General features: G+C 37.4%; 1 pseudogene; it reads left to right on the top strand.

Annotated features, from left to right (window-relative positions):
• Positions 1-33,314: 33,314 nt before the first annotated feature.
• Positions 33,315-117,094, top strand: LOC140845234 (E3 ubiquitin-protein ligase Mdm2-like; annotated as a pseudogene).
• The last annotated feature ends 27,085 nt before the right edge of the window (positions 117,095-144,179 follow it).

Raw genomic sequence — 144,179 nt, 5'->3', positions numbered from 1 at the left:
ACTGAAGTACAATGGGAGAAAATGGGCCTGCCTATGTGGCTGAAGGAATTCTGAATGGTCATCAGTGTGACAGAGAAACATTATGTGGCTTCATTTTTCATATCATCTTGGCAAGTATGCAAAGAGACTGTGTCAGGAACTGGAGCAAGGGAGATGGGGTGGGGATATCTTAAGAGCAGAGCCCGAGATGACTGTTTAGATTAGAGATTGTGTCAGAAGTAATAGAAAATCATGTGACAGCCTGAACAAAAGGTTATTACTTATCACCGAACAGACTCAAAAGAATGTTCAGAATTACAATATGCAAGAACTTACAGATTTCGTTTTGGGGTTTAAGTTTGCCTGACGACCATGTTTCTGGTTGGGGACCTGGATGAATAATGGTGCCACTCACTGAGTCAAGGAACACACACATACACACACACATACACACACACACACACACACACACACACACACACACACACAAATCCCACCTGGTGGTGCATAGTAAGCTGAGTTAAAAATACAGTAATTTTGAAGTTTCTGTGGTATATCCAATTGGAGATGTTTACCAGAAATTTGCATATACAAGTCTGAAGCTCAGACGAAAAGTCAAGGCTAAACACATTGACACAGATGTCATCACCACGTAGGTGGTAGTCAAGAATCACAAGACTGGATTAGATTCACCAGGATGTATGGAATGAATGGACCTGTGGGTCATGAATTAAGCCGTTGGGTTACTAGCTTGTAAGCCATGGGCAGAAAAATCAGTGCCAGTGGCAAAGGGAGAGACCAGGAGGATTAAATTTACCAGAGTTTAGTTGGATCAAGTGTCCACTGCATTTACCAATTTGAGATTCACTGAGATCTTAGCCGAAGGGCAGCATCACTGAAGAGCTGAAGACAGAAGCCAATTGCTTTGGACTGCAAAGCAAAGGTGAGGTGTGCAAATGAATTTAGCAAATGGAGTATATCCTATTCTTAAAAGGCTGAGTATAAAGAGCTCACAAGCGGTGTTACATGGGATTTGAGAGGAAGAGGTTACAGAAAGAGTAGCTTCCTGGGCAGCAGTGACAGTGACTCCAGTGCCCCAGGGCTAGCAGGACTGCGGTGTAAACTATCAGCTCTCGGGTATTCGACATAAGCCCTCCCCTGGGCAGGAAATGCTCCTGCTCTCCACAGCCACTTGGTGCCCTAGGAGTGCTTCAGGATCTTGAACAAGCGGAAGTTGCTACCCTCCTTGACCCCTCCTCCACGAAACCCAGGGTGGATGGCACAGCAGCAAAAGAAACTTAGCTGGGGGCTGAGATATAGGGTTTCCAGAAGCCGCACGGGTAACTTTGTAAAAGTTCTTTACCTTCCTCGAGCTGACCTACCACTTATATTAGGACTTTTCAACTAATCTGAGTCTCTCAATATAATTTCTGAGAACTCTGTGTTCTCAGTCCCATTTTGCTACATTTCAATGAGTGATGCTTAAAAGACTAATTGCACACTCCCAACAATGGTATCCCATACTCTCATTTGGAAAGAAGAGACTAGACAATGTCATGGTAATAACTTCTAACATCTTAGTGACTTAGAAAAGCAAAGTTTATTTCTCTCTCCTAAAATCGGCTTACCCTTTAACTTATGAGTCTTTTCTCCATCCAGTGATCCAGGGTGCTCTATTTTTGACATTTTCATTTCAACAGCTGGCCTTCAGGATTTCTATAGAGGGGGAAGAGAAAATCGGAGGCTTATGCATTATCTTTTTACATGCTTGCTTCAAAAGTGATTATTTGTCACTTCTGCTCATGTTTTGTTGTATAAAACTAGTCACCTGTCCCTGCTAACTTAAAAGGAGGTTGGAAAATACGGCGGTGCTGATTTACATTATTTCCCCTTCCGTAACATTTTTTGGGGGTGGGAACTAAGAAAAAGCTTAAACATAAATATATAAATATATAAATATAATAAGCAAATATAAAAAGCTTAAAAATATAGAACAGCATTCATTTAGCCTTCCACTATTCATCCGTTCTTTTACAAGCAGTATGTTCCTCTGTATTGGGTACCAAAGATAAAAATAATAAGTAGGCTTCTCTCTAAATAATAAATAGTTGTTTAATGCCTAATATTGAATTGAAATAATATAGAGACAAGGAACTTACATCTATCCATCTATATACTATCTGTCTTCTATCTAGATCACCTATCAACTACTTATCCATATCTATGTATTCTAGATAGATCATCATCCGTCTATTTATTGTACAGTCTCAGGGAGTAGTAAAACAGCAGCTGTTTGATAAATGTTTGTCTAATTATACCTCCTTCAAATTTTGGCTTAAACATTCCCTTCTCTGTGAAGCATTCTCTGATAATCCTCTTTAACATTTCACAGTACTCAAACAGTCCTTCTCTTTGTTGCAATTTAGTTTCCTCAAAACACATATTATTGTATCTGCTACTTATTGGTCTATTGTCTCATTCCGCACAAAACAATGTACACTCAAAGAAGGCAAAGATTTGTGTTTTTTAGTTCTGTGCTGTTTCAAAGCTTCCACAATAATACCTAGAATACAGTAGGCTCAATGTTTATTGACTTCCATGACTGAAGAAAATGATCAAAGCATAAAAGAAGTAGAAGTGATGAACTATGAGATTTTAGGTAAGAGCATTACTGTCAAAGGCAATGAAGGTCAGGAACGTTTGATGGAAAAACTGAGCAGTAGATGAGCTGGTGTGCAGAGAGGCTATTTAAGAAGAGCGCATGGAAGCACCGTGCCACCCTCAAGAGGAGTGAGCAAGCGGTTGCCTGAAAGCTGGGTGGATGCATGTGGACAGAGGAAAAGTGCTCTGAGCCCTCAGTGACTGCATACTTTCCTCACAAGCTCTAGCGTGTGACATGAAATTCTTGTATTAGAGTCAGTCTTCAAGCTTCAAGAGACTCCCCATGATCCCAGGAGACAGGGAATGCTGGAAAAATGGGCAACCCTCTGCGTTGCACAGAGCCAGGGCTGCAGAACTCACCAGCGGACCCTCAGGGTTGGGAGGCAGGATACAAAGGTGGCGGTTGTTATTTTTATTTCTTTGTTTTTGAGAGAATTCAGTTGAGTAAGTGAAGCAGAACAAGCACACACTAATGTTCATTTCCAGCCAAGACGAGCAGGTTGGCTGGAAATGATTAAACCCTAAGCATCTCTCAAGGGCCAGTACAAATATCACCTCCTTTCCTGACCATTTCACTCTCTCTCTGCCTCTCTCTCTCTCTGAGGCACATACAGCATCCTCTACCCTTCTATTCAGGATATAGATGAATTTGCCAAAAGTTAATTAACAGAATGATCAATGTGAAAAGTGAATGACTTGTTGAGAATATAAATATACTGACTGTAACCTCTAACAGGAATGGATAGCAGTGCTAATGGTTTTTAACAAATTGTCTTGCTTTTTGTGACCCAGCGCCTGGAACATATTTGACACTTAGTAAGTGCTCATTGGCTGAAATTCGAAGCTCAAATTTGTAGGCAAAAATCTCTTCATTAGTGTCTCCTTCAAAAGTCATCTTCCTAAATCAGAACCCTGAACAGCAGCATTTCATCAGATGAGAACATATATAGAAGCAGCGAGTGGTATGTTCCCTTTTTGTTTCTGATTTATTGTTCATAGACAGCACATATGCATTAACTGGTTTTATTTTTACACTAGAATTCTGTGCCCTTTGTGCAAAATGGAGAAGTTAATTGGCAGCTAACTCACTTTGATGACAACTTTGGTGTGCTTGAGGGACATATTTTTGTAAATTGCCACATTTTTGATAGATTTTTTACCCTGACTGGTTTACTTATAGATTGTTATTACGCTCCAGCAGGATTCACTGCCTCTGCTCTGCACAGATGATGGGGTAGAAACGCATGCTCTCTTAATCTTAGCAACAATGATAATAGCAACGTATATGCAGTGTGTGTTTTCACAGCACAGCAAAGAAAGAAGGAACCCAAGAGAGCTCACAGCCATCGGAGCATTTACTGTGAAATCAGAACAAAGTACTATAATTTCAAAGATGCTGTTGAAGGCATCTTGCCTTACAGAGAGGCACTGAAGAACACATCCATTAGACATGAACTTTCGTTAGATCTTCGAGCGGGCTTCTCTCTAACAGAGGTCAATACTTCTGTTTTCAGGCTGCTTTCTGCCTGAAAGCAGTTGCAACAGGTTTGCTGAATCCCAAGGAGCTGTATTCCCACTGGTTACACGGAGCCTGATTCTGAAAGTGCTGGGCTGGCTTTCATTTCCAACTCCAAGGCTGAATGTAGGCTTATCCAATATGTCCTTATACTTCTCAGAACCTCTAGTCTCTCATCTTGAAAAAAGAGATGTGTATATGATTGTGATATTTGGGTTCCCAATTAAGTTTCTCCTGATAACTGTGAAGTGTCAGGTCATGTGCGGATGAGGAGGAGGTGTTGGACAAGACTGATATATCCTGGTGTTAATGGTAGAGTGGGGGCAGTTGGGCCTTTTTCAGAAATGTGTATAGCGCTAAGCATGCAGCACTGTTTGACTTTATGAGAGGAGGCGGTAGGACTGGCAACACTACCTCTTGCTCCAGGCCTCACCCTGGGCAGGTGGTCTCTCCATTCACTGAAGTTCCTTATTCAACTTCTACTATCAAGGAATGAACTATCATCATAATAATCTTCAAGTCTGCTCTATAAAGCTTAATTAAGTAACAGCTATTTTGGCTGAAAATTTTAACCAAAAAATGAATCACTCATCTGCCTGCTTTCTTAAGGAAGGACAAAAGACATGACTTAATCATTCCCTGTAACCAGAGATCATTATCTGAGCATCCACTGCTGGGGTGGGGCGATGGTATAGCTGGGTCACTGGTCAGCTTGACCCCTGTCCCAGACATTCCTATTCTAGGATTTCATTGCAACAAAGCGTTAAGGACCCCCTACCTCTGCTTTCCAATTTGTTCACAAGTTCTAGTGTATATATGCTTATGTGCCTGTGTGTGGGAAAGGATTCAACATTTTCCTTAGATTCTCTAAGATGTTACCAAGGGGGAGGGTTGGGTAGAGTGAGTTGGGGTGGGGAGGGTGGAGGGGATAAAGGGGCACAATAATTCTCAGTCACAATATAAGTTGGTCACGGGGACAGTAGTACAGCATGATTCTGTAACATCTTACTACATTGATAGTAACTGCACTAGATGGGTGAGGATTTAATAATATGGGTAACTGTTGAATCACTGTGTTGTATATTTGAAGCCAGCAGAAGACTGTATATCAACGATACTTTAATATAAAAAAAAATAGGCTCATATTCAAGCTATTAAGAAACATTGAACTATGCTGAGTGGCCCAGATAGCAACATTCATGTGACTGAAGCTGTGTGTTAAACAGATGTTATCACCTAGCATGGTGCTAGGCACAGAATGCAGGGGAAATAGACTGTTTTTTAAAGACATATAGAGTTGGAACTACACCAGCAGTTGTCTTTCCTAGTGACTTAAAGAACCTGATATAGAGAACAATTGAATTGCGTGCTCATTAACTGATGAACAAAAATCTACACATTAAATTTCCATGATCTTCTTTCTCCTTTATAACCTCCTGGAATCTCCTATGCTTCATTACTCACCTTGAAGTTAGCTTATTAGCCATCATGTCAAACAACCTAAACTCTGTATGCACTTCCTTGGGCGGAGGCAAAGTGTAATATCTGGACCTGACATTCGAAGCATTATTTTTTAAATTCAATTACATTGTAACTGGGAAGAATGAATGACAATTAGCAAGGCAAAATGTAAAAGTAATTAATAACCATAAGCATGTGTCAGATCCATAAAAGGTCAGTCCACACCCCTACTCACTCTTACTACCTGTCAGACCTTCAATCTTGGTTGTTATATTCCTCTAAATTCCCAAACTGCAAACACGGCACTTACTTGCAATATCATTTATTACACCAAACCCAAGCTCTGCTGAGCCCCTCTGGTTTATTATTAATAAGGTACCTGTGAGGTCACCATCAAATCTCCACAAGATACAAGGTTCCGGAGTGGTAACAATGAACAAAAAGAACGTGGCTGATGGAAAAAAAGGAAGTCCCTTCCAAATTAGAGCCCAATACGTATGGCACAAATAAACAAAAAATGTATATTGACAGTTTTGTGTGCAGGGTGTAATGTTTTGAAATTTTTTAAATCCAAATGAAAAATTATGTGTTGTGCACGAAAGTTTTTTAGATGATCAGTTACCCATTTTCCAGAGTTGATTTTCATAATCATGGGGAACGAATGTGGCTGCAAATTAATGACATGCTCCCTGGTACTGAGAGATGTTGGACAAGATTGGAAACTGGGTATTTACCAGGAGGTCAGGGAAAACATCAGTTATACCCATATTTTTTAAAAAGGGTTGGGCAACTTAAGCGATGTATTTATTTTATGTAACTAAGCCAATAGTGTATGGCTGAACTTCAAGAAATACACATAGCTGAAAATTATTGTTACTTAACAGCCATTATGGGTCTAGTATTGTGTTTTAATAGGTGGGGGAAATGTATTTATTATTCACAGATGTTTTCCATAAGCTTATAGTCCATTTGGAAAAAATCAAAAAGGCTGCATCTCATGTAAAGTATGTGAGGAGGACAGGTATGCTCAGGGTTTTTCTGGAGAAGGTGAGGCTTGGACTCCCGCTGGAGGTTAAGCATTTGGGGAGAAGGGAGGTGAGTGAGCATAGGACAGGAATGACAGTTAGGAAACTGGGGAGGAAGGAGAGAGAACTATAAAAGCAAAATGCCAGCAATTCAAAGGATACATTTCTAAGTTACTTGAAGCCATGGACTATGATTGATATATGTGCCTGTGACAGCCTGCTCAGTGACTTTTACAAAGTGAAGCTAAATATAAATGATGAATGGATGAACTTATGAATAACTGTTTGAGTGGAAAGAGACCTGGTCTTTTCTTCGTCTTGCCTACCACCTCACTCTTTCCTTAGATGTCCATCACTACATGAGCGTGACTCAGGACCCATGGTTTGGTATCAAGAACCATGTCCCAGAGTCCAGCAAATTTAAGATTAAATCCTAGTTCTCCCACTTACCAACCGGTGACCTTGGGTAATTTTTTACAATACTCTAAACCTTATTTTTTTTCTCATCTGTAAAATAGATTATCATTCATCTTACTGCTCTATTATGAAGCCTGAACAACTGGCAAGGCACTTACTCTAGGGCTTGAGATGCTGTAATTGGATATTAAACTTAGACATATGAAGAAAGAAACTCTGCTAGGAGAAATATATCTATCTATCTATCTGTGAGTGAGTTTTATTAATAAATGTAAAGTATTTTGAACCACCTAGATCCTTGTTTATAAGACTGATACTGAGTTCTGGTGATCCTCACTGGGATATGCAGGAAGACAGATTCTGAATTCTTGAAGCTCCTCAGACATCAGTGCTCATTTTGGGGGTCTTGTCATCATGTCTAAACACATGGAACAAAAGGGGAACATAATTTAAGGCACCCCTTCTTGGGTACTGTCCCCTTTTTCCATGCTTTTTAAAAAAAATAATCCTGGAACACAACAGTGCTTTCTAGGATAGTTGCCTTCATCACTAGATATAATATGGAGCATAAAAATCATTTGTGTCAGAGCCAGACACCCAGCTGCCTTAGGGAAGAAGGGCTTTGCTGGATCGTCTCGAATGTTTCACTTAATGGAAAGTGGGAATGGTTCTGATTGACTGGCAAGCACATGGGCTGAGAGTTCCCTTAGAGTATTTCTTTACACTGGAGCTAATTGAGCACAAGTTCCCATCCTTCACTAGCTTATTAACTCCTGAAGGTAACATCCTGCTTCTTACTTACCTTAGTGACATGACATCACCGAGATAATGGCTTGTGCAAAGCAAACACAACCTCCCTCCCTCCCTCCCTTTCTCCCTTTCTGTCTTCCCATCTTCCTTCCATCCTCTTTCAAAGTGAATTGAGTCACACTCTGACATATTGCTGTTTGGTGTGTTGAAATGTGTGGGTGTATTTTACTGTTCTTTTGGATCAAGAGAATGAGGTCTTCTGGGTCTGTAGAGGATCTGCTATGGGATTATTTCGGGATGCAGTTGGCACTATTCTGTGTGTCATGTTAGGTATTTGGGGCAATAGTAGGAACCCAGTGATAAGAGTATTGATGACTACATAAAAAATATCATCCTCATGGTAACTAAGTTGGAATAAAGAAGTGGGTGAAAACAGAGGTATCCCTGAGATCATTATGCAGATTAGCAAAGGTCCTTGGTCAGGGGAAAGGAGAACCAAGGAAGAGGCACAGGAAAGGAGGGGCCTTCTGAAAGCTGAGCAATGTCCCTCAGGCTCCACATGCCCATTGCTCCCAACTGAAGTACAAAGACCAGCCCAGCAACAGAGCTTCTTGGGTACTGCGCTTGTCCGGGCGCTCCAGAGAGACAGAACCCACAGGAGATAGGGAGACAGATGACAGGCAGATAGGCAGATACATAGGATATATAGATCAGTTGTAAGGAACTGGCTCACATGATTATGGAGGCTGACAAGTTCTAAGATTCGCATTCAGAGCCCCAGAGATCCACAAAGAACCCAGGTTTCAGTTTAAATCCAAAGACAGGTTAGAACTGATGTCCCAGCTCAAGGCAGTCAGGCAGGAGGCATTTCCTCTTGCTTGTAGAAGGGTCAGCCTTCCTGTTCTCTTCAGGCCTTTAATGGACTGGATGAGGCCCACCAACGTTAGGGAGGGCAATCTGCTTTACTCAGTCTACAAGTTCAAATGTTAATCTCATCCAGAAGATCCATCCTCACAGACACACCTGAGTAATGGTTAACCAGGTCTGGATAGCCTCTGGTCAAGTTGACACAAAAAATTAACCATCACAGGTATAAACAGGCATGGATATCAGACAATGTTTGACTCAGCTTACCATGGGCATTGAGAGGCCTAGCGAAGAGCTGATATTTGTGATATAAGTCCTCCCTAAAATCCACTTTTTATTTCTACCTTTTTCTGCACATAAGCCTGGATGTGGGGCTTTAGCTAAACACTCAATTTTCTTATCTTGTGTTTTATTAATCTTTTGTTAACCACTCAGTGCCTATTGTAAGCCCCAGGTGGAAATGACAAAACCTGTCTCAGCAGTGGCTCATTAAAGACCAGAGAGGGGCATCCAGACAGTATGATTTTACTGTTTAGCCTGTGGGTTCTCATCCATCGGGCTGCAAATATTATTTCGGCTTAAAGTTTTCTTATGCTGTATAGACCTGTCTCACATTGGAGCCAGTGAGATCATGAAAGAAGTCTGTAAATCTATGTCTGAGCATACTGTTATCATTCTGACTACTTTGCCAAAGTTTTCATTCACTATTAGCAAAATAAGAGATGAAAAAAAGAGCTTCTTAAAGCCACTCAACTCTTCCCGACTGACAGGAACACAGGAGGCTAGAATAGATGGTGGAAAGACAGAACATGGCTGAACGAGCCGGGGGTTTGGTCTACATGTTGCTGCGTAACTGATTTGACTGATTTCTGAATTTGCGCAATTAGCCATGCGAGGACGGTGGATGCCCCTGTGAAGTTCTACTCCTTAAAATGAGCTTTTTAAAAAAAGACAGTACTCGGTCCCAGCTCTCACTAGACCTGTTCCATGCCGCGATGTGACGACAGGAGAGCACGGGTACTGTTCCTCCTCCAACGGTTCATGCCAGCAACCAGATGGGGAGGCTCCCATGTGTGAAAGGGCTTCCATCCCAACTTAGCTTAATGAAATGAAATATTTCAAATGTACACTGGCAAATTGTTGTGAACACAAAACAAAACCTTTGGAATAGCACAGAATTCAGATGAGCTGAGAAGTTTCCTCAATGTGAGAGAGGATCACATTGTTCTGCAAAATGTTGGCTGTACAAATGAGCTGTACTGAGGCCTGCGGAACATACCGACAAAGATGAAAAGACCAAAGCACAGAGGTGCGATGACTCTACTCAGGCAGCAGGCATGAGAAGGTAACATGATTCTAACTACTCCTACCTAGCCCCGGCTCTTTTAAAAAAAATCAATTTGTGTATTTATTGGCTTAAAATAAATTGTGTATTGTCTGTTTACATGCTACTCACCTGTACCCCATTTCCCAAGTGCTCAGCTGGCAAGTTCAAAAACATTGTCTTCCTTATTCATATTTATGTTTTCAGAATCTAGACTAGCACATGGGACCAAGTAGGTTTCCAAGAATAACTTACCAAAACGCACAAAACCTGGGAAGTACTCATTACCACTTGACATGAGGGAAAAACAAAGTACACAGTGGTTCAGCTTGAGAAAGAAAACCATCAATTGACCTGAGAGGCCCCACAGGCAAAGAACTATACACAGGGGTCAATGAATAGGGTCACTTAATGTTATCCCATCTGTGTTCTCAGGCTCCAAGTAGCAAGATTAGAAATCAAGATCTAGCTCTGTGATGGGGAAATGTTCAGATACTTATGAATAGAGCATCAAGTGATGGTCCTCACTCACGTGTAACTGTGAAGGTTCATGACATGTGAACTGAAGAGTAACGCATTTCTGCAGTGGTATCTAACAGTAGTGAGAGCAAAGGAAACATGGAAGGAAGTGTGAAGAAGTGGCTCACTGTCCCCTCCCCACATAAGGCTGGAACTCAGTTCCAGAAAAGCACCATAACCCCGGTGCTACCAGGTTTGGTTGAGGGTGTGGTCTCAGAAGACAAAGCTAAAGTGAATGAAATGGAGAGGAGAAACTGAAGCTATAGGAGAGAACATGAGTGTGGAGAGAAGACCTAACCAATATTTGGAGATAACGGGTCATGGGTATAAGTGGACAGGATGTTCTCATCAAGGAGCGGGACATCTTGTCTCTGACTTCTGGGGAAAGGTGGAAAGAGAGCTCTACCTAAGCAGTTTTTCTCTTGGTGGGAAAGAGGAAGTATTTAGAGAAATTATTAAGTCTCAAATATTCTTGAAGAGATAAAAGGCAGATTTGTTTGCTGACAATAAAACTGTACACTTGCATAACAAGTGTAAAGGAAGATCTAAGTTTTAAAATACTAATTGAATCAGAGCAACCCTACCTAGGAAGGAAAACTCAAATAACTGCGGAGTGATGCTGAGGATCTCACCATAGCAGGTGGACATGGGTTTACTGTAGTGTCCACCGGCCTGATGGTTTCTCCTTCTAAAGTTCCAAGTCACGCAGGCATGCCAACACAAAGTGCAGATCATAGCATCCAGCCAGCTTGGTCTGCTGGGAGAGAGGTGGCAGACAGCAAGGTCACTGATGGTTCCGGTGAGAGAGGAGTTCAGATGTATCACCTCACACAGTTGGCGGCACCACTATTCCTCAAAACTTTTAGGCACCTCATTAACAATAGAAGAAAATCCAAGCTTTTTTTCTACCGATGCTATGTGATAGATCCCTTCATGATGTGGCCCCAGCCTACCTCCTTGACCTTACCTCCTAGTAAGTGTCCCCTTGCTAATCTTGTTCAATGTTTTGTGGGTTCTTTGTCCAATATGCACTGATGTCAGCCTTTTACATTAGAATATAGTGACTTCCCCATGTAACTGCTGGAATGTTTCAATCCGCTGTGGGTTTGTACAATCTGTTTCCTCTTCTTGAAACTCCCCTCTACATGGGGATTCATGGTCTCTTCCCAACAGTCACCCTGTATCACTCTACCAAACTTCCATGGCCTCATTTCAATGAGTTTTGATTTATGGAGAGTGAATCACTCTTTCTTTTACACACATTTTATAAATGTCCATATTTTCAGACTTATTGTGATTATGCATTTAAATAATGTTTTTCCTATTAGATTGTGATCGTATTAATAACAATGGCTTTCTAGCACATTTATTATCCTTAGGACCTAGGCATTATTTGAAACACAGGAGTTACTCAATAAATGTGCACTGGCCTGAAGACCTGGCGGCTGCAGTTAGATAACAGGGATGATTTGGTTCTGAATAGGGAAGGGGCACCAAGATGATAGTTCCGAGAGAAAGATGCAAAGTTGAGGCTGCTAGGTTTGAACATGACAGTCCACCATACAGCCTGCTTTCAAAGACCAGCACAGCATACAGATGCAAAGGTCAGATGAACTAGACTATAGAAAACTTCAAAAACTACACAATGGAGATTAGATGAGATACTGTTGAAAATTAGAATCCCAGTGACTAAAAGGCTTTTCATTCTCTTTTCTGAAAACATTGGTTTATGAGATGAAATTAATCAGAACTCACATACTATTTACCACCCTTTCCTACAGCTATATATGTCAAAGTATTTTCCATTTATTTGCTTCATTTAGTTCTTAAGGGATTAAGTTCTTTAAAACATCAAATAAAAAAATTCCAAAGGATTCTAAAATGAAAAGCTCCATAATTAAAATTAAATTACAAAGGACAGTAGTGAGACACAAATGAATTCAATTCCATATACAAAGTGTAAAAACACGGACACACTGATCTGTGGTGTCAGAAGTGAGGAGAGTTGTTACACATGGATGTGGCACAGCCTGGGATGGAACAAGAAGGGAGTTTCTGGACTGCTGGATTATTTTATTTTTCTGTGATTTACATGCTAGCTACATAGATGTGTTCAGATTCTATGGAACGTCATCAAGCTGTACCTTTTCCTGAATGTATATTACTTTAATAAAAACAGTTTAAAGTATAAATGTGAAGCTGACAGTAATGCGTGTAAAAAAGATATAAAACCAGAGAGAAGCTTACTGTGTCTAATGTAAAAAGAGCTCCAACAAATTCATTAGAAAGAGACAAATAACCCCTGAGAAAAATAGGCAAAGAGCATTAACAAACAACTCATAGAAGGCAAATAGCTAATAAACATTTTTTAAAAAGATTTTTAATTCATTATTGACTGGGAAGCTGCAAATTCAAACAACAACTAGCTACCATTTTTTATCCAGCAAGCAGGCAAACATTCAGAAGATGGGTAATACCGTAATGGCCACCTTTATTGGGCAGGTACTATGTGATGACGTTCCTCTATGTGCTTTATTTATTTATTTATATAATAGTCACTTAACTTGTCTCATTTTTAATCTCCATTTGCCAGGAAACATGGTGCTTTTCTTGAAGAGTGAGTGCTAAAACTAGGCTTCAAATCAGGCAGTCAGTCCCCAAACCTGATACCCATTATTTTAACCATTTTGTGTATTTTTTTGGTCTTGTATTAAATTCTGCATGTTAATAATGAACATTCTCCTCTCCTCTACAGACAATTCACAAATCAGACACAGGGGTAGAAGGAGATTTAAAAATAAATTAGTTCTATTATGGTGGTTTTGTATTGTTACTTTAATATTTCTTCCTATTAGGGAACTGAGTACAAGTATCCTAAAGCTAACTTAAAGATGATTGTCCCATGGTCCCTTTTTCTTTTTTATGCTCTTAACCTATTGAGGAGTAAAAGTAAGTCTGTAGTCAAATGGCATTGCGTTCATTTAAGTGTACAACTGAGCTGGAACAAATGTTGGGATTGTGGTTAAAGAAGAGAATATTTAGTCATAAACACTGAGCATGTAGAATGCTGTAACTAGGCAAATGGTGGGAAAGAGTATAGATACTAATTTCATCTTTTGTAACCAAAAGGCAATGAAACATAGGTGGTTAGAGAACAAGAGAAAGAAAAAGTAAACATTATAAATGTTATTATTGCTAAATAGATATTATTTAAACCTTATAAATAAAGTATTATATAAAGTTAGAGTTATGTTTAGGAAACCACTAGAACAAAATGTGCAAACCTTCAAGATCATCACAATGCAGACACAGAAAATAGAGAAAATCACCATACAGTGAAGGATTAGAAAACACAGAAAAATATCATGAAAAACCTAAAGCCAAACATACCAGTCATATGTGTGCACATGCAGAATGGCTAAAATACCAATTGAAAGAAACAGTATCAGTTGGACCAGAAATCAAACCCCATATACTCTATACAAGAGAGGCAGGTAAATCAAATGACTCAGAAAGGTTATCAAAGTTTTAAATTACTGTGGGTTGGTAAAATGTCCTTCACCCACACAAGCAGAAAGAATAGATCATGATGTGATTTCAGGGAGTAGAGATTAATCATAAGTCTCTCTCTTTTTTTTCTGAAGCACACTGAGAAGTTATTCAAGAATACAGATGAGGCATGACCCCCTGCCTATTTTGGTGAGATTATACTGGGGATAGGACTGGACTCAGGGTTCATTCTTAAAGCCCTGAATTGAATTCAGGAGCCCTGGCCTGTACACTTATCTCAGAAGCAGAAGTCAAAGTGTGCTTTACAGCAGGTCCAAATATGAGGGAGGGAGGAAGTAAGGACGGGGTAAGGTGAGAGAGGTAAAACATACAGAGAGGGCAAAGCATATGCATGTGCCTGTGACTGAGCACCAAAAATACTTGCCCCTTATTAAACGTGACCACTGAGTCTTTTAAAAAAGTCTGGGGATAAATGATATGATTACTCACTGTTAGGGAGCACTGGAAAGGGCTGAATTTGGGAAGAAAGCCATACATCTGGTTTTACCCATATTGACTTGAAGATGCCCAAGATAATACATCAAGACTTTTGCATGGTCAAGCCTGGAACTCAAAGTAGAGCTTATCATCTCTCTGACTTTCCCCTTTCTCACTGTGGGATTTTTGTTACTTCTTATGCATAAGATTAAAAACGTCATTTCTTCCAATGTCATTTTTTTGTAGAGTAACAGTTAAATGACACTGGTGCTCAGCACCATCCCTTTATACCATTGCTTTCCCATTCATGATTTTGGCTAGATTTCATGGCCTGGTGTTTCTTGTTTTTATTTTTATTTTGCTTTCTTTCTGTTTAAGAAAAATGTTTTCCAAGATTCTTTCATAGGTGGAAAAGCATCTTGAGATTTTCTTGTTTGGGAATGTCATCTAACATTGGGACAGAAAAGATAACTTAGCTTGTTATGATGGTTTGGTCATGTACCATTTCACATGGAATTTACAGACCTAGGCCTTTTTTTTTATAGCAATTCAATACTGTTGTTGAGAATTAGAAAGTGAACACAGTTTTTTTCACTGTGAGTGAATATTTTCAGATGACTGAAAATTTCTTTCTCCATTCATGAATTTCAATAATTTAATGAGGATACGTGTGGTGGTAGCTATTATGTATGAATTCTTCCACCAAAGACACATCCTGTATTTACTAAAATCAGGTTCACCTGCAATTATCAGCAACACCAAAAATAACAAAAAGATAATAGTTTATTTTCTCTCCTATTTAAGAAATTTGGAGGAAGCCACTCTGTCAATATTCCAGGCACCATAAGGAGAAATGCAGGACAATGAGGCAACTGTGTTCCTTTGACAATACTTCCTAGAATTTATACATACTCTTCTTACTTACTGTTGGCCAAAACTCAGTCCTATGGTCACACGTAAGTGGCAAAAGCAACCTTTTCCCAAATCCTCTGTTCGCTTTGGTTGATTTACTTGAATTATCTTTGACTCTTTCCACCTCATGTGATGACCTCATGTGGGAGTCACTGCCTACTTCTCTGAACTGCCACTTAAAGGTCAGATGGTACATTTATTATCTTTTCTGTATCTTGAAGGGCATAGATAGAATCGGGGGAAATCGAATGACAGAGAGATCACAACTGGGGAGACGTCTAACCTATCGTGGAAGCTATGGACTCTGTACTCTCTTCTGAGATTATTTAGCCTACTCTGGAATTGTTTCTCTTCCCACCAAGTAATGCCCTTGAGTGTCAGTCCAAATAAGACCTGGAGTTTCCATCAGACAGAACCGGTCATGTTATTCACTATTCCTTTCACTATTGGTCACACTCTAAAAGTCATTTCTACCCTGCCATTAAGAAACCAGAAGAGGAGAAATATACTGAAGCATGCGGAGAAAACCCATTTTCACAATTCACTCAAAGACCAGGGGAACTTCCCCAAGGCTCTCAGGAGATTTGCAGAACCCATAGGAAGACAACTGGACGACTTGACTGAGGTTCATGAAAAAGACTTGATAAAGAATAAAGACAGAACATTAACATAAATGGCAAAAATTTATATTATAATATTTGTAAGAAGAAAAGAAAACCTCTAAGTATTAACTTATAAATATAATGCAAACCAATTGAAGCAGATTTTTCTCTCCCAGAAAGTAAAATGTGTTTTAAAGATATAGTAATTAAAGGATGGGGGATCAGGCCAAGAAAAGGCTGTGGCATGAGTGCCAGATTGGAAAAATAAGAGGAAAGAATATATTAAAATCATAGTATATAAACAAATAATTGTTTCATATCTAAGGAAAATGAAAAGGGCATTAAAAAACAACTAAAAAACACCTAAGTAAGATCCCTAAACCATATCTGACACCAAAAAGGATAAAATTCATTAAATATTCAAATGTCAAAATGTAAGCAAATAGCAAAAATATTTTACTAAATATGCCTTAGCAAAAAATAGACTTATGTATTCTTACAACACATGCCAGCAAAAATAAAACTGGAGAAATTTTTGTAAGATTAGTGAACTGTATTAAAGTCAATATCCTGGTTATGATACTTTTGCAACCTTTGGGGGAAACTGGGCAAAGTAAACACAGGACCTCTCTGTGCTGTTTCATATACTTAAATGGAAATCTATAATTACCTAAATAAAAATTTCAAATAAAAACTAATGAAGTCTGAAATAGACCCTACAATCATGCAAAAGCACAGGAAAAGTCGAGGTGCCAGACCCATCAGACCCTAGACCCTTCCTCCCTCGACCTACAGTGTTAATGTTCATCCTTGTTTATATGACCTTTGAGTGTCACAATAAGGGTTATGGGCAGGCCTGGCATTAGAATGGAGAAAAGCTGAACACTGATGCCTGTAAAACCATTGTGAAAGTTTGTTTCTTTGAGATACTCTTGGATCCCTTTATCTTTAGCTCCATTGATGATCTACCAGATGTTATGAGATAAATGAAATAAACTAATGGTTTACAAACCAATTAGTATTTTTTTTTCTCATTAGACAGGAACCATATAGAACCATGAAAATAAATCTGTATCTCAATCTGTATATGGAAAATATACTGGTAAGTGAGAGAGAAGCATTTCATGAAACAGAATAAGAAGATACTGTTTTGGCGAAAACATACATATGCACATACGTATGTCTATAAAATAAGGCAAAGGTATGACCTCAGATGAATAGGTTTGCCTTTAAGGAATTTCAGCACCCAGTCAATGTGATTTTCCTTCCTTTATATCCTATAACAGGAGGCGGTGGAAAGACCACCAACCTGACCGATGAAATGCTGCAGAGTCAGCCCATGCTTTCGCTTGCTCTAAACACTTACTATTCCCTCCTTCCTTCTCACTTACTAGCATCGCCTTGCTTATGGCCTCTGTTTACTTAAAAGGAAGTATAACCAACTTTTTGGGTGAATACAGGGTACCAACTGCATCTTTTAGCATGATGCTGACACAGCTCAACTAGAAAATTATCCCCATCCCAACTGCTTGTTAACAGATCAATGTGGATGCAAATGAAGGAAATGAGTAAATAAAAATTTATATTTTTACCAAAGGCAAAATATGTATGAAGTAAACTAAATCCGGTGTCCCACTTACCCAGTCTCAGATGCTGTGTCCGGGTTTGCAGAGACGAATCCCAGCTGTCTGGCAGAGGAAGACTTCAGCTCATGTCCCCACTGCCTCCCCTCTATTTTTCATCTCCAACAGACTCATGGGCCTGCAGTGTTTTCCTCACCTCACTCAGATGTTTAACATTTCTCAAGGCTCAGCCTCTAAGAGTGGCCCTCCGCTCACCTACACTCCTGCCCAGTGAGCAGTCTGCACCCTTCTGCCTGGCTTTCCAGCCGTTACAGACTCGGTGATAACCACTTGAAGTTTCCTGTTTGCCCCTTTGTGAAAGCACACCACACCTGCCGGTCTTCTTTGCTACAGGACTAAAGGAAATCATCACCTTGGTCCACCCAGGCATTAGGTAGCTTTGCTAATCTACTAGTGGTCACCTGAATGCATTTTGTGTCATCAAAGCCATTCTTTGTGTCAGAGGAACAGAAGAAATACTAATGTGGTCACTAAGAAGTTACACTCACATTGAGGAGCCCTGAAATTGCAGAAGTGTATTGCTAATGCAAAACATAGCAATCAAATGGTTAACCGGAATTTAATGATATAAACACTAATTGGCAATCAGCTTGGGACCAATTAGAAATACTGAAGAATTAAATCAATTCCATTGAATTCACTTCAGATCATATGACTGACAGTTAAGTGCCTTGCAGTAGAATTTTTTTCCCCTGTTAATATATCCAGTGTATAAGTTTCCACCAGCCAATCTCTGTGCCTGGAGCAGTGGCTGATAGGTCCTGTGAGTGGGAAAAATAGGAAATACATTTCAGGGAGAATGAATGGCAGGGAGATGAAAAATAGAGGTGAGGCAGTGCAAAAAATGAGCTGAAGTCTTCCTCTGCCAGACAGCTGGGATTCGTCTCTGCAAACCCAGACACAGCATCTGAGACTGGGTAAGTGGGACACCAGATTTGTTTATTTCATACATATTTTGCCTTTGGTAAAAGTATAAATCTTTATTTACTCATTTCCTTCATTTGCATCCACATTGATCTGTTAATAAAATACTACCTCAAAAATACTTTATTTGAAATAACTGAAAGCTTTAATGCTCATCATTAATGGTCTGTTTCTGCACTTCCAATATGGAAGCACTAGCCACATGTGGTTCTTTAATAGAAATGGAATAAAAATAAAAGTGGAGTTCCTTAGTTGAGGTAACCATATTTTACATGCAAAATCCCCTTTATCCCAGAAAGTAGAACTGGACAGAAAGTTGAATGACAGACAGTATAGCTATATTCAGTAGAAATTAAGGTAGATTCAATCCTTACTTCAATTTATAATTCAGATACCCTCCACATAACTTCACCATGCAGACTTATCTAGACAATGAGATACATGATTTTCTAAAAAATCCAAAATTCTGAGATATTGGTAATTGATAATAGCTTTGTTGATTTTGAGTGAAGAATTGAATCACATACAGCAAAAGCTCTTTTGCCTAGGATGAAATGTTATTAGCTACTCTCTTTGGGGCCCTTAGATCCACAAAACTAAAATTTTGTGGTATTTCATCACTGGTGATATTAAGGGCAGACTCACTTATGATTCATGTACGACTCAGTGACCCTTCTGATTGATATCATATATGCAATTAGAGTTTATGGAAATGCCATATAATTATGAGACTAGTTTAAAAAAAGTGCAGCTGCCTTTTATGGAGTATTTACTCTTTGCTAGTTGCATCTAGATGAGGTTGTATTTTAAACATACTCATCAAATAAAGAAAAGAATGGGACCCTGGAGATCTAAAGCACTGAATTCAGATATGGGCTTCATTAATTGTCCCTAAAGTAAGCTACACTTTTAAACTCATTGTCATAATAGTATCAGCAATTGTGGATGTGGGCTTTAGAGACAGAGAGAACTGAGTCGAAAACAAGACTCCATTATTTGCCAGCTTTTTAGCCTGGGCAAAGACTTAAACTTATTCTAACACTTCGGTTTCCTCATCTGTAAAACAAGGATGGCAACAATATATACCTCACAGAATCACTGCTTAGGTGACACAATAAACAGGATTGTCACAGTGCCTATTTCAAACAAATGAGCCAATGATCTGTGATGATTGTTATGCACTCACTTGTATATTCATTCTTTAGGTATCATACAATTGTCCATGATTTCACACTCTTCCGGTGGACCCAAGAAATGGTCAGTGCTTCTCCTTCAGGGGGAAATGGTACCATTTTGGTAATGCCAGGACAATTAAGTCCATCTCAAAAATACACACTTTATTTGAAATAGCCAAAAACTTTCACGCTCATCATTCACGGTCTATTTCTGCACTTCCAATATGTGGCTCTTTCAAATTAATAGAAATGAAATAAAAATAAAAATGGAGTCCCTCAGTTGTAGTAGCCACATTTCACATACAAAATTTCTGTCATCACAGAAAGTTAAATTGTCCAGCAGTAGATACCTTTCATCATTTCTTATTAAAGTACAAGTAACCAAGCAATCATTTATTATTTATACCTTTGGGTCAAAGTATGTTTACATCCTTTTCTAAGACTATGTTTTGATATGGAGAATGGGGTAGGGAACATGAAGGCACTGGGGAAAATCTTCTGGGCTTTTCCATTTTCAACTCATTCATCTTGGAATATTTGCACACACGGGGAGCATGTAAAATGAGGTCTGTAGATCTGACAGCTCTGGAAGAAGACCCATGTGTTTCTCCGTCATCTGATTCTAATTAGCACTTGGCTGTTTGGCATTAGCAAGGATAATAGTGTGAGCTGTCCTCACTCACGAGGAAAAGATGTCAGTCTGAGAACAAATACTCTTGAGTCAGAAAGGGAAATCAGTCTCAGAGAGATTGTCTGAAATGCTCCTATGCCCTTGTGTTGCCTTCTCCCTCCCACATAACAGGACAGAACAGACTTTGGGAGGCTCCAGATATTCTGCTTTGGTAAGTGTAGGGCTTGCTTTCAGAAATGGAACAAAGTGCTACTGCATGAGCATACATGCAAAGCTACCACAAAATAATAATAATAATAATAATAACAACAACAATCATCATTATCAAACAAACAATAACACCCAAAGAAGTCAGCAACTCTGAACAGATCTTAGTTTCCAAACAAAAGCAAAATTCATCACTTCCCAGGTTAGAACAGCTGAGACCCATCAACCAACGGAAAACAATTTGTTCGGAGTAGAAGCTGTCACTGACTATTACCACGTGGAACGTGAGACGCCACGGCAGACCTCCACTCCCTGCTTCAGGCAGGGCTGCTCCCATTTCATTTGACAGCTGTGGACATTGGAATAATACAAAACATAACCTAATCAACAGACTGTGAAGAATCTGAAAGCTCAAGACAGATGTTCAACTGCCATCACCACCTTCCATATTTAATTATTTTTATGTGGGGGAAAACAAGTGATAAGTCAGTCCTCTAAGAAGGTGGACTTTACTATTATGACAAGGCGAGTATGGAGTTCTCAATCAAGCAGGGGTCCTCAGATCGCCCAAATCTAGGCTCTGCTGGCAGCTAAGCCTGGGGTCTCCACCTGTGCTTCGTACAGCACTCTGCGTCCTTCCCCTTATTTTCAGCAGCCACATGCAACCAACCTCACTGCTTTTTACCAGAGTAGCCTGCCAGGGTCAAATCCATCTTCAGGAGTGACTGAATGCAGTCAGCAAACACCAGTCAATGCCAAGCACGCTGAAGGGAAGTACATTTTTTTTTCTATCTAACAGGAAAACAACCAAATTTTACTTTCTGTACATTGAATCTACAAGGATCCCAAAGAAATCTCAGAAATGAAAAAAAAAAAAAAAACTGTGTCATCCGCTCCAGGGTCTAGTATGAGGAAATGATTTCTTATAAGTTAATCAGGGGTCACAAATTCACCTGCCTGTAAAAGGCAGGCATACCAATCAAGGGAGTGGAGGGGCCACCAGTCTCAGTTACTCCACTGGGGCCACAGGCAGCTATGGGGACCACAGGAAACTGAAGTTCTCTGCCCAGTCTTCAGTCTAGCCCTTTAGTTCCACTCAGAATATGGTCCAAATGGAGATGGGTTGATGGTTAATGAATTATTTGAGGAGCTGGACGTGCAGGATTCTATATAGCATGTAACACCTAATTTAAAAATAATGGCTATTAATTATATTTTTCCAACATTACCTGGGTCCACGGTGTGGAGGCCAAACAAAATATGTATACATTGTGGATACAGCTCCAGTTTTGCAAGTTTTGACTTGAAAGAATTCAGAATTACTAGATCTTACAAAACACTGTTTCACATGAGAAGTAAAGATGAAAAAGCCTGTTTCTGGAGGGCAGCAAGGATCAGGAAAATGGTCAACAGGCAAAAAAGGAAAAAGAAATCGGGAAGACTAGGTTCTTTGTGTATAAGTATCCATAATACTATTCATTACATACCTATCCTAATTAAAAAATACAATGAATAAAGTATCTCTAAAAGCTATGTGACATTGACGTGCTTGCTGACTCTGTTAAGACCCCCACCATCATTTTTACTAAGAATGACCCAGTTTTATTTGGGCAGCGGCATTACCATCCCCATGCTCAACATTCCCTTTCCCAGAGTCCTTTGCAGCAAGCAGTGGCCACATAGCAGCTGACACTGTGATGGACCAATAAGTCCATGGGAGGTTCTAAGAAGCAAAGCCTTTGCTTTGCCTATGAAGGGAAAGAGACAGACTAAAACTTTCATCCTTCTTATTTCCACTGCAGACACAGTTGCCATGCCTGAAGCACCAGGAGAGGTGACGAGAATAGGGGAAAAGCCACTGGAATTGGTTGTCCAGGACGCTGTCCAAGGAGGAAACCATACTGACAGCTGACCAAGTGTACATTTCTTTATGTGTGAATCTGTGAACCTCAACTTCGTTCTCTCTCTGTAAATTGGTTTTCTGGTACTTGCAGCCAAACACATTTTCAATTTATGAGGGAGGTATTATTATCTATGTGTGCTACCCAGTAAACTCAAATGGAAAACCGTCTCTTTGATTCCAAACTCTCCGGTGCTGAGCTGTAGGCTACAAGGCATGAAAGCCCTTGGTCGGAACAATGAAATGAGAAGCCATTCATCTTTCTGGAAACCAATTCTTCCATCTATAAAATAGGGATTAGAACAAATACTTGATTCATTTTTATAAGGGCCAACAGAAAATTTTATATGAAAGTATTCTATAAAAACTAAAAGAAAAATAGATATTAGGCCTATATTTTTATTAATGCAGATTTAAAACTTTACAAGTCCTGCTGATCATAAAATATGATTTTAGAACAAAAAGTGTCATATATCCTAAATATTCTCCCCAGGGAAAATCAGGGATGACTGAATATATTTCATGGTTCTCTCAAAAAAGCGTGATAACCTGACATCTCTCTATTCTGTTGGATTCTCCTTAGAAGCTATTCCCAATGGAAGATGCTTTCTTTGATTTTTTACAAATTCAAGGACCCATTAAAACATCCCAGTATTGCCTCTTCAGCTTTTCTATACTGAGAATTCAGAAGAGTTGTGTGTTCTTGAGGTTCACTTACTTATTACAGAAGCCAAAGCAGAAGATCCAGGACAGCAGACTGAATAGTTGCACAATTAAAGCAGAAATCTGAAGATGGTTTCTCATGCTACTATGCAAGAGCCGGTGAGGTCAATGGTATTAAGTACTCAGAGGTGGAGAAAAGGGCTAGAAGGAGGCAGTAGGGACTGGGCCCTGATGCTCTAATATTAGCAGCCCAATTAACTAAACTTGGGTCATGCCTCATTAAATCCTCACAAAAACTGAGAGTCAGGTGCTCATCACCCAAGTTTTACAAATGAAGTTTAGAGTAGTTTGGTTCTTGACCAACAGGGACACAGCAAATGTACTTAGGATTCCAGTCTCAGTGGCCTGAATTCAGTTCACCCTCTCAGCCTCTGAGGTATACCTCTCCCAGTTCCCGTAGCTTCACTGAGAGGGGTCAGCTGCCGCCAGATGTCCATGGAGTTGGCAAGATTTGTGGAGAATACTTTGGAGAGTGAGCAGACACAGATCCATCCATGTGGGGAGGCTGTGCTCTCTGAACCACTTGAACATCTCAGATTGCTACGGTATTTTTAGGTGAAGGCCCCCTGCACATACTGGCTGAAATGAGTAACAAACGCATTTGTAATGCAGTGTAACTAGTTAAAGTTCAGGTCCCGCATTCAGGCTGGGTTTGGATCTGAATTCTGTCACTTACCAACTGTGTGACCTGGGCATTCATTTAAATCTTTCTGATTCAGTTTCTTCATTGACAAAATGAGAATAGTATTGATTCTGCCTCATAGATTTGTTGTGAGGATTAAATAAGGTAATTAACTTTAGCTGTTATCTTTAAGGGAAACATTAGACTGCTAGATCTTCATTGTGTTTATTTGGTCTCTAAGCTCACTCGAATCTGGAAAGAAATGGACACAAAAAAGGAATAAAGTGAACCCTAGAAAGTGTATACATCAATGTTAGGTTGTCATAAATTGTTCTTGAGGAGATATAAATCAAATTGATTTAAAATTAATAACTGAAGACGTATGGGGAAGTACAAGAGAACACGTGAAGAAGCTCTGCAGATGTGGATATTTATATTACAAGCTACAAATTATAATTGACAGCTTCATGAGTGACTGCTTTAGTCAGTTTCCCTGTGTAAGAACCACCCCGAAACACTCGTGGTGAAGCCAGACAGCTGGGTCAGAACCCTGGGACCCCATCTCCCTCACCATGGCCCACTGAACTGTTCACCCAGATGGACCAAACAGATTGTGTCTCTCGAGAGTTTAGAATTTGAACTCAGACAATCTAGTCAATCTCTGTCAGACATCTGAACTAGGAAAACGTGCAGTATGGGAACTGGGGCAGTCTGGCTAAGCTGAAGCAGAAAAGCAGAAAAGAAAGGTCAGTAGAGAGAGAAGAAACACAAACAGAACGCCTGTCTGAAGCTGGATAGCCGGGACTCTGCTTTTTATCATTTCCCAGTTTATGGGACCCAAGCAAGTTAGTTAACGTCCCCCCACTTTGTTTCCTCTTTCATAGTGTTATTGTGATGACCCAATGAGTCAATATATGTAAGGTACTTGGAAGGGGGCTTGGCACATGGAACACACTCTCTAATGTGGCCTAATTGTGACCTCCTCTCTAATTCACTCTCAAGCGTTTGTCCGCATGTACGAGGGTGATCCACTATCACGTGTCTGCAGGTGAGAGGGACAGACAAGAGGACACCTTGCTCCCTGATAACTCCCTAGGGTCTTGGTCTGGTGCTGATATGAGGACTTTGTGCTTCCCTGAAACCTCCCTGTATCCTTCCAATATACTATATTTATTTTCTTTGTGTTTCGAAGACTGGGTTCCCTGACACATCCTTATATCCTTCTGGTAAATTATCTGTCCCCCATTAATGATAGTTTAATGTTTTGGCCCTTGTAAATGCATAATCTCTCAGAAAGGAACACCAATTTGTGCTGTCCTTTGGGCTGTATGAACAAACTGTACTTGACATTTTGGTGAACAATTCAGTGTTAAGCATACTCTTGCCCCCTGCACCTGCCCCTTATGGAGAGGTTGTGATTAGATACGGTTAGAAGTTTTGTGGTGCTCCATTAGAACACTAATAATCAAAGGGACTACTAGGTATGAGAGTGATATGAAACCCACAGATCATAAAGATGCCTCCAAATTATTATTATAATCTACATCTAAAATCATTTCTGTTTCATAGCTCCCTTTGGTAAAGAAATAAAACTCATAATTCAGTTAGGTAGTTTCTAGATGTGGTTGCTATTGAAAGAAACTCAAAACATATTCCCTAAGACCCTCTTATGGGTAAGACTGACATAATCATAAAATATAAAAATGCTATTAAATAGACGATAAATTTCAAAATGATACAGGAATGCAATAACCAGCCAGAGTTGAAGGAAATAATAAAAGCAAACACAAACTCAATAGAGCCCTGTCCCCTCCCAAGATAAAGATACAGCCAATGCCAAAAGATACTGATCGACAAGATGTGGTAGGGCCTTGCTCAATTAAAGACAGGGTTTTAGAGGGGCCCAGATAAAATGCTACACAGGCAGCCAAGTACAGACCCATAAATCATTAGAATTTAAATAAAAGCATTCCAAAATAGATACGTTCTTTGTACACAAAATAAATGCACTTTGTTAGAACTAGAAGAAAATCCATGTTTATAAAATATGCAAACTCTTCCCATAAATCTAAATCAGGAGGGTTTCTGGCTCTGAAGCTATGTGGTAATGTGCAAAGCATTGCAAAATGAGATTTTGGTGAAACAAGTAATAAAGTCAATTAGGAAAGTTAGGTCTTCACTGTAAAACCTAACTAAGCATGTAAAAACAAAAGTATTTGTAAATTTCTCAGAATGAGCTGATCATTATATTTGAGCACTATTACCAAAAGCATTTATTAATTGTAGGTACTTCTCCATGCCAGCTAGAAATATGTCTTGGCCAGAATTTGTGACCAGTCACACAAGCTGAGCTATATTGTAAAGAGTGACAACACCTTTTCCAAAAAAGGCAGGGAAAAATATGCCACAATGTCAATCATGTGAAATTCACCAACCACGCCTACCACTGCATACCAAACTCCTTGGGTCAGTGGTACCCAAAATACCTGTGATGGTGTCACTGAGATTCTACATCCAATTAAACTTCCTGTGACAGGCACTGCATACCCCAAATGCCCCACACATCCTTTTCTGTCTATTCTTTATTTTATTCAGAGAGCAATGTGCCCAGCTCCACGGAATCAATTGTGCCATCCAGTTCTCTTTTACCAGATTTTTACTTTCTGGATTGTCTCTTAGTTATGGCTGGCTACAAAACCCATTTCTGGGCAACAAGACACAAAGTAAAATCTCTGGGGGAAGGGATGAGCATCTATTCCTAGAATCCCCTGCTTTCTGCCTAGATCATAGATGGGACAAAATGATATTTGAGGATATTGAGCAAAAAAGGTGGGAAAGCCCCTGAGTCCTTGCTGTCATTACTGAGCTGCTGAACCAACCCTGGAAATGCTACCTCCAGACTACTTAATAAATGAGGTATTAAATATTGAAATTGTTTAAGCCACTCTTCCTTTACTTGCCATCAAGTTCATCTGATTAATTATTAATGCAACATTTTTCTCTGTCTTCAGAACTGTCATTATTTTGGTCTTGACATCAAGTCATCAGACCTGCAGGTTGATAATGAAATTGAACACTTATTCATGTTCACGATGCATTACCTGTAAGGTACTTTGCATTATCTCATGTATTCTTCACCAAACCTTAGGAGGTAGGTACCACAGTTCTGTAACTTAAAGCACAGGGATGTTGAAGAGCTTGCCTGCAGTCACAAAACTATTAAGTGGGGAGGTTGCATTTTTGCATGTGAACAAGCTTTTAGAGTTCTGCCTCCAAAGGTATTCCTCCTGTCATTTGTGATAACATGGATGAAATTGGAGAACATTTTGCTGAGTGAAATAAGCCAGACTAACAAGGCAAATATTGTGTGGCATCACTTACATGTGAAACCAAAAAAAACACAGTTGAACCCATGGAAATAGGAAGTAGAAAAGTGGTTGCCAGGAATTAGGGGTGTGGGTCAAATAGGGGGAGGTTGGTAAAGGGTACAAACTTTCAGCAGTAAGATGAATAAGCTTTGAGGATCTAACGTATAATATACTGACAATAGTTGGTAGCACTTCATTGTGTAATTGAAATTTGTTAAGGTCTAGAATGTAAATGTTCTTCACTCATACACAAAAGGTAAATATGTGAAGAAAAAAAAAAGCAACCATAATCCTGCCACTCTGAAAAAGTTGCTATTAAATGTTCATGCTGTTTTCATAATGTATACATGCATGAAATCCCTATATTGTACACTTTAAATTCTTACCATTTTAGTTGTCAATATTACATCAATAAAGCTGGAGTAAATGTTCAGGCTGCTCTTTCAGACTTTTTTCTCTTGCTAAATTTTACAGCTAAGTAAATATATGTATTTTAACAGAAACATATTCTATTTCATAATCTTTTTCCCTAAACATATATCATGAACTTCATTCCTTAATTCTACATCAATAAACACCTATTAAATTATTTTAAACCTGTAAAAACAGAATTGTTATATAACCTAAAAGTACATGAAAAGTTTCACTATTTAAGTCTTATAAATTCAAATTGGTACCCTGAAAATCTAGAACAGGCTGATTTCAGATTTTACCCATTCAGATTTTGGTAACTACAGTTACAATTAATTTCAAGGGAAAAAGAAATGTCCTTTTTCCTTTATTCCACTGACTTGCTTTACCCATGTTTATTTTTCTGGATTGAGTTTAACATACCGCAGTTTAAAAAAATAAACTAACCACCCTGTAGGCTGTATTGACCAGTTTTTATTTCCCTAACCCTAATTGCCACAGAGAGGGACTTCTTATTTAATTTATCATATGACCTTGGACACTGCAACCTTTTATTGTTCATAAAAAAACTTTAAAATATGCAGTGTTATAGAGATGTAAGGTGGATTATCAATTAATGTGTTTTTTAAAATGCCTTTCATGTATGTGTTCAGGAGATTCATTAAATGGTATCATGTCATATTTTCTCAATGCTTTTATTTTAGGAAAGAGGTACCAGATCCAAATGTTAACTGAAGAAAGTAGAGCTTGGTTTCCGCCTGCATGTCTGGTTGATTTTATCTGCATTCTATCTATCTGTGCTAGTTCTCTGTGCTTGCTTCCTTTCTTCCACTTCATATCCTTTGGACTTGAACAAAGGAAAGGGTGGAAAGACTAAAAAGGACATAATGGAAAAATAAGGTTCTAATTACTACTCATCTATAGATGGGAATAAATCTGACTTTATCCTCACAGATCAAGAGGGTACCATCTGCTGAGGAGACCATATGTGTGAACGCCCACAGCTCATTTCACACAGGATCCTGCCACTCTTTGGACTACGAAGGCTTCCAGTTCAAGATTCAAGACCAAGATAATCATGGAGGTATTTAAGGATGTGTCTAAAAGTCTGGGTGGGCTCCTCTGGTGTGGGAGAAGTCAAGTGTAGCCTGGGGGTCAGGCGGAGTCTCCCAGAGAGCATAGGCAGGAAGAAGCAGGACAACAGGTGACAGGGCTTTGCAGATAAGGGACAAGGCCCAGACCAACTTGTATCTCAGGCAGACACACCAAGTGGGCCAGGAAAGGGCAGGGTAGGTAGTGGCCAGAACCATCACCGTCTTGCCTTTCACAGAAATTTGTGAAACGGGAGATCTGATAACTGTCTGATGGGCAGAACCTAGCTAAGGGTCGTGCATGTGCTTCTCCTTGGCCCCTGCACTGGTTTCCACTGCGAAGACGACCTCCAGCCGCAAGGCAGGGGGCGCCGGCAACAAGGTCACAGGCAGTGAGCATCAGGACACCAGAAATCCTACCGCCAACGCTTCCTTCATTTATAAACCCTATTTCAACCTTTTTGTGGGATGCTCATAGTACTAAGACCATGCAAAGATTGTCTAATTGTGATCCTCCTTTTCTTGATGAGGAAACAAGACTGGGAAGCGGCAGGAACCTCGTGGCTCCGCAGCCAGTGCGCGAGGCAAATGGGCCCCGAGTTCCCTGCGGTCCTTTGGGACCTTCAGCACGTACCCAGGACTGCTTACCTGTTTCTCTTCTTTACTGAAGTGATTTCTAGTGTTCATTTTTCTTGCTTGATCTCAAGTCCATCTGCCCACCGCTGGCCAGTTTAAACTGCCTTGTCTGAGACGGGAACCCTGGGGAGGGGGCACGTCGGTGGAAAGGGAAACAGGCACGTCCCTCCCCATCCTCCAGTACCTCCTTCCCCGGGACTTCTGGGGCCGGGGGAAATCAGCCACCTAGAATCAGTCTGCTTCTGCAGCTAGAAAATCACCTGAGGGAAAAGGTACTTTGAAAATCTAGTATTTCATGACATCAGGTCATTCTGTTATCAAGAGAAAGGGAAATCGTTGGTGCCCCAAATCATCACAGCAGCAATAACGACGCTAGGTCTTGGAGTCAGACGTGTTTTAAAACAAGTCAGAAGTACGGCAGCTGTGGCAAGAACTGCCCTTTCACCTGACTTTCAGAAACCCACAACAGCATTTGTAGGGGGTGACGGAAAACACACCTTGACTTCTGGGAGGCTGCAAATGTAGCAGCAGCTGGGTAGTAAAGAATTACCTCTTGTTACCTCTCCTGTTAAGACAGGGACACATTAAATATTTCTATTCCACTCTCCATCAGCAAGTGGGCAGTGGGAAGCGTGTGTCATAAATAACACCACTTCAGAAATCCCCTCAGATCTGCACACTGTTTTAGAAGTTCCTGCTACCCAGGTCTGCACTCCCACCTAGGATAAATCACTGCAAAGTGCCACGTCCCCAACAGGGGGCTGTTAATTAGTTTTAAAGGCTCCTGCAGTTCCTCTAGTGCTTCAAGGAAGTATACAAACCCAACAGGATAGAAAAATACCTTCTTTTTTTATGGTCAGCACAGACTGAGATTTTACGAGCTTCCCATGGTTGTATGGAAGTTAAGCTATATGCAAATGAACAAAGAGAAGGCTGTAAAATTGACTGGGATAAATGCTTTGTTTATCCTGCAGCTGGAATACAGCAGAACTCCACTTAAGGAAGGGAAGAGAAGCAAAGCATTAGCCTGCAAGGCCTGGTCAAAGTGGGATAAGCTCTGCATCTCCAGATTTATTCCAGTTTGCACCCAGCCCAGCTTTGGGGCTGCCCCTGGTATTCCCACAGAGCAAAATTTTGACAGAGTATACTAGAGATAGAAGATCTTGAGACTGTTAGCATTGCAGGACTGTGGAGCTTAGAGAAATGATATCTTCTCTTTCCCTACCATATTACCCATAAAGAAAATGAGCTGCACAAGAGCTGACCTTAAAAGCACTCATGGTTGCCCTCCTCACTGCAGAGTGGAGCCAACAGAGACCCTGGAGATGACTGTTTATCAAGGTCAAAACACAGTGGATTTGATTCCCAGTTTAATAATATTTGTTAAGGATATGCTAGGGACAAGGACCGTGTTCTGAACATTGAGAGCTCTGAACCATCTCAGCTCTCAGAGAACTGATATATCAACTTCCCTTCTAGCTGTGATAAATGCTATTCATGGGAGGTCACGTAACCTTTCTTTTCTTCCACATCTCAGTAAGACAACATCTAACGTTCTCTAGACAGTGGGATGTTAATACAACAGTACGGGCAGAAGACCTGTACAAAGGATATCACTGAGTCCTCCTGTCCTCTCCCCTGCAAAAAAAAGAAAAATAAGATTGAAATGGTTATAGTGATTCTATCTCCCACTTTACAAAGAGCATGTCCGAGGCACAGAGGGTTTAATAGTCTGGTCAAGTAGGTGGTAGAAGAATACATTAAACCTTTATTTTCTGATTCTAGGGTCTGAGTTCCTTATGTCAACACAATACCATCTTCCATAATAAGCTAAGCTCTTGTGTGTTGACTAAAGAAGTTTCTTTATCTGACAGTCCCTAAATCTGTAGCAGTGACCACTACTTGGCTAAGTGAAATGGTTCTGAACCCTAAAAGAATAATACAATTCTAAACTCTTTGGATAAAAATAAAAAAGAGATATGTGAACAAATAGATGGACTTTTGAAAGCTAAAACATTGACAGTTAAATACCAAAACAGCTAAGATTCACTTTTGAGTCAACAGATGAAATGCAACAGAATATCTGATATATGTTCACATCAGCTCTTACCTGACTTACAGCCACCCTGCCGCAGCCTTCTTTCTCTTTGGTTAATTCTCCTAAAAACCCTATTCCCTTTAGGCTCATCTGGTCTCCACGAAACCTCAAAATCCACCCTTTTTTCATATTTGCGGTTATGGAATTCACTTTCTTAGGGAGTATTAGACAACTTAGAGAACTCAGTGCTTCCGGGTAACATAGAACACCACCCATATTTCTCCAATTACCTAAAACAGTTTTCCCTTTGTGTCTCCTTCTGATAGAGACGAGATTAGCCATTTACCTATCTTATTTCCCAGTCTGCCTGGATATTATTACTGGTTTATCAGCCATACCTATTCTTTTTATGTTTTTCAAGAAAATAGAGCTAAGATGAAAAATTTTTTTAATTAAATAACTGAAAGGACTTTCCAATTTTTATCTCACATCCACAGTATATTTAAAGCTTCTTTTTTGTTTTTAAGTTCAAATAGTTGTTGGGATGATGAAGTCAAATCAAGGGGGAAAGGTGGGATCTCTTTGGGATGAGCTGGGTGGTAAAGTCAGCAGTTGGGCTCATGTGAGTTGATTCCCTGGGAATTGAGGAATAGCCACAAATGAATGGGGAAAAGTGGGATATTTAGTAAAAGTGGCTGGCAAAATTGACGACTTGGATAATTGTTATAGTATACCACATAGATGCATGTCACATATACATGTTAAACAGCAGATAATTTAAGGTGTTATTTTAAATAATACAAACATAAAATTGTAAAATCACATAGAATTAAATATTTCACTGACCTCTGGTTACTGGAGAGTCGCAGACTTTTTTAGCTTAAAAAAAAGAAAAAAGTTAAAAATCTCACCTCAGGAATATAGTTTAAATATATGATAAACAAATAAAAAATGAATAATGTTTTTAATAAGTAATGTACTCTTTAAAATAAATAAGGAAAATTCTAACACAATAATAGACAAAGGCCTATGAACATGAAGAAAGGCCTTAAAAATATAAAGATAATAATGTAATAATAAACATGTGAGAGAATGTTTAACTTCTCTAAAAATAAGAAAGAAATGCATATAAAAATGGATATTATATTTGTGATCAAATTACTTCAAGGTTGGTGATGGTGCAATGAGGCAGGCTTTTTCAAATGCTTCTATTAGGAGAATAAAATAACACAGTGTTCCTTGTAAATCAATTTGGTTCTTTGTTTCAAGATCATTAAACATATTTCTACTGTTTTACCAAATGATTCCATTTCTCAGAATTTATCATAAAGAAAAAATATTTTAAATGTGCGAAAGGATGCTCACAGTATTTATAACAGCAAAAAAGAAAATGGAAACTCCATATCCAATAAAGATGTATAGTCACTCTATTTTAGAATATTCATATAAAAGACTGTAGCAGCTCATGTTCCTAAAGAATAATATAAAGATGAGAAAAAATGGTCCTGTGTACATAGCCAATTACCAAAAAAAAAAAAAAAAACAGGAAAAATATTTAAAAGCATATTACCAGTGAGTTGTGGTCAAAGAAAGAAAGGAACCTTGGGGTTTCTTTTTTCTCTTTCCTTTTTTTTTTAGGAGTCAATAAACATACTTTGGAGAACTTAGTTTCATTTTATAAACTTTTGTTTAATGCAAACGAAATATAGCAAGTGTACAGACTTGACAAATGTAAAACAATCTGTTCTGCTGAGAACAAGATGCTTGTTTAGACTTGACTAAAATGTGGAATCTAATTGTCTGTAGACAGTAACCATACCTATAACCTGTAATAATTAGATTGTGAACCTTCCCTCTGGAAGAAGGACTATGTACCACTCAGATAATTGGAAAAGAGAAGTTGGAAATGCAGGAGGCACAGCCCGATGACTGAATGGAGGCCCATGCCTGAGACTGTGCAGCCAAGCGGGGTCACCACCAGCCCCACAGCTCAAACGGTGTATTGTATGAAGGAGAAAAAGCCACCTGTTCCTCCAGACTCTACTGCTATGTCAGTCAACGCCCTTCACTGTAACTACGAAGTCAATGGCGCCCCCTGGAGGTGCAGTGCATAGCCAGCTAACCTTACGTGCAGCCCTGAGCTATGTCACAGGATGTGTGGCAGCCCTCTAATGTGAGAGGCCCTTGGAGGATGGGTCTAGAAGACTGGTGGGGGCTGCAGCGAGGAATGACAAGAGGGGAAGCTACACCCTCCCACACCGACCCACATGTTCCTCTAGTGATGAAGTAGGAAAAATCCATGCCCAGAAGAGCGGAAACACGCTGGCGGTGTCTGACTGTCCTATGGAGTGGCCTGTGGTGAGACAGGGTAGATGGGGCATGAGGAAAACAGGACGCAGTACATGGTGCAGCCACGCGTCATTAGAATGAAACAACACTCCAGCCTATAAAACTAGGAATAAAATTCCTGTCTTGTGAGTTTGTTGTTAGGATCAAAGGTCTGTCCATGCATATACCTATATTACTTGGCAAGTTGCAAGTGATTAAAAATGATCACGATTGTATAAAACCCAGCTTCATTACACTGACATTTTGGCAAATCGTACAGGAATCTTACTGGCACTTTTAATTATTCCTCATGCTATGTTAGAAGGAGCCAGGCAGCCAAGACTCTCCTAACACTGATAACAGGTCCATCTCCCCATTACTCGCTACAGAGTCAATCTCCCAAAGTCTCTGGACCTCCATTTCCTCATGGATAATAGGACTCCCTTCCCAATGAGATCCTGTCTACTGATTCTACACCTTGTAAAGATCCTCATTAAAAAAAGGACAGTGTGTGTGTTTGTCTGCATGCACATCCATGTGTCTTCTGTTTCTTCTAATTCCTCTGTCTGATTGTCTGCTTTTACTAACAGTAATCTCTTCAGAAAAAATATAAATGAGCTTGCATGCTACGTTTTGAAACAAAAAAAAAGGGGGCCTGGGAAACTACTGGTCTTTGTTCCCTCTGGGGAAAATAGGAATGGCTAGAGTGCAGAAGGCACAGGCAGCCCATGAGTTCTTGGGAGCTGGGAGTACGCAGAGAGAGGCAGAGAGAGGGTCCCCCTTCAGAATCTGAAGGAACTCCCATCCCTTTCACAGCATCCATCCACCCTGGGGTGCCATTTCCTGGTGACCACTAGGAAGCTTTCCTTGAACTTGGTAAATGCAGCCTTGGAGCTGACTAAGGACGTTCTCAAATTAACAAGTACCTCTGTTTTAACAGAGAAGGAGAGAGAGAGAAAAAGAGAGGATGGGAGGGAGAGTGGGACAGAGGAAAATCCATGAGCACCTAGTGTGGACAGGCTGAGACTATACTGGTAGTATTCATGATTTCTGTACGGACCCATGAGTTCTTGCATTTTAATTCTGTAGGTGTTTCTGCCAACTTGCCATATGTAACACCAAGTGAACATGAATAGAAAAATTACCACTCATACCCCTCTTACTTTAATAAAAATTTCAGAGACTTGAAATTAGCATGAAAGCATGTACAGGTGCTTTATTTTATAAATAAAAAAGTTAGAAGAAAGTCAGTCAGTGTTAGCAGCACATTTTCCGGGGGTATTTGGGACATGTGCACATCTCTCCCTTAGTCTATTTCATGGATTCAGAAATCAAAGGGTACCAGATGAGAAAGTTTGTTTGGTCTGGATAATCACCTGTTAGTACCGATCTCATCTAAAAAAAGTATCTGCACAGATTCTTCCTCTTTGTCCTATGCTTATTTTTGACATAAATGACTTGCTCACATTGAGCTCCATTGACTCTAAAACATGTGCGCCTTGTCTCACTTTCTGTTTTCACATTTGAAAAAGATTCATAAGTTATGAAAACTTATTTCTAGTAAGACTAAAGTCACTGCATGCAGGTGATTTGGGGCATAGGCATCTATATTCCATTATTCCATAAGCATAAAGACAAATGTTATTGCACATTTTCCATACATATGAAGGAGGCATTTTCCAATTCCAAAGTTTAACATAATAATATCATTCATGTATTACTTTTCTTTCCTTTTCAAAGTTTTCTTAACTCTCCTCAAGAAACTTACAGGAACTTTTATTTCTTAATGATTGTTGCAGTTGGCATTATTTTTCTGTAGCAAGGAGGGGAACACTATGCTGACATGGGACTTGGGGATCCCACATGAGCTGGGGTGGTAAACATGCCAGGAATATTGGGGGAGGTAGTAACTGCAGAATCCAGACAAGGTTAAGACTATTCTACCATCCAAATTGGTTAGTTAGTACTTGGTCTCCTCTAATTTATACCCACCTCCCATCCCAACGTCCATCCCCTCCACACACACACACACACACACACACACATGGATCTGTATGACTTTCAAAAGTCAAGCTCTGATGATGTAGCACTTTCTCTAAATCTCTAGAGACCAGCGGCTTCCTACCATCTGCTCATCAAGGCTGCATCCTTTGGACTAATGTGCAATGTTCTTCCTGACTTTCCCTCTTCCAGCCTACATTATTCCCAGTGACTCTTCAACCCTCACCAGGAGCTAACTAGGGTTTCCACTGATTTTAAATGAGAGACAGTGCCCTACTTAGGTTCTAGAAATCTGTGCACAGAATAGCAATTCACAAGAGGAGAAAGGTACTGAATTGGATACATGATCTAAAGAAAGCCTTTAATTTTTAGAGGCTTTAACAGTAACCTAAAATATAATTTCATCCTTGATACTTAACAATTGTAGATACCATGGTGTGTACCTATGCACGCCTCAGGTGAGTGTGGGGAACACTGCCACCTTCTACTTTCAACTGCCGAACACTTGAAACAATTTACTGAGCACCTGCAATGTCTCAGACCCTCAGCTAAGTATTTATTCATGTATTTAATAGTCATAGTGAGTCAGCGAGACAACAATTATTCTCTTACAGATGAGAAAGCTGAATACCAATGAGGCTAAGTGATCTATGTAAGACAAACAGCCAGTAAGTGAACCAAGATTCAAACTTGGATTTGACTTCTTTATCAAGGTGGGCTTCCTGGAGGAGGTGGTCTGAACTTCAGTTTGAATACTGATCACTCAGACTTCTGAATATTGAGTTAATTTACTAGTATGCTATCCTTGTCATCTACAAATTATATAAAATGCAGTTGATTTCAATACCCTAACACAAATCCACCCCATCTCTCATTTATAGAAGCACTGATAAACTTAATTAAGTCAGGGAATTAATGCTGATTGATGCTAACCATTTTACCTCCAATGTCTAGCACTGTTGTCTGGCACATGAGTGGTGGTCAATGTCTCTTAAATGAAAAGACAGATCCTGGGCTCAAGTTTGTACCAATGATTCTGGGGACCCTAGAGAAGTGGACAAGTCAACCCATCCATGGACAACAGACAAGTGATCACTCAAGCCAGACTCTTCTGGACACTTATGCACAGAGACTAGAATCAGGTGTTAAGTCTGGATTAAGATAAGTTCGGATGGGGCAGTTGTTAGTTCTCCATCTTCAAAAGCCCAAAATATGATCTGTTTCCATCTTCCAGTGCATTTCTTATGGGCTTTACCAAGCCACCAATGATGTAAATAAAACATTCGGGTTTCTTGCAGAAACGTTACTCCACTATCCTTCATGCAATAATGCAGCACTTTGTTACAAGCTTTATAATGAGGCTATGAATTTAAGTGATGCATGGCTTTTCTGAGGTTCAATATGCATCACAACAGCCTGTATTAACAATTTAAAACCATATAATGTGCTTTATAAGCTAATAAAGTAGCTGCCTCTAAATGATTTATCAAATATGAATAATGCATCCAGAAATAACTCACAGGAGCAGGCCAGCCCTTCCTTTGCTAGCTGGCTTTTCCTACAGATGCTACTGAGAGCACATGGGAGCTGAGTTCCTGAGTCCGAGCCACCAGCTTCCTGCTCTGCCAGGAAGCCTGCCCGAGTCCCCCCAGAGCCTCCCTGCCTAGCCTCCGGCTCCCAGTGTCCCAGCAAGCCTCTTTGCCTCCTCCCACTCTGCCTGTCTCTGCCCCTTTGTCCTCCCCTCTCGGCTGCTCCCATGTTGGTCTTCCTCAGCCCCTTATCCTTCCTGCTTAGGTCCAAAGAGGCGAGGGGCTATCCTAGAAAGTTTCCATTTAGGAGAATTTACACATAGTAGATCACACAGTCGGCAGACTCAGTGATCGGAAGGGATAACTCTGAGGGCTCAAGGTCCCGAAAGAACACACTTACACAGGGTTTCTAGGCTTCTAAGATATAGTTACATAAGAATTTAAACTTCTCAAGCCCCTAAATACTAAGTAGATTTCATGCTCAGAACTTTGGCTTTTCAAAACTGTTCATGGACACCAACTGATTATCTGAAGACTCAGACCACAGTGGATCTCTAGCTGGGCTTTTTTTGGGGAACTGAATTTTAGAAATAAATATACATATGGACAAAACCAAAAACACAGGGGGTACATTTTCAAGAGAACACTGCTCCTCCCTAACAAAGAGCTACCTAGCAACCTGGCTCTTTAGAAGCACACTGGACAGCCTGAACAAGCTAAACAAATTAAATTTCAGATAGTCATGAGCACTTGCTAGGAGAAAAAAGACTCATGACTCAACAGTCCCTAGCAGAGAAGCACGAAGACAATGGTCACCACAGGCCAAGATAATTTTTTAAAGGTAGACTTTCTAAAAATTTATGAAATATATGTGGGGCCTGCCCAAATGGATTAGGCCCCTAAAGAGCCCCAGCCACAGGTTGAGCCCACATTCCCATACCAAGTGCCAAGGGGTAATGCACCAAAGGTCACATGCAGGGTTGGGAAGCTGAGAGAAATACCTTTTTGACAAGTACAATGCCACTGTCCTCTCAAAGTTGGAATGGGCAGCAAAGAGGAAAAATCTCTGGAGGCACAGAGAGCAGGTGGCAGGTGGAAAATAAATAACAAATAGAATTACTCAGCAACCCAAAACCTTAGAACTAGTCTGTAAAGTAGAGAAAGCAGCTCTCCCAGCACTCACAAAGTTGGAAGTTTGTCTGCAAAGTATAAAAAGATCTCTGGAATATTTCCAGTACTCATATACCCAGCTTTTCTAAAGGAAAAATCCTAACATGACCCTCAAAGTTTTGAAATTAAAGATGAATTATAATTCTAAATTAATTCTAAATTAATTAACCCTCCAGTTTTAAATTAATTAAACCCAGACCCAGGCCATTAAAAAACTAAACTCATTCAGACCCTCTCCTCCAACAGTATCTAAACAGAGTTAAGTAGCCCTTTTTAGAATTAGACCTTGTTTATCTCAATCTCTACTGTTTTTTCTACAAAATAGCTGGCATTCCATCAAAAATTTCAAGGCACGTGATGAAGCAAGGGAATACACTGTATGGTCAAAAGAGAAAATACTAAAGAGATGGTCTGGGTAGAATTAACAGGCAGGAACATTAAAATAACTATAATGGAGTTTCTACTTCTGGTCATGATGGAGTGACTCTGGTTGGCAGACTGTCCCTCCTGCTATAATAACTGTAAAATACATTGGTAGATGCTTTTCTGGCAGTAGAAAACAGGCAGCACCAGACTCTGAACCTAAGAGATGGGGAGCTCATCCACTGAGCTCCTTGATCACCTGCTTAGGGAAAGTCCCCATATTTGGGCAAAAAACTGATGCAGCGCTAGTAGAACAGGACTGTCCTATTGAAATTAAGAAGAAGAAATCAGAACTTAAGTCTGCTGAAATGGGTCATATGTATGGAACAGAATTTTGGGGAAGCGGAAGCTATGAAGAGAAGGGTTCCAGAATTCATTATAGGACCCCCACGAGTCTAGGTTGAGAGAAGCTGTATGTGTTTGGGAAGCCACCAACTGGGGAGCAGCTGCTATGGGTTGAGATGAGCGGAGACACTAGAAGCTGAACACTACTAGTGGAGAAAGTGATGCTGAGGGAGGATGGAGTACCAGCTGTGCCAGGTAGAGGGGTCTCATCAAAAATTTAACAGCCCTACCGGCCAACTAAAATAATAGGAAGTCCACTCCTTATGAGTGAAGATCACACCTTATAATAAGACCTACCCTTTATTCACCTTAAAGAAGACTAAAACCAAGCCTTAACAAGACCCCTAGGGGGACAGAATTTGAAGGTTATGTCAAAGTTCAAGGTGCTTGGGAAACCTTGTGAGCATTCCACAGATCTGCATCAACAAATAAACAGTAAGCCTCCCTGTTTAAGGAAATCAGCCATTCATGGCACTGCCAGCTGAAACAAAAACATATTTTGTAGTCATGTTTCTATACACCAACAATAAATAATCCAAAAAATAAATTAAGAAACCAATTCCATTTATAATAGCATCCAAAAAGAATAAAACATGTAGGAATACATTTAGCCAAGGAGGTGAAAGACTTGCATACTGAAAATTATAAAACATTTAAAAAATGAAGATTATCTGAAAACACTGAAAGACATACCATGGTCATGAATTGGAAGACTCAATATTACTGAGATTTCAAATAATCCAAGGTGATCAACAGATTGAATGCAAATAGTTTCAATATCCCAGTGGTCTTTTTTTGCAGAAATGGAAAAGCTGATCCTCAAATCCATATTTGGGACCTTGAGTAGCCAAATCAATACTGAAAAAAAAACTGACTCATTCTTCCTGATTTGAAAACTTACTAGAAAGCTGAAGTAATAAAAACAGTGTGGTTCTGGTAAGAGGATAGAAATAGAGACCAATGAAATAGAACTGAGAGTCTATACGTATGCTCACATACCTATTACCAATCATTTTTCAACAAGGGTATGAAGACAGTCCAATTAGGAAAGAGTACTCCCTTCAACAGAGGGTGCTGGGGAAACTGAATATCCATATATGTATAAAAAGTGAATTGGACCTCAATCTCAAACCATAAACACATATTAATCCTAAATAGATCATAACCTAAAAATAAGAACTAAAGCCATGAAACCAATAAAGGATAACATAGAGGTAAATCTCCATGACCTTAGATTTGGTAGTGAGTTCTTAGATGAAAAACAAAAAGAATGTATATGAGAAAAATAGATACATGACTTTGTCAAAACAAAAACCTTTTGTGCTTTAAAAAGCATTATCAAAAACATGAAAAAGCAACCTACAGAACCTATAAAATATCTGTAAGTCATATATATGATTAGAATATCATGTTCACAATATATAAATAAGTCACACAGTTCAACAATAAAAAGATAACCAATCTAATTTAAAAATCAGCAAAGGAGTTGAATTGACATTTGCATGAAAAAAGATATTCAAAGGCCTGGGAAACATGAAAATATGTTCAACATCATTAGTCATTAGGGAAATGCAAATCAAAACTGCAACTAAGCAATTCCTGACACCCACAGGATGGTAATAATTTAAAAAATGGAAAAATAACAAGTGTTATTATTTAAAAAATGGAAAAATAACAAGAATATGGAGAAATTTGAAACCTTGTACATTGCTGATAGGAATGAGAAAAGACTCAGCTGCTGTGAAAAAGAGTTTAGTAGTTCCTCCAGAAGTTAAATACAGAATTATCATGTCATCCCACAATTCTACTCCTAGCTATACACCCAAAGCATTCAAAACAGGTCCTTGAATAAGTTCACGCATGTTGGCAGCACACTATTCACAACAGCCAAAAGGTGGAAACAGCCCAAATGTTGATCAATGGATTAGTGGATAAACAAATAGTGCTATATACACACAATGGAATGCTACTCAACTGCAAAAGGCAGTGAAGTACTGATATGTAAAACAACACAGAGGTACCTCAGAATCATTATAAGTAAAAGCAGCCAGACAAAAAAAGGACAGATACCATTTGATTCCATTTTAATGAACCATCCAGAGTAGATAAATCCACAGAGAGAGAACACAGATTGGAGGTTGCCAGGAGCTGGGGTAAGGAAGGATGGGGAGAAGCTGCTTAATGGGCAACAGATTTTACCTTGAAGTGACGGAACTGTTTTGGAACTAGATAAAAGTGGCGGTTGAGTAACACTATGAATGTACTAAATGCCTCTGAAGTGTTCACTTTAAAATGGTCCATTTTATGTTAAATGAATTTTACCTCAGTATTGTTAAAAACTATATATATATAGAACAAAAATGGATAGAACTAAAGGGAAATATAAAAACATTCTATGTTGAAAATATAAATAAATTCATAATTTCAATAATTTATAGGACATTTAGATCAAAAGTCATTAAGGATAGAAGATGTGGGAAAAGAACAACAAAACAAATGACTTTCAACCAACTTGATTAAATTGGCATTTAGAGAACATTATACTTCCACACTGAGGAATGCACATTAATTTCAAAGGAGTATGTAACATTAACTAAGATATATGCTGAGCTATAAAACAAGTTTAATAAATTCTATAAAACTGAAATGAGCAGAACATATTTTCTGACCACAGTGGTATTCAATTAAAAATTACTACAATAAAATCATGAAGAAAATCTCCAAATACTGGGAAATTAAACAGCACAAATTTGAAATAATTCATGGGCAAAACATACATCAGGAGGGAAATTAGAGAGTATTTCAAACTAAAAGATAATGAAAACACAGGCTATCAAAAGGCAGCTAAGCATTAATGATAATGAGTTTTATAGCTTTAAATGCCTGTATTAGGAAATGGGGAAAAGAATAAAATTAGTAATCTAATATTCCAGTGTGTAAAATAGCAAAAGAATAATAAAATAGACATAAAGTAAGAAGAATAAAGTAGATATCCAAAGGAAGAAGAAAAATGAGTAAAAAGCAAAGATGAATTAAATAGAAATGGACAAACAACATAGAAAAGAATGAATTTAAAACAGTTTCTTTGACAAAATAAAATTGATAAAACTCAAGGTGACTAATCAAGGAACAGAAGACAAAAGTCAAATTATTAATATTGGGAGCACACAAAGGTAACATCACTAGAGATCCTAAAAACACTAACATGATAATAAGGAGATACTATAAACAACTTCATAACAATAATTTTGACACCTTGTATAAAATTAATGAATTTCCTCCAAAACAAATATAAGTAGAAATTTAAAACCTGAATAGCCCTAGAGCTATTAAAGTAATTAAATCATAATCAGAAATAGTTCTACATAGAAATCTCTAGGCCTAGATGGCTTCTCCTATAAATTTCATTAAAAATTTAAGGAAGAATAAAACCAATCCTACAAACATTCTTTCAGAAAATAGATGAGGAAGGAACAATTCCCAATTAGTTTTATGGGGCCAACATAGATCTAATACTGAAACGAAGTTCTAAAAAATAATTATTGATCTATATCTCATGTAACATAGATATCTCACACATCTCACATAATATCCACAAACTAAAAGAGTACATTTAGGCTACGCTTTACAAAATTATCAAAAACATTAAAACCCTAGGAATAAACCTAATGAAAGATGTGCAGGACCTCTAAATTGAAAACTACCAAATGCTGATGAGGGAAATTAAAGACTTAAGTAAATAGGGAGGTATGTTATGTTTATGGATTGAAGACTGAACATCATTAAGATGTCAATTCTCATTAAATTTCTACAGACACAAACCAATTCCAATGAAAGCCCCACCAAGCTTTCACTGGTGTTGAATAAGCTGATATACTGATTACAAAATTTACATGGAAATGTGTATTAACTCAAATAGCCAAAATTATCTTGGAAAAAAATTGAAGGATTTATATTACCTGATTTTAAGATTAATGTAAATTCCTGGTAATAAAGTGTGGCATTGATCTAAGATCAATGAAACAGAGTAGAAAGTTTACTATCCCTCATAAATATGTCAAAAATGGATTTATGATGAATACAAGTCAATTAAATAGGAAAAGAAAAGCCTTAAAATAAAAAGAAGTGTTGAAACAAAAGTGGAATTCCATTTGTGAAAAATAGCATTTGACTCCACTTCATTCCAAACACACACAAAAATTAATCTTAAACATAAATGCTAGAACAATGAAGTTTATAAAAGTTCCAAAGACTATCTTCATGTCATTGGAATAAGAAAGATTTTTAAATAGAAAATAAACCCCAAAAGCACAAAGCATAAAATAAAACAGAGAAACACAATGTTATTGAAATTAAAATTTCTTCTCATCAAAAGACAATATTAAAATATTTTAAAAAGTAAAAGGCAAATCACATATTGAAGCAAATATACACAAAAACATTTATGTACATTATGGTTTCTCTCCATATATATATACATACACACATACATATGTGTATCTATGTGTGTGTGTGTGATATATATATATATGTATGTATATATATATATATGACCTTGTTTACAGAATATATAAGGAGCTCCTACAAATCAACAATGAAAAAGGCAACATATTGTAAACAGAAACACACAAAAAAGCTAAAAGAGCTACTCTACAAATGATGACAAGCAAATGGCCAATAAATACATGAATAAGGACTTGGACATCAGGGAAGGAAATTACTACCACAGTAAGATAGCTTTTCATACCCAGTAAGGTGGCTAAAATAAAAAATATGGGCAATATTAAATGTTGACACACATACAGAACAACTGGAGCTCTGTCACCTTCCTGCTAGGAACATAAAATGGCACAAACATATTGGAGTACTATTTAGCAGTTTCTTATAAAATTAGACATTCATCTACCCTAAGACTATGCCCTAGTCAGTCAACTTCTTGGTATATTCTCAAAATATACTAAAGCCATATGTACACACACACATGCCCACACATGCACACACACACACACACACACACACACACACACACACACACTTCACTTTTAATAAAGGATCTTCATTAGCAGCTTTATTCATAAAGGCCCTCAACTAGACATAACCCCATATCTATCAACAGACATATGTATAAACCACACGCGGTATCCTCAGTGATAAAGAGGAATGAACTGCTGATAACTGCAAAGATCTGAATGAATGAGAAAACACTGAGCCAAGTCAAAAAGCCAGACAGAGCACATGCAGCTTGATCCAATTTATGTGAAGCCTGAAAACATGCAGGACTGCTACATGGTAATCAAAATAAAATTTTCCTCTGGGCTGTGCGAGTGAAAAGGGTTAGCCAGAAGGGAGCACAAAGAAACTCTCTGATATGATGGACATATTTGAAATGTTTTGAGTGGTAGTTACATGCATATATAAAACTGTCAAAAATGTAGAAATGAACATTTAAGATCTGTGCAGTTAATTATACATAAATTATACCTCAGTACAATATTACTATATCATAAAAAGTAAAAGAAAGTCACAGTAATAGTAAATATAAAGATGGCAGTCTGCTGCCACTTACCTCCACCCTCTGACTAAATAGCAAAACCTCCCCATGAGGTGAGAAGGGGGAGAGGGTGATGCAAGGCCTTCCTTAACAAAAACATCAGTTAACATTTCAGATGGTTACTGGGGCAAAATGGCAGTAATAATACATGGATTATATCACTGAACATTTACTAAGGCCTTATCTACTTTGCATAGAAGAAAAAAAATAGAGGCTTAAACAACTTGCCTAAATTCTTTTAGCCTGTAAATAGTGAGTCCAGGGATGAAACCTCTGACTTCAGAGTTCCTCCCTTTTACCATGACTCTGCTGTGCCTCCCCTAAACATCTTGTTCCTGATGCTGGGAAAATAGGTTTGAAATCCACAGTGAAGTGGGCTGAAACAAACCACAGGGATATAAGCTAAACTACCTGAAAGCTCTCCAAAGAATTATTCAAACTAAATAGAAATGAAAAAAGGTGGGGGGCAAATTCAACAACAATGAGATACTAGTTGACACTCACAAGAATAGCAAAAATTGGAAAGGTGCATGATGCCAGGTATTGGTGAAGTTGTGACCAGAGAAGAACTCTGGCACATTGATCATGCCAATGTCCTTCACCATGTTGGAGAATATTCAGAAGGTATTTCATGTAATTTAGTGAGCATATGGCTTACGCTTAATCACTTCCATTCCTGAGCACATATCTCAGAGAAGTTCTATAAGAGGATCTGTACAAAGTAGTTGATCGCAGTGTGGTGAATGTTTGTGTGTGTTATTGTAAAGCAAAAAGTTGAGGGATACTCAGTAGAAAAATGGTTAAGTAATACATTATGGATATGATGAAATATACTGTGGAAGCATGGACCAGATATAATATACTGCAATGTAAATTGATTGAAAAAAACATACTTTTAAAGAATGAAATAGAATGAGATTAAGGCACATGCACGTTAAAGCAATATGCGCCAAACAACACTACCTAGTATGCATATTTATGGACATATTTATATACTTTAGAGTGGAGATCTATTGATGAAGGAGGAGAATACAAAGAGAGGTCAGGAACAGGACAATTTGAAAATAACAAGTAAGGCCTACCTTTAATCAATGATAATAGTTCTAGGCATCAAAAAATATGATAAACTGAATTTTAGCTCCTGACATTCATAAAGACATCACTTTGAGATTTAAGAAAAGTTATTGATCCTACCTGAGCAAACAATTTTTGGATCCAGTTCTGTGCAAATACATGCAGGGCAGCTCTAGAGAGTGACTCACGCACCTCAAAACAGTGAGTTCCAAAAATGTGTGTGCACACACACACAACCTGCAGATGTGCATTTCTACAGAAGGCTGCCCTGTGAGGCAAAGTGGAGAGGAACATGGAAATCTCCCCTGTCCAACCAGAACCGCATTCCCCTCCAATCCCTGGGGATCCTCTGCCTCAGGGTGCCCACATCTCCACAAAGACTGGATTTAGATTCACCTTGCTGAAGTATGTACGTGTGTGTTATTGTAATGGTGTTCTATGGAAACACCTAGGAAGAGAAGGGGGTTCAGTGTGGGCCATGCTCCCTTTTCTACTTGAAATATTAAATGTGAAGCACAGTCACTATGAGCAACATTGTTGTCACTGACCTAGGGACAGACACTTCTGGGAGAAGGAGCTTTGTCTGCCCTCCCACCCTTTTACCTGAGTGACTTCCCAGGCTGATGAGTTACCTGCAAATAGCACTGCCTCAAAGATAAATAAAATCATCACATGCTTAAAGCCTAGGATATATCCTCATTCAGTTTAGACATTGCACCTCTTGAACATTGGCTGGCCTTAGAGTCGGGTTTATTTCAGATTCCTAGTGTGATCTGTGCTTTCTAAAGGATAAGAGTCTCACAGATGAGACTACTATCAATCTCAGAACAAATGACGGTCTGTCAAATAGTGAATGAATCAATGAACACAGTATATTATGCCCAGTTTTATGACACATGTAAGACACAACAGGCCCTTCCCACTTACAGGACCCGATGTAGAGAACAAAGGCAGCACCAGCAGGGGTGAGCAGCCCACAAACCTGGGTGGACGAGAACATGGTACTTTTGGTAAGTTTTGGAAGGGGAAGTGCTAAAACACTGCCTCAAATCTCCAGCAGGAAGCAATGAGATGCACTCATCCAGAGGAGCATTAATTGCTTCGAGGCGGCTATAGAGAGATCATCTCTCATATGTTATCACTGTAGTTCATATTGATTCATTCTCTGTAAGCTGAATTATCTTTAAAAAATTTATGGTGCATTTTTATGGCAATAGCCAATCATGCATATCATTAGTGCGCATAGCAAGGAGTTTAAGACAAGAAGAGACTGATGGCTTTTCAATTATTGATGCAAATGAATTGCCAAGTGTAGCTAGTTTAAGAAATGCAATAAAGAGCAAAAGTCAGATCTCTGGGCTCTGTGCACACACATGCAACCACACTAAACAAACTCGTATTTCATCTTAGCAGTAAGTGAAGAAGGCAATTAAGGTTCTTAAAATTTCAGACACCTCTAGAATTTTACATCATGAAGTGACATTTTAAAACAACACTGTCATTGGCATTCAAAGAGGGATGCTCAGAATTTCAAATGTAGAAGGTGTTTCAGAGGTCATCACATCCAACTCTACCCTGGGCAGAAGTCCCTGCCAGTGTCCCTGGGTAGGTGTCACCAGTCTCTGACAAGATACTGTCTATGAACAGAGAACGGTCCCAGTGCTGCTCACAGACCGACGTCGCTTTATGAGGAAAGCAAGCTTCAAATTATGAAACGTTATTCGTCCACATAGAATGTGGCTTCATCGTTGACTTTTTTGTGTTTCCCTGAGCGAATCACTTATTCTCTCTAAACATCCATGTTGTTTTCATCTCTAAAATGGGAATGATCGTAGCATTATTTGATGGGACTGTTTTAGGGCTTTAAAGGTAGTACATACTGCAAAAGTCATCAGCAACCTGTTTGGATTTATGTTATAGTTGTGCTTATGAGGGAGTACACAGATGCTGGTAACTTTCATCTCTACTTCAGGACCATGGCCACAGTCTGGCTACCTCACCCCTCTCTCTGTCACCCCAATGCACCACGATGAATTCCTTTTCACCCTCAGCAATCCTCTGTGCCACTTCGCAGCTCTTCCACTTGGCTTTATTGAAATTCCTTTAATTGACTACATTTGGTATCATTCCAAAATGTAACACTGTCCTCCAGCTGCCATCCAGTTGCACACACCTCATGCCTAGTGAATACTGTCAGTCCCTGCATCATGAAGAAATGTATGGCTCAGATCTGACCTATTGCAACTTCTTGTGTACCCATGATCACAAATACATCGACATCCTTTGCATCCTTGTCCTTTCCCCTCCAGTCTCAGAGGACACCTATTCAAGATCAATGACATTTTATATGCTCTTTATATCATCCCTTCCCCAAATCCAAAACTAAATCTTAAGCCCACATATCTATTCTGAGCTCTGTACCCAAATAACTAAGGATCTATTGGGCATCTCTACCTGGATGTTGTATGGAAAACCCATTTTTAGCACATTTCAAATGGAATCCTAATTTCTGTCTCCAACCCAAACTCGTATGTTCACATAGTGATTCTGTTAGTTACTCAAGCTATACATATATACACATTAGTCATTCATGCAATCTCCTTTTCCATATTAGTATTCAATTGCAAAGTTATGCCAGTTTTGCCTTTTAAACTACGTCTGGGCTCCACTTCTTATATCCAAAATCATAGTCAACTTCCCTAATTCAATCCATCTGTGTCATGAGAACTACCACAATAAACTCATGGCTGACCTTCTTGATGCTTGTCCTGCTTCTTTAAAATTGAATCTCAATACCACTCTAGAGTTATATTTCTAAAACATGTATCCAACAGAATTCAAAGAGTCAGCCTTTTATGATCTGGCCCTGGTTACCTCTTCAGCCTCATTTCTCGGCATTATCCTCCCATTCACTATGCTGCCATCAGACTAAGCTTCCTTTGACCCGACTCTGCTGCCTCTAGTGATTCTGCACCGTTTGTCTCTCCCTCTCCTTGGCTGCCGCCTATTACTCAGTCCTCAGCATATCCGCCTCCTGGGATCTTTCTGACACTCCAGACTGTGTTGGGCTTTCACACCATTGTGCTTTCATCACTTTCAGCTATAGTTTTCCTTTTCTTTCCCACTGAAGTGTGAGTTTTATGAGGACAGGAGTGTTATCCAATGGGTAATTGGAGATGAAGTTATAGAATTATTTTTACAAAGGGTGGATCTAAAAATCTGTCATGAGCAATAGGCATGTTTCTGTGGTTGGGCCATGGTCTAGATAAAATCACCCAGTAGAGCACAGAATGGAAAGGTAGCTGTGGATAGGATGTTGGGGAACATTACTAAGATCCCTTTGTATGTGACTGAGGCCATGAAAAATCAGGAAGTGATTTTCAAGTGCACATGAGTTTCAGGGCAACAAGAAATCACAGAGTAAAATGGAGAGGAGGTATATGGCAAGGGATTTTAATGTGCTGAAGTGAGCTTGCATTTGTAGAGCTACAGCTAACCCTTAAAGAGAATTATCTGTCTGCAGTTAATAAGGATAACAAAATATGAGAGGCAAAATCAAGGGCACTGAAGTTTAGTGTGGTATTTAAACTACATAAACATAGAAGCAATTTTTAAGGATGAATTTGTCTGGGGAAGGAAGTAAATAAAAGAAACAAAACCAAAAAAAACCAAACCAAAACCCAAAACCAAAATTGCCAGTGAAGACCAAGCAAGTAATGTGTCATTAATAAGATTCACAAAACATACAAAGAATGAATTTGGCCCTTTAATAAATCCTTTATATCAAGTAAAATTATACTGAAAAATCAAAGTGTATAAAATATGACTGTTAAAGGACCTTTTGTTCTAAGCTCCACCTCACACCAAAGCCTTGAGGTTCCTTGATTATTTAATACCTTTGGGTTTATTTTTATACAGGTTAAATCACCTGTTGTTAGAATGGTTCTGGGTCATTACACAGTGAATTTTAATGAATTAAACCTGCTGTCCTTTTCAAAAACAACACATGGGTCAACAACTATGATTAAGTTGTCTGTATTAATAAGTGGTTATCTCTAGGATAATTATAGTTTCCTCTCAGAGATCTGTATAAATGGGAAATATCTTTAAATAGTTCCAAATTATTTATAACCTCACCTTTGATATGTCCTACATGATCAAATATCTGTATATGGATTCCCAGGGATTCTAACTTCAAAATTTAATTCAATGCCCCGAGTCACTTTTTTTCCAATAAGGGAACAGTATATCATAGTAGTTAAAGATACAGAGTGGAGCAAACTCCCTAGGTTGGAATCCCAGCTGTGTAACTAGCTCTTTGACTTGGGCATGTTGTTAATCTTTCTGTGACTCTGTTGCTCATTTGTAACCTGGAAATAATAATAGTACTTATTCATTAGAGTTATCCTACATAGTAAATAAGTTAATATATTTATTAAGTGTATACAAGGGAAGTATCTTATAAAGTTCTTAGAACACAGTCTGGTACAGGATAAGAACTTAGTTCAATGATCTAATTTCAATCATCCTAGTCCTATTTTTACACTGAGCAACATGGATTGCTTATTGTCTTCTAGTTGCTATTTCCTCAATAACAAGAAGGCAATCAGGTAGTGAGGAGGAAGGTAAAACAGAAAACACAAAAATGAAAGAAAAAGGGTAGAAACTATAATATAATATGCAATTTACAGTTATATAAAGTAATTCGATAGTGTTAGTACTTAATGCAATTTTCTTCAAACTCAGGTAAAACTGATTAGACTTGCCACTTGGATATTTTCTATCTTGAAGTCTGAGTTTCTATTGCTGACAAGGACAAAGCGTCCTTTTAGCTGATGACTGGGTAGGCAGGCCAAAAACGTTTTTGAGGAAAAACGGGAAAAGCCCATTTTCCAAGCTCTGAGGAAAAATGCCCTATTGAAATGAGCTGGGGAGATCTTCACGGCAGCCTGCGTCTTACTCTTTGTGCCTCTGTGGAGGATCATGTTTTCAAGTATCTGACCATTTAGCAGCTAGTGGTAAGTAAAGCTGGATGTGATTCACTTTGTCTCCTTGGTGGAGCTCCTAATGTGGTGCATGTCTGCCTGTTTTTCAGACATATTTGAGTGCCTGTAAGTTACCAGAAAGCTGCTAGATGCTGGGAATACAAAAATGAACAGCATGTGGGTGTTTCTGACCTGAATCTTTCCCCCCAATTACTGGGGGGAAAGGTCACAGAGCTTGGGGGTGGGAATATAATTCCAAAAAGCAGTGTGATGGGAGAGGATGGATGGGTAGGAAAGGTTTGTACAAAGTGGTCGTAAAGCCCATCAAGTGGAGGACTAAATCCATCGCAGGGGCAATGAGGACAGAGGAGTGTATTAGGACAAGACTTCTCCAAATGAATGATATTTTAAACTGGTCTTTGAAATGAGCACTGTTTTTTTTCAGACGGAGGAGAAAGATGTTCTAAAGTATATCCCAGAGCAGCATCAAGAACCATTAGGCCACAGGAGGGGCACTGAGAGGGTGAGGTCTAGAGCCCAGTGGAGATCAGGCTGAAGGTACCCAGGGGCCTGGCTGTAGAGGTAGAAAAGGTTCATGAGACTGAGATGGTGTACCTTGTCCTGTCCTCTCTGAGGAGACAGACACTATCAAGGGCCAGAATCACATGATACATATTCATTTTAGAAAAACTACCTAAGAGAAGCAGGGAGATTAATCAGGAAACACCAAGAGAAGACGAGAAACTATACAAGCAGTGTTCGTGAATGGTAAAAAGGTAAACAGGCTGGAGAGATCAATAAATGGTAAAAGGCAAGAGGACTCAGTGGCCAATGAAAGGGAAAAGTGTAATACAAAGATGAGACTAGGAGGACCCTGTGATTTGTAGCAAATGAGTGGATTCCATCGAGAGCTAAAAGCAGCAGGTTGTGAGAAAAGATGTTATTTTTGGGTTTGACCTCAGGGCATGCAAAAGGTCTGTGGGGACATCCAGGGGCAGGTGTTCATGGGAGCACATTGTGGAAATAAGATTCTGGAACACAGGGAGATGTCTAGGCTCAGGGTAGAGATTGAGAACATAAGCATATAAGCTGTAAGTGAAACCAGTTGAAAATAAGAAAGTCAGGGAAAAGAATGAGGCTTATGAATTATAAAATTTAAGGTGCAATACTGAGATCCAACTAGAGGATAAGAAGATTGAAATTGAGTGACCAGAGACAGAAGAGGGGATGGTGACTCACAAGCCCAGAGAGATGGTGCCTTGTTAGGGTATCACAGTCTATGCAGAGACTGAATAAGAAAGTTTGAAAAGGAGTCAATAGATTTAAAGTTTAACTGGACTAATGAGTGGTAGGGTTGAGATATAAATTGGAGCCTAAAATGAAGATAAGGGTATTAAATTCAAGATCTTGCAGTGCAACAAAGAAAAGGGGTACTTTGTTTAGAATAAAGAAAAAAAACTCAGATATACAAAGGTGTATTGTAAGTTATAAACACACCACAAAAATACATGGAATATGAAAGACAGTACTCTCGGGATTTGGGCAACTTGACTGAAGCGCACTCACCCTCAGCTGACAGTCACTGGTAGAAAATGCCTTCTTACACCTAGGTGTATTTTACAGAGATGAACATGGTAGAGAAAAATAAACAGGCCTCTAATTTTTCAGATTTACCCCCATTTCTAACACCTCTATAAAAGCTTCTGAGAGTGTATAAGCTTCTCAGGAGCCAGACGATGCAAAACTGGCCAGGGCAGCCCCCAGCGCTGTTCTCCACTAGTTCAAAGTCTCAGGGAAGATTTCCAGTCTCTCGTTTCCCACACAGGCTCATGCATAATGAGGACTGCATCTCCCGTTTAAATTCTGAAGTTTGTTTCTTACCTAAAACAAAGGGGAGAGAAAACAAGCAATCCAGAGTGTAGACAAGTCCCTGGAGGCACGGAGTCCTCTGTTCTTGAGAAGCTCTTAGTAGCCTTTGTGGAATTACCATGGTTCATTGCAGAGACAAATATAAAACACAGTTCTGTATTGACAATTCCACTCGCCTTTAAAGAAAAAAATTCAAGAAAACAGGAGTAACTTAAAAGTCTAAATGTTTGGTTTCAGGCTATATTTTACCTTTCATTCACCTCCAATCAATCTTGAAAACCTATTTTAACTTTTAAAATATAGGACTATCAGATATCAAAGGAAGAAACACTCACTTGAAAAAAAAAAGTCTAGCCATTGAAAAACAGGTCTTAGAATCATGAGATTAGAACACCTGTGATTTATACTAAGGATAAAAAATCAATCCCATTGAAATTACCTGTTTACATTTGTATGACCCTGTTTGGGTCCTGTACAAATGAATTTCCTACAAATGACCTCCTTTTCATATTATGAAAGAAGAGGGACTGGCTTTGTGTAGTTGAGAAGCAAACATATTTTTAACAAAAGCTTATGTAGGCATTCTGTCTCCAAATGGAGCAGTACACTGCCAACACCTCCCTATTTCTACTCCTCACCCCCATCCTCTTCGAAGACCAGTTTTGTAGAGTATGTATAAAACTATTCTCAGCATTAAGTATGCACTAGTTCCAGAATTCTTTTAACATCTCGTTACGCCGCACTGCTTCTCTCATCCTCTTTAGCCCATATGGCTGACACACTGAAAATGTGTGCAATATATACCATATTGACCCAGAATTCTTCAACTGCTTATTCTCCGAGAGGAACGTTAGAATTTAACTGTCAAGCATCAACAACCAAACCAGGAAAAACTACATTTACAATATTCATTATTCTTGTTAAAAAAAAGGGATACACTTGCCTGTTTTTCTCCTCTCCCTTTTCTATTTTCATAGTCTTCTTCATGTAGAACCCAAATTTTTCTAGGGATGCCTATTTCTGATTGCTTTAATGTTTTGTCCACACTTGAGGAAGAGCATTATACCTTCTAATTGATGATTGGGATTCTGTAGAAACCTACTGATTTTTTTAAATATAAACTTTTTATTTTGAACACTTTTAGATTTACATAAAAAGTGGTAAAGAGTACAGAGAGTTTCCATTTTGAAGAGTTCAGGTCAGATATTTTGTAGAATGTCCTTTAATTGGGATTTCTGTGATGTTTTACACATGGTTAAATTTGATTTATAGAACCCGAGGAGAAAGTGTGTCATTCTCTTCGCAGTATCTCAGGAGTATTTACTATCATCAACATGCCTTACCAAGGTTAGATGATGTCAACCTTGATAACCTAGCTGAGATATTGTTTGCCAGGTTTCTCCCCTGTAAAAGTACTGCCCCCAACCCCACCCACCTTCCACTTCATACTCTTTAGAAGGAATCACCCTGCTGAGCCCACTCTTTAAAGAGTGGGGAGTTCTGTTCTGTCTCCTTAAGGACACAATATCTACGGAAGTAAATTGGAATTATTTTGCATCAAAGATTTGTCTCTTTTATTTCTGTTTACTCAATTATTTATTTATAGCAGAATGGACATGAGGGTATTTATTTTATACTTTGGACTTTTATCCAATACTACTTTATTTAATTACTCAAACTTTTCCAAGACTGGCTATTGAGAACTCTTTCAGTTGACGTCTATGTCCCTTTGATGTACTCCTAACAGAGTTGTTTGCTGGCACCAGAAAAATGCTAAGGATCAGATAGATTAGATAATATCTATATCTCTGTATATACTTACACATCTATGCCTGTTTATCTATTTATCACCTAGCTATCCATCCGTCTTGTCTCAGTTCTAGAATCAGTCATTTCTCCAAGGAGTCTTACTTCCTTTTATTGAAGAATGGTGTTAGAAACCAAGATCTAGGCACACAGTGTGGTCACAGCGACCGGGCTGTTGTTACCTTCAGAAAACTCTCAGCTGAGAGAAGAAAAATATATGTATATATATAGTAATCCTTGCATATACATAGGTCTATAAATACTCTTCTATGAAATTACTGCTAAACATGAGTTCATGCTCATGTCTCCAACTCTAATTCACACACCACAACATGGATTACTCTAGCCTTTTCCCCTTGATGGTTTATAACCTCCAATTCTAACAGTGAGAAAACTGGCTCCTACCTTCCCCTTTTATTTCTAATTGTTCAAATCCAGGATACATGTACATTTTTGGAATTGTTAAGCTGTATTAGAGAGAAAACAAAAACCAAAAAACTTTTAACTGGAATACTGGGCTTACTTACAGTTTCTTTTGCCTTTAGTCGAATCTACTAATTTCTGAAATCACTTAGTTCAGTACTCATTCCTCTACCTTCTCCAGTGAGGTTCTTTCACAAGCCTGCAATACTGGTAGATAGTTTGCCACATTCCACATTCCATCGTAGGATCCTCTGCCTCATAAATATATTTTCTTTTTGATTTGCTTGCATTAAGTTTCACTCTTTCTGCTGTAAAGTTCTATGGACTGTGAAATACATAGTGACATATATTTAACGTTATAGTATCATACAGCAAAGTCTCACTGCCCTAAAACAATTCCCTGTGCTTCACCCATTCAATCCTCTCCCCAACCCCTAACACTGTAAAATCACTGACTTTTACCTGTATTATAGATATGCCATTTACAGAATGGCATATAAATGGAAACATACCATATATAGCCTTTTAAGACTGGCTACTTCACTTAACAATACACGTTTAAGATTTATCCATGTCTTTTCATAAGTGTTCAATTCATGTAGGTAAATGCCTAATATCAGGAGAGCTGAATCATAAAATGAGCCTATCTTTACTTTTGTAGAAACTGCCAAACTGTCTTCCAAAGAGGCTTTTCCATTTACATTCCCACCAGCAATCAGTGAGTATTTATTTCTACTGCACTGCACGCTGGCCAGCAATTGATACCATCATTTTTTTTGTCTTTCTATTAGGTATGTAGTAGGATCTTATTTTTCCTTCAATTTGAAGTCCACAATAAGCAATTATATTGAGTATGTTTTCATATACTTATATTCCATTTGCATATCTTTTTTGGTGAGGTTTCTGTTCAGATGTTTCACCCATTTCTAACTGAGTTGTTTGTTTTCATGTAGGTTTAAGAACTCTGAATATTTTAGAGACAAAGTCTTTTATCAGATATGTGCTTTGGAAATATTTTCTCCCAGTTTGTGGAGAAAATTCTTTTAACAGTGTATTTTGTGGAACAGAATTAAAAGAAAGTCTAATTTATCCATTTTTAAAAGAATCATTGGTGATATATCTAAAAAAAATCATTGTCAAAGCATAACTTTTCATGTAAACTGTTGACTTTTTCCAAGTGAAAATAAGTATTGGATATGCTTATCAATGGGGACACTAAGAAAGCTGAGTATAAATATATTACAGTAAAGAATTTGGCTACACACTGATCAAGTGTTAAATCTGGGTTAGGCATTGTTGAGAAGCAAGGTAAAACTATTTGTTAATTGCCCTTCACATCTATGACAAATATATATCCTTTAACATTACAGTCTCTTTTTCTTTTTTAAATTAATTTCACATATTACAAGGACTGGTACAAAAGGCACATAGGTGTATTTTTCTAGTACTTTTTTCAACTTTTTTTCTGGTTACTATTAGCCAAAAGACTTTTCTTAGCTTTGTTTTAAGAAGATACTGGAAAAGTTTAGCTAACAGTTTACAAGTATTAAATTGGACTCTTATGGGGTCAGTTCCAATTATTTTGCCTAAGTCTCAGAGTTTTTTGCTTGTAGGGATTCTGAGACCATAGCTAATTCTTTGGTTATTTCTTGAATTATACACAGTACAAGTCTACTGACTTCCAGACCAGCTATAATTTGATTGTTTGCTAGAGAATTTTCTGGGACTTCTGAAAATAGTTCTGTAGTACATTTCATCTGACAGCTGCATTCACAAATAGTTCTATATTTATTATTAAGTTTGCCATCTTTTTTTTTTCTTTTTTTCATCAAGTAGAAGAGGAACTGTGGAAAAGTGCTTAAGATAGTTATTCTTCCTATTTGAGTGAATTTAGTAATCAAAGAGATATGATCTATGTTAGTGTGATTAATGATAGATTAACACAAAATAAGATAGCTATATATCTGGAACCTCATCAAAACTATCCATTCATCTTTTCCTTTTTGGATTTATGGAATACCCTCATAATTCTGAATAGACACAAGAAAGAAAAGAATTCAGGGTTAAAACAAAAGTTACAGGAAAATGAAAAGAGCATTGCAAGATTGTTCACCCTAATTCTCCACCTCCAAATCAATAGGTCCAGTTACATTTAATGAGCACCTATATTCATACAGGCAGGCCTTAGAAGAACAAAATAAATAAAATAAAAATACTTATATATTTTTAAATCAATTGTATTAAATTTGTTTTTCTAGAAAGTTCATCTTTTCACTTAGTTTCAAATAACTGATAGGCTAGCCACAATCTAAAAATGAAAATTAAAAGAAAACATGATTATACTAACAATGTCATGAAAATAAAATATTTAGAAATAAGTTTAATAAAAGAAGTATGAGATTTATATACTGAAAACTACAAAACATTGCTGAGAGAAATTATGGAAGATCTAAATAGATAAAGAGACTTTCCATGTTAATGAATGCTAGGATTTAATATCATTAAAATAGCAATTCTCACCAAATTGATGTATAGATGTCATGAAATCCATATATAAACCTTAGTAGGATTTTCTGCAGTAACTGAAAGGCTGGTCTTAACTTTCATATGGAAATGCAAATGACACAAAGTATCCAAAAATATGTGAAAAGAAGGATGTTGGAAGACTTATTCTACCTGATTACAAAGTGTACTGTAAAGCTTTAGTAATTAAGATAGTGTAGTAATGACATAAGGATGGGCAAATAGATTAATGGAGCTGAAATGACAGCCTACAGTTAAACTCTTCAATATATGTTTAATTAAATTTTAACAAAATTTCCAAAACAATCCAATGAAAAAAATTAACCATTTCACCATATGATGCTGAGACAATTGGATACTTACAAAGCACACACACACACATACGCACGCACACACACACAAGCAAAACTTAAATCCCTTACCTCATACCATACACAAATATTAACTCAAAATAGCCATGGTTTTAAATGTGAGAACTAAAGCTATATTTGAAAATAAAACAATAGAAAGTCTTCTTAACCTTAAATAAGTTGTTTCAGATACAACACCAAAATCATGAGCCATAAAATAAAATTGATAAATTGGACTTAATTAAAATATAAATTATGCTTAAAATTGTGGCATGAAAAAACAAAAATGTAATAGACTGGGAGAAAATATTTATACATCATATGTCTAATAACAGAATACTATCTAGAATACAGAAAAAATTACAATTCAATAAGACAAACTATCCAATTAAAATTTGACACAACATTTGAAAAGCTATTGCACAAAATGAGAATATACAGGACTAATAAGAACATCAAAAGGGTGAGTACAACTGTTAGTTGTTAGAGAAATGTGGTTAAAACCACAATGAGATATACCCATTGGCTATAATAAAAATACATATAATACCAAGAAGTATGTGGTGAGGATGTGGATAACGACAACCACCATCATTGTGAACACAGTTTTTAAGTTTCTTACAAAGTTACATATAAATAGTCATGAAAACCAGCAATTTCATTCCGAAAACCTAACACAAAGAATGAAAACATATCCACACAAAGATGTGGATGTGGGTGCGCACAGTAGTATTTTGTTGTAGCTAAAAATGCAACAATCCAAATACCCATCAACTAACAATTTGATAAAGAAAATGTGGCATGTCTATACCACAGAATAACATTTACCAGTAAGAAGGAATGAAACACTGATAGAAGTTACAATATGGATGAACCTCAGAAACACTATGCTAAGTAGAATAGACGTCTTTCTCTTTCACACACACACACACACACACACACACACACACACACACACACACACACACAGCTTCCCCTCTCATACATACATGCATACAAAGACACACAAAACACACAATTATAAAATGGATGATTCCATTTATATGAAACATCCAGGAAAGACATGTTTATACATGCAGACAGTAAATCGTTGGCAGCCTGGGCCTGAGCAGGAAGTGTGGGAAAATGGAATCAAGGGAATTGTGAGGAGTCATGGAAATGTTCTAAAACTGAATTGTATTGATGCTGTTAAAGCTATGGATTTTCTTTAAAAAAACCTGAATTATATTCTTCAGGTGGGTAGACCAATTTTATGTTATATATATTTAAATAAAGTTTAAAATAACATCGTGGGTCTACATTTTTTCCTCTCTTTTTAAGTATGAACTATTTTCAAGTAATGAATTTTGTTTTCTAAGTTAACTCTGCTTGTATTTCATTAACTTAAAAGTATCTTTATTGAGATATTCATACAAAAACTCACCCATTTGTAGTCTACAATCCAATGTTTTTTAGTATATTGACAAAGTTGTGCAGTCATCACCATGATCTCAGTTCAGAACATTCTCATCATCTCAAAAAACCCCATAATCTGTTATTAGTCACTCCCCATCATTCCCCTCTCCTTGTGATGCCCAAGCAACCACTAATATACTTCAGGTTTTTATAGATTTGCCTATTCTTGACATGCCATGTAAATAGAATCATACAGCCTGAGGTCTTTTGTGACTGGCTTCTTTCATCTAACATGATGTTTTCAAGGTTCATCCAAGTCGTATCAGTGTATATCAGTGTGTCATTCCTGATCATGGATAATATTTCATTGTATGGATATACCACATTTTATCTATCAGCAGTTGATGCATATTTTGACTGTTTTCACTCTTTGGATATTATGAATAATGCTGCTATGACTATTCACGTACACATTTTTGTTTGAATTTATGTTTTCACTTGTCTTGGCTATATACCTAAGTATGAAATTGCTGGGTCACATGGAAATAACTTTTTGAGGAACTGCCAACTCTTTACCAAAGTAAATGCACTATTTTACATCCACACCAGCAATGTTGAAGATTATAATTTCTCAGTATCTTTACCAATACTCATCATTGGCCTCTCTCTTTGATTGTAGTTATCCTTGTAAATATGAGGTATTCTCTTATTGTGGTTTTAAATTGCATTGCCCTATTGCCTAATGATGTTAAGAATCGTTTCATGTGCTTATAAACCATTTGTTTATGTTCTTTGGAGAAATGTTTATTCAACAATTTTTAACCAATTAAACAATTGAACCTTTTAAAAAAATTATTGAGTGTAGGAGCTCTCTGTATGTTCTAGATACAAATTATGATTTATAAAGTTTTCATATTTTGTTGGTTGTCTTCATTTTCTTGATTGTATTCTTTGAAACAAAATTTTTGTCTTATTGGAACACAGTTCAATGTATCAATTTTCTTATTATGCTTGTGCTTTTAGTGTCATATCTAAAGAAACTTTGCCAAACTCAAGGTCATAAAGATAATCACCTGTTTATTTTTGTGTGTTTTATTGTTTTATATTTACATTTAGATCCCTGATCCTTTTTAAGTTCACCTTTGTATATGGTGTAAGATAGGGGTTCAAACTCAACTTACTGCATGGGGATATCCAAGTATCTCAGCGCTGTTGAAAAGACTGTACTGTCCCCATTTAATTACCTTGGCACCCTTGCTGAAAATCAATTGAGAATATATGTATGGGTTTATTGTTGGGCTCTTCAATTCTATTTCATTGATTGATATGTCTATTCCTAATTCTATTTCAGCAAATTTTGACTTGTTTAACTTCCTTTGTTAAGATTTACTCTGATTTTTTAAAGTATTTTTTTCATGTACAATGGTTAGCTAATTCATTTTCAAGTGTTCATGCAGTACTAAAAATTCATTTAAGGCTATGAGTTTGTTTCTAATTACCACTCTACTGAATTTAAATAAGCTAAACATATTTTAAAAAAACAAAAACAATACAAATATTCCACCATTTTCACTTTAACCATGGACTACTTAGAAGCCTGTTTTGTTGTCTTCACATATTTTTAAAATTTGTTTTACTTGGTTGATTGGTCACTTTGTTTTCATTTAGGTGTTAACCATCTTTTTTTTTCTTTCTCATTCTGGTAAAAGATATGTTCTATACAATCTCAATTCATTGGAATTTGTTGCAAATATCTCTTATGTATAAAAGATTGCCCTATAAGTGGTTTCCTGATTGCTGCCATGAGGGCCTTCTAGGAATACTTAACTCTGAAATGGATTTTAAAAAGTCTTTAGTTACTAGAGATTCTGTCATGGCTCAGAGAAATTATTCACAATTCTAGTATCAAGAAATGTTTTCCTGGGCCTATAACTGATACTACGTACGGCTTGAGGCACTGAAACTTACCTCCAACTTCATGACAACATATGAACATGGACTCAGTTACCACTTCTATGTTCCTTTGGCATTTAATCTCCAGCCTCTAATGGTGATATCAGAATCACTAAGTCAGTGCAAACTTACTGCTTCCTTTCCACATTTCTCTTTCTTTTATTAAATGCAAATATATAGTTTTCAGTGTGTATATGTGTGTTTATGCATTTTATATAGCATTCTATGCATTTAGAATAAGAGATTTAGGCTTATGTCCAAATTGCCTGTTTAACACAGAAGCTTGGAGGATTGTTTTTTAAATGCATTATGCAGCTTGATCTACTAGGATTTTATGCCTTTTGCATGAAAATTGGTCTATAGTTTTGTCTTCATCACAGAGTTTAATGAATTTATCTTTTTTTCTCCCTTAGAGACAGGATATAATCTGAAACCTGTTTTATAAATCTCCAGTGTGATAATTAAAGTTGGTATAAATATTCACTGTAGATATAGACTGAACATGCACAATGGTACTCGAGGTATTTCCCCAATCACAGCCCAGGATGTATTCAAATTTATCTACTATTACATTAAATAATTATTTCTAATTATATGAGACTTTTGCTTATAACACTATTTCCTTTCCTATATACTTCATTCTGTCTACTGGGAATAACAAAAATTCTCTTTGAAATCTAATCCTTTGTCAGCTAAAAAAGAAGAGAAAACAAATGCAGATGTGGTATGTGCTGAAAGTAGGCATCAGAGGGATATAACATTTATATAACAATAAAAAATGTGGCATGCTCTCTCTTTACATACACACACACACAATAATTACTCCTTTTTAACTGAACAGTAACTAGATACAAATTGGCTCATAACTTGTACAAGATCGAAATTGAGTCTTACCCCATGCTTTTCATCACACCTACTACACTGTGAATAGTAATGACTAATTCTGATCTTCCTAGTGCAGTTAATATCTGTCATTAACTATGACATTACCAAATGCGAGATTTGTTCACCCTTGAATGAATCTCTATAGTGACTAGATATATGCTCTGCCTTTCAGGCCTGGAACCCTGAACATACCCTGCTTACCTCTTGTGGCAGGTGTGGTATGTTCAATTACTGTTCAGCAAACATTTGCTCCCGTCCTTTGACTTACATGGGAAGAATATATTCCTGTGCTTGTCTGATACTGTGCACAGACATGTAACTAGTTTTGGTAAATATGATGTTAGTGGACATAATTTAAACAGAGGTTTGAAATGGTCTTACACAGATGTGCTACTTTTCTTGGGTTTCTGCTATTGTCGTGATAAGATTATAGCTTCAGTAGCCCATTTAATGAACTCAAAAAAGCTATAATTAAATATAAAAGAAGAGTATCTCACAAAGAAGTGTAGGCATAGATTTAGTACATGGGGTTGATTAATATCAAACCAGAGAAAACTTACAAACTTTTTGATAAAGGTGTATTTGCAAATATCAATCTGATCTAAAGTGTCCTAGACCACTGAAGTCATGAAAATATCTCTGGTCCCTCAATTTTCAACCAACTGGAAGCAGGCTAAGAAATCTTCTCAACCATCAATAAGGGAACATTTTCCATTGGGTCTTGAGCACTGACCTAGTGGGATGATAGTAAAGGAAGAACATTCTTGAGCAGCCTAGTCAAGAGGTGTAGAAGAAAATGCACTGGGGAGTCCCTCTCAAGAAGGGGAACCCAGCCTAATACGGAACCTTTCCTACCCTCCAGGCAATGCTACCTGGCAAATCTGTTCCCTGGGATCATGGAATTTCTATGGAATAATGACTACTATAGGCCTCCCAATTTCCCCTTTTCTAATAGGAATGTTCGGTGAGGTTAAACACTCCCATGTTCCACCACTGTGTGTTGTATGTATGGTCAAAAAAACTTGTAGTTACAGTTTATAGGCCTCTTCTCTTTTCTTAAAGAGATAAAGCATATTCAGAGGTTGAGTGAAAGAAAAGCTTCGTGTAATGTCATGATTGAATGTGCACATATGTGCAATAGATGTTACTCCTCCATCCCCAGCATCTCTTGTGGTCATGAGTGCATCCTGGCCTTTCTGAGCTAAGTTGTACTCTGTGGTAACATCAGAAGATCCTCAGCGGTTTCTGTCTTATTACTACTTCTCACTTCTATCTTCTCTGATCGCTTCTGGGTTGATTTTAATAGACCTTTTTCAATGTCAGTAGATAAATTTCTTAGAGATACTATCCTCCTCATTATTAGTGCTTTGATACTGTCATTATAAGAATACTTAACTTACATAATCAGCTGTCACCTTCAAATACAGACATACTATTTGCCCTTGGTAACCTTGTAAGAATGTGACTCTAAATTGCTTTGATCTTATTCAAATTCCCTTACATCTGGTAAACATAAGTTTTTTTCACACAATTTAAAATACTCATTTCACATTTTGTAGAATGACCACTACATTATATAGGTCAGTTAAAAATTATGTGACCAATACGTAAAACAGCAAGTGAGTTAGCAACACATCTTTTGACCTCTAAATGTCCTCCACTACAGTGATGCTCAAACTATAGCATCAAGATTTTGCAAGCCAACAAAAAGACTGAAAAGAATCTAATGATCAGTACTAGGTGGACTAGGTGGTTGAGTTAGATCTGGGACTAGAACTGAAGTCTTCTGAAAGCATATATTTTAGAAGCAACAGATACATAATGATTAGGCAAGAGGGAAGCTTCAGTGATAAAGCATTCTTGTTATTACCTCTTCAATTAAGAAACACTCTTCCAGCCTACTGATGACTGTACTTCTGTGAGTTTTCATTTTACATGGAAGTGTTCATTTAATTTTATTTGTATAACCTAAATTTACCCATCAAAATACAATAAACAATGTTTAAGTAGATACTGAATGACCTATCTCCTACCTCTTACTATGAAAGTCAGTTAATGATAGATGATGAATTATAAAAAAATCCTTTGAGTAAAACCCACAATTCTAATTTTCATGCAATTTTAGATTTAACTCATTAAATTAGAACTAACATATTTAATAAACAAATCATCATTAAATCACCCATAAGCTACTTCAATTTTGTGGACTCTTACTGCATAAAAAGCTGCTTTCAAGTCCTACCCATTTTTCATAATTAATCATCTTGCCCTCCTTCCTAACTGGTCAACAAGAAAGGATTACTCATCCCAGGATGTTGTTTTTCCCTGCATAGAGGTATAAACATTATTTCAAGTAACAGGGCTCTGACAAATTTAGATTACTTCTTTCCTAATTTGTTTCTAATAGATACATTCTGCCCCATTGGCCTCCTTTGCCACGATGACTTCATATAAGCATATTCTGTCAGTAATATTTCTCCTAAAATAAGTGATGATGGAAAAAAATCACTCTTTGTTAGCTGGAAATGTGGTAAGGAGATGGAAGAAATGAAGGAGGTACCATGGGAGAATTAAGAAGACACACCCGTTTTTTACATGGATAAGCCAAAGAGAATCTGACGAGAAGGATCATGAATCATTAATGTTGTAGTCACCAAACTGCTGCATTACTGTCTGCTCCAAACACCGCTTATTTCGTAGGCATGTAGTAATGGGTAGTACTGCACACACTTTAGACATGGCGAGCACTACCTTAAATAGACAGAGGCCTGTTGCCAAATACTGCATATTGAAATGACATTACGTATTGCTTGTCGAGCCAAGGAGTAAATGCCAGATGCCATGAGTCAGGAATAGGCCAACAGGTCATCTCACCTACTTTTTAAATTGATCACCGCTGGATTTCATCTTAGTCAAATAATCCTTGAGAAAACCCGACTCTATTATTCCGGCTCTTTTGCCTTCATCGAATATTCTTTGAAACAGAATCATAATTGCTATGGAGAAAAAAGCAGTTGGAAAACAGCCCATATATTCTTATGATTTGATGATCTCAAAATACTTGAGTATGCCAAACATTTAATAAGCATATCCTGGATACTCAATGTTAAGATTAATATGATATAGCTCTGACTTCATTATGTTTACATTCTGGAGAGGGAAACAAATATGTAACTAAAGAAATACAATAAAATGCTAAGTATTATAATAGAGGTATATAAAATTATGTTATTCTAATGAATTTGAGTAAAAAACTACACAAATAAATAGACATAATTACATATGTGTATGCATAAATAGATGGATACACACATAGAAACACACATACATCTATATGAGGATAAATAAAACAGAAAATGTGGTACTTGCATCCACATTTTACCTGGGAAGACATCATGCCACAAAACTGTCAATTTCTAAATAGGTTGAATTTTAACTTTACATGGAAAAATAAATCTAGGGATTAGCTAATGAAAAGTTAGAAAAGAAAATAGCAAATAAGTAATTGCCTTACCCTAATACACAACATGCTAAATACACTGCTTTTGTATTGATAGATGACTACCAGGGTTCTCAATTTTGACATTATTAATATTTTTGTCAGTAATTACTCGTTGGGGGCTGGCTTCCCTGTACATTGTAGAATATTTCGCAGCCTCCCTCACCTCAACCAGATGACACTAGGATCCATATAGCTGAAAAAGAAAGTCTCTTTGCCAAATGTCTTCTGCAGGACAGAATAACTGCCCATTGAAAACCATTGATTATTTGTTAAAAGGCAAACAGACCAAATCTGTTAGGCGGATACATTAAAATGTATCAGTGAATTCTCAAAACACCTAAAAAAAAAAAAAACCCTGCAGTCATTACCATGTCCAGCATGACCCACACAATCCGACCTCAGCTGTCCACCTCGCCTTCAGTGACAGCTCCAGGATCGCTGCCTTGCGGTCATCTTGCCCTCGCTTTTCTTGGAAGTGACCGAGCATGTCCCCACTTCAGATCCTTACACTTGATGCTTCCACCTCTGGAATGTTCTTTCCCTGTTATTTTCTGTTTCTCCGCTAGAATAAACTCAGTAAGGGCGGGGCTTTCTCTTGTTTGCTGTTGTAACCTGATAACCTAAAATCGTGCCTCGCATAGAGAAGGTGCTCAAATGCGTTTCTTGAACAAATTTTTGAAAGAATAATTAAATTTCTACAAATCAATAATAGGTAAAATTTTTAAAAGAGGCAACTAATAGGTAATGCATATGTGTAATAAAATGAGAAATAAAATCTTAGATGCCATAGCAAATCTATTGTTTGGCAAAAAAAATTCTTTTTGGTAGACAATGATGAAGGCAAAGAAAGCTTACGCACAAGTACTAGTGTTGTTCAATGTTATAAATGTTTGGAATGCAAAATGGAAAAAAATATTGTAGTTGAAAGTGCACAAAATCAATCATGTAACAATAGAGATTTAACTAATTTGATTTATAAGTAAATTACCTAGAGAAAATGTACATTTGTACATAGAGATGTATTTAATGAGAACCATTGCTTTCTTTTTAGTAGTAAAGAAAAATTCAGAAATCTACCTTATTCAATTAACATGTGAATGCATAAAAATTCACATTACATATTATTGTATGTTACACTATTAAATAGCAACAAAGTCAGTACATGTATATGGCAGTATCAGGATTAATCTCTTAAAATAATATAAAATTGTGAAAAGTTATGGGATAATAAATTTATTATATATGTCACATTTAGTATTTTTTAACTAAGCTAAGAAACACTAAGCAATACTATATAATATTTATAAAAACACACATATGCAGTAGGACATAAGAATACAGAATGGAGAATATTCATCAAATTCAGCACTGTGATTACATCTGAGAAGGATGAACACATGGGACTTAAGCTCCAACTATGCTCTCTCCATTTCTCTCTTTTTAAGAAGAAAGCAAGAATTCTGAACCAAATATGGCAAGTATTAATATTTGTTTAACTTGAATGAGGGTGTGTGGTTGTTGTGCCATCTTATAAAGTTATTTTTTCTTTGCATTTTGAAGGAAAATAAAGTGTTAGAGATTTAGTTCAATATTTACTAAATGACTATTTGCCAAGCAACATGTTAGATCCACCATCATTCTGCACAGAGAAGAAATTTAAGCTGGATACAGAAGAAGAGCTTAACATGAAAAAATGATACGGTAAAGAAACCTATTACTAAGACTGAAAAGAAAATGAATGTTAGACTTTCTGAGGTTAAGATTAATAATGTCTTAGTATAGACAAAAATAATGTCATATTGAAATCTGTTCAAAACTGAGAATTCACAGATAGCTGTAAGTGGGGAGATCTCAGAATATTTACTCTCATTTCTCCATTATTTTTAATTTATTTTTAGAATATTTTGGTACATGGTAAGTGACCTGTCCAGGTTCAAAAGGTAAAGTTACATCTCTGGATACACTGTAGCCTAGTAGAACTATGGATATTAATAACTGACTTGGTACTTTAATGATTGCTCAACTTACTTCAGATTTGAACTAAGTTTCTAAGGTTTGGACCAACTGATACACTGTTCTTACAAGAATAGGGAAAAATATATAAAGTTAAATATATCCAGCTTGCCTCTAGCTGTATGGCCCTCTAAGAAAATGCCAAAAATTAAAAAAAAATTATTAAAGAAAGGAAAGAAATGCTAGAAGATTAAGTGTTTGAAATTATGAACACAATGCATGGAATAATTTGATCATCAATTGGTTTTCATGCAGAAAACTTTCTTCAAACTATTATCTAGATCCACTTGAAAATGGCACCCCTCTTTATGATACCAGCTAGGGAAAGATAATTTATTCTTCAAATGATTTCAATTGTAGTGTAATAGCAGAATCTAATATAAATAACCCAGAAAACTAATATTCATTCTGAATTCTGTTGAGTGCAAAATCAACTGTTTTTTCCCCCTTTGGCCATGGCATTCTGGCTCCTACTTCCTAGCTTAATAGCAAAATACTTATCTTTGTTTTTCCAGAATTGATGTGTGAACTAAGGCAAACACCTATAACTCTAGCTTCCAAAATAAATATTATGACACTACAGCCACTGGGTTATTATTTGTATCTCTTAGAATGCAAGTCCAGGGACTCATTTTACTTACTATCTCTTATTAGAGCTGGTGGATTGGCACAGTATACTGCCTGAGTAAATACAGGAATCTTCTTGATATCTGACTTTGTAGCAAAGTATGTTATTTTTAGTATGTGTGGTGTCTATACTTATATGGATGAAGCACACATTTTGTAAAAAATTGGTTAAATTTTATAATACTCATGTTTACTCCTTCATTGACCAGAATGTTAACTACTGAGGATGCATAAGTTGGCAGTCTGGGAAAGGAACTACAGTCAGGAAAAACTAAAGCAACTTGGAAACAGAAGGTACCAATTAGAAGCAGGGTATGAGGAGTAGTGGGGCAGGGGGGAAGGAACTGATGAAAAGTAAGGGCAAAAAAAAGGAAAATCAGAGAGCACACCAACATTGCTCGTCCCAGTGAAAGGTGGCAGCCAGTGAAGGACTTCTGTTCACTTGACTAACAGACAGCATAAGAAACACAGTAACACAACCCGTTCCCTCACTGGAGTTGCCATAGAAACACTGCTGATACTTTCAGAAAATATAAGGTATTTAAAAATGAACAAAACTGGAAAGCAACATCCTTGCAAAGCTACTATAATAAGAAAACATAAAATGAGAATTAAAGCATTTTAGCTCAAGAAAATACCCTCCCAAGCAACAGCAAACAGAATAAAACAGAATAACAATAGAAAAAATGTTTACCAACACCCAAGAAGAATCAAGGAACTTAAACAAGCATGAGGAGATAGGAAAAAGCACTCAGATCAGATGTTTTACAATTAATTAATTAATTAATTAATGAGAAGAGGGATGGGAAAAAAATGGGAAGATGTGAAATGAAAATTTTGCATACTCAGAAAGGGACAATGGGGAAAGGACAACTCAGTGATAGAGCATAAATTAAAAGATGACTTGGGGAAAGTAGATTTGATGGAACACATACTAAATGACATTGACAATTAGTATGAAAAGAGCCAAGAGACTAAAAAAATCATAAAAGAGGGAAAATGCATCAGATAGGAAGTGATAGATTTTTTAAAAAGGCAAAGAAAAGTCATATATATGTAACTGGATTTCTTGTAGGAGAAAAACAAAACAATGCAACTTGATATTTAAAATTGTAATCCAAGAAAACTCTGGGGATAAAAGCCTGAATCTATACAGTAAAAGGTCCATTACCAAAAAAAATATATAGACATAGAACATTCAACCCCAAATATATCCTAGTAAAATTACTAGACTCTAAAGATAAGAAAAAAATATATAAAGTAATTTGAGCCTCAGGCAAAAAGACCAAGTCAATTACAAAGAAAAGAAAATCAAATAGACATCAAACTTCTAGACAGCAGCCTATAAAGGAAGAAGAGAATGGGGCAAAATTAAAAACAAAACAAAAACAAACAAAAGTTAAAGAACTCAAAGTGCTAACCTAGGATTTTTCAAACTAGCCAAGCTGTCATAGAGGACAGCAAAGCAAACAAATGCAGGAACTCAGAGATGATGAACTTACAGTTTTTCCTAGGAATCCACCAGAGGACAGAGTTTATTCAATCAAGAGATGATATTGAAGCTTTGGCAAAAGAAATTATGGTAAGCACAAAAATGTAGTTAATTACTGATATAATATTCAAACAAAAATGGGGACAAGTGTAGATGAAAGTAAAGGATATTATAAGTTCTCATGCAGTAGATGTAAGAGAATTCTTCAAATGGGAGAAATGAGCAAGACAGGAGAATGCAGACTAGGCTCACTGATCGCTGGGAGGTAACAGATGGAAGCCCAACGGTGAAAATGGAAGCTGACAAATCAAACCGGAAAAGCGTAAGTAAGGAAAGGGGGACTAAGACCATTTGAAACAGTATTTTTAAACAAAAGTAACCACACTATATATAAACACACAAAATGTCTTAAATATAAAAGTTTTTTTTTTAAAGAGATAGCAAGGAAGCAAGAAAACAGGCAAGAATGTGAGAACAAGAAATGAAACTGAGAGCAAGATTGAAACAGCAAGAGAGACAAGACAGACTGTGGAAAGAACCACAGTAAATACAATACACAAAGGGAAATAACAGAAGAATATCATATATTGAGGCTAAATATAGCAGATATATAAATAAATGCAAAGGTGCTTTATGTTTCCCTGATAAATCAGGCTGACAGCATACAGCTTTGAAATAATAAGTGGAGAACAACACTTTATCTCTGTTGTCCTCCCAAAACTCCATAACCACAGTCTTACCATGAGAAAAACATCCAATATACCCAAATTGAGGAATATTCTATGAAGCACCAGATTAGTACGCCTCAAAACAAAGGAAGTCTGATAGCTGTCACAGCCTGGAGAAACTTAATAGATGAGATAATTACATTTAATGTAATATCCTAGATGGGATCTTGGAATAAAAAAGGAACATTAGGGGAAAACTAGTGGCACTTGAATAAAGCATGAATTTTAGTTAACAATAATGTATCATAATTGTTTCACCAGTTGTGACAAATATACAATAGTATTGTAAGAGATAATAGGAGATATGGCATGTGGTATACAGGAACTGTTTTATCTTTACAATTTAAAAAAAATATAACAGTAGTTAAAAATTTATTTATATTTTAAAAAAGATAATAGGAGAAAAAGAAAATACAGATAATATAAAGTTTTCCAATGAATGTATCAACTTAGTTAAGATGGACCATTCCTTGAAAGCCACAAATTACCAAAGCTCACTCACGATGAAATAAACTAAATCAAATGGTATCTGTTGAATAAATAAAATTCATAATTTAAAACTTTTCAACAAAGAAAATTTGGGATCCAGTAGGTTTCACTGGTGAATTCTACTAAACATTTAAGAAAAAATACAACCTATGCTAAAACAATAACAAAAGCAAAAAAAAACCACTTTTCTTAGAAAACAGAAACGGAGGAAACACTTCTCAATACATTTTTTGAGGCCAGCACAACTGTGATATCAAAAATCAGATAAAGGCAGTAAAGAACAGAAAGCTAGAGACCAGTATCTCTTATGAACATGGATGTAGAAATTCTTAACAAATTTTTAGCAAATAATACAGCAACATATGTCTGTTATATTTGTTTAATATTGTACATTTAATATATTATATGTTATGTACTTATACACACACACTCACACACACACATATATACATATAATATATAGGATACCACAGCCAAGATGGATTCATATCATGCATGCAAGGTTGGTATGACTTTCAAAAACTATGTACATAATCTAACAGAAACAAGAAAAGTCATATAATGATATTAATATATACAGAAAAAGCATTTGCTAGGTTCCAACACCAATTCAAATAAAAGCTTACAGTAACCAAGAATAAAAAGGAACTTCCTTCACCCAATCAAGGACCGTCTTGTGGAAAATTATGGATAAAAAGTTCAAATTTTCCTCTGATATTTGGAAATAAGGCAAAGATGTCTGCTTTCATCATCTTCTGCCCAGTATTGACTGCAAGTCCTAGACAGGGTAGCAAGGCAAGAAAAACAGTAACTGCCCTAATAGTTTATCTCCTCTGTTTTTCTGACTTTCATCTCCATGAAGGAAATGAGATTTTCAGAGAAAGAGAGAGAAAGATTTTATCTTTTTCTCTGAAGCTTCAGTGCCAGCTAACAATACCCAGGTCTACCTACATCACTTTTCAGGCTATTTTTTCAAAGACATTTCTTTCCCTCATTTGATTAATTAAAATAGCAGTCATAAAAATACTTTTACAGACAATGCAAATGTTTCTAGGAGTCTAAGTTAATCTCTCCTTTGCACAAGGCTGTGTAGATGCAAGGAGCAGCTGAGTTGGTCATTATAAAGTTTGGGTTAATTATCATTTAACAACATGGTGGTAAAAAATACAGCTCCAGGGGTGGAGCTAAGATGGTGGCATGAGTAGGACAGTGGTGGGAATCTCCTCCCAAAAACAAATATATTTTTGAAAATACAACAAATACAACTATCCCTAAAAGAGAGACCAGAAGACACAGGACAATAGCCAGACTACATCCACACCTGCGAGAACCCAGCGCCTCGAGAAGGGGGTAAGATACAAACCGCAGCCCGTCGAGACCCGAATGCCCCTCACCCCAGCTCCCGGCAGGAGTAGAGGAGTCAGAGCAGGGAGGGAGAGGGATCCCAGGACTGCTAAACACCCAGCCCTAGCCACCCACACCAGAGTGCACACACAGTGCATGCGTGGGGTGCTGGAAACTAGGGAAGCAGGACAGTAAGACCTGTGAGCGGATCCTGTAGCCGGTGCCCATGGGACAAAGAAAAGCAAGTGCTTTTTGAAAGTCTTAAAGGAACAGGGACCCCACAGCTGGACAGAAGCAACCCGAGCAGCTGGAAATTCCAGGTAACTCTGGGCACACTAACCCCCTGGGCAACATCTCTGAGACTCCTCACGGAGGTAAACAGCCAAACAGCCCCCCGTCCATTACCCCTTCGGGGCCCCACCATAGCAGAACAGCAGCCTGAGGCTGGCCACACCCAAAGCAAGGGAGCTTCCTCCATACTGGCTGGGCAAGATAGAGAGACCCAGTCTACATGCAATTGCCCAGCACAAGCCACTAGGGGTCGCAGTTGTCCCAGTAAAGAAAGGCCAGGAGCAAGTGGAAAGTCTTGGCTCTCCCAGCTGACAGACAAGTCAATAGCATACGGCTGCACCTATCAACATGAAAAGGCAAAAAAAAATTGATCCAGACAAGACTAACCCAGACAGCTTCGACATCTTCTACATCTTCCTCTGAGAAGGAACCTGGGGAGATAGATTTAACCAATCTTCCTGAAAAAGAATTCAAAACAAAAGTCATAACCATGCTGATGGACTTGCAGAGAAATATGCAAGAACTAAGGAGTTAGAATACAGAAATATAATAATCTCTGGAAGGACTTCAAAGCAGAATGGATGAGATGCAAGAGACGATTAATGGACTAGAAAACAGAGAACAGGAATGCAGAGAAGCTGATGCAGAGAGAGATAAAAGGATCTCCAGGAATGAAAGAATTTTAAGAGAACTGTGTGACCAATTGAAATGGAATAATACCTGCATTATAGGGGTACCAGAAGAAGAAGAGAGAGAAAAAGGGATGGAAAGTGTCTTTAAAGAAATAATTGCTGAAAACTTACCCAAACTAGGGGAGGAAATGGCCTCTCAGGCCACAGAGGTACACAGAACTCCCATGACAAGGGATCCAAGGAGGGCAACACCAAGACACATAATAATTAAAATGGCAAAGATCAAAGACAAGGACAGAGTATTAAAGTGGAAAGTGTCTTTAAATAAATAATTGCTGAAAACTTACCCAAACTAGGGGAGGAAATGGCCTCTCAGGCCACAGAGGTACACAGAACTCCCATGACAAGGGATCCAAGGAGGGCAACACCAAGACACATAATAATTAAAATGGCAAAGATCAAAGACAAGGACAGAGTATTAAAGGCAGCCAGAGAGAAAAAAAAGTCCCCTACAAAGGAAAACCCATCAGGCTATCATCAGACTTTTCAACAGAAACCTTACAGGCTAGAAGAGAATGTCATGATATACTTAATGCAATGAAACAGAAGGGCCTCGAACCAAGAATACTGTATCCAGCACGATTATCATTTAAATATGAAGGAGGGATTAAACAATTCCCAGACAAGCAAAAGTTGAGGGAATTTGCCTCCCACAAACCACCTCTACAGGGCATCTTACAGGGACTGCTCTAGATGGGAGAACTCCTAAAAAGAGCATAGAACAAAACACCCAATATATGAAGAAGGGAGGAGGAGGAATAAGAAGGGAGAGAAATAAAGAATGATCAGACCATGTTTATAATAGCTCAATAAGCGAGTTGAGTTAGACAATAAGATAGTAAAAAAACTAACCTTGAACCTTTGGTAACCACAAACTTAAAGCCTGCACTGGCAATAAGTACATATCTTTCAATAATCACCCTAAATGTAAATGGACTGAATGCACCAATCAAAAGACACAGAGTAATAGAATGGATAAAAAAGCGAGACCCATCCATATGCTGCTTATAAGAGACTCACCTCAAACCCAAAGACATGCACAGACTTAATGTCAAGGTATAGAAAAAGATATGTCCTGCAAACAATAGAGAGAAAAAAGCAGGTGTTGCAATACTAGTATCAGACAAAATAGACTTTAAAATAAAGAAAGTAACAAAAGATAAAGAAGGACATTACATAATGATAAAGGGCTCAGTCCAACAAGAGGATATAACCATCATAAATACATATGCACCCAACACAGGAGCACCAGCATATGTGAAACAAATACTTACAGAATAAAAGGAGGAAATAGAATGCAATACATTCATTTTGGAATACTTCAACACACCACTCATTCCAAAGGACAGATCCACCAGACAGAAAATAAGTAAGGACACAGAGGCACTGAACAACACACTAGAACAGATGGACATAATAGACATCTACAGAACTCTACATACAAAAGGAACAGGATACACATTCTTCTCAAGTGCACATGGAACATTCTCCAGAATAGACCACATACTAGGCCACAAAAAGAGCCTCAGTAAATTCCAAAAGATTGAAATCCTACCAACCAACTTTTCAGACCACAAAGGCATAAAACTAGAAATAAATTGTACAAAGAAAGCAAAAAGGCTCACAAACACATGGAGGCTTAACAATATGCTCCTAAACAATCAATGGATCAATGACCAAATTAAAATGGAGATCCAGCAATATATGGAAACAAATGACAACAACAACACAAAGCCCCAACTACTGTGGGATACAGCAAAAGCAGTCTTAAGAGGAAAGTATATAGCAATCCAGGCATATTTAAAGAAGGAAGAACAGTCCCAAATGAATGGTCAAATGTCACAATTATCTAAATTGGAAAAAGAAGAACAAATGAGGCATAAGGTCAGCAGAAGGAGGGACATAATAAAGATCAGAGAAGAAATAAATACAACTGAGAAGAATAAAACAATAGCAAAAATCAATGAAACCAAGAGCTGGCTCTTCGAGAAAATAAACAAAACAGATAAGCCTCTAGCCAGACCTATTAAGAGGAAAAGAGAGTCAACACACATAAACAAAATCAGAAACGAGAAAGGAAAAATTATGATGGACCCCACAGAAGTACAAAGAATTATTAGAGAATTCTATGAAAACCTATATGCTAACAAGCTGGGAAGCCTAGGAGAAATGGACAACTTCCTAGAAAAATACAACCTTCCAAGACTGATCCAGAAAGAAACAGAAAATCTAAACATACCAATTAGCAGCAACGAAACTGAAGCAGTAATCAAAAAACTACCAAAGAACAAACCCCCAGGCCAGATGGATTTACCTCAGAATTTTATCAGACATACCAAGAAGACATAATACCCATTCTCCTTAAAGTTTTCCAAAAAATATAAGAGGAGAGGATACTCCCAAACTCATTCTATGAAGCCAACATCACCCTAATACCAAAACCAGGCAAAGACCCCCCGCAAAAAAGAAAACTACAGACCGATATCCCTGATGAACGTAGATGCAAAAATACTCGACAAAATATTAGCAAACTGAATTCAAAAATACATCAAAAGGATCGTACACCATGAACAAGTGGGATTCATCTCAGGGATACAAGGATGGTACAACATTCGAAAATCCATCAACATCATCCACCACATCAACAAAAAGAAGGACAAAAACCACATGATCGTCTCCATAGATGCTGAAAAAGCATTTGACAAAATTCAATATCCATTCATGATAAAAACTCTCAACAAAATGGGTATAGAGGGCAAGTACCTCAACATAATAAAGGCCATATATGATAAACCCACAGCCAACATCATACTGAACAGCGAGAAGCTGAAAGCTCTTCCTCTGCGATGGGAAACAAGACAGGGATGCCCACTCTCCCCACTGTTATTCAACATAGTACTGGAGGTCCTAGCCCATGCAATTAGACAAAACAAAGAAATACAAGGAATCCAGATTGGTAAAGAAGAAGTTAAACTGTCACTATTTGCAGATGACATGATATTGTACATAAAAAACCCTAAAGACTCCACTCCGAAACTACTAGAGCTAATATCAGAATTCAGCAAAGTTGCAGGATACAAAATTAACACACAGTAATCTGTGGCTTTCCTATACACTAAGAATAAACTAATACAAAGAGAAATCAGGAAGACAATTCCATTCACAATAGCATCAAAAAGAATAAAATACCTAGGAATAAACCTAACCAAGTAAGTGAAAGACCTATACCCTGAAAAGTATAATACACTTTTCAGAGAAATTAAAGAGGTCACTAACACATGGAAACTCATCCCATGCTCCTGGCTAGGAAGAATTAATATCGTCAAAACATCCATCCTGCCCAAAGCAATATACAGATTCAATGCAATCCATAACAAATTACCAACAGCATTCTTCAATGAACTGGAACAAATAGTTCAAAAATTCATATGGAAACACCAAAGACCCTGAATAGCTAAAGCAATCCTGAGAAGGAAGAATAAAGTGGGGGGATCTCACTCCCCAACTTCAAGTTCTACTACGAAGCCACAGTAATCAAGACAATCTGGTACTGGCACAAGAACAGAGCCACAGACCAATGGAACAGAATAGAGACTCCAAACATTAACCCAAACATATATGGTCAACTTATATTCAACAAAGGGGCCATGGACATACAATGGGGAAATGACAGTCTCTTCAACAGATATTGCTGGCAAAACTGGACAGCTACATATAAGAGAATGAAACTGGATCACCGTCTAACCCCATACACAAAAGTAAATTTGAATGGATCAAAGACTTGAATGTAAGTCATGAAACCATAAAACTCTTAGAAAAAAACATAGGCAAAAATCTCTCAGACATAAACATGAGTGACCTCTTCTTGAACATATCTCCCCGGGCAAGGGAAACAAAAGCAAAAATGAACAAATGGGACTGTATCAAGCTGAAAAGCTTCTGTACAGCAAAGGACACTATCAATAGAACAAAAAGGTATCCTACAGTATGGGAAAATATATTCATAAATGACAGATCCGATAAAGGGTTGACATCCAAAATATATAAAGAGCTCACACACCTCAACAAACAAAAAGCTAATAATCCAATTTGAAAATGGGCAGAGGAGCTAAATAGACAGTTCTCTAAAGAAGAGATTCAGATGGCCAACAGACACATGAAAAGATGCTCCACATCTCTTGTCATCAGAAAAATGCAAATTAAAACCACAATGAGATATCATCTCATGCCAGTAAGGAAGGCTACCATCCAAAAGACAAACAACAGCAAATGTTGGTGAGGTTGCGGAGAAAGGAGAACCCTCCTACACTGCTGGTGGGAATGTAAATTGGTTCAACCATTGTGGAAAGCAGTATGGAAGTTCCTCAAAATGCTCAAAATAGAAATACCATTTGACCCAGGAATTCCACTCCTAGGAATTTATCCTAAGAATGCAGCAGTCCAGTTTGAAGAAGACAGATGCACCCCTATGTTTATCGCTGCACTATTTACAATAGCCAAGATATGGAAGCAACCTAAATGTCCATCAGTAGATGAATGGATAAAGAAGATGTGGTACATATACACAATGGAATCTTATTCAGCCATAAGAAAAAAACAGATCCTACCATTTGCAACAACATGGATGGAGCTAGAGGGTATTATGCTCAGTGAAATAAGCCAGGCGGAGAAAGACAAGTACCAAATGATTTCACTCATATGTGGAGTATAAGAGCAAAATAAAACTGAAGGAACAAACAGCAGCAGAAGCACAGAACCCAAGAATGGACTACCAGTTTCCCAAAGGGAAAGGGACTGGGGAGGACGGGTAAGAAGGGAGGGATAAGGGCAGGAAAAAAGAAAGGGGCATTACGATTAACATGTATAGTGTGGGGGGGGGGGGGCGCACAGGGAGGGCTGTGCAACACAGAGAAGACAAGTAGTGATTTTACAGCATCTTACTATGTTGAAGGACAGTGACTGTGAATGGGTATGTGGGGGGCACTTGGTGAAGGGGGGAGCCTAGTAAACATAATGTTCTTCATGTAATTGTAGACTAATGATACCAAAAAATATATACAGCTCCATTAAAGACACACCCTATTGAGTCTGATGCCATGAATCCTGTATCAGTAATTCATTTTTTCAGTTTTTTTGAACTGCTAGTCATGACCTATTAACGGCTCAAAGCTGTGACACCAATTTTAAAAAAATGAGGCAGAAAGAAATGTGTAAGAAAAGATAATTTCAATGTGAGTACCTTACATAAAGAAACATTCATAACTGTTTGCTGAACCCTTTGGCTTGGTCATATGTGTGTGTGTGTGTGTGTGTGTGTGTGTGTGTATTTACATATAGGAGCTTTAAATTATGATATTCAGTTTATTTTATTCCAATTAGCAATACAAATGTTCCAAGTAATCTATGCTAGGTGTTTGCTAATTATTTAGTTGAAAAGAATGTAGAGTTTTCCACAATTGATAGCAAATGCTTGTTTTTTAATCAAATTGAGGACTTATAAAGTATAATTATTTTGATTTCCATTGTGAAGATGTTTTACTATGGACCTAATCTTAATAGTAGAAGGTTTTCTTCAATTTATATTTGCATAGCTGTTTTTGTCTCCTGAATTGCATGCCTTTTATGGATGCATGTCATATAATAAAAAAACTGTAACAGAGTCATAATGCAACTTGACCTATAGACTAGACTAAATAGACTACACTATCATAAACTACATGCATGTATTTGTGACAACTGTTTTGGCTGCTCACAGAATCTAGTAAATTCTTTTCAACACATGCCGCATTAACTACAAAATAAGCCAATAAAAAGCTGCCCATTTTGGAAAACAGACAACTAAATATTTGTGTTTCATTTGGCCCTCGTGTAGTTTAGATTGAAATGCAAAGGGTAAGAGGTGTGTGTGTCTGGCAAAATACATATGTAACATAAAATTTCCCATTTTAACCATTTTTAAGTACAATTCAGTGGCATTATATTCACAGTGTTGTGCAACCATCATATCACTATTCCAAACCTACTCCAGACACTATTTTTGTTAATCAGTATATCCCCATTCTTCCCTCCCTTTGCTCCTTGTTAACCTGTATTCTGATTTCTGTCTATAAATCCTCTTATTTTAGATATTTTATGTGAGTGGAATCATAAAATATTTGTTCTTTATGCCTGGCTTATTTCACTTAGCATAATGTTTTCAAAGTTGATCCATGTTGTAGCATATATCAGAACGTCATTTTTATGATTGACTAATATTCCATTATATACCACATTTGTTAATCTATTTATCTGTTACTATACATCTGGATTATTTCTACCCTTTGGCTACTGTGAATAATGTTTCTATGAACATTGGCACAAAATTTTTTTGCATTCTTGTTTTCAATTATTTGGGTAATATATCTAGAATTGGAATTACTGGGTCATATAGTAACTCTATTTTGAGCTGTTTGAGGAACTGACATTTTCCCACAGCAATGGTACCAGTTCACTTTTAGTCAAATAAATGTACAAGAATTCCAATTTCTCCACATCCTCTTCAACACTTGTCATTATCATTACTATTATTCTCACCCTAGTTAGTGTGAAGTAGAACCTCAACATGGTTTTGGTTTGCATTTTAATAATTACTAATAATGCTAAGCATTCTTTTTATGTGCTGTTGGCCGTCTGTATACCTTCTTTGGAGAAATATCTATTCAAGTCCTTGGCCCATTTTTTTAATTGGCTTGTTTGCTTTTTTGTTTTTGAGTTGTAGAAGTTCTTTCCATAATCTGGATATTAAGCTCCCATCAAATACATTATTTATTTTCTCCAGTCTTTCCACATTGGTGATAATGCTCTTTGATGCACGAGCCTTTCTAATTTTGATGAAATCCAAGTTATCTTTTTTGTTCTTGCTGCCTATGGTTTTGGCATCTTATTTAAGAAACCATTGCCGAATGTAAGGTCATGAGGTCCTCCTCTGTAAGTTTTCTAATAAAACTCTTAAAATTAGGTCTGCAGTCCATTTTTAGTAACTTTTTCTGTGTGGTGAAAGGTAAAGATCCAGCTTCATTATTTTGTATGTGACTATCCTGTTTCTTAGCATTATTTGTTAAAGAGACTATTCTTGCCCACTGAATGGTCTCTATACCCTTTTTGAAATCAATTGATCATATATGTGAGGGTTAATGCTGATAATAAAAAAGAATAACACAACAGTTATAATATCTGTTATATTATCTCTGAAAATCTGAAGCAAAGCTGGAGGGAGAAATGTTGATCTAAGTATTTAGCATGCATAAAATCTAGGAGTAGGGAGCATTTAGAGTAAGGCCAATCAATTCCATAATAATTCAGTAAACCCACAAGATGAACAGAAGCAAGCTCTTTGCCCTTTCTCTAAAATGTAAAGAGGAATGCATCTTAAACAACCATGTGAAAACCACGTCTAGATTATAAATAGGCTGTGCATGGTAGAGACTGAAGAAAGTAGAAACAATTAGAGAGGAAATAAGTTCTTTATAAATAAAACCAACATTCACAGAGAGTAAGATTTATTTCCACCTCTTTTAAAACTTTCTTCCAGAAAACTTAGGGATATGTCATTGAATAAAATATTAGTTTGTCAAATACATTAAAATATGGGTCAGGCCAATAAATTATACTGGAAATGGCATAACTACACAATGTTACGTTTCTTATAGCTACATCAAATAACTACTTGTAGAAAATTAAGCCTTAAAACTGGATTCATTTCTTTCCGATTTTATTGAACAGGATTTACCATTAGAGTGGACACTGAAAGACCTTGAATTTTTTTTCCATATCCTGCCACAATTTTCTTTGACACCTTGAAAAGTAATTTAAACTCAATAAAATGAAGATAATTGCACTTACCTCACAGAGATGTAGAGAGCATTAATGAGATCATGTCTACAAAGTGATTCAAAGTCTTTAGTTGGTAATATAAATAGCAAGCATAACTATATTTTTCCAGATGTCTAATAATGATAACTATAAATATGATGAACTGAAAAGTTAAAAGGCTGCCAGTAAAAGTAAAATGTTTTCATTTTAATTGCTAGGCATTTAAATGTTCCCTCTTGCATGTTTGGATTATAGAAAATACACAGAAATGTTAATTATGAGTTCCATTTTAATAAAGACATGTACCCCAAGTTTAGACTCAAGAGTACTTAGCTTCTAGCCAAACAGGGCAAAACTGAACTACGTCTTCTTCACAATTATGTCTAATAAATCACTGTAAAAGTTTAATAAAATAAATCATAGCATAAATTTTAATGAAACCTATACATTACTTCTTCAAAATGTTTCTTAATCTGAAATAGAAGATCATGACTTCAGTTCCAAATCCCATTACTCAATTGTCAAACCTTCAGTGTGTCTTTATTCCTGAGCTAATAAAGCCAAATGCTAATATCCTCTCTTCAGTTTCTATCCTGTTAAATATTTCTTAGGACAGAAATACTTGTAATCAGACCCAAACTATTTTTAAGTTCAGAGCCTATACTCTAAAACTACGGCTGTCAACCATTTGTGAATTCAAGTATTCATCTTTGGAACTGAATTGCATTTTACATTAAATGCACCAGAAAAAGCAATGTTGATTCTAACAAGAACAGGCATGATAATCTCTTGGCAAAGACACTTTTCAAAGTACTGACTCTGGCAGCTATGGTGGCTCACTGTCTACTGTACTTGGCCTTGGGATAGGCACTGCCGACAGGGACTTTGAAATGAGACCAGACATTAGATCTGGATTCAATAAATACCACAGTAAAGGAGGTCATTCTCTACAGCAACCAGCAGAGTAATTGAATCCTAAAGAACAGCAGAATTTCTTGTCATGTCCCATGAGGGCAGTCTGGGTTTCATTGATCGGACCGGTTAATGCTGGATCTCATCCAACAGGCTGTCAGGATTCAGTAGTCCATCACACTCCACATGCACAAATAAGGACAGCAGTCTGAGGGAAAAAAATCTGGTAGTTCTCAGAATAGAAAAAACAGTCCTATTTTGTTTTTAACTTCTTTCTGTGATCCATAAAAATTAATGAGTTCATTGCTCTATACTGGAGTTAAAATAAATGCATTCTACGTTTATCCGTCTTGCTATTGCTTAAATAAATGTTCTTTCTCTATAAAATTGATATAGAAAATGTTGCTTTTCTCAAAGTCAGCCATATTCCTAGTAGTTACTGGGAAAAATTCTGTTAGTATTTCAGTTTGGCAGTGTTAATATTCAAATAGAAGATTATTAAAGGTTCATCTACCCCCCCACACACATATCACTCAACTTATCACCATCACCCATCTCCATCTCTATCAGTGTTACCCTCAGCAGCTGAAATTAGGATTTGAATATGACTTAGATGAGAGACAAGAGGCCAGATAGGAAATCCTTAGTTGAAAAGGAAGATTTCTTCCATAACACAGAATTGATCTTTTTTGCCAAAATTCACAAAACAGTGATTTAAAAAACATCCTTCTAGTAAGGAGTTGAGCCAGATATTCTATAATATTAGGTGGGAATGTCTCTTTCATAGTAGTAGAATATTAAAAAAGGAAATATATATTCTTAATTAAATGCAACTATTGATATAAAAGCCACTCAAGTAAAAGCCAATTACATTTCTATATAGGAGCAAAAACAATTCAACATGAAATTAAGAAAAAAAGTCTATTTATAATAGCACCAAAAACAGCATACCTCAGAAATAATGTAACAAAGAAGTGTAAGACTCATAGACACTGAAAACTATAAGACATGTTGAAAGAAAAAGACCTAAACAAATAGAAAGACATCTTCTACTTGTTCGTTATGCTTTAGAAGATTGGAGACTGATGAAAATTAGGCTTGGGGTGGATTAATGATTGTGCATTAAGCATTGACTCCCCTGTACAGAATTTTATTGTTGTTAACAACCATTTGATCAATAAATATGAGAGATGCCCTCTCAAAAAAAAAAAAAAAGTACAGACTTCCAATTGTAAAATAAATAAGTAACCGGGACGTAATGTATAGCATAAGGAATATAGTCAAAATATTGTAACAACTTTGTATGGTGATAGCTGGTAGCTAGAATGATCATGTATATAAATGTTGAATCACTGTGTTGTACACCTGAAACTAATGTAATACTGTGTGTCAACTACCCTTCAATAAAAAATAATTTAAAAAAATAAAAAAGAAAGACATCTTATGAATTAGAAGACAAGAGTGTTAGGATGGCAATATTCCCCATATTGATCTATAGATTCAATGCAATTCTTATTAAAATCACAGCTAGATTTTTTTCAGAAATTGAAAGGCTAATCCTAAAATTCTTATGGAAATTCAAGGGGCCCAGAAGAGTTAGAACAATCTTGAAAAAGAAAAAAGTTGGAAGACTCATACTTTCTGACTTCAAAATTTGTTACAAGGTAAATTTGTGGACAATTAATATTTTCAAAAATTCCAAGACAATTCAATGGGAAACATAGCCTTTTTAACAACTGATGCTGGGATAACGAAATAGTCACATGCAAAAGGATGAAGTTTGAATCGTACTTTCACACAATATATGAAACTTGACTCAAAACGGCTTGAAAAAAATTATAAGAGCAAAACTATAAAATTATTAGAAGGAAACAAGTGAAAATATTTGACCTTAGATTTGGCAATGGCTTTTTATTTATGACATCTAAAGTCAAAGCAATCGAAGAAAAAAAAGCAATACATTAGAATTTCAAAATTAAAATTCTTTGCATTTAAAAGAACCCTATCAAGAAAACAAAGGGTCAGTCCACAGAATGGGAAAAAGTATTTGTAAATCACATATCTGATGAAGTCTAATATATAGAGGACTAAATGATGCAAACACTTATAGAACCAGTTTGGCACTTCTCTAGGAGTTTAACATAGAGCGGCCATTGATTGAGCATTTCCAAATCTAATTACACACCGAGGATAAAGAAAAGCATTCATTTACACAAAAAATTAACACATATACTTATTATGACAATATTCAAGATAGAATTAAAAGTGGAAACAACTCAAAAATCCTTCAAACTGATGAATTGATAAATGAAATGGAATATCATTCAGCCATTAAAAAGGAATGAAGTATTAATACATGCTGTAACATAGACAAATTTTGAATACTTAATGCTGTCAACAAATTCAGATGGAAAGATCACATATTGTATGATTCCATTACATGCAATGTTTAGAATAGGCAGGTCCATAGAGATAGAAGAGGAATTAGTGGTTTTGCCAGGGGCTTGTGGGATTGGGGGTAAGAACAGGGAAATAAGGGTAGAGAGTGACTGCTCATAGTTAGAGCCTTTCTTTGGGGGATGATGGAAATGTTCTGTATTAGTTGTGATTGCACAACCTTATGAATACACTAAAAATCCCTACAGTGCTCTTTTGAAATGGTGAATTTTATGGCAGGTGAATTCTGTTTTAGTTAAAAAAAAAAATCACTGGAGAATTATATCAAATTACATGTCAATGGAGGAATGTTGTACAAGTGTACATGTAAATCTTGCTGTTTAAACAGATGTGCAAATGATTTCCAATTCTGTCCTTTTTTTCTCTCTTTATCCCTGTCAAAAATTCTGTGAAACAAATGCTCTGGGAATTATGAACTTTTGATATGAAAAACAGATGCTATCCATATTTTTTAAATCAAAGGTAGGAAAAATAATTATGTTAGAAATTGTATAAATACATTTTCCTGAATTTTATCATGATTATGTTATTTGACACTTCTTTTCTCATTATGAATAAATGTTTGCTAGTTTTACATTCTTTTCATCGAATAAATATTTGTCAAAAAGTTTATATGCTTCAGGCCACAGCAGAACTGAATGAGAATGCATAAAATTAAGCATACTTTTAATACAGAAATGAAAATAAAAGTATAATTCATAGTCCAAAAAACTAAGAATATTTAGTAAACAAATGTCAAAATACTTTATCTCAATAGCAATGTAAGTACAAATGGAAAAATAGTCACTATATTTATCCAATTATCCAAAATTAAAAATATGTGCTGCTATTTCTCATGCATTTCTGGAATAAGTGTTAATTGGTATTAAATGTCTGGAGAGAAATATAACCATAATATCAAAATTCTTACACTATTTCTACTCTTTGATCCAGTAACTCCACTGTGTGAATGTCTCCTTTTTTACAGAAAATACCAAGAATTGCTTAATCACTGTATGATTATAATAGCAAAGAGAAGGCTAATCGTGAACTGCCAGCACAGGGACATTGGGAGGTCTATTTAAAAGAACATTAGGTGGAAACTGAAAATTTTTGAGAGTGTCCATCAACTTGTAAAACATCTAATTTTATCAAGTTGTGATAATATCAAGAGGTAAATCACATGATCATAATGATTTGCAAGATAAAATAGAATACATAACCTAAAAGAGGCTTGTCTTTGGTTGATTATGTTCTTGCTGAATTTCCCTGCTCGCCCTGCCCTTCCTGGTCCTCTTCCCCCCATTCTCCTTCTCTTTCGGCCTCTTCTTCCCTCCTCTTCCTCCTTCCTTCCCATTGCCCTTGTGTTGTCCACAGTTCTCCAAATTTTCTGCAGTAAGACACCACTACAACAATACCTTTAGTTTTTGGCATCTTTAAACCTAAGTTGCCCTTTCTGATGAAGATGACAACACCAACCAGAGAGAACCTAGCAATGCTTTCAGCATATGGCAAAACATGCCACCTAGAACTTTAACCCACGTCAACTTCCAAACGGCTGTGCCATGTTGGACTAGCTGATCGAATTCATGGATTCCACCTTCTTCCTCTATAAAACAGAGCTGGAAAGCTTGGTGTTTTGCTTTTTCTTTTTAAAATCTAAGTAATACATGAGAAAGCGCAGGGTAAAAATTTAAATTTCCGTATTTTTTATTGCTTACTTTGGGCTTTGATAAAAATTTTCTATGAGAAAAACACAGAAATATTAGAAAATGCTGAAAAAAAAAGGACACCACATACAAAGACAGAAAGTTTTTAAGGTATATGTTGAAATAAAAAAGATCCCTCCCAAATAAAAGCTGTCTGATAGATACGAAAGAAAACTTCCAAAAAGTTAACCAAATTACATAAACACATTTTTCTTCCTGATTCCAGAGACCATCTTGTGAAAGAGGCAGAGAGAAAGCTCTGTGCTCTGGAGTGGTCACACGGTTTAGTCTTCCCAGCTGGGGCTGCAGCTAACACTTGGCCAGGGGTAGATAGCCAAACACTAGGTCATGGGGCATAGGAGATTTAGTGGTAAGGGTAAGAGTTTTATTTCATCGTTGGCATCCATTTTCCAGTCACTTGACACTGTTCCCAACAGACGTCAACAAAGCATCTGCTCTGTTGACAGCATGAGCAGCTTGACATTTCTTCTGAGGAATGAACTATTACAGTTCTTGGAAGGCATCATAGAGCCCGGCAGGAAGCCCCACAGCTTTGGGCCACCTCCGCAATGCCTCCCATACGTCATGGATACAACTACATTTATATTTTTCTCTTAATAAATAACTGAAGGGCTAAGCTACAGCCAGTTTCTAATACCAAATGTGCTCTAGTCATAGTTTCCAGGATTCCACATTGGTAGCAGAAGATGAGGGAAGAGCTTTCTTCAAAAGCATGCATGTGTAGTGTAGGCCTGCAGTGGACATGATCCAGCACAGTTGATCACGTTTTTAATCACATTTTCTCACTACTAAGACAGGTTTTGGATTACTATATTGCTATTTCTTGAAAAAAAATTTGCATCAGATATTTATGGGAAAAAACTACATAACCATGGAAGTATAATGAAAAATAAACCTGCCTTGCACTCCCGGATTCTAGGATATACTACAAAGTTAACCAGTGTGATCAAGGTCTTATGGATCTTTTAATCAACACTTACAGACCTACAGCACTTTTTTTCTTAATGACTGCTCTCCATTCCATCACCTATTTTCTATACTGGGTAGTATTTATTTTATGCCTAATACTATACTGATAAGGCTACTGCAATAAACATCCTCACACATTCATGAAAATACGACAGAATTTAGCTAACAGCCTGGAGTCTGGAATCAAACTATCTAAGATCAAATTTGAGCTCTTTTTTTTTTTTTTTTTTAACTAGCTTCGATGCTGGACAAGTCACTTCATCTTAATTTGTTTTAGTTTCCTCCTAAGTAAAATGGGATAATAACAGTACTGGTTTCATATAGCTTGTGAGGGTAAAATGAGTTGATGAGTACATACATAAATGGAATATCTAGATCAGTATAGATATCCATTTTAAAAGTTATCACCTATTCCTATTCTCACGAACAGAATATGAAGGAGCCAGTTTTCAATCATCCTAACAGAATATTCTAACATATACATAACTTTTGCCATTCTAACAGGAAGAAAATTGCATTTCATTGTTTAAAATTTCATTTTAAATTACGGGAGAAATAAAAATATTTATATGTTTATGCACCATTTTCTTTGATTTCCTGGCCAGCTCTACTCCTATTTTCCTCTCTATATTTACCATTTTGTTGGTCATCATTTTCATACTGATTTACAGAAGTGTTTTATATCTTAATGAACTTAACCTACGGTTAATAATATATATGGCAAACATATTCCCCTCAGTTTGTTGTTTATCTGTTGACTTTGATTTTGACATTCACATTGGGTAAAGACTTAAAAAATACCTACTTTATGAAAATCAAGTCAAATTTATCAGTATTTTTATTTATGACTTCTGGGTTTTTCATCTGCTTTTCATCCTCTTTCAGCTGAATGGAACAGAGAACCCCAGGGAAAATCATCCTATTTGGACATTCAAGTTGTTTTAGAGGTGGTTCTGTAGATCAGTGGAGAAGAGCTATTTTGCCAAAGGGAAATGGGATATCCATTAAAAAAAAAAAAAAAGACAAGTTTGGCCCTTTGTCACAATACACACAAAGTCAAATTCTGGGAGACTGTATATCTATATGTGAAAGCCACAACTTTCATATCATCTGTGAGCATTTCTTCATGCATGACCTTGTGATGAGAAAATGAAATGAAAGAAATTGAAAATCACTAACCATAAAGGAAAAATTGATAAATTCGCCTGCCAAAAGTAAAAGCTTACCTTCATCAAAAGCTATATGTAAGAGAACAAAAAATTAAGCTCCTGCACAGGAGATATTTTTGACATATAATCAACAAAGGTTTTATGTCTAGAATATTTTTAAATGTGTTCAAATTAATAAGGAAAGATGACTTAGAATCAATAATAGCAAGAGGTTTTAATAGGAAATCCTCAAAAGGAGATATCTGAATGGCTAATATGAAAATGTATGAAGACTCATTAGTAATCAGGAAAATTCAAATTAAATCACAATAAAATGTCACTGCATATCTACTACAAAAGACTGACAATACCAAGCATGGTGAGAATGTAGAACAACATATTACCAGAGGAAATGTACTACACTGGCAAACCGTTTGGCATTACTGAGTGAAAGATGATGGTAGGTTGTCAATGTAGACATCTGGGGTGGTTAAAGGTAGTCAAATTCTGGATATATTTTGAGAGGAGAGATAAAAGATTCGCTGTTGGAGTGTGAGCAGTGAGGAAGAGCAGGGCAGAATGAAGAATAATTCCAAGGTTTGTTTTGAAAAAGTGGATAGATGAGGTTGTCACCATTTAAGTGTGGGAGAGGCTTCACATGAGCCTTTATTTTTCAGAGGAGGAGATGGTTCAGTAATTCAGATTGTGGCCATGTTAATTTAAATGCCAATTATAGATCCAAGTGGCAATGCCAAACAGCCAGTTGCGTACAGAAGTCTGGCATTCAGGGATGAGGTCCACCCTGGGGAAATATACTTGGCAGTCATCAGTAAAGAAAAGGTATTCAAAACTACATAATTGGAGGTGATTATCAAGGCAATGCACATAGAGAATGGTATGAGTCAATAAGACTGACCACGGAAGTTTAAATGTTTGTGGAGATGAGGAAGAATCTGCTAAGGAGATAGAGGAGATAGAGATTCATGGGAATGAGGTAGGAGGGGGAGCAGATCATGGTAACCCGGAAATCAATCAGAGAGAAAAAAATGTTTCTAGGAGTTGACAGTATTCAACTGTTGAATGCCATTGAAAGGCCAGATAAGATAAAGTCTGAGAAGTGATTATTGGTTTAGAAATGTGGGAGGCTACCGGTGACAATGAAAAGAAAGTATTCAGAAGCCCTGTAGAGGTGAAATCCTGAAAGAAGTAGGTTCAATACTGAGAGGGGAGAAACCAGTGTAGACCACACTGTTGATGAATTTTGCTCTAAAGGAAAGGAAAGAAAAGGTCAATAGCAAGAGAGGTAAGTAGGGTAGAAAGAACAAATAGGTGGAAAGAATACAGTAGATTGATAAACTTTAATGGCACAAACCAAACAAGCATTGAAACAATATCCTAGAATGGGCAAAAGTCATGGAATCTCATGTGGAAGTTGATGAATTTCTATTAGGAGAAGAAGTAATTCATTTATGAAAACACCAGAAAAGAAAGATTTTTGGAGCAAGGCTGTAGATAGGTGGACAGATGAAATAACAGAAGCTCATTTAATGTCTTTTCTAATCACTTTTATTTTCTCCATAAAATAGGAAAGAAAGATGTCAGCTATCCATGGAGAAAGGAGAAAAAGTTTATGGGGTTTTAGGAGAGAGAAAATGATATGCTATCATCTTCCAGAAGATCTGGGGAGTAAAAGGGCAAGGGAATTGTAATAAGAATGCCAGTAAGCATTAAAATACTAATTTAAACAGATTTTTATGTAAGTATGCAACAATGTCACTTTTTAAATAACAGTATTTATTTTATATACTAAAATCATTTATTGTGTTCTGAGAATACTTGATGAATCAGATAAATGTGGTCATTTTCTTCAGGGAGCTTATAAAACTCTTCCTTCTCTGAGGTAGTTCCCTTGGGATGAGAAGTAATTATTTCCATTACTTTACTATTGAGAAAAACAGGTTTGGATTCATCCTTCATGCATTCAGAACATACAAACACAAAACTATACAAAAAATTTTAATTTCAGGTACATTTTCACTTAAAGAGCATTATTCCCTTCTTATTTCAAACTAAATTATCTATTGCTTATTTACTTATCTGTCTTCTGGATTTTAAGGGTAAAAAGGGAAAAAACAATGTTTTTAACACCACTCTCTTCAGTTCCTAGATGGGTGCTGGCACATGGTATGAATTCCAGGTCTAGTTGTTGAATATATAATACTTGAAGAAATACCTGAGGAGAAGAGAGAATTCCCCATTTTTTCCATGTCTATATCCTACACAGTTTTGTCAAAGTGGAGACTTAATAAAAGTTGGATACATTTGATTAGCCTATTCAAAATATTTTGACTATTAAGACACATGTAGCCCTAAAATATCATAGGAGTACAACATAATAGAACTCAGAGAGATTTTGCTAGATATTGTTAAAAAGATTAAGAGAAGTTCTCAGATCACTGAATTTGACTTCAGCAAATAAAGAAAACTGTCACTAATTATTAATGAAAAAGCCTTTTCATTTATTAGTCTTTGAAGTATATGTGTAGAGATGAATTGGTTGTTAATAACTAAATGGGAATATGAAAGGTAATATATCCAACAATCAAGTTTGCTGAAAAAAGTAAAATTATTTCCTTTTCTGGGAATGACTTTCTTTAGGAAAAATAAATTGAACATTGGTAAGGACAGAGAACAATCAGACATGGATGAGGAAGTTATGACGTTGACATATATTCTTCTATAAATACCGAGATTTATTCTGTGCATCACTCAATACATATTTGTTGAAAATTGAGTTAAAGGATATATATCAGTTATCTACACAACATAATGTGAGAAACACAGTAAATTAAATGATTGATTCATGTGTTAATGCCTCACACATCTTCTGATACAGAAAACAAAACAAGGGTTTATTTTATTATAAACTTAGAAATCATTTAGGGATAAAAAAGGAAAATAACAACTTGCAAATTAATCTTTTTTTGTCAGTTTTTAAGTAAGTTACTAGAGAAAATTGGTGAACTGGTTAGCTATGGAATCAAATATTTTAAGTTTCTCATGTTAATTTCAATGTGAAAGTTTACTTATTTATTTATTAAATATAAGCTGTTATGGTAATTTCTTTATGAAATACAAGCTGATATACTACTTTACATTATGAAAACATCTGTAAAATATGTATGGCCTTTACAGAATTAACTAATTAAAGTAGATATTTTTTTGTTCTATGAACTTCTATGTAACTACATTGGGCTGTTGAATTTTGTTTTTTTTTTTTTTTTAGTTTGTAAACATGCCTAATTCTCTTGATTGATGACTTAGTAACTAAAATCATGAAAATATAATTGACTTTATCTTGGCTCTAATCCAGACAGTACTTATAATACTCATACAATTCTCTGTAGATGGTAACTCTATATGTGAAAAGACAACTGGTAAATATATTAAATTCATTTTCCTCTGAAACAGTGTTGGTTTCAATAAGTTATTGCTACTCATTGACTATATCTAGAGTCTCCTAAGTTTCAAGGGTGAGTTCCAGTGGCATCTCACATGGTCCAACTCCCACAGAATGTGCATGTGAGGGGACCCTGATCTTTTCTCTTAGTCTATTTTGTGTAAGTGACACTCCTCAAGGAGGGACTATGCTTCCAGACAGAATGCTTGAAATCACTCAGCTATATATTTAACATGCCCACCATTACACTCAGCACGTCGAAATGGATATTGCCTCAGTCATCAGTTAGGGGATCATTTTAAAGATTTCCGAATGCCTGCTCAATCTGTATTCTGTATTCGCCCCTGGGATGTCATCTGTATTCGCCCCTGACATGAGGCTTGCCTTTCCGGCTATGGAGCTCACAGCACAGTTTTGCACCTACACGGGGGAGACCCCACTGCTTTCCCCTCCATCATCCTCTGTTGATTAGGCAGAGTTCATCAGTCTACTCTGAGATGAGCAGAAATGCTCTTCAAGGAGAATCGGACCTTTCCATAACTTTTTGCTATTGACCATTTCCTAAACTGAACTGAGTCCCAAGAATTGCATCACCCACTTTCTTTAAAATGAGCCAGCTTTATTTGTGCTCTCTGCACAGCCAAAAGCAATGAAATGCATGTATCTTCCCTGACCAGCGTGTCCCTCAGTAAGAGAATAGAGGTGGTTGGCTCTCTGAATTGAGTTCCTCTATCAAACTCATCAATACGATGGCTTACTGCACCTGTGTAAGGGGATGGGCAAGAAGTGCTGCAGTGAGGCTTGGTAACCCCGTGTAAGAAAACATCAGCTTGGAAGGAGACATCTTCCTCTAAATATTCCCATCTGTCTCTTAACTCACTGGCCTTAGCACAAAGCTTATAGTCAGACAAGAGTGTGGTTGCTCATTTCTCTACCATGAAGGACATCAACATAACTGCTCTACTTTCACAAGGCCATTTCTCAGTAATAACCATTAGTTCCCTTGATTATCTTCCCGGGCATACCACTAGATAATATAGAACTTGCCATCCAAAAGTCTACAGCAGATTACAAGGGTACATGTAATAAATCTATTCTACATCCACACAATACCTAAGGCCAGAATTTTCCCTTTTTTCATCTCTAATTATTTCAAGCCACTCACTCTACCAGAGATCCTGTCATGGTATCAAGTAACAGCATCAAGATTAAACACCAATAAAGGTATGGCCGAATTTGAAATCAAATTGTTTGCCATTACTAGATTTTTCAGAATAATATGCTCAATGCTAAAGAAAGTAAAATATGCACTTTTCCAGTCATTCTAAAAAAGGAAATGTTAAAATTAAACAAAATCCCTCCTCATCATTTCTTGTATGTTGATATTTCTTTCTGAAAACAAGAAGTCACACATTTCTGTGTTCCTTTAAAGAGAGAGAAGACAAAAGATGGAGGAGGGTTAAGGAGACGAGGGAAAGAAAAAGCAAAGGAAGGCAAGCATGTTCCTGAGCTCCCACGGTCCTGAAGGGGAGTCCCGTCAAACTGACTGAGGATAGAGCATCAGAAGTTAATTTCTAAGGACTCTCTTGGTTGCCCATACTCTGGCCCAGAATGGCTAAGAATGAGCCTCCCGTCACTGGTCCTCTTATTCTTGAGAGCATCTAAATGTCTGTGTTTTCTATTATCAAGTTTCCTTTACACTCTGAGTCTCAAACATTTCTACAGAGGCTGCTTTCTCTTGACAGTGGGGCGTCTATATTGATGACAGGCAATTCTCCTGGAAAAATGCATTGATTCATAATTCAGATAATTCCAGTTATTTGCTCTCCAAATAGTGCTTGACCTCATTCAGGCATATTCGGGTGTCTTCAATTTCCTGATATCCCTAAACATTCAGCTTAATTCTGTCTTTTCTTCCAACTTAGGTGTTGTTCCCACGATTCTCCTTGGAGTCCTTCTTGATGTATGAATGTGTCCATTGTTTAGATTTTGGAAAAAAAGCTGTCTTTAATATTCTCTGTGGAATGGTCTTTTATATTTTCATTTATAATATATGTCTTAGATCCTACTGGAATCCTTTATAATAGGAAATGTGTTGTCTTTCTGGTTCTGTCAAAAGGTTTCTGCTTTTGTTCTTCTGCATGGGGCAATCATATCTAAGAGTTACTCTTCTCTAGCCTAGGATTAGATTCTGCCTGTTGAGATCTGCTTGTTCCTCTAGTTCATATCACCCATCATTTATCTTGCCTTAAATTTCTTCTTTTATAACATTTTTGCAACATACTCACCCACGGAATAGTTAATATCTGTGTCTCTCCTTACAACAATCAATTTATCTTGAAACTCACTTGACAATAATTTGAGTGTTTTACACTGGTACTCCTAGTTGTCCCTTAGTACATTTGTTCAAACAGTATGTAAACTCTTAGAATTGTCACGGTCCTCAAGAAGGCAGATTTCCGTTAGCTCTTAGTATGTACTCCACCTGTAGCTTCGAGATGGTTTTTCAATAGCTTCCTGAGTCGGAGCTCCATCCAGGGAATCGTGTCTGTGTGACCTTTGTGATCTTTACATTCTTCTTACTATATACATTTCCAATATTTACAAGCATAATTATGGATTGATGAGAAGTATAATTTTAAGGGTATTGATATTAAAAAGACACAATTTTATAACTGGTCTTGCCTCAGCTCTGGTGAAAGATAATGGTTACAATCTCAAAACTTTGTAAAAAAAATCTTAGTGATCTACAAACCTGGTTGAGAAACTAACAGAGCCAGCTTGTCTTTGAACATATATGGCAGAGTAGAACGATTGCCAGCTTCCAACGTACAGGAGAGAGAAAGGTGGGGCACGCACCTCCTCTTTTCAAACTGACTAACAACGAAGACCCTTTCCTTTCAAGGGGGATGAGTTAATGGAGGGATACTTTGCTAGTGGGGATTCTGCTAATACAGATGGAACTATGAGGATGCGGGTCAGGTGGGAAGGAACTGGTCCATTTCTAAAACTTGTAGGCACACTCAAACATGTTCTTCAAGGAAGTTTTTTACCAATAGAAAGCATTTTCACTCTAGGCTCCACTATGTCCTTAAGTTCTCCGTATCAAGGAAAATTCATTTGGGTCTTTACTCACAAAAATATAAGACAATTCCAAATGTAACAGGTCTGTGGCCCTCTCTTTCTGCTGCCAGTGGGAACTGTCTTCTGAATGTTCTTGATCTATTAAGAGATAAACTTGTGCTTTTTACTTGCTGGAGCCAATTGCAGATCTCTGCTATGTTTGAACTTGCCCATCAGGGTGAATGGAGACAAAAGCAATTTTGATCTACTTTATGCTGCCCATTACTGACTAATGTCTGCATTTGCAAACAAAACAACAAGCAATTAGAGGGCAACTGCACTGAATGCATGGGCATTGTTTTGTTTTTGTTTTCTGGGTAAAAGGCATGGTATGGGATTTTAAAAAGTTGAAGTAAGTAGCACCTTTGTTTTGACTAGCAGGTAATGTATGTAATTTCTGAGATCCCAGCAGCTTTTGCTGAGTTTCCAGAAATAAAAGGCACTGAAAGAAAAATCATTACAGAGATACATCTGTAATGGTAAAGAACTAGAATAACAGTTATCACACTGAAGGAATAGTGTAGTCTTAATTGTTAACAGATGGAAGAATTGGTTTGACATTGTTAATAATCCCTTTGTATTATAAGAAAAGACAATTGGCATAGTTGGTTTCATCTCAGACAGTATTAAAGGGATCAGTATGTTTATCTGGTCTCAGACGTGTTCTTCACAGGGCATATATGGCTTAGTATCAGCTGGGAATCACTTCTAGTTGATTTTGGGTTCTAGAATGCACACCATAACATAAATGCCAGTTGTAGAGCTTATCATGTCAGTAGCCACATCCAGGAATTGATTTTTGTACCATATTTAGAGACGTAAAGTGTACAATTTCTGAGATAGTAGCCTTGAACTGTTGCATTGCCTTCCTAGGTAAATTGACACATACCACCTACATGCTTTTGGAGCTAGACTAAACTTAAAGGTATGATATTAGCTGCCCTAAGTATATCTGACCTGAAATGATAATTATAATATTAGTAGTGAGTGTATCATTTTACTTACCGAAGACACAGTTAACATTTATTAATTATTATCAGTTGAAATTAAACTGGTTTATGGTCTATACTTAAAGCAATTGATATACTCTCATTTCATTCCTAACAGGCTGGGAATTAGATAAGGTTATCATATCTGTTTTAAAATTTAAAAAACACTAAATTGTATGGAGAAATAGGCAACTAGTCCACAAACAGTGAATAAATGGCTCAGTAGAAACTTGAAGCAGGTTTTACAGCTCTCCTAAATCTGCATCCTTAACCATTTCTCTAAATTTTCTCTAGCATACAACTTCTTCTTAGTAGAACCCAGGTAGCCTAGTTCATGTAGCCCCTTATTAGGAATATTAGTAGTGCTAGACCAAAAAATAAGTCTGAGCTGTGGCGCCTATGAGATGTCCACCTGAGCCTGCCTGATGACAGTTAGTGTATCCCAGCAGGTCTGAAGCCTCAGCAGGCGGGGAGGTCAGAACCACCCGTCTCCTGCACAACTCTCCCTTCTGTCTTTGTCCACCCTATATAGCTATGCTGTGGTATTTCCTGAAGGCCTAGTAAATCCGCATAGGCCTGGCAGCGAAGGCAAGAAAATCTTACAAGCTGTTAGAGAGCTAATGAACATTCACCAAATAACCAGCAGCAAAACGCAAAGCCTGGTTGAAGGTTGGAGAAACACAATGAGGAGGATATTACAGCGAATGCGGCCGCCGCCGTGAACACAGCAGCGTAACTCTGAGACATTCTCATCCTTGGAAGATCCCACAGCCACCCTGGAAGCAGCTGCTTTCTATCACAGTGGCCATTCGCCGGCACATTATTCCCCAGTTCAGACTTGCAGGCTGTGATGGGACTAGAGAGAAGGGCTAACCACCGGGTGAGCTTATTCCTTGGACCTGAGTGGAGAGATGAGGAGCAGTGAATTAACCAGTGTCCTGTCAGAGGATTAAACTTACTTCATGACAGTGACAACTCAGTCATCTACAGAACAAAATCTTTCAACTTTTAGTTTTTAAAAACAGATTTTATACAAAACAACAGATTTTATACAAAAAAAAAACAGATTTTATACAAAACAATAGGATGATAGGATGATTTTCTCCCCACCACGCGCACTCCCCACCCTACCCCCAGGCCAGTCCAATATTTGGCATCAAGCAGTAGGGGGTGAAAGTAGGAAAAAAAAAAAAACACAAAAAACCTAGCCTAAGCTTTTTCTGTAATTATCTACAATTATCTAGATTAAACTTGAATATATCTACTGTACTTCATTAAGCACACTGTTCCAGTGCCTGCCCTTTCTATCTGAAAATGTTCTCTCATTTTCAAATTGAATTTCTCCCCCATTAACTTACTGCTAAGGTATATTTTAATGGCTTTCCTTTCAACGTAAGCCCACTTGTTTTGGCTGTGAAATTATCTCATTTCTTTGTATAAAGCCCAGCTTCATTTCTAATTTTCAGTAATTGTGTCCATTTCTAGGTGAAAAATGCAAGCTCAAACAAAAGGCCTCTTAAAACTGGCCTGTCATTTTCAGTTCTTTCTCCTGCAGACAGTGGTTGTTAATTTTCCTTACAATAACACAGGCCGGCTCCCCTCCCTAACATACTGTTATAACTAATATGGTGAAGCATTTGCATTCACTGTGAGGGCATCTCCTGATAGGAAGCTGCCAGCTTCACACAGTGATAAGTGTGCAGGCAGAGTAGCCTGCGAGGAACCCATCACCCATCTGCCTTTTGGGTAAAAGCCTGAGGAGAGCCATAATCTTATTCTTCTTTTTTACCATTAACTAGAAATTCAGTGGCTGAAAGCTTTATATAGGAATTCTGGAAAAAAAACATTTTATTTTAATCCTAATTATACATTCTTCTGCACAATCGCAAATACACACACGAACACACACACACATTTGACGTACATTTGCATGTATGCTCACTTACATGCACTCTGAAAAATCACATGATATGCTCAACACTCACACTTAAACACACATATACACACACACGAGTGCTTTTTAAAAACTTGTTTGAAAGTAACTTGCCAATACTTTTCAATCTTTGATTTGTGTCAACTTGCCAATGGAAGAGAATGGATGTTAGATGATTCCAAGGAGAAGAACAAATTTGTAGAAAGACACCATGTGCTGAAAAGACCTTAACATTTTGCAAAACATGGGAGGTAAGTACCTCTGTACAGAAAAGAATAAAAACACAACGAGTTTGTAGCTGTAACTTGAGGTAAAACTGAGAAGCCCCTGTGTGTGATCCAAACACATGCTACATAAATCAAGCATCTGAACTTAACCCAAGTGATACAAAGGGCATGAAAGTGATTTCAAATAAAGTAAAACTATCGACCACTTTTATGCACACTCAATATATGCATTTATTTAAATTTCCTTCCTTAATTGCCTATAAAGCACAAACAATAAAAAAAATATGCAGCAGGACAGGCAGTAGGTGATTATCATTATAAGAATGAGGAAACCAAAACTTGAGGTTTCTAACTGAATTTTCAAGTTCACACAATCCCACTGTATTGATGTCTTCAAATCCAGAAGCTCGGAGGCCACTACCCCAAGCCGGAGAAGGCTGCTATGAAGAACTAAGAAAGAGGAAGGCTGGTGTGAAAATGAAAAGGTGCATCAAAAGATTTCTAGGTTTCCATAGGAAGACAGGCATCAGAGTAAAGAAGCATAGAAGTGTGAAAGATTAATATTATATTCAGACTCAGGGAAATATTTTGGCATGAATATTTCCTAGGGATTATTTATAATGAGAAAAAAGTGGAAAACATATGTGTTATTGAATGCAAAGACTAAATAAATAGTGTGCATCATATATTTGAAGGTCACAGGGGCATCAGGAACAATTTTTAATTAAATGGAGAAAGTTTTACTGGCTAACAAAACATGCAAAATAACTTCAAAAACAAAAAATATATACACAGCCATACTCAGTATGCTTTCAAATATAACTATCTTTTTTTCATTTCTCTATCACTGGATCATCTATGGATTTCTCCAAATAACTACAGTTTCAATCTGTCTATCTAATAGGCGTGGATAGGATAATGGAGGGAAACCTGAATTAGATATTAGAGGGTTTTTCTCCCCCATTTTAAGTTGCTTTTCTCCAAATACTTCTGTGTGTTGTAGAGAAATTTAGTGAGAGGATTCATATTCTACCAGTCTCTGCAACAGATAATTTTGCTTCCTCCATAAAATACACACATTTAGTTTTGTATTGGCTTGTCCTCAAATGGTAAAGGAGAACGCAGGGCACAAGGCACAAGAAACTAGCAACACAGTAAGTCAACAGGCATTTCCTGTAAGCACCTACTATGTGCTGGGTAAAGGAGATAACTGTGCTGCCCTCCTGGAGTCAAGTGGTGTCTATGGATGATAAAATATGCAGTAACAATGAAAATGCGATAAATCATAAAATGGGGCAAAGCAAGGTATGTGGAGGCTACATGTTAAGGACATAGAATCTGGTCTAGAAGTAAGTCAAAAGACTTACAGAGAAAGAGCTACTGAGACTCAGATCCCAAAGAAATGTGAGCAATATTTGTCCAGAAAGAAAGATCGGGACATGTGAAGGCCTTGAGAGACCTTGGCCACACCTGAGGCACTGAATGGTACTCAGGTTGACTGGACTATAAAGTGCATATTTTAGGGGGAAAGGATAAAAGGATGAGGCTTTAGAAGTACTCAATGGCAAGTCCTAAATGTTTCTAGAAGCATGTAAAGAAACTTAGGATCTATCAGCAGAGCAGCAAGATTTTAGTGGAGCAGGTCAGCTCAGCATTTTAGTGGGTTTATTCTGGCTGCACTGTGGAGTGCTTACTAGTTATAAACAAGATCGGAGGCAGTGGTAACTGTTAGGAGGCCATTTCAGTAGTTCCAGAGAGAGATGATGGTGGGCTTGAAGACTGCAGTCAAAACAAAAATGAAGGAAAAATTATAATCCAGAGATTTTAGATGCAATGAACTGACTAGAGAGGTCTGGGCCCAGTTATGACTGAATTGCTTTCTTATAAGAGATTTGGATGAGATGTAAGTGGCAAAAGGTGAAAAAACACATTTTTTTCCATAGGAAATTTAAAAATTATCATTAAAAAATACATTGTCATGGGTATTAGTGCTTATCTGACAAAATTTATAGAAGTACCAACCCTGAGAATCTCTGAAGAACTCTTGTTTGTATATGTGTGGAGGGGAGTGGGAAGATCTTGAGAATATGAGGACAAACTAAGAGAGGAGAGGGGAGGAGAGTGTTGTAGGAGATGAATTTGGAAGTGCTTAGAAAACCTGTGATTGTGGCATAGGTGCAATTCATACCCACTTCTCAGTGACATTTGGGTACATCTGTATTTTTCAAGTTTTGTAAAATAAGCAGACATCATAAGACCCTTGACATTTACAAGGGATAAAACCCAAGATCTTTGCAAATTTCTGTCTTTGCAAATACAGAAAAGTTTATATAGTCTCTTGACTTTCTCAAAAATCATATTTCCTTCAAGAGAAATGTTTCTAGTGCATTTACTTAGATGACCAGTCTTATTGCTTCTAACCATAAAGTATATGTGGAATCCAGCTTCAACTTTCAAACTGTACCATGAATATTCTTCTTGAATAACTATAATAGCCATTAAAACTGTTACCTCTGTTTTTATTTTAGAACTGTACACAGCCCAGACTATTTATAAAATATGTATGTCATTGTTCTGCTTAATATTTTCAACAGTTTTCCATTGCTTTAAAAAATACCACACTCATTGCTATGACTTAAAAAATCCTTTATAATCAGAACTTTCTAAATTTAGATCTTTTCTTGCATTACCCTTTCCACATTCAATATGCTGCAGCCACACTGGCCTCTAGGAAGACAGACTGACACTAATCAGCAAGTAGTTCCACTGTGAAAAATATTCAAAGTCATAGTTGGAAATACTGAAAACAATTTCAAGGTGCAGATATTCAACAGTGTTCCCTGTTTTAGTTAGCACGAGCTAAGTTATGCTGCTTTAACAGGTAACTACAAATCTTTTTGGCTTCACACAGTGATGCTGATTTTTGGTTTATATAAGGTCTACCATCTGTATATATATATATATATATATATATATATATATATATATATAGAAAACTCTCAGGCTTTCCTCCAACTAGCCTGCTGCTGTCTTGGGACTTGCCCATCACAACATGAGGATTCCTTCATAATAACTGCACTAGTAGGATAATGAGGTTGGAAGATCCTCAGGATATTTTCACTTCCGTTGCTTGAAAGCAATGCATTTTATTAGCCACAATAAGTCACATGACCTCATCTAATTGTAAGAAGGCTGGGAAGTCCTGTTGAGGCAGGAAAGGAGAATTTGATACTGATGAGCATTGGTTAATTCTGCTATAGGTACTTGTTCTTCCAGTTCTAATACATTAAAAGCACACACACACCCTTGCCACAGCAGACCACTCCAGACTTAACCAAAGTAAGTGTAAGTGTTGTGCAATAAGACTGTTTCCATCAGATCTGGGTGTGGACCTTCTTGGACTAGAAATCCATGAACTTTAATATGCTTCCTCCCATGTTTATTAGTACAGAATGGTGGGATATGGTTAGGATCGTTGAAGTACAGAGTCCCACTCTGGAAAGAGAAGAATGAGAGACACATCACAGTTCCTGGTCCTTAGAAATTCTGAAACCCTACTGGGCAGATGATGTGTGAACTACCTATCTTGAGGGTAGAGAGTATTACTTGATGAGGCTCTTATCCTGCTCTCACAGAGAAGTTCCCTTCTCCATTGTCCTCACAGGTTTCTTACCTCCATCTTCTGAAAGCTTCCCCTCCCCCTGCATTATCCTCCATGTCCTCCACATCTGCAGTGGACTTTGGAGAATATGTTTTTTACATATTCTTAGCCTACTACCTGCCTGTAGAATGATGAGTGCCCAAAGATCATTCTGACAATGAATGTTAACATTTATTGGCTGCTTTCTATGTGATAGAAATTACACTAAATGATTGCATGCATTTAGTCCTCACAATGGCCTCTTGAAATGGCATTATAATTATTCCTGTTTCAATTGCCCAGTGTTCCATATCTGTTCCATAATGGAATTTGGATTCAAACCCTGTTTTGATACCATTCTGTAATGTTTCATTTACTTCTCCTGTCTTTATTACTCCTGAGTTAAAGGGATTGTTTCAGGAATCATTAGAAGTGATTCCCAGAATAGCTGAACATAATATTTTCAATAAATGCTAAGGTCATTTTTTAGTTTCAAGGTATCACAGGATTTTTCAATCTAGGCTCCAAGTCATACCCAATGCTGCTTTAGAGATATTCTTTAAAGTGTTCAGGTCCAGTATTTTCTGTGATTTTATTTACTTTTGTTCCCCTTATTTTCCATATCAACTTACTGAGTCTGTTTTACATGGCCAATGAAGTCTATACCATAAATATGATCTTTACCTCAATATATGTTAATATGATATTAATTTATTGGGCATTGGCCATTAATCTGATTTTTGTTTCAAGGTACTTAAGTATTTCAAGAAGTTTTAACAAAAGGTTGGAAGACCTTTAATTTAATCATTGTTGCATTCTGAGTTTTTACAGGTGTTCAACTTTCAAACTCTTCATTCTATTCATCACTTATACCTTGGGATCAAAACCAGTCAGCTTCACCTTTACAAAACTTGTAATATTTATAATTCTACTATTCTATTTCTTAGCAATTATTTCTTGAGCTCATCCCTTTTGTGAAATGTCCCATAAAATGTGGCCAATTTCACTTGAAACACACTCACTAATAAAATTATTTTCTCTAGAAACCTAGATCAAAATGACATGTTCATCATTTACATGCTCTAACTATCAAATCACCCCAGGAAAGTTTTATCATTCTATTTTATATGATAAATATTCTGCCACTTTTTAATACAAATCATATTTGCAGGCACCTGTAAAATAGCAATGTCACATATTTTGCATTTTCCTTAGGACAAAACCCCACTCCCAGTACTGATTTTCTGTATTGGGGAGTGTCCTGGTGGTCTCCATACCATCCCCAGGTTTAGTGATTCACTAAAAGGACCTATAGTACTCACAAGTCGTTTTGCTCATGGTTATGGTTTATCCAGGGAACAGACACAAAGCAAAATCAGCAAACGGTAAATCAGCAAAGTCTGGAGGAAATGAGAAGAAAGCTTCCAAGAGTTTTCTCCCAGTGGAGTTAACCAAACATACTTAATTCTTCCTGCTATAAACTGTAGAACATGTATGAAGTGTTGTTTATCAGATAAGTTAGTTTGAGCCTAAGAATCTGGGGCTTTTCATGGGGGTCAATTATGTAAGCACAGAGCCCCTTCATGACTGACTGCAATTACCAAAACTACAGACTGCCACAAAAGAAAGCAGGTACCCACCATAAATCCACATTGTTTGCACAAACTGTCTACACCAAGTGGTATCATTTCCTTCAAAACACCAAGCATGCAAAATACTCTCATCAGTTAGAACACTCCAAGCACTCAACTCCCAGAAGCCCATCAAGGGCTAGCCAAGAGAACAGTTTCTATTGGGAATGTACATGTTTTAAGAAACTCAGATCTGATGAATCAACTCTTTCGTGCATCTACATATTAGAATATATTATGGTAACAACAATAATACAAAAACCCTAATTTCATTGACTTAATACAACAAATGCACCACCACCCTGACTGCATTTACTGAAAATCTAGGGGCCCCTCCAAGGTACTTGATCACCACAGAGTGACCTGCTTTGATCCTCGGGTTCTTCCATGTGAAGACAAGGCTTTGTCTGCTATTGTTGTGGCAGAGGAAGAAGAGACTGGAGAATCCCATAGATCTCTTCAAAGCATCAGCCATAACACCTGTTATTTTTGCTTACATTTCATTGGTTTTCATGGGGCCCTACATAACTGCAAGAGACAAATCTCTCAGACTTTGTATATGTACAAAAAGAAACAGAGATCCAGTTATCAGTGAGAACTAGTTGTGTCCATCATATTCACAAATTACCAATATCACATATGCCAAATCTGTGAATAACAAAAAGATCATACATAGTTTGTAACCAGGAGAAATAATTTTTTAAATTACTGAGAAGCTGGTAAAAAAAAAAAAAAGCCAACCAAGGGAACTGGTAGTAACAAATGATTCTCTTGAAATGAGAAAGTTTGTCATGTTGTTTACTAATGTCATTATCAATCTGTTTGAAAAAGAATAGGATACATTCCCTTGAAGCAGAGAGGTATCATCTCACAATAAAAGCAAACAAACATTTTAATTACCTTGAGAGCCTTTGGAAAAATCTTAAAGTCTTTTAAGAGGAAAGGGAATTTCTCTTCAGCCTGAGTATAAACCTTTCAGAAGAGTGGGAGTAGAATTTGTACCAGTTTAAAACAGTGTAGCTGTTGAATACTTTCTATGGGTCTCACCTATTGCTGAGAAATTTACATATATCAGATAAATTATTCCTTACAAGAATCTTTTGAAATAGACATTTTAATAACTCCACTTTAGAGATAAAGTGTCTAGGATTAGATAGGTATTTAAACAGGTGAAATAGGTCAACGAGGAAGAGTCAGCATCAGAATGTGAACGCAGCTGTGTCTCGCTCTGAGTCACGTACTTGTAACTATTAAGCAAACTGTTGCTCAAGGAAGATGATGTCCTCAAAGACTTGAATGCAGCTGTGGCCACCAGTCATGGACACATGAAGCAACTGAGAATATTTTTCACTCGAAATGATTTGGCTGCCCTATTCATTGTTCCATCATCATAAAAATGATCGACGTGCATCTGGAAATTAGAAAGTTTATTTATCATAATTTCTCCTATTTTTATGCTGACTTATTTTTGAGCTTATCTCAGTGTGTAGAGAATTGTGTTCCAAGTTAAGGTGGGGAACACAGGAGGCATAGGAGGGCAGGGGATAGAAGAGGGCAAAGGGTGCAGGAAGTCAGGGGCTTGGGGGGCAGGGGGCAGGGGTAGGTGTCATGGAAGAGCAGGGGGTGGAGTGGGGTCTGAACAAAAACAGAGGAGATGAAGAAATAGACAAAATTATTGTCCTAAAAGACCTTATTGCGTAGTCAGATAAATAGAATATATATAAAGTGATGGCCAACACGTCTAGTCTGTATTTCCTCCTAAGAGTCCAACTGATGATCAGAACAGGATGTCACTCAACGAAGAAGGTTATGAATGTCTGCTTCACAGAAAATGTTGCATAACAAGCTGATTAGGGAAGGAAATGAAGGGAACAAATGTGGGTCAGTGTGGTGAGAGTTGAACACGAGATCCAGAGTCAGATTTGAAACCAAGTTCTCCCTCTAAGTAATTACATGGTTGTCTATTTCATTGTTTTTGTTCTCAGTTGTTATCTGTGCAAAGGGGGATAATAATAGCTATTTGTTAGGTTTGGTAGAGGATTCACTGAAATGTATATGACACGCCTAGCCCCTTTTCATATATATCTGTTCTTCCTTATCCTTGTTTCAAAGCTGGGATGGTGACTGTTCCTCTGCCAATTGATACCTTAATTACATAAACATTTGTTAAATCCTTACAGTAGTAATGCCCTCTTCTAGTTGCTTAGGTCTGAGTGGTGAACAGACTAGATTTCTGCTTTCTTGGGAGTTTATATTCTTGTGGGACAAGTAGCCAAATGATTATACCCACTTATTTCAAAAGTTGATAAATTGTATGAGGTGATTAAAAGAGAGAAGATGGTGAAGGGGAGGTAGGTAGAGTCAAGGAAATCCTCTCTGAGAAGTGATAAGAGGTGAAGACACAGATACCACAGATGAGCTTCAGGTTTCGGTGGAACTGAAGACAGGTCAGAGTTGGTAAACACCAGGGAGAATGACAGAGAGGCTGGCATGAAGCCACGGTCCAGAAGACCAGGTCTTCTTAAACCTTGGTAATGGGGTAGCTGTGATGGTGGCAGAACAACCATGCCAAGGAGTCGAGGAGGAGGTGCCCAGGGAGGAATCCTAGGGGCAGACGATGAGGACGCGGAGTGCCGTGCTAAGGAATTTAAACAGTCTCATTATATCACTTCAAAAACTAGATCCACCTCTTCCCAAGCAGCCCAGAGCCCTTTTTCTTGCTTGATCAAATGCGATCATTAGCTGATTCACATTTTCCTCAACCCATTTCTTCCAGGCCATTAATCCATGTAGCCTGGTCCAGCCATGCTGAATTTTCATTCCAATGAATAGACTCCCTTTCCCTGCTTCTCTGGCTGCTCCTCGTGTAATTTCTTGAGTGTTTCTTCCATTTGATTCCTGGTCATGCCTTTGCTGCTGTTTTTCATTATTTTAAAAACGGAGAGGATGTGTTTCTGCTGAGTTGTCCATTCGTGTTTTTCACTCTATTGGACTCAAAGTGTGCTGTCTGGGTGCCGGCAGATGGATGAGGCAGAAAAGCCACTGATTTGATTTTCCCTTTCAATTTTCACATCTTTCACTCCTTGCCTCGTTTGTTTTCTCTTCTAACAGAGCATCTAAATATGTGCTTTTCCTTCTCTCTCTCGAGGTAAGCCTTTTCACGGCTTTTACCAGTAACATTTGCCTTTGATGGTTTCTGGATATGTGTTTAGGATCAAAGATGCTCTATTTTGTGCTTAGTTACCATGTATGTGCTTTAACTTAGTATTTTCCTTTTGTTCTATGATATTTTTTTTTACTTATTTTTCCTCTCTTCTTAGAGATTTCTTTATAGAAGGTACTAGAATAATAAACTTTTAATAAAAAATAAACATTTAAGTAAATGTTTTGGGCTTCTAAATTTTTAATGTGTCAGGTGATATTATATTGCTGGTATTTTGAAAGAGAAGCACCGCCTCAGTGAAGTTCAACATTCCTGCACAGTCTTCATTGTTTTACTCCTGTTTTAGTGCCCAACCATCCATTAGCTGGTATGCACTCCCTAAATCAGGATCAGGTCTCCAGTGAAGCCAAAAACCAGCTACTCATTTACCTCTGTTGATGTGTAGTGAATCTAAGAAGTTTGTTCAAATAAGTGTCCTCAGAAAATGTAAAATAATGTATTGTTATTGTCCCCCTAATTTCCAGAAACTACAATCACCACAGGGATTTGAAATAATATTATATGTCTACTGTGGGGACAGGATGTATAAAAGTATATGAAAGGATATCTTCCTAAGTTAATATTTGGAATATCTATATATTGTATAATATCATTCTTTATTATTTCTTCCTTATATCTTAATTTTTTAGACATCTAGCTTTCCTTATTAGCTGAGTTTATCCCCTCAGCCACGTTTGTAACAATACTTATGGTTAAGGTTTGACTAAAATATACTTTCCTCCAGAAAACCTTTGCTGTTTTCATGCTTTAATGTATTTTCAGTGAGATACAGAGTTGATCTCCATGGACATGCATGATTGCTTCTTTTATGTAGGTTTTCTTCAATTTTGACCCCAGATTTCAAATAAACATTTGTTTTTCATGAAATATTTTATAATTATTTCTCTATGTATTTCTAAAATGTGCTGGTTGAAAAGTGGTATTGATACAATTATAGATTGACATTAATATCTAGTGGCTTTGTATTTCATTCTGTTTGAATCTGTATAGTTTGAGCATAATTGAAACAAGATGACCTCAGTATAAAATTATGAAAAATTGATAAAAGGGAACTGTACTATCTTAATATAATCATACATTCTTAAAATAAACACTGTTTGTCCTTCAGATTATACAGGCCCAGTTTTTGGGAAGTTTATGATGCTCCTGCATACCTGGAACTTGCTAGAACTTGGGAATATAAAGAGATGGAACAGTGTTTGAGCTCACTGGGGGTCCCAATGGAGGGGGCAGTCTCCTACAAAGCCTATAAAGAGACCATTGAAAAACAATATGTCAGACTCAAGGGCAGAACCATTGGGGGCAACCTTAGGTATTCATGGAAAGGGGACAGAGAAAAATTCTCAGGAAAGGTAAGTCCTGAACTTTATCTAAAGGATAAATTGGGCTAATTCAAGAAGGATAAGAAGGTCATACTAGGAAAAAGAAATGCATGATTTGAAGCACATTCCACAACTTCATTTGAGGTACTATAAGCAATTCACTGTTTCAGGAATATAACCTAAGTGACAAGAAATATTAGAAATTAAATTTTTGGCCAATTGCAATCTAGCCTGTGCATCATGCTTTCAACATGGTTTAATCAAGGCTTATGTAGATACAAAGCTGTATTCACTTTCAGATACACATGTGTGTGTATATATACATACATGTATATATTGCATGTTTATAGCATATTGCATTTAATATATAGTCATATGGCTACAGTTTATTTTATTAAACAATTATGTTAAATACTACATATTGTTATATATTGCAAATTGTTAAGAATAAAATATGGTTAAATGTTAAACGTTGATATGTAATAAATACTATTAAAGATTGTTAAATAAATAAAGTAATATGGCTACTGCTCCATTTAGTATCCTTAATCCAAGGTTTTTGTTCGTGTTTTTTTTTCCTTTAACCTAAATTAGCTCTTTAGAGTATCTTCCTAGGCTTGCAAAAGGTCTCACAAAATATAAAACACCTTTATGGCTCTTGATATATACTAGAAATTACTTAAAATAATTTTTCCCAATTTAACTTCCCATCTACAATGTAAGTTTGAATATATTTATTTCCCCACACCCACTGCCAACATGAGTGATTTTTTCCTTCTTAAGTTTAGCTAATTTATGTGGCAGAATATTTCTCCGTCTTTAGTATCAGATCCTTGTGGTACAATGAGAATTATTCTCATGTCTTAATGATGTTATAAGGATTCATTTAAGTAATGAATGAAAATTGCTTAGCTCACTGACACATATAAGTGTTCGATAAATTATAGCTATCGTGTTATTACTATCTCTCTAATAAAGACTATCTTGATCTATTTTTTCTCTTCCTGGATCTATTAGAGAATTAATAACTTAATGAATACTTAATGCTCATGTTAGAAAGCATTTTTATTTTACACTAGTGATTGACTATTAGCACCCAAACTGTGATGAGGTACAAAGAGTAATGTGATTATTTCAAGCCTCCAAAAAAATGTCAGTCCATGTAGACTTTTTATGTTTAATACAATTTAGTCAACTTCCTAAGTTTCAATTTAAGGAAAAATAAATACATAAGGTAGTTCAATGGACTCACCACCTTCTAGGCAGGGAAAATGACCATTATCTCTATTTCTTATATCCGAAAGCTTCTACTGTACTGGAAACTATCCCAAGGTTGAAGAGTCATAAATAAAAGATCTGTTAAAGAAGAAGAACAGTGGATGTGGATATATGTTGTGCAATTTTATTCTAGAAGTTTTGTGTCAAAGAACATGGTCTATGTTGGTGAATAGTACATGGGTCCTTGAAAAAAATTAGTGTTCTGCTGTCAGTGGGTTTCTACTCTCTGTCCTATAACTGTCAATTAGGTCAAATTGGCTGATAGTATTGCTCAGACCTTATATTTGCTTACTGACTTTCACCTTACTCGTTCTATTAATTACTGAGACATCTCCAACTATAATTGTGAATTTCTGACTAGTCATTTTTAAAATGCCAGGTGTAGCAGAACTAATTCTTAATGTCTAATAAATTAGCATATTTCTTTTATTTATTTAAAGCCATGTAATTAGCCAAAATATGTAGCCGATGCTTAAATCCAGTGTAATTTGGGTTTAGTCACAATAAGAAGCATTGGACACTTTTCACTGACCAGAACATAACACCTATTTTTGTATCCATGTATAATTAAATCAAAGGTATATGTTGGTATTTGGGGTCGACTCTCACTCAAAATCACCAACCAAACAGCAAGACATTAGAATTCTCTTGACATTAAGATGCTGGGGGATGATTTTTAGACAATTCTCATTTTAAGAAAACGTAGCTGCTTCAGTGGTAAATGGGAGTAGTTTAGCTGAAATGAGATTTTAAGAATCTTTCCTTTAAGTGGCATCATTCTCCTCATAAAATCGGCACACTTAGTTATAATTTGATTTAATGTTTTTTAGAGCCTATTATTTTTCTTCTGTGAGGTAACTTACGTTGGAAATAACACAATAGCCACCACCCTGCCTATATAATAGGAAGTCATAATAAATGAGAGGATGAATAGACAATTTATTTGGCACTTCTTAAGAACTGCACACAACCAAGCTGATAATATTGTAATGATTACTATCAAGCAAAAACACTGATATGCTAGTGAAAGTTGCAACTTTCTTCAAAACACTCACAAAAAAACACTTCTGCCCCAGAAGTTTAATTATACCTGTAGTATCACCTTGTGTAAGTCTTTGAATGATCTTATACTGTTTCTAACTCAACATTTCATGATCTTCCCTTCCCTAGGCAGCTAATGAATTCAGTGACGGAGCTCTTCGATTCATACTACGGCAATCAGGAATTTCTGTTTCTTCTCAACTAGTTCCCTCCTGTAATTACTCAGTTCCTTGTTCTAAAATCTTGAAGAAGCAAGATTGAATGGACTGAATAGGTCACATTCAGAGCCCCAGACAAGACTGACTTCTTAACTGGTATCCATCTGAATGGAAGATGATTTGACTGGTCAAAATTGAGCTAGTCAATGCCTAGCTTTTGTGGCTTTTGATTAATTCACTTCAGTGATTCTGAATTTATGCCATTTACTCTAAAAAGAAATCTAATATATGAAGCATGATTTCTTCTTTTTCATCTAGAGAGGATTTGTGGAGAGAAAATTAAGTTCCCCCATCTAAGTAAGTACCTCAGGGAACTATTCACCTATCAATGTATGGGAGAGTTTCAGCCTGTAACTTACCCAATTTCATTAGCATTAATGGGAGTTCTGTGTGAAATCCTGTGTGAATCATTGCTTTAGAAGCTCTGTAAAAGTTTGTTGATTACTTTTATTTTGTAATGACTCTATTCTGCAGCTCAAACTTTTAACTCCTAAGGCTTGCAGTAGCTGCTAAATTTTGAAAGTAATCAAAGTTGGACTTTTGAAGGTAATTAATTCAAAGTCACATCACATGGAATCATTCACCACTGTGAATGTCCCATGCTTATTGCATGTTAGGTCACCAGATGTTCTACTGGCTGGCTCACTGTCTATAGTGTGTGAAAATTCAAATTTAAGTTTTATTTTTCCCCTAATTATGTTGTTTTATTAACATGTACTCATTTATAAATATTTTTACTCAAGCCCTCTATTTTTCCCTAATTTCTGGGCCATGAATTCTACACACTCTTCGATGATTCTTCGAACACTCTGCCCTCACCTTTCCTTGGTTTCATGATTTCCAATGAGCTTTATATAGCATGAAAAGAAAATGTGTGTTCAAACATACACAATTTTGAAAATGGAATGGGGAATCGGGGGAGGGAGTGGCAGGGCAGGGCCTGGGCATGTGTGTGCTAACACCCAGTGAGGCATGCTGTGGGGCTGGTGTGTGGGGTCTGTGTGGCCGAACTGATTGTAAGGAAGATGGAGTGAGAAACTAAGTCAGGGGCAGCCCCGGCCCCTCTGGCCAAGGTCTTCTGCTCTCTGCCAGGGGTCTCCTCCAGACCCACTGTGTTTGAGCACCCTACGGACCTGGGATACAGGAGTGTTTGAGGACATCAGAGGAAGTAGAGATGACTTCTGACTACATGAAAATCAGATGCATTACCTGGTGAATGACAATATGGCCTTACTTCTCTTTCTTTGGTGAAAACCTCACCTTATGTGTAATAAAGGAGATACACTGTGAAAGAAGCAGTACCAAGGAATGCACAGAGACTCCATCAAATCTGGACCTTGTTGATGGTGTAAGTGAATATTTGGGTGGTTGTTCAGGATTCAGCTTCAGATTAATTCACTGTAGAATGTGCAGTTGAGTCACGACTCAGACGATCATAGCTATAGTGAAAGAGCATAACTCTCAGAAACATAATGAGGTATATCAACGTCTATCAGGCAGGGAAGAGGGATACAGATTTATCTGAAGGAGATACTGAAATTTCCCAGGCTGATTTCTGGACATGTGCTTTATGCAATTAAATGAATCCTCCACTCCATCACATTGCAGCAGAGGGTGGGGGCCTAGTGAGAACTGGCTTCCTGAAGATAAAGAGAAAGATAAAGAGAAAACACTTGAAAAAGCCAAACTAGAAAATTCAACACAAGTAGAAAAGGGCTTTGATGTTTCCAATTGTAAAAAACCAACAAAATCTACAGTGAGAGAGTCTAGAGTCTCCTGTTGAAGAAAATGATGATAAAAATCACATAAACATCCCAATCGCGACAAAGTAAGCACTACTCTCAGCCACCAGTTTATAAATGCATCATTTAGAGCAGCTGAGATGTCAAGGTGTTTGAGTGGGAAGAAACATATGGCAAAGAAGAAAGTATGGGATCTGGTTTTCCCCTTAATGCCAATGATCCTTATGCAATTTGCCAAGGTCAACCTAAAAATAGTGGCATAGTCCTTGGCAAGACAAGACATTTTATGGCATGTTTTAATGTGCACAGAGGCTTAAAAAAATTATGCAAGATGAGTAAGTTCTAGAGATCTGTTGTAAAATATAGTGCATATATTTAATAACATATTGTGCACTTAATAGTATGCTGAGGATAGATCACATGCTAAGTGTACTTACACACACACATATATGCACACACAAAAGAAAACAAGGAAATCGTTGGAGGTAGTGAATATGTGCCATATATTGACCATGGTGATAGTATTGCAGGCTTAAGCTTACATGCAAACTCACCAAAGGGTAAACATTAGACATGCAATTTTTCTGTATATCAGTTATACTTAATAAAGCTTGAAGAAAACAGAGAACAGCAAGCCGTGCCTAGTATGAAGACAACTAGTTAGTTCATGAATATGTGTTCTCTTTAGTGTCATTTACTAACTTGGGATAGGGGGAGTGAATATTTTAGGGAAATGTAACTTCTGCTTGTATTTTATATTTAGATTTTAATGTAATTTGAATTGGATGTACTGCTTATCCTTTACCCTCACTCCTTTAGTTTCAATTTTATTTACTTTTTTGTGAGAAGTATCTGGTTTTTCTAATGTATTTAGAAGTAGGGCATTTAATTGTAATTTATTTAGTGCTTTTCCTTTAAGGAGAAAAAGTTTGTGTAAAAGATTTAATAGTAAAATTTTAGATATCATTTAATCTTCTGATTCTAGTTTCTCTGTTCTTCTTTCAAAGCCTCTTAAAACACTCTTTTCAGATTGAAAATAAACTGATGGTTATATTTGATTTTATGAAATTAATTGCACTTCCTCCCCAGCAGTGTGATATATAAAAGATTGGTGGTAAAGATGTATCAATTGATAAATCTTTGAGAACAGCCATCATTTGTCCACAAGAAAAAACATTTTAAGAATAACAAGTTGTGGGGTTAACATCCAACGTACATAAAGAGCTCACATGCCTAAACACCCAGAATGCAAATAACCCAATTAAAAAATGGGCAGCTGAATAGATACTTCTCCAAAGAAGAAATTTGGATGGCCAAGACACACATGAAAAGATGCTCCACATGACTAATCATCAGGGAAATGCAAATTAAAATCACAATGAGATACCACCTCATACCAGTTAGGATGGCTGACATCCAAAAGAGATGGAACAACAAATGCTGGCAAGGATAAGGAGAAAGGGGAACCCTCCTACACTGCTGGTGGGAATGTAAGCTAGTTCAACCACTGAGGAAAACAATATGGAGGTTCCTCAAAAAACTAAAAACAGAAATACCATTTGACCTAGGTATTTACCCGAAGAAAATAAGATCCAGATTCAAAAAGACATATGCACCCTATGTTTATCGCAGCACTATTTACAATAGCCAAGGCATGGAAGCAACCTAAGTGTCCATCAATAGAAGAATAGATAAAGAAGATGTGGTACATATACACAGTGGAATATTATTCAGCCATAAGAAGAAAATGAGTCCTACCATTTGAAAAAACATGGATGGAGCTAAAGGGTATTATGCTCAGTGAAATAATCCAGGCAGAGAAAGACAAGCACCAAATGATTTCAGTCATCTGTGGAATATAACAACAAAGCAAAACTGAAGGAACAAAACAGGAGTAGATTCACAGACTCCAAGAAGGCACTAGCGGTTATAAAAGCGAAAGGGGTTGGGAGGGCGAATGAAAAGCAAGGGAGAAGGGGATTAAGGGATATTATCATTAGCACACATAACATAGGGGAGGCATGGGGAAGGTAGTAGGAGCACAAAGAAGACAAGTAGTAACTATGTAGCACCTTACTATGCTGATGGACAGGGACTGCAATGGGGTATGGGGAGGACTTGATAGTATGGGTGAATGTAGTAGCTACAATGTTGCTCATGTGAAACCTTCATAAAAATATATATCAATTATACCTTAATAAAAAAAAATAACAAGCTGTCCTTGGAGGGAGTTGGGGTGGTCTAACCTGGTATATCAGGCCCTTTTCCACAGCTGATTTCAGGAATTAGGGGAATCTATTGCTTTGCTTAATTGAAAAACAAGTCTAAGATATTTTGAAGTATCTCCTTGGCCTGGGTTCCATGGTTCCAGGTAGTTCCAAGATCTGAACCTATGGCAAGTTGACAAGTTCTAGAAACTGGGGAATTCAGAAATTTGATAGAAAAAAAAATGTTCATTTGAAAAGTAGACAGAAAGGTCTTCATGTTTTTTAAAATTATCCATAAATTTCTATATTCCTGTTCTTCAAGAAAGACAGGGTCAAAACATAGGACTCTAAAACATCTCTCACATCACATAAATTAACTTTTTGATTTGTATTTGAGTATGAATCTTATTCAAAGTAAAATAGTATAAATAACCATTTTGATTCAGGGTACTAGTATTTTTCTCCTGTGTGTGACATTTGTTTATACTTGGGTAAGGGTGACAAAAATCAACTGAACTGTAAGTTCAGAATAGAACCAAGGGGTCACGTTGCACAGCACCTTTGTGTACCAGTTACTAAGAGTACATTGGTGTTACAAACTTCACAAACACACACACACACACACACACACACACACACACACATACACAACCTACCCATGTAAGCATTTGTAAGTAGGGAACAAATGGCTGAAGGGATCAGTACTTTAGCCAAAAAGTAATCCTCAAATACATTCAAGCTTTATTAGTTTGGAATTTACAATACATCAACTAGAACTAAGTAGAATTCATCCTTTCTGATGAGGGTCAGTGGTATCGATTAGATTAGAAACAATATATACCAGGGTATATGTATGCAATGATTACACTATTTGTAGAACACATTCAAATCTATGTGCAAATGGAGTCTCATTCTGCATGCTTATGAGTTACCCACTGTAGTCTTATTGTTCACATTGTTAGGTTTAGTGTATTTATTTATTTACAAATAAACAATTTATTAACTGTGTGACTAGAAAAATATGAAAGGGAACTATTAATGATTATATAATAACCAGAAACATAAAATGAGTCACCTTATCTTTAATCCCAATCTTCTAAAATATATGTATATACCCACTCACACAGGTACAACCCCTTGCCCTTAGAGCCTAGAAAATCTCCATTTTAAACCTAACATGCAAATTTTTCACTACAGCTTTCTACCCTTCAGCTCTCAAGTTAGTTTTATTCCAACTTGCCTTTCATCTAACCGAGATCTCTATAATTTTTTCCTTACTGCTTTTTCATTATCTGTCTATATCGCATTCCATTCCCACCATTTTCTTCTCAAATTTGTATAGATTTCATTGATACTTCCTTATTCAAGTGCCTGGCTAGGAAACAATGCTCAGAGAAAACCCAGAACCCCACAAAGTACTGTTTCTTTAAATGTACTTTTTCTCTAGCATCAAATGGGTCTCAATACTGTCTGACAATACTGTGTTTTCAGTAAACTTTCTATCACTCTCACTGTACCACCAGCTATTTTAAATCTTGGTTATGTTCCTTAACCCTTCTACTCGCCAACTCCGTAGCCGACTTGGAGCCTATGTAATTCTACCTCTTTTTTTTTTTTTTTTCAGAGCAAATAAACACCATTAAAACTGGGAATCTGTTAATGCCAAACCCATAAAGGTAAATGTACCTGTACCCTCATTTTTGTCTTTTACACATACCACACTGTAAGAGAGACATTCCTGCTTTAGAAAATTAGTTCACCTGAGTTCTGGAATCTACAGCCTTCTACCTTCCAAGAGAGCTTGCTACTTGATTTTTCCCTCTTTCTGCAATGTCTTTAGAGAATACAATCAGCTAGCATTGGTTGTGACTATAATGTCATACATCTACAGGTGGAGAAACTGGGATGTAGAGAAATGTCCAAAGTCATACTGCTTGAAAATGGAAGAGGAAGAATTACCACTGAAATATGTCACACCATAGAGAGGGGAATTATTTGCTACCATATATGGATTGCATTCCATAATCATTTAAACATCCTCAGGTCTTTATCATCCTAAATCAAGTTCTATGAAATAATCTTGATATAATTGTCAATTCTCACTCTAATGTCCACATCCCCCATTCCCTCATCAACTCACCACAGGCTCTACCCTGCTTTGTTCCCGATGCCTCACTTCGCAATGATGGTCTGTGAGCTCCTAATTATTAAGACCACTTCTCCTTCCTGAATCTTACTTGATATTTGATATTTTGTTTTCACTCAACATACTTTAAAAAAGTTCTCCCTTTGAGTTCCATGATGCCACACATTCTGTCTTCCCTTCTACCTCTCAAGCTGCTCTTTCTTGATCCCTTTCACACACTCCTTTTTCCTGAACTGGTTCTCAGTAACTGATTGTCAGTAGGATTCAGCCCTCAGTCGTATCATGTACTTGATGACTTGGATGAGGACCTTTTGGCTGATGGTTTCCAGACGTTGCAAGGAGGGTCTGTTTGAACTCCCGTTTCACCACCCTCAGCTCCACCCTCTCATATGCACCTGTAGCTTTAGAGTTTTCTCTCTGAATAGCCCATATGTGCAGTGCAAACTTGGGAACTAGCAAATGACAATGCAGCTGAGGAAGTATTTTGGTTGCCATAGTCCTTTGTTCCCTCAATGAGTAGCTGGGCTTTCTTGTACCCTCTTCTGACACAGCCTGATAAGCTGTACATGTGTTATTCCCATTTGTTTTACCTCTTTATTTCCCAGTTATTAGTGCTATGGTTCAAAGTGCTGTCATGTGCAACCGTTTCTACAGCCATTACAGATGTTTGGATAGTAGCTTGAGTTCTTGAAAATTTCTGCCAGTAAGTGCATTGCAGAGAAGGAATAGTGGTTCTCAATTTTATAGATATTATACAATGGGAATTATAAATAACAATTTTAGGAGTTTTCTGATTGAAGACTGAGGTCTGTGGGTCATCTAACTTACAGAGCTGGAAACTCTGATCTCTTGCGCATGTTGCTGGCTTTTCTACAGTTTAGCTCTGAAAATATCAGTGGCTGTGCAACAAAGATGATTTTACTCGCAAATTAGCAATGGGATGCAGAAATACACCAGTTTACTTAGGGAGAAGACCTGGCTGTACACCCAGCACCTCTCCTTCTCTGTTAAATGCAAACAGAGGATAGATATGTACTGCTGAAGCAAGTGCTGGGGTAAAGCATTAGCAAAATTTGCTGCCAAGTTCTTGGATTGTTCTTGCCTAAAAGTAATCTAGTTTTCTTTGAAGATAGAGTCCAGGTTAGGGTGTACTTCTATTTAATTGTATTTCTTTGTCCATTATCTGTCTACCCATTATGTTTTTATTTCCAGTTGTTGTTTTCTTTTTAATCACTACAGGACAGAGATAGATAATTAGGGAAGAAAGGGAATACTAGCTGATTAGAAAAGGAAAGTACAGATTAAGGCCAGAAGTCTTAGAGTCCCAGGGATTCTAACAGACCTTGGTCCATGTCTGTACTATTGCACAGATCACTCTTTACTTTTTAGTATCTCCTTTTAAAGAGTAAGATCTTCAGGAAAAAAAAAGCACACTCTTTTATTACTCTAAATAAATTATAGTGTCGAGCACTATGCCTAGCCCAGAGTAGTCAGTCAATGCTTATGGATTTCACTAAATAAACCTTTGCAACCACTGAGAAAGCCTCATGGAGTAAATGTCTTCTCAAATAATGACAGCAACAATTCTCACCATATCCCATTAAAGATTATAGTTTTGCTGTTACCTCTGGATGAATTTCACACATGAATCTTTTCATGTAATGGTGATACTCTACTAAAATTTTAGTCTTCACGGCTCCATTTGTTAAAAAAATGTTAATGAAAGAAATAAATAAAATATGGGTCAGGTTCATCATAGTACCTTTGTATCCCACAAACCCAAGTATGCATATCTGAACAATAATGTACCACTTACACTTACATAACAAATTCAGCCCCACAGTTAAGAGTCAGATGTAAGATAGGTCCTGATAATACACAGCAGAACCTTCCCAAATTCTCTTGTTCTTCTCATCCACTCAAGATAGATAAATATAGATATAAACATATAGATACACATATAAATATATATGTTTTGTATATTACATGTCATAAGCATTATATACTTATTACAAATTTTACACATTTCTTATATAGACACACACACACACACACACACATAAACACAGAGAAAGAGAGAGAAAGAGCCAGAGAGGGAGAGAGGAAAAGGAGAGAGACACGTATGATGGATGTAAAAAAACTACCTTGAAAATGAATTTCAGTTTGACAATATACATCAACAGTTCCCCCTGGTATTCATATACTTTAATTCAAGGATTCTATATCCAATAACTTGTCCTAGAGTTACGGATAAATGGAAGCAAAAATTTATGTATAGGAATGCTTTTAGGCTCCATGTTCGAAGATGGCAGCGTGAGTAGGGCAGCAGAAATCTCCTCCAAAAACCATACATATTTTTGAAAATACAACAAATACAACTATTCCTAAAAGAGACACCAGAAGATACAGTACAACAGCCAGGCTACATCTACATCTGCGAGAACTCAGCACCTCATGAAGGGGGTAAGATACAAGCCAGGGTCCGGCGGGACACCCACTCCAGTTCCCAGGAGGTAGGAGAGGGGTCAGAGTACAGAGGGAGTGGTAGTCCAGGACTGCTAAATACCCAGCCCTAGTAATCCACACCAGGAGTGCAGACACACATTGCATGGTGTGCTGGATTTTAGGGAAATGGAACAGTAAAATCTGCAAGTGGGTCCCTGCAGCCAGCACCCCCAGGACAAAAGAAAAGCAAGTGCTTCTCGAAAGTCTTAAAGAGACAGGGGCCTCACATCTGGATGGAAGCGTCCTGGCACACTCAGCACAGCAGCTGGGAATCCCAGGGAACTCCAGGCGCCCTAACACCCTGGGCAGCAACACAGATCTGAGGCCCTTCATGGTGATAAACAGCCTTCTGCCTGTTGTCCCTCCAGCGTGACCCTGCCATAGCAGAGCTGCAGCCTGATATCGGCCACACCCACAGCAGCCACACAGAGCCTCCTCCGCAGCCACCCGGCCAGACTCATAGACCATGTCAGCATGCAGCTATCCAGCACAAGCCTCTAGGGGTTGCCATTCTCACAGGAAGGGAAGGCAACAGGCAAGCAGGAAGGGACTTTTTCTCCCAGCTAACACATGTACCAACTGCCCATGACTACCTCTATACCATGAAAAACAGAAGAAACTGATCCAGTCCAGAATCACCCAGACAAACCCTGAGAGGGAGCCTGGGGAGATAGATTTAACCAATCTCCCTGAAAAAGAATTCAAAATAAACATCATAACCATGGTGATGGACCTGCAGAGAAATATGCAAGAGCTAAAGGATCAAGTTAGGAGGGAGAATACAGAAATAAAACAATCCCTGGAAGGACTTAAGAGCAGACTGGATGAGGTGAAAGAGGCTATTATTGGAATAAAAATCAGAGAACAGGAACACAGAGAAGCTGAGGCATAGAGAGATAAAAGGATCTCCAGGAATGAAAGAATACTAAGAGAACTGTGTGACCAATCCAAATGGAACAATATTTGCATTATAGCAGTACCAGAAGAAGAAGAGAGAGACAAAGGGATAGAAAGTGTATTTGAAGAAATAATTGCTGAAAACTTTCCCAAACTGGTGGAGGAAATAGTCTCTCAGACCATGGAACCCCACAGAACTCCCAACACAAGGGACCCAAGGAGGACAACATCAATACACATAATAATTAACATGGCAAAGATCAAGGACAAGGACAGAGTATTAAAGGCAGCCAGAGAGAGAAAAAAGGTCACCGACAAAGGAAAACCCATCAGGTTATCATCAGACTTCTCAACAGAAACCTTACAGGCCATAAGAGAATGGCATTATATATTTAATGCAATGACACAGAAGGGCCATGAACCAAGGATACTGTATCCAGCATGACTATCATTTAAATATGAAGGAGGGATTAAACAATTCCCAGACAAGCAAAAGTTGAGGGAATTTGCCTCCCACAAACCACCTCTACGGGATATTTTAAAGGGACATCTCTAGATGTAAGCACTCCTAAGGCAAAACAGATGTCACCAGAGAAAATAAAATCACAGCAAAGAAAGCAGACCAACCAAATACTAAAGGGAAAAAATAAAATCAACTACCCACAAAAGCAGTCAAAGGAAACACAAAAGAGCACAGAATAAAACACCTAACATATAAAGAATGGAGGAGGAAGAAAAAGAAGGGAGGGAAATAAAGAATCATCAGACTGTGTTTATAATAGCTTAATAAGTGAGTTAAGTTAGACGGTTAGATAGTAAAGAAGCTACCCTTGAACCTTTGGTAACCACAAATCTAAAGCCTGAATTGGCAATAAGTACATCTTTCAATAATCACCCTAAATGTAAATGGACTGAATGCACCAATCGAAAGACACAGAGTAATAGAATGGATAAAAAAGCAAGACCCATCCATATGCTGCTTACAGAAGAATCACCTCAAACCCAAAGACATGCACAGCCTAAAAGTCAAGGGATGGAAAAAGATATTTCATGCAAACAACAGGGAGAAAAAAGCAGGTGTTGCAATACTAGTATCAGACAAAATAGACTTCAAAACAAAGAAAGTCATAAGAGATAAAGGAGGACATTACAAAATGATGAAGGGGTCAGTCCAACAAGAGGATATAACCATTATAAATATATATGTACCCAATACAGAAGCACCAATATATGTGAAACAAATACTAACAGAATTAAAGGAGGAAAAAGAATGCAATGCATTCATTTTAGGAGACTTCAACATACCACTCACTCCAAAGGACAGATCCACCAGACAGAAAATAAGTAAGGACACAGAGGCACTGAACAACACACAAGAACAGATGGACCTAAAAGACATCTACAGAACTCTACACCCAAAAGAAGCAGGATACACATTCTTCTCAAGTGCACATGGAACATTCTCCAGAATAGACCACATACTAGGCCACAAAAAGAGTCTCTGTAAATTCAAAGAGACTGAAATCCTACCAATCAATTTCTTAGACCACAAAGGTATAAAACTAGAAATAATTTGTACAAAGAAAGCAAAAAAGGCTCACAAACACATGGAGGCTTAACAACATGCTCCTAAATAATCAAATGATCAATGACCAAATTAAAATAGAGATCAAGCAATATATGGAGACAAATGACAACAACAGTACAAAGCCTCAACTTCTGTGGGATGCAGCGAAAGCAGTTCTAAGAGGAAAGTATATAGCAATCCAGGCCTATTTAAAGAAGGAAGAACAATCCCAAATGAATTTAAAGTTTAAATTAGTTTAAACTTTAAAGTTTAAAGTCACAATTATTGAATTTGGAAAAAGAAGAACAAATGAGGCCTAAAGTCAGTAGAAGGAGGGACATAATAAAGATCAGAGAAGAAATAAATAAATAAAATTGAGAAGAATAAAACAGTAGAAAAAAATCAATGAAACCAAGAGCTGGCTCTTTGAGAAAATAAACAAAATAGATAAATCCCTAGCCAGACTCATTAAGTTAAAAAGAGAATCTATACACATCAAAAGAATCAGAAATGAGAAAGGAAAAAGTACGATGGACTCCACATAAATACAAAGAATCATTAGAGAATACTGTGAGAATCTATATGCTAACAAACTGGAAAACCTAGAAGAAATGGACAACTTCCTAGAAAAATGCAACCTAGCAAGACTGACCAAGGAAGAAACAGAAAATCTATATAGACCAATTACCAGCAACAAAATTTTAGCATTAATAAAAAAAAACTACCCAAGAGCAAAACCCCTGGGCCAGGTGGATTTAGCATGGAATTTTATCAGACATACAGAGAAGACATAACACCCATTCTCCTTAAAGTTTTCCAAAAATAGAAGAGGAGGGAATACTTCCATACTCATTCTATGAAGCCAGTATCACCCTAATACCAAAACCAGGCAAAAACACTGCAAAAAAAGAAAATTACAGACCAATATCCCTGATGAACGTAGATGCAAAAATACTCAACAAAATATTAGCAAACCGAATTCAAAAATACATCAAGAGGATCGTACACCATGAACAAGTGGGATTCATCTCAGGGATGCAAGGATGGTACAACATTAGAAAATCCATCATCATCATCCACCACATCAACAAAAAGGACAAAAACCACATGATCATCTCCATAGATGCTGAAAAAACATTTGACAAAATTCAATATCCATTCATGATAAAAACTCTCAACAAAATGGGTATAGAGGGCAAGTACCTCAACATAATAAAGGCCATATATGATAAACCCACAGCCAACATCACACTGAACAGCGAGAAGTTGAAATCTTTTCTTCTAAGATCAGGAACAAAATGGGGATGCCCACTCTCTCCACTGTTATTCAACATAGTACTGGAGGTCCTAGCCACAGCAATCAGACAAAACAAAGAAATACAAGGAATCCAGATTGGTAAAGAAGAAGTCAAACTGTCACTATTTGCAGATGACATTATATTGTACATAAAAAACCCTAAAGACTCCACTCCAAAACTACTAGAACTGATATCGGAATACAGCAAAGTTGCAGGATACAAAATTAACACACATAAATCTGTAGCTTTCCTATACACTAACAATGAACCAATAGAAAGAGAAATCAGGAAAACAATTCCATTCACAACTGCATCAAAAAGTATAAAATACCTAGAAATAAACCTAACCAAGGAAGTGGAAGACCTATACCCTGAAAACTACAAGACACTCTTAAGAGAAATTAAAGGGGACACTAACAAATGGGAACTCATGCCATGATCTTGGCTAGGAAGAATTAATATTGTCAAAATGGTCATACTGCCTGAAGCAATCTACAGATTCAATGCAATCCCTATCAAAATACAACAACTTTCTTCAAAGAACTGAAACAAATTGTTCTAAAATTCATATGGAACCACTAAAGACCCTGAATAGCCAAAGCAATCCTGAGAAGGAAGAATAAAGTAGGGGGGGTCTCACTCCCCAACTTCAAGTTCTACTACAAAGCCACAGTAATCAAGACAATCTGGTACTGGTACAGGAACAGAGCCACAGACCAGTGGAACAGGATTAGAGACTCCAGACATTAACCCAAACATATATGGTCAATTAATATACGATAAAGGAGCCATGGACATACAATGGGGAAATGACAGCCTCTTCAACAGCTGCTGTTGGCAAAACAGGACAGCTACATGTAAGAGAATGAAACTGGATTATTGTCTAACCCCATACACAAAAGTAAATTCAAAATGAATCAAAGACCTGAATGTAAATCATGAAACCATAAAACTCTTAGAAAAAAACATAGGCAAAAATCGCTTGGACATAAACATGAGTGACTTCTTTATGAACATATTTCCCCGGGCAAGGGAAACAAAAGTAAAAATGAACAAAAGCAAAAATATATCAAACTGAAAAGCTTCTGTACAGCAAAAGACACCATCAATACAACAAAAAGGCATCCTACAGTATGGGAGAATATATTCATAAATGACAGATCCAATAAAGCATTGACATCCAAAATATATAAAGAGCTCACGCACCTCAACAAACAAAAGGCAAATAATCCAATTAAAAATGGGCAGAGGAGCTGAACAGACAGTTCTCTAAAGAAGAAATTCAGATGGCCAACAGGCACATGAAAAGATGCTCCACATCACTAATCATCAGAGAAATGCAAATTAAAACCACAATGAGGTATCACCTCACACCAGTAAGGATCACCACCATCCAAAAGACAAACAACAACAAATGTTGGCAAGGTTGTGGAGAAAGTGGAACCCTCCTACACTGCTGATGAGAATATAAATTAGTTCAACCATTGTGGAAAGCAATGTGGAGGTTACTCTAAAAGCTCAAAATAGAAATATCATTTGACCCAGGAATCCCACTTCTACGAATGTACCCTAAGAATGCAGCAGCCCACTTTGAAAAAGACAGATGCACCCCTATGTTTATCGCAGCACTATTTACAATAGCCAAGAAATGGAAGCAACCTAAGTGTCCATCAGTAGATGAATGGATAAAGAAGATGTGGTACATATACACAATGGAATCTTATTCAGCCATAAGAAGAAAACAAATCCTACCATTTGCAACAACATGGGTGGAGCTAGAGGGTATTATGCTCAGTGAAATAAGCCAGGCGGAGAAAGACATGTACCAAATGGTTTCACTCATATGTGAAGTATAAAAACAAAGAAAAAACTGAAGGAACAAAACAGCAGCAGAAACACAGAACCCAAGAATGGACTAACAGTTACCTAAGGGAAAGGGACTGGGGAGGATGGGTGGGAAGGGAGGGATAAGGGGGGTGAAAAGAAAGGGGGCATTATGATTAGTATGTGTAATTTTGGGGGGTGCATGGGGAGGGCTGTTTAACCCAGAGAAGACAAGTAGTGATTCTATAGCATCTTTCTAGGCTGATGGACAGTGACTGTAATGGGGTTTGTTGGGGGGGCACTTGGTGATGGAGGGTGTCTAGTAAACATAATGTTCCTCATGTAATTGTAGATTAATGATACCAAAAAAAAAAACAAACGAAGAATGCTTTTAGTAGTACTGTTTACAATAGAAAAACTGAATAAATACACTCTTAATAACCATCTACTATGCCATTAAATACAATACACACACACTGTCAAACATTATTCTGTCCTCCTTGGAAATAAGGAATATTAAATAATAATAAATATTATACAATAATATTTATTAAATAATAAAACATCCATAAAGTATTTTTAAGTGAAAAAAGAAGCATATGAAACTGTTATACACAGACTTGTGATGGAGACATCTTAGGCATTTCATATACATATATATTTTGTCCTACTTTTATCTAATATTTGTTTATTTTGTCTTGTATTTTTGTTTTTCTCTGTACTGAAAGGTGTTTTACTTTTATCATCTCAGAAAAATTAAATGGTTGTTAAAGCAAGATTTTCTAATAGTTAAAATCAGCAACAACTAATAGAATGTAATAGGGTTAAATATATATATTTAGGAATAGGTTTGGGTATAAATACTTGAGAAGCCAAACAAGATTTACTAAATAAATATTCAGGATCTTTATAAGCAAAGATCAGTTATAAGCAATAGTTTGCAGTGTCTCCTGACAAGATGGATGTAGTCTATGTATTTTTGTAGTACTTCAATTAGGAAAATCAAAAGTGAGAACTCTTCTGTCTTTGACTTGGCCTGGCTACACTTGGAGTATTGTGTTCAGTCCAAAGATGACATTTAAAGAGGATCCAAGACCTGTAAACTACTGGGACCAGAATTAAGAATCGCTGCCATGTGGAATTACAAACTCCTCCAGAGGAGTAGTGCTTACAGGGGCATCTGCTTTAGTTAAATATAGAGGCATATTTCTCAAGATTAGAACTATAAAAAAAATGAAATCAGTTTTCCTGTGACATCATTATCCCACTTTCACAAAGCAACTGGGAAAGTATCTGAGTGGTCCCTTTGGTATGAACCCTGGTCCACAGATTAAGCAGGTTTACTCCACCTACTTTCCCTCCAAATCTACAGAATCCCAAAATCTCTATGGCAGAAGAATCTGTGTGCTTTCAGCATTAAGACACTCTCTTCATTATGAGGATTCCTTCTGCATTAATAAAACAGAGAAAAATATCAAAGAAAAGGGATGAGAATGAATCACAAAGCTACATTTGTAATGTAGCATGTTAAAAGACTGTTGAAGCAGATGTACATAGAAAGTTAGCCATATGAGTTTACGATAATATTATAAAATATTTTTCTCAATGAAAAGCTTATGGCTATCAACCTAAGAAAATCCTGTTGGAATGTACACGTCCAAACCTGTCTTCAGAAACTCCTTAATATGTTGATAATTATTTATGAGTATATTTAATGTCTGGTTTTGAATTGCTTTTTCTGTGATTCACAAAAAAAGTACAAGTATACCAGATGGCAATACATAAAATGAGAATAATTGAATGCTTTGCTTAGCAAAGTAGTGTAACTTGGCTTACTGTGAGAAGGAAAATTTATTTATAGGATGTCAACCTTCATGTCTAAATGTATATATGTATGTGTATGTATGTGTGTGTATAGTGCATGTATATGTACATATATATAAAATAAATCTATAAAGGAATTTTTAACATGTGTATCTTGTTCAGTAACTCACTGCGTTTTGTGTATTCATGAACACAATTTAATGGACACATTCTTTGCAGTGAATTTTCTTCGTGATATGTTTCTTCCTTACAGAATGGGAGAAGATGGGTCTCACAAAAAAGGAAATTATCTGCATTAAAACTCTTACTTAACAAATGCAATATGGCTGTCAATCAAAGCCAGGATAGTAAATTAAGGAGGGCCAAATTATTCAAACCTTTCAACTGAAGCTATGTGGACAACACCGTTGTGAAGCGTGTTACTAAAAAAGTGAGACCTGAATATTATACAGCATGGATATGCTAGATAAACATGTTTATATATGCTAGATAGTTTATATATGCTAAATAAACATGAGTTAAGGTGACAAAATTCATAAGTTTCCTTATTTCTGGATCAGTGATGATGTAAGTATGTAGATACTTTTTTAATTAAATAAATGGAAAACTACTTAAAAGATTGGGCATAAGCAAAAATCCCAAGTAGTAATCTGTTCTTTATTATTTTCTGCTGCAGATTTTAGCCAACATTTTTTATTTAGCTATATACGGCCAAATTCATTTACCTTTCAGCTCAAAGCAGAAAAACGTCTTCAGAGTATCCTATACTTCTAATGCATTGCCAAATCCTACCTTTTCATTTCATAAAAGTAAAAAAAACTCAGAAAATTATCTTTTCTTTTGTGGTTCTTTACTATATCTTATCTCTGCAAAATCATGAATCTAAGATTGTGTAAACTAATTTTCCTTGCTTTGAATGTCAAGCGCATTCACCTACCCACTTTTATTCTTATCTCCTTCCTAATGCCTGAACTTCTCACTGCCAATGGGTCAACATCTGCCATTCCAAACCACACCAAAAATAATTTGCTTTCTTCTGAATCTCCCTTCTATTCGTATTCAAGTATTTTTCTTTAATTACTGAAAAAACCTTGAATGTTTGCCTACCCTTAGAAAACCTCCAAGGCACCTATAATTTTCAGGGTCTTTCTATCTTCCAAAGAACAGCCTTTGCTACTTTGCCTGGTGCTGTCTGCCCTCCTCTGAAATTCCATGTTAGGTTTCTTCCATTAAGCCCTTCATAACTCGACCTTCCTTTCAATCTAGCACACAGAACTAACCATCCTTGAATTTTTAATCAACATCGAGTAGCTCGTAAGTAAATTTCCTATTTAAGTCAAGGCTGGGTCAAGAACCAAAGAATGTATCTTGGTATTTTTGATTGAATAAATGGCTGAATAACGATGGAGCACTAAATTGGGCTTAATCCATCCAAGAGAACCAAAAACAAGAGGGTGATGCCTTTACAAGCCTCGAGGTCATGCCTCTCTCAAAATGCCAGGGACAGAATCTGAGTACAACCTGCCTACGTAACTCTCCTTTCATCCCTAGGATTCTGGAGTCAAAATAGAAAAAACACGTATACTGATACCTACTTGGCATTTGCAGTCATAATGCCAATCTCTCACCATCCTATAAGCAATTTATAAATTGTGTCTGCGGATGCAGAAGGACTCCTGTCTTCTACACCCAGTTCATTTATCTGGAAGGAAACGCCCTCACTCTATACCTTTTGCAGGTATAATGACTACCATCTGTAATCGATTAGGGTCCATTTGTTTACATAATATTAAGTAATATTTCAGGGACCAATCTTTCATGCTGCTACAGAAACACATTGTTTTCAGTTTTTTAAAACATAATTAATCTGTAGACTTCTGTGCTAGGTTAGCTCAATTGATTTATTTCTTGCCTCCTCCCCTCCTTGTCACTTGACAGTTTGAAACAGTCTGAGAAAGCTCATTTGCATTCTTGCAGCAAGGCTGGAGAATAAACCAGCAAAAGTGTCTATTTGTGTACCTTAATATATGACTGTGCTTGCTTCCATCAAGACTTATTTTCAGTATCATGGTCACAAATGCATTAAACGAGTTTTCTTCGACATGAGTGATAAGCTGTAGAATGTATTTTTTAAAGGATTTTTTTCCCTGTGATGTTATGGAATGCAATAAAAACGTAGAAGCAAGAGTGCAAATCTCACTAGAAATTCACAGTTCTTCCATTTGAACTCTTCCTTCTTGTTTCTTGACATGTTAAATACCTTCATTATAGTTTAGGTTGTACCTGATTATAAGTTTAAAAGACTACAGTTATATTTCAAAAGGAATTATTTTAAGAAATCAGGATTTCACCCTGAACTTTAAGATTGCATTTTCAATCTAAGACTGTCATTTCACATACTGATCTCTTTTGGGAGTTGATGCTGGTATTGGCTTCTCAGAATGAAAAACATCTAAAGTCTGTTTTTCCAGGCATTAGTATTGTTTCAACAATCTCTTCTGGATTTTTTTTTCTAATTCTTCCCCCTTGGAAATCCTTGCTACATTTTCATTTAAACTATATTTCTCCCTAAACTATTCTCCCTCCTGGGGCCAAACATTTAGCTGAACCCAATTATTTTTCTGACTATAAACATGGTTTTATCTACAAAATGGAAATCTGTGTGTGTGTGTGTGTGTGTGTGTGTGTGTATGTGTGTGTTTATAAAATAGAGAAAGAGAGAAAGTAAAAATGTAAGAGAAAAAAATCAAGTTTCTTATGTTCTGTGTAATGCTGCAGTCGGGTGTTAATGACAGAGATGATGTTCTCGGTCATTTCAGTCAACAAGTTCTTCTTTTTACAACCTAATCTCCTTCATCTGAAAGAGAAATATATTTTTAGCCAACTCTCTGGGACTAAGTCATTGATTTATGAATATAAGGTGAAGGACTTCATGAATTTTTCCCTGACCTCCATCTGTCATTTCCTATGTCATATCTATTTTAAGAAATATAAAACAAGTTGTCCTAATGGCGCACATTATCACTTTGATATATCACACAGGAAGAACTTCTTCTTATCACACCCATACAGAAAATTAGCTTTATACTGTCCCAAGCTGATTTTCTCTGTATTCTTTATTATTTTATACTGATGGCAATAATACATTACTCAAATGCTGGTTCATTCTGAATATTCTCACAAGAAATGGGAGCAAGTCTCTTTGCATCTTTTGTAGGTAAGGACAACCAGAAGCAATTGCTCCTGAGTCCAAGAAATCCTGGGAAATTAACCACCAAAGCTGATTGGGTTATGCCAGTGACTGCTAATTTTTCCAACAGATCAATTCACATTCTAACAACATTATCAGTAATGTCTTCGACAGGCATCACCTAGTGAGCCTTGAGCCTCATCCAAACGAAGCAGTAAAAAAACAACCACTTACACCACTAATAATTAGGGGAATGCAAAACAAACTACAAGATAGCATTGCACACCCATTTGAATGTCTACTATCGGAAAAAAAAAACAGAAAATAACAATTGTTGGTGGAGACATGGAGATAGTGGAGCCCTTGTGCATTGTTGGTAGGAATGTAAAATGATCCCACTTATATGAGGTACTTAGCGCAACCAAGGTCATAGAGATAGAAAGTAGAATGGTGTTTTCCAAGGGCTGAAGAGAAGTGGAGAAGGGACCTTACTGCTCAATGGAAATAGAGTTGCAATTTTACAACGTAAAAGGAGTCCTAACAGGTAGATCGTAGTGATGGTAACACACTATGAATGTATTTAATATCTCTGAACTATTCACTTAAAAATGGTTAAGATGATAAATTTTATGTTTGTGTAGTTGACCATAGTAAAAAAAAATGGACAAATACCATGATCGTTTAATTGTATGATTTTTATCATAATAAATTGTTTCTCTACACATTAACAGATTCTCAATCTCTGTCTCTCTCCCTCACAAACACACACACACACACATACACACACACACACACACACACACACACACACACACACACACACACTCACACATCCTATGCACTACAAAGAAAGTTTGGATGGGGCAAATAATGAGGAAAAGAGTACAGCAGTCTGATGTAGAATGGGGGTAGACATTATATTTTAAAAGAACAAATTAGAAGTTGACACATGAATGGGATCCATTTTGGGAAAAAACACAATACACTTCATGCAGCCTTGATGTTAAAATAATACATGTGCCCATAAGGTGTTACGAGCCTCCCTTGGTCTTGCAGAACTTGGTAATATGCTTCAGAATGGGAGAATATCACTTTAATTCACATGCAGAGACTCGGAGCTCTTCTTAGGGGCTGGCATTATTACTTCTGCAAAAATAAGCGATAGCGCTCATGAAAGGGACCTGATTAAATGAGGTTTGCTAATAAGGAAGTTGACAAGAAGAGTTTCATTAAGAAAATCAAGATGTACAAATAATCGCTTCTCTCGCTTTTGATCATAGTTGAACATTTGTCTTATTCTGACTCCTACATTTTAAGAATATTGACAAAATGAAGTTTTAATAGAAGAAGGTACCTGGAGGATGAAATATCTGGAATCTAAATTAGAAATGAGGAAGAGCTATTAGTATAGTAACTATTTAGCTTGGGCACGGGAAATACATGGTACAGTTTTACACATCTGAGGCACAACTACAAAAGGAAAAAAATAGAATAGTCTCACACTGAGTAGCTTTAGATCGTAAAATTAGGTCAACTGTGGTCAGGTTGAAATATGTTAGAGTTGATCTTATTTAAAAGAAAAGTTTTGTAATAATTAATGCCGTCCAACCACACAGCCTATCCCTTTTGAAGTAGTGTCCTCTTTGTCACTGGGAGATCTCAAGTGCAATGGTCATCTATGAGGAACTGAGGCAAAGGGAATCCTGCAGTGGTAGAAGTTGGGATGTGAGACCTTAGATCTATTTCTAGCCCCAAGATTTTAAAATTCTAGTAAATTGGATGCCTTGGAAACTTTCTATTATCCCTTCAAAAAACTGTTCTACTTAGAAATATATCTGCATGAACCAAAGGATGAAGATTACTTTAATATTAAAGAATAAAGAAAGTGATTTAAAGGACATTCAAAAGTGGGAATGACCATTAGAGAAAGTCCATGCCATATTAGCACAGAACTAGACTTAGTTTTTAAGTAAGTCTGGAGAAATAAAGGGCAGGCCTGTTATGGGAAAGTCATTATGTGGAGTGCTGAAGTTAATACAAAAATAATAATGACCTGGTTAGCAGTGACACTAACAGCATGAATAAAAAAATAAATAAATAGATCTATTAGACCTCATTTAAAAAAATGTGCATCAAAATACATCCAGAGAGAGAAAAGACAAGTTACGGAGCAGAAGAAATTATTGTCAAAACATATATCTGATAAAGGTCTAGTATTCAGAATACATAAAGAACTCTTCAAACTCAATAATAAAGAGACAAACAAATTTAAAAGTGAGCTAAGAACTAGGACTGATGTTTCTCCATAAATGATATCCAAAGCCTCAATCAACACATGAAAAATGCTCAATATCGCTAGCATTAGAGAAATGCAAATCAAAACCACAATAGCTAGAATCAGTAAAGTGTAAGATAACAACTATTGTGGCAACTGGAAGAAGTGGAGAAAATGGAACCGTGTGCACTGCTGGTAGGAAAGCAAAATGGTTCAGCTCCTGTTGAAAAGCATTTGTTGCTTGCTCAAAAAGTTAAAGATAGAATTGCCATATGACTCCACAGTTTTACTCCAAGGTATATACTCAAAAGAACTGACAACAGGCACTCAAACAGATGTGCATGCATGTTCCCAGCAGCACTATTTAAAACAGTGACACCAAAAGGCAGAAACAACCCTAATGTTCATCAGTGGGGGGAATGGATAAAGAAATTGTGTCTGTACATATAGTGGAACATTATTCAGCCATAAAAAGAAATGAAGTACTGATACATGCTATAACATGGGTAGACCTCCAACACAAAGTCACATGAAATATGCATTATAGATAACTCCATAGAGAAGGGACACAGATTGCCACTTACAGGTGCTGGGGGTACAGGGGATGGTGCAAAACTCCTTAATGTGTAAGGGATTTTACTTTGGAGTGAATAGAAATGTTTTGGAACTAGATAGGTGTAACGATCACAGAACACTGCAATATTTAGCACAATGTTGTATTGAATGGCATTTAACTTTTCATTTTTAAATAATTTTCTGTTTTGTGATTTTCACATCAATAAATTATCTAAAAAAATAATATTGTATTCTGGAGTGGATGGTGGAGATTAGTTCTACCTTTACATACCTAAATGATTAAAGCGTGGTGGTCCCTATCCTATCTTTATTTAATACAATCTGGCCCCTTCAGCATCTAGATGGGTCCTGGAGAATGATTGTATTCTATGACAGACTTAATCAAGTAGTAGGCCCGCTTACAATGACAGCACTCAACTGTTGCTAGAACAGATTAGTAAACTCTCAGATATATAGCATGCAGCCATTGATTTAGCAAATGTGCTCATTTCCATTCAAATTACAACATAAGATAAGAAATGATCTGCATTCATTTGGGACAGACAACAATATTTATATGCAATTATGCCTCAGGACTATATTAAATCTCCTGCCTCTGTCATCACACTGTCCTAAGAGATCTGGACCACTTGACATCTCAGAGAACTTCGCAGTGCTCCATTACACCAATGACATCATGCTGAGTCGGCAAGAAAAGAAAGAAGTGACCAGCATTCTCTAGGCCTCAGTGAGACATACATCCCAGAAAGGGGAAGGTAAACCATACAAAGATTCAGGGACTGGACACTTCAGTGAAATTTGGGGGTATCTAGAATCAGTAGAGTGCCAGGATATTCCTTTCAAAGTAAAAGACAAATTGTGGCAGCTTGCATCTTCCAACACAAAGAATGAAATACAGTGCCTGATAAACCTTTTGACTCTTCAGGCAACATACCATGTCTATAACTAATCCCTGGGGCACATGAAAAACTGTTAGGTTTCCTGGAGCAGGAAAGGACACTGCAGCAGGTCCAGGTCCCAGTGCCATCAATGCTTGGCAATTGGACCACTTGGACTACGCAATCTAGCAAACACTATGGTGTTGGAAGTGTCAATGGTGGGGAAGGATACAGTACAGACAAGCTCTAGTGGAGAATCACAATACAGGCCCCTGGGATTCTGAAGCCATGTTATCTACTAAGGAGAATTATAAGCACTTTAAGAAATAAACATCTCTGGGCATCTTACTGGGTCTTGTTAGAGATGGAGTACTTGAACATGGGATATAAAGTGACACTGTCTTTGGCATTTCCCATTATGAGCTGGGTTCTGTTGGGTCCACCCAGGCAAAAGGTCAGAAATGCTCAGAAGCAGCTGTCCATACTGTAATGGAAATGTGCATCTGGGAATGAACCTGAGCAGAAAGAGAGGACACAAGTCACATCCATGCACGTATAGCGAGACCTTAAGTCACCTGTAGAAATGCACGAGTCCTCCTCTCTCACCTTGCACCCATGGCTTGGTAGGGGTTCCTGCGCAACTAGTTAAAGGTGGAAGGTAGTGAGTGGGCTGAGTCTCAGGATAGTTCATCTTGGTATGTGGGTGCAAACTGAAAATGAGCAATGACTGCAGAGCCACATTCAGGGGTGGCCCTGAAAGATGGTAGAGAGTGATCATTTCCCAAATAGGCTAAGCTATGAGCAGTTAATCTACTTGCCTATTTCTGTGGAAGGAGAAATGGTTGAGGTGTCATGTCAAGGGCTGAGCAGGAAAAATACTGGACGACTGAAGACATGTTCCCAACAGAAATATATAGAAAAATCAGTACACACTGTGATTTTTGTGTTATATTTCAACCTCCATAACAGGGCACACAGCACAGGAGAAGCACTTGAACAAGCCAGTAGGCAATGAGACTGAGCCAGCTGTCACTAGCCATCCTTTGTCATCAGCCACCCCACAACTGGCCTGGGTGGAGGGGTCGTGGTAACAGAGTCAGAGGCTATACATGGGCCCAGCAGCAGGGATTCATTTACCAAGGCAGATCTATTCATCCCTCTGGATTCCTAATCCAGTAACTGATTCCTTTATCAGTAACAGAGACCAATCCGGAATACCCAAGGCGGCACTGCCCCCAGAGAAGACCAGCTGGTTGGTTGGTGGCAAGCTGATTACACTGAGCTCCCTGTATCCCGAAAAGACCATCTGTTCAACCTCACAGGGGTAGTGAATGAACTGTGGGATGAATATTCTCTTCCTGCTGACAGAGCCACAGCCAGCATTGTGATCTGGGGACTTACAGAAGGCCTGGTCCAGGGTCATGGGCCTCTCCATACATACCATCAAATCAGAGGACAGATGTGAAGGGAGTGAAGAAGGTGCTGGAATGGCCCATGCCTATGAGATTCACTAGCTATGTCATATACCATGGTATCAAGAGATGCCTGGACTTACAGAATACAAGAATGACTTCCTGAAGGGGCAACTGAGATGCCAACTCAGAGTTAACTCTGAAAGGAATGGATGCCTTTCTTCATAACACAGTGCTATTAAAACAAAGATCTCTCTATATGGTGCTCTGTCTCCAGTAGGAGGAGACATGTGTTCAGAAACCAAGGTGTGGAAGCATGTGTTGCCCTTGTTACAGTTACTCACAATGATTCATTGGGGACCTTATGATTTCTGTCCCCATAACTCTAGGTTCTCCAGAGTTGGAAGTCCTGATCCCTAAACATGTACACTCTTGCTAGGGGACACAGGGAGGAATCCTACTGAACCGTAAGTCTCACCTACTACCAGGGCATTTTGGACTCCTTGTGCCCAGAGAAGAGCAGTCAAAAAAAGAGTCGCTATATAAGGAGGGGTGATTAACCTTGATCAGAAGGATGAGATGAGGCTCCTTTTATATAATATGGGGACAAGAACACCTGGAGAGCCCAGGAGAAGGACCTGTGGAACCTGGGCACATCCTGGTGTCCCGGTGCCCCACTGAACCGTGCAGGGTCATGTGCAGCAATCCAGAACTGAAAGGTGGATGACTATTGCAGTGGCAGCCCTTCCAGGAGTGAAAGTTTGGATCATACCACCATGAGCTGCACCATGTGGACCGCTGAGACCTGCTAGGGGGTAGCTAAGGGTGAGGGGATTTAGAATTTAGTGGAAGATCAGCTACAACCTGCATCATCTGCAGCCACAGGGCCTGGAATTCATCCCATTAGCTGTGTTCTTTGGAGTCCCCCTCAGGAAAGAGGTACACAGAAGACATGGGGTAGCTTTTCTTCAAACCGGTGTAAAGAGGCAGATCTGAGCAGTCCAAGGTGAAGACAGTGGCAGCCATAAGACCTCTCACCAGACAGCACGACTGACCAGGACCTCAGCGCTGAGCTTTAGAATCTGTTGCTGCACTGTCCCCCAAGTTCCCGCTCCCCTGAGCTGCTTCTAGCCAATGACTGAGAACGGGAGGAATACCAAAAACTTCTACATTTTGACATAGGAAATTACAAATAAATCAATAACATGATAGATGAGAGAGATCATCAGGCATTTATCAAAACATAAAAATCCAACAGCCAACCTGAAAAAGTGCTCCATTCACAAATCACCAGGGCACTCAAAGAGAGACAACTGTTCGCTACTTTACAATCATCAGATGGACAGATAGCAATGATAATAACAAGGAAGGGGAGGACTAGGGCTGGTAACCTGACAGCCCCAAGTGTTGCTGAGGTTGTGAAGAGACAGGATCATATACATGGTGCTGTGAATTGATTCAATTATTTGGAAGAACAGCATGGCAAAATCTTGTAAAAACAAAGTTATCTAATTCCTAAAACCTAATGCTTCAGCCATGTTTCAGCTGAATATACTGAAAACGAATCTAGATATCTGAAGCAGAACGCAATTCAAAACAGGAGGGTAGGAACAGCCCACAGCAGGGCCTTTCAACATAGCCTTGTTTCTAGCCCCGGAGGGACGCTGCTCTCCCTTCCACAACGAGGACACTGGGCGATCCATATGGAACCTACCAGCACAGAGCTGTTATCCCAGGGTCAGGACGCTGTCACCACCACCGTCTGCTCCAGGCCACAAAACAGACAATGTTCCCCATACCCTGGCTCTTGAGAGTGGGACTGTAGGACAGTGGAACACTGTCTGCTGCTGAACAAATAAATACATAAAAGGCCTCTGCATCTGCATGTCCGCAGAGCAGCCCAGCCATCCCTTCATTTTTTTCCCTTCCAAGTCTCCATGTAGACACCTGACTTGGGAATCCAAAACAAATCTGCAGTAGCAGAGACTTTCCAGGTCCTGTGATATAGTCAGGCAAAAGGGAGAAGTTTGAAACAGACATTGAGCACAGATCTATCAAATCCATCTGTAGGGAAAACGGAAGTTCCAGGGCCAGGATCCTCACTGATACGCACTGTGTACACACAATGAGGTAATACTTAGCCTGCTGCACAGGCGCATGCTGGCATACCTGTTGGCAATAAGCTATCACCACGCATAATGCTTTAAGAAGAGTTCTGCCTGTGCTAAGAGCAGAGGGAAGCAGGAGAATAGATACTGGAGAAGAGAAAAGGAGAGAGGAGAGCAGAAGCTGAGCCGGGAGCAGAGACAGACAGATGGGAGTCCAGCACTCAACTTGCTGCTGTGAGAATAAAGGTATGAGCCCTCTTTTACCCCCAACATTCTGTTGTTATTTGGTCTCCTCAAATCCATAGTGAACTTGCCCAAAGCTGGGAACCCCCTCCAGCCCAGAGCTATACCATCACATCCAGCAATTTCACTTCTAAGCACACAACCTAGAACACTGTTTATCCACAGGGGAAGTACTGGTGTTTGGATGACTAGTTACTCCTTGTGCAGATGTTTACTGTAGGGTGTTAAGCACCCCCAGCCCCCTATTATCAACAGCCAGTGGTGTCCTCCTGACATCATGCTGACCAAGCTGCACATGTACTTTTCCAAACAGACCCTAGTGGAGAATATATCTCTCCAAAGTGAACCATTTCCCTCAACTATGTCCAGCATATTTACATACAGATATTCATAGTAGCATTGTCAATTACAGTGAAAAATTTAAGAGCCTTAATGACCATAAACGGTGGAATGAAATGGAAACACACACTCAGCTGTATAACTGGCAGTGATTTAAATGAATGAGCCACCTACATATTATCAATAAGAGTAATTCTCAAACAGATAATCTTTTGTGAGAAAAATCAAGTTGCAGGGCTGGTACTATTGATTTCAACACTTAACAACACTATAGGTAAAGTTTCAGGCTACTTTGACAAAATTAGCTTCTTGAGCTGCATGAGTCAGGTCTTGTGGGAACAGAAAGCACTCCCACTATTTTCTTTGTTTATTCTTTTGCATGTCTGTTGACATCAAATGACTAGAGTTTACATGGTAGCACAGGCCGTAAGGACATCTGTATACTCCGAATATAGTAACATTTGTAAAGTACAGGGTAGTAAATTGATGAGGCTGTTTGAGGCCAGAGGCGGCAAGCCCAGGGGCTCTGGCTGCCCTGAGGCTTGTCTCAACCTGCACAGGAGCTGAAAGGTTCAATACCGCAAGCAACTTTAACCCAGTCAACACACAATCTTCGGATAGACACCTGACAGTTAACAAGGATGGACAATCACCTGGGCCTCACAATTTATTTGGCCAAACCAGGCTTTTCTCTAAAGGAATTATGTTTTGAGACTTATTTCACCAACATCAACAAATGAAATGAAATGAAATACATCCGGAAGTGGCAGCGTACAAGAGCAAACGCCATGATAGTGCATTTCTGTGTTTCCAACTGCTCCCTGAGTGCTAAGCAGAGACTGGGACACACCAGCTGTGGACTTAGTGCTGTTCTGTGTCCACTGCCATGGCTCACAACCCTAGATTCCAGCCTCGTCTTCATCATGTGGTGATGAAAAGGGCAGAGAATGAAGAGTTTCTGATTACAGAGCATTCACATAGGAGGATTTTGTTCTAAAAAAAAAAATGCCTGGGCCCTCTGGTAGGCAAACACAAACCACCCTGTCCCTAAATCCACAAAATCCCCCCCAAACCCTGAAAAGAACCCCAGTCGTAGCAGTCACTGCAAATCCAGTCCACTTGTTAGACAGTAGACACAGAGTCAGTATTATTTGCACAGTGTGTTCAAAAAACTGTTACAAATTCTGCCAAGCCTGTTTCAGAACTCATTTTTTTTTACATACAGAAGGAGATGATGAAGGAGGAAGAGGGGACCAGCAGAACCATCACCAACAACAATGTCTTTTATTGCTCTCAGAAGAAACCAGAAGTGTTGAGGTGCCCTTCATGCCTTTCTGCCCTTTGAGCCAATTACAAGGCCCTGGAAATCCCATCTACTGGGGGATGCAAGGCTCCTTGAGGCCTGGGGAAGGCGTAATGCCCCTTCCTTCTTGGGGATGTTTCTGGATTGGTCTGCTGCATACTGCGCCCTCGGCCTCACCTGCTCCCAACAGCACAGGGGAGAGACGGCACGTGTGGCGGGGCAAACGCTGGGACTCAGGCGCCAATATTGCTTCCCTCACGGCTTGATCCCTGCTTTCTTCCCAAAGCTCTATTTTAGTGCCTCCTGCTCGTGAATCAAATGTTTTCTGCTTCTGAACCGCATCACGCACCTGCCTGAAGCACTGCTTAGATTTTCTCTCTGGGGTATAGTTGTGTGAAGCCCACTGAGTTGAAAGTCCTTCAGCATTTGCTCTTTCCGACCCCCGGGGCGGCTGCGCCTCCGCAGACCGTTTTGTATTCTAGCCTCTAAATGTTAGAAAGTCAGATGGAGACAGAAAGTTCAAGGTCTGGCCACATTAAGCTTTGGTATCACAGCGCTGCACACTTCGACTATCATTTGTGAGGCAGAAACACCGGCGTTAGACACATTTTACATTTAAGACACAAGAACAGCCAAATCCTCTAAGTTTTCAGTTGTATTCATTCACCAGACCAAAATCATAAACCCTGTCACAAAAATCACTTGTTCTGAGGCACTGTCCAAATGAAAGGGCAGAGTTTTCTTATGTTTACAAGGAGTCCAAACAGGGTTTCATCTTGCTGCTGGAATACGAAAGTGAGAGAAAGGGTCTGGGATATCGTGTTCATTGTTTCGTGAGGAGGCTGTGGGGAATAACACCAGGGAGAATTTGGCTTTGATGCAGTAAAACATTTATCCTGCAATTCAAAATATAGGAACAAATAACAAGTTACTTCTTCAAGCCTCACACAGTGGTCACTGAGGGAGAGGCCGCCCAAGCTGCCAGGGAGAACGCAGGCTTTAGAATAGCCTTCAGCGGAGAAGTGGAATTCTGTACAGCTACCCTTTAGCTGTAGGAACCGAGGGATTGTCTTGCCTTCTCTGAGCTTAAGAAGTTTCTCATCAAGGACCTGTGGCTAGTGCCACCTGATTCGGGATTGCTGTGACATTTGTTAAATATCTACTCTGTGTGCCTAGGAACCATAAATGTCTTAATGATATGCCTTATGAAAATCAAAGGCAATGATTTCTCCCGATGCTGTGGCGTTTGGTGCCCTGAATATATTAGCAGAATTCAAAGTCTTTCTGAAAGCCAGATCTTTGAAAATCTTGGTAGATTAAATAGGATCTTGCTTAATTCATTCATTTACTTAATATACACTTAATTGCGCACCAGGATCTTAGCACCTAGCTGAGAACAATTTAGTGGATGATGAATCCTCACAGTCCATATGTTGATGCAAAGATTGGGTAAATGTTATGGTGAGATTTCCGGATAAACTCAAAAACCCAGCCTGAAGGTCCTCCTTTAGTAAAAGTTGCAATTATGAGCATAACTTGCAGAAATTTATGAGTTTGGTCATTTTAAAGCCAAATTCATATGTTTTTGAGATATTGTCAATACTTTAAGGGTATGTTAAGGTAATTAAAATTTATAGAAAAATCCTATGAGCCTAAAGGAAAACTAACAGATTTTTTTATAATGAATGCATGAAAAAATCCTACCTCTGGTGGGAGGGGCCTTGAGACACAGCTTGGTTTGAGGCAATTAAGCACTTACCGACTAGAGAGAAAAATTTGGAAACTCATTATTTTTTATTAGTAAAACCAAAGGGATATTTTATGATATATTAGGTAGAGTGCCCAGGCCTCAGGGGAAGCTTAAGGCTGCCCAGGAAGCTTTAAAGCTCAGCCCCAAACTCCTTGTAGTCAAAGGAAATTTTCCAGTCTTATCCTCAAGGTGAATATTTCAAAACCTCAGCTCTACTTACTTGCTTCTTACAATCTCCCATTAGCAAAAGGCCATTTCTCTGAGACTCTTTTGAACTATGCATTTTAAACTGCAGAAGCTGCTCTGAAATTATGTCTCCGAAATCCACACTTTCTATTCAGTTACTCTTTCCCAGGGGCCCCTACTCCCAGATTAGCTGAAGTTTCTGCAGTTATTGATCCGTCTCAGGTAAGGCTGGGTTCAGAGTCACCCATCTGCCACTGAAAGTTTATGCAGAACTTTTATTAATTGCCCCAGGAAACCCTTTGGGTTGTAAATTTCACGCTTACAAGGATCCCTTTCTTTTCCCTAATTTTACATGCCAGCTCACCAACCTCCTTTTCCTCACTGCCAACACTGACATCTTAGCTTTTTGAATCTATTCAGAGCCAAAGCAGAACGGCATGAAATAAATTCAATTATTGTCTCCTTTCACTTAACACATTACGTCTGTCACCCCCTTTAATGTGTGTCCCATCAGTATACCTTAGATCTCCATTTCTAATTGTTTGGACATTGTATTCTCTGGTGCCCTTTCTCCTTGGGTGGTTGAAGGAATGGAAAGTTCCTTTCCCCTGAGATGTAGGCTAGCCCTGTACTGATGGCCCATGCAATTGTGAGGACAGCCCAGAGTCAAACAACTCATGTGAGATGAAAATAGAGTACTTCAGGGTGGTTTTTTCTTTATCTGACAGTGGAGAAATCATTATTAATAAAGTTTACTTGTATGAATTATTCACAGCCTTAATGAAACATTACAGATGTAGATAGACATAATACTGTGGATTGTATGACTGGCCTTGAAGCCAGTTGAGTCAACTTCGTAGTGAACGTCGGCCCATGGGCTTGTACATGAACTACCTGTACATGAACCTTCTTTTCTCCATTTGTAAAATGGGGATCATAATTCCCATTAAGCTATGTTTCAGTGTTGCTGTGTGAATCAAATGAAAACACATTAAAAAGTGAACTGAAATGTGAAAAGCAGAACCAAATGGCAATTCAATACTATTGGATCCTGAAATTTGTCATGTTAAAAGGGGAATAGGTACTACCAGACAAAACTGTTTTTCTTTAGGACAATTAATTATTATTTAATCAGATAGAAACTTGCATGCTGTGAGTGAACAATAAAGATGCATTAAGTTGAAATCTACATCAGCAGTAAATAAATTCTGAACTTAATACCTGTGTGACCATGAGAGGTTGTTAAGCTACTTATAGACTCTGTGTTTTTTATCCCATAAAAGTAAGATAATATGAGTGTGTACTTTAAAAGACTGTTGTAAAAATCAAGTGACTGAACACATGCTTGATACAATGCCAGCCACAACAGTGGTCAGATAAAGGTTTTATATATATATATATGCCAATTTGGTCACAGAAAAGAGACTACATAACTTCTTTTAAAATGCTACACTAAAAGGAAAACATACTTATCTTTCAAACATGTTAAGTTGCTAATTGGTATAAAACATGGCTAAGACTATTAGCTTCACAACTGTTGAGATTTAGTCCATTTTATTCACTTTTCTCAACACTGCAGTCACTCAACCTGACCATTACTGCCTAAATAGAATTACTTTTTTACTTGCTAATTTTAGGTACTGAGGATATAACACTTAATACAACTTGCTTCCTAACCTTGGGTAATTAAGGAAGGTTCTGACAAAAATGTAGGCTCTGGAGTAGGCATTTGATGTTTTAACTGTTTTGTAGTTCTCAATACCCATTTTTTCAACATATTGAAAGTTATAATTCATATAATGTAATGTGTTGAATAGTATCTCTCTAAATCCATGTCCACTCACACCTAAGAAGGTGACCTTATTTGGAAATAGGGTATCTGCTGATTTAAATAAATATCTCAAAATAAAATAATCCTGGACTTAGGGTAGGCCCTAACTTCAATCGCTGATATTTTTGGAATAGACAGGAGAGGGAGATTTAATCCACACTCAGACACCCAGAGAAGGCAGCAGAGATTGGAGAGATGGTGTCACCAACTAAGGACCACCGAGCCACCAGAAGCTGAAAGTGGTAACGAAGGATTCTTCCCTGGAGATTTCAGAGGACGTGGTCTGCCATCTCTTTGATTTTGGACTTCCAGCATAGAGGAATGTGAGAAATTTAATTTCTGTTGTTTTAAGTTTGTTTATGGCATCCCTAGGAAACAAATACACATAACCCAGCCCTTTTAAAGTGTACAATTGAGAAGGTTTGGGGATATTCAAAAATTCCAAAATATTTTCACCATTCCAAAAGAAACCCTGTATACATTAGCAGTCACTCTCCATTCTCCTTCTCCCTCAGCACCTGGCAACCACTCATCGACCTTTTGTGTGTATGGATTTGCTTAATCTGGATCTTTCATATACTTGGATCCTGTAGGGATATGCCACATTTTGTTGATCCATCCATTAGCTGATGAACATTCAGATTGCTTTCATATTTGGGCTATTATGAACAATGCTGCTTATGAACATTCATTTACACATTTTGTGTAGCAATATGCCTTCAATTCTTTGAGACTATACTTAGTAGTGAAATGGCTAGATTATATAGTAACTCTGTGTTAACATTTTTAAAGAACTGCCAAACTTTCCCACGTGGCCAAACCATTTGATATCACTGCCAACATTGCATAAGCCTTCCAATTTCACTACATCCTTACCAACACCTGTTATTTTACATGTATTGATTACAGCTATCCTACAGCTATGAAATAGTGACTTATTATAGTTTTGATTTGAACTTCCCTAATAATTAATGATGTTCTTTTACTGTTCTTATTGGTAATTTGTCTGTCTTCTTTGGAGAAAAACCTGTTTAAATCCTTGCTTATTTTGTAATTGGATTGTTTGTCTTTTTATTGTTGAGCTATACAAGCTTTATTTATATTCTGAATACTGGACCTAAATCAGTCATACGATTGGCAAACACTTTATCACATTTTGTGGTTTGTCTTTTTTCCTTCCTTGATAGGGTCTGTTGACACAAAAATGTTAATATTGATGGCACCTAATTTATCCATTTTTTTTCTTTGGTTACTTATGGTTTTGTTGCCTAATCCAATGTCACAGGCTTCTGTTTACTTCTAAGACTTTAATAGTTGTATCTCTTACATTAAGGAGTTTGACCCATTTGAATTAATCTTGGAATATGATGTGACATAGGGATTAAGTGTGGATATAAAGTTACCTCATATCATTCGGTGAAAAGACTATTCTTTCCCTAATGAACTGTCTTGCACCCTTGCTGAACATCAATTGGTCATAGATGCATGAGTGTATTTGTGGATTCTCAATTCCATTGATTTATTCATTGTCTGCAAGGAAACAAGTTGATCTTTAAATGGTACATCCAATTACCCTATTCACACAGTTAAGATAATTTAGTAAATTCTAATTTTCCCATGTTGTGGTCTCTGGCTTGTTCCCCAATCTTGCCTTTCAAAACTTGCTTCCTTCCACATGACATTGATCTTTGATTAATTTCCTAATGCACCCACCTTGTTCCTGTATCAGGCTCTCACATCTGCCATTTCTTCTTTCCAAAATGTTCACAT

The sequence above is a fragment of the Manis javanica genome, chromosome 1 (genome assembly GCF_040802235.1).
Source record: "Manis javanica isolate MJ-LG chromosome 1, MJ_LKY, whole genome shotgun sequence".
Lineage (NCBI taxonomy): Eukaryota > Metazoa > Chordata > Mammalia > Pholidota > Manidae > Manis > Manis javanica.
This window is presented reverse-complemented; position numbering and strand designations above follow the sequence as displayed.